The sequence below is a fragment of the Trichosurus vulpecula genome, chromosome 7 (genome assembly GCF_011100635.1).
Source record: "Trichosurus vulpecula isolate mTriVul1 chromosome 7, mTriVul1.pri, whole genome shotgun sequence".
NCBI lineage: Eukaryota > Metazoa > Chordata > Mammalia > Diprotodontia > Phalangeridae > Trichosurus > Trichosurus vulpecula.
In genome coordinates, this window is record NC_050579.1 from 159,171,606 (window position 1) to 159,315,784 (window position 144,179).

The window sequence follows — 144,179 nt, forward strand, 5'->3', positions numbered from 1 at the left end:
TGCAATTGATACCTTTAAATAGGGATCTAAAATAAATAGAATCCCTGAATAAACCTGACAAATGCACAACTTATACAGTGTGCTAGTATTCATATTGTCAGTTTCCCTCTATTTCTGCAAATAATTGAGAACTGTATCTTCTATATAATCAAGGAGGATCAAAGATTTAGAGCTGAAAAGGACCTTAGAGGTCATTGAATCTAACCAACTCATTTTTACAGATGAAGAAACTGAGCTTTCTCTATACCAACTGCTGTCATAAATAGAACGAATAGGAGGAGGTGTACCTTTCTCTGTTTGGAGTGCTACAAGTGTTGGTTCAATAAGGCTGTTACCAATGTCTGCCTATCTGTCTATCTATCTATCTATCTATCTATCTATCTATCTAGACACACACACACACACACACACACACACACAGAGACACACAGAGTTATTTTCAATTGTTCAACTAACCGTTCTTTATCTTGCTTATCAATAGCAAGACACGGGCTCAAATTTTGTATTCTTTGATTGCCATCTGCTGGTTGTCTTCTATACCTAGAAACAATATTGGGGTGGCTTAGTTATTTTTAAAGCAGTTCTCTCAAACATGGATATTTAAATTAAAAAAACTGTTGGTACAAAAACATTCAAGAATTTCAATAGAGTAGCTCAAGGTCACAAAAGATAAATAGTCAATTTCAGTAACATGGAATTAAAAAACTTTCATATGGACTTAATCAGAGTATCTAAGATAAGGAGTATGGTTCATTGCAAAAAAAATATTTGCATCAAATATCTCTGATACTGTTCTGGTCTCCAAGAAATATATGAGATTAATCAAATACATATATAAGACACAGAAACATCCTCCAATAGACAAGTGGTCGGTCAAAGGACAACACCAATTTTCAAGAGAAGTATAAATGATTAATAACTATATGGAAGATTGTATCAAATCACTGTGTAATCCGAAAAAAATTAAAGCAACCCTAAGGCTTCACTTCTCATACAGAAAATTGACCAAAATGATAAAAGATGGAAAATAGTTAATATTGGAGGAGCTACAGGAAGGCAGGCACAGTAATAGCTGATTTTTTTTCTTTGTTATAAGGGAAAGCTTGCTGGATGGGCAGGAGAAAAATATATTTAGAATGAATATTATGTAAAAACAAAAGGCATTAACAAAATCTTTAAAGGGGAAAGAGAATGTGCCTCTTAAAAATGCCATACCTTATCCACATCCAGAGAAAGAACTATGGAGTCCGAATGCAGATCAAAACATACTATTTGTTCTTTCTCTCTCTCTCTTTTGGTTTCTTCTTTCTCATGGTTCATCCCATTGGTTCTAATTCTTCTTTACAACATGACTAATGCGAAAATACATTTGATATGAATGCATATGTAGAGCCTGTATCAGATTGCATGCCATCTTAGGGAGGGGTGAGGCAGGAGGGGAGGGAGGTGGAGAAAAACTAAAACTCAAAAGCTTGTGGCACTTAATGTTGAAAACTAAAAATAAGTAAATTTTTAAAAATACCACACCTAATACAATTGTTTATAACTCTATGTAAGTCAAGTTAACAAGCACTTATTAAGCACTTATGTGCCAGGAGGTGATAGAGTGTTGGGCCTAGAGTCAGGAAGACTCATCTTCCTGAGTTCACATCTGGCCTGAGACACTTACTAGCTGTGTGACCCTGGGTAGATCACTTTAGCCCTGTTTGCCTCAATTTCCTTATCTGTAAAATGAGCTGGAGAAGGAAATGGCAAATCACTCTAGTATCTCTGCCAAGAAAACCCCAAATGTGGTCACAAAGACTTGACACAACTGACATGACTGAATAACAAAAACCATCTGTCTATATAGGTCCTTGATGTACTTCAATCAGATACAAGGCTGAGTACAGCTGCACCACATAAAGGTGCCACTGACTAATAATGGTTCATATCACTTTGTTATTTCATTATAGCCAACACCAACACAGGCCTACTGTAACATTGTTCAGTTAAGCTACTATTTATTTTTCTTCCAGTCAGAGTCAGGAAATGTCAAGGTGACTGAAAATGGCTCAACAACAACAAAAACTGGGCCAGGATTTGTGTTAAGCACTGGGGATACAAAGAAAGGGAAAACAAACAAACAAAAAAATAGTTCTGGATCTTAAGGAGCTCACAGTCAAATGGAATATTTGGCCTAACCCAAAGGCAGACTTTGACCAACTAGATGGGTAGTCTGGGAAAACCTGAATTCAGTCAAGGTTAAAGCAATCTTTAAATTTGCTTTGTCACTGAGCTGAGGTTGGGCCTTGTCTTTTAAGAAGGAGTTAGATAGAAGGAGCACTAGACAGGGAGGTAGGTGACTTGTATATGACAACTGACTGTGACCTTGGCTAATGATGTGACCTTGAGCAAATTATTCCATCTCCCTTGGCCTCAGAGTCCTTACTGGTAAAATGAAGGGGCTGGACTGTATGACTTCCAAGGTTCCTTCCAGCTCTGACTTTCTCTGATTGTTAACTGTTTACTTTAAAGAAGAGGATCATAAATTTAGAAGGGGAAGGACCTTGGAGACCATTTTATCCAACCCCCACATTTTACAGATTAGGAACTGAGGCTAAGAAAGTTCGATTTGCCCAGAATCACATAGATGGTAAGTGTCCAAGATAGGATTTGAACTCAGGTCTCCCTTACTCCAAGTACGGCACTCTATACACTATGAGTAAATGATCAGTCTATGGAAAAGTTGAAAGTAGTGGATGAGGAGCCAAGGTAGGTGCCTTGACCGATGTTGTTTCACAGTCACTTTGTTCATTTATTATAAGCTGTAGTATGTAGAGCATTCATTGCTGGTATTCCCCATGTTTGATCTCTTTCTTTAGTAGCTTCTATGACACCACATTCCCTTCGCCTTAGGGACCGTACTTGACCATTCAGAAAAAAAGAAAAGGATGAAAAGCTGTGGAAAGGACTATAGATATAATCTAGACCAACTTTCTCATTTTACAGATGAAGAAAGTGAGATTTAGAGTTGTGTTTTCCCAAGGTCACACAGCTAGTTAGTGGAAAAAAGTGGACCAGAACCCAGGTTTCCCAACTTATTGGAAGTTCAGTGTCTTTGACTGCTCTAGAATCTCCAGGGTAAGAGTTTCAGGGTAGAATGCTTTACAATGCACATCGTCCTTGAGTTAATTAAATTATACTATATAATGGTGTTCTACCCTAAGCACACATATCTTGTATATTTGTTACGGATCGACAAAATAGTGTGACCAGACAATACAGCATAATGGCTAGAGGACTAGTCTTAGGAAGATGGGTGTGAGGGCTGCCTGTGTCATACTAACCATATGATCTTGGGCTAGTCACAACCTCTCTGTTCCTCCAGGCAGCTTTTTAAGATTCTAAGTTATATTTGAGCTATTGATTTACATCCATGTGGGGAAGTTCTATACTATGAGTTCCCTCCAATGATGAGATGATAGGTTCATGCCAAAAAGAAAAAAAAAAGAAAAGGAATATACAAATGAAGCACAGGAGACCTTACAGTAGTAAAAGTAGAAAGAAGTAGAAGGAAGCTGAGCTTTTTTCTTTTCCTATCATCTGTCTAGGGCAGGTAGGTGGTGCAGTGGATAGAACCCTGGGTCTGGAGTCAGGAAGACCCGAGTTCAAATTCTGCCTCAGACACTTACCAACTTAGTAACTTTGGGCAAGCCACTTAATCCTGTTTACCTCAGTTTCCTCATTTGTCAAATGAGCTAGAGAAGGAAATGGCAAACCACTCCACTATCTTTGTCAAGAAAACCCCAAATGGAGTCACAAAAGTCAGATATGACTGAAATTACTGAACCACCACCACCACAAAAACATGTTATTTTTTAAAATGGTCCTTCTTTTTATGAATTTGACCAACATTAACTAGCATGACCATTTCTCTATACCAAAAAAAAAAACCAAACAAACCAGAAAAAGAGAATTCCATATAAAACTATGACTATCCACTGCATACAGTTAGGGTTTTTTTTTTTTTTGTATATTTCAAATTTAACATCGTAGCTCCAACATTGCCATGCTTGTCTGTGTACACTTCTGAATTTCCTTCTGTTCTCTACTGTTCTATTTATTTTGGAAATAATCCATTGACGATCTCTTCTTTCTTTTCTTCCTTTGAACTTTAGAGTGTGGCTACTCATTGCCTGCAGGATAAAATCAATAATATTCAGGGCCATTTACAACCTGCCTTTTTATTGATCATTATCTCTCTGCTCCCTTACTAGAACCCTCCAGTCTTGTCAGAATTTTCCCCTCTGTCCCCTGAGAAGGTCAGCAGCATTCCTGCTTTGGACCCTTGAATATTCCATGGTTCTGCCTATAACATTCTCTCCACTCCATTCAGACAATCCAAATTCTACTTTCCCATCAAGGTCCAAATCTCCTGTCTCCTCCATGACAACTTCCCTGACCACACCATCTGGACATGATCTCTCTTTGTCCTGTCCTCTGAACTGTGGTACAATAAGCTAGAGAATTTAAGTATATAACTTACTAATAATAATAACTAAAATTTATATGGTACTTTAAGTTTGGCAAAGTTTTTTACATATCTTAACTCATTTGATCATCACAACAACCCTCCCATTTTTATAGATAATGAAACTAGACAGAGTGAAATCAAATGACTTGCCTTGGCAAGATGTTCCATTCTAACTTAGATGTTCCTGACTCTAAGTCCTGTTCTCTATCTATATATTAAAAATGCTTTATTGCTTTCATTGGCATTCTACCTGATGTTGCTTTATTCCATCCCTTCCCTCCCCCCCAATAAAGAATTAGATTAGGTCATTAGGCTTGTGGGAGATCATTAAGATATCTATGACATCTACTATTTATGCAATACTTCAATCTGGTTAAAAGTAAAGTAGTCAATGTTTCCCTTCATTTATCAATGAATTGTGATAGCTTAATTTGCTTGACTGGTTAATTCGCTTATTTGATATATATGAATCCCTTTATTGTCAGAGTAAATGCCTGGCAAACATTTTTATTTTGTGTTCTTCAAAATAATATTTTCACCTCCCCACCTCTGCTTCAGTTTCCCACTTCTCTCCTCTCTGCTCTATTCCACTATTTAAAGATGAAAAAACTAGAACAGGTAGTAATAGAATCTTGATTTGATTCCAAGCCCTCCAATAGCAAAATGCACTGGAGAAGGAAATGACAAACCACTCCAGTATCTTTGCCAAGAAAACCCTAAATGGGGTCATGAAGAGTTGGACATGACAGAAAATGATTGAACCTCTGATAGTAAAGCCAGTGCTCTTTCCATTACTACCTGTGTGACCTGTGTATCACAACCTCTGGTCCTCATTTTCTTCATCTAGAAAATGATGGAGTGTAGCACCAATGCTACTTGCAGCTGCTGTGGAGCTATCAGGCCAATAACACCAGCACACATAAGGGCTGCTAGCACAGGTCCTTTGATCTGCTTTTCTAAGGAAAGTAACTTTAAGGGGTTTATAATCTCACTTTAATCAAACATTCAAACATACATATATCATTCACTTAGTTCAGAAGGAAAAGTCAGCATCCTGAACTTCAGAGCAAATACCAACAGAAATCACAAACAGAGAAAATATAAACAGAGCAAATAACACAAATCAACAGACAGGCTTCTAGCTGTCTGACCAAAGCTATACATACTTAGTTACCAGAGAGAGAAGCACCAACATCTGGGTTTTCAAAGCTAGGGGGCTCCTTAATGGCTACCCAGAGTCTCCACACCAACACCCTTCCAATGAGTGAGCCCCAAAACAAAACACCAACCTCAGATCTTATATACCTTTCTCATGGTCAGAGCGTGTTACCTCCATGTGACTCAAACCTATGTGAACTAGGGTTCTTGTTTCTTAATTTTCTCTTGATTCACTCAAAGAAACAAAAGACAACAAAAAGTCCACTTTGTTTGCCATTACATTTGAAAGGCAAGATTCATCAAAGGTACTCGATTACCTTAGCATTCTAAAAGAGAAAACAAAAGAAGTCCTACCCCAATTACCATAACAGGGTTAGAGTAGATAACCTCTGTGGCCCCTTCCAGGTCTAATTTATGTTTTGACTTTTAAGAAATCCAATGTTAGTTTTAAGAGTTAAAACTAAAAGTAGATAAGGAATAGTTTATTTTATTGGTTACATCTGCCTGTAAGAACTAATATAAACTAATATAAATATTTTCCCTTCAGAGTGTGTGAATTAATTTAAAAGTAAGTTATCAGACATTGGTTTCTTATGCTTGGTGGGAAAAAATATACAAATCACACATTTTCCCTTTAAAGCAGCCATTTTAGTGATTCCAGATTTTTTCCCTAGCTCATTGTTGCTGATTTGAAGTGCTCTAATAATAATTCCCATCAGCCTAACTACTTAAATTCTGCTGAATATGTATCATCATCAAGTCCACTACCTCTGGAAATCATTACTACATTGAAATTACTGACTTCAAGAGTATCTTCATAGTCTTATACCTTTCTAAATTCTGTTTTCTAACAAAATGGACATTTTTGTAGGTTATGTGATTTTAACGTTTCATTAAAAAAATTAAAACAAAAACAAATAGATAGACAAGCTAAGGCTTACTGTGTTCTGATATACTACATGTAATGTACTATATGTATTACCTATATCACATTTTTCAATAACACTCATATTGTTGATGTATGTGAGCACCACACCTGAGAAGATGGAGGTATTCATCTCCTGGCTCTATCAAAACAAATTGTCAAAAATAAAAAACCTTTCCTAGGGGTCAGTGACAACTATAATAAATTTGTCAAGAACTATGCCATTATTATTAAGATTTTTTAAAAAATCTTGGTGATAAATATATAACTGAGAAGAATTAAAAGCAGAAAGGGAAAAGGTAGCAACCTTTGCTACAATTTCTAAATCACTGGCACAAAAATATGAGGAAAGGTCTTTATTTACATATACCAACATAATGTTGACTTTTGCAGATCCAAGCAAGCCCTTTGTATTACATACTAAAGCAAGCCCAGGGGGCTTAGAAGCATTTCTATACTGGGAGAGTAATGAGCACCAGAAGCCAGAGCCATAACTAGGGCAAGGTGACTAGGACTTTGTGCCAGGGTACCAATATTCCAGGGTAGGGGTGGGGGTGGGGATTATATCTTATGCTTTGATCCTTGTACTATGCAGCACCATTCCATATGGATTCTACATTTCTTTTAGGCTCTGCATTTTTTTATTGCTTCATCCTCTCTGCTACCTGTACTTCACTTCCTGTCAGGGATTAGAGGCTGAGTGTTTAGAGTCATCTGTTATTTTGTAGAGTATGATCTGAACTCTCTTGGAAATGGGTCATCCTCTCCCCACAGGACTACATCTGACTAAGGCAGACTGTCCTCTCCCCTGACTTCCCACCTTGCTCAACTGAATCTTACCTGGGGACCAGAATTCCTAGTTATGGTTCTGCTAGAAACCTATAACATTTGCCTGTAGAGGATCCACTGATTGTAAAACCTGTAATCCTGTTTATGAATTGGAATTCTTGACTTTAAAGTGGGCTCTTAAACAATAAGTGGGCTTTAAAATGGGCTGTTACCAATAAAATCCAAAATCATAGGCATAGACCATGGTTCCAAGTAAAGATGGATACACTCACATATTCTGACCAGCTCTAAATTGGATGCTGCCAGTCAGAGATGGGTAGTGATGCTATGGCACATTAGCCAGGGTGATATTCAAAGAGGAAGTGAAATTGACTTATGACCGAAAGGGAGCTAGGAGGCTAGTCCAAGAAAGTGCAGCTGAGAGTCTGGGACTTTCTCCAGGGAGTATTTCATCTGTGGAAGTGAATCTTATAGCATTGGACCAATCCTCTTTGCCCCTGCTGTGCTCGTAAGATTTGCAGCAAGAGCAGCTACGTGATAAAGCTCTATAAGAAGTAGTTTTTTTTTTTTCATTTTAGTAAGTTGGAGACTGTTTGCGAACTTTGAAAAGTCAGGAGTTCTGATGTATGGGAGTCCAAGGGTTGAGTCTGCACACTTAGGTTTTGCAGCCAGCCCAACATGTCCTTAGATAACCAGAAAGCTGCATCAGGTAACCTGTGGCTAGTGAAGGGTGAGGGTAGAGCCTTGTCATATTATAAGTGAGAGAAAAGAAATTATGTCAGAGAAATGCTAGTCCAATCACATGACATCCCTCAGTGGCAAGGTTCTAAGACTTTCCATCATTTAAATGTTTATAGGACTTCACTGGACAGTCTTCCTGTCATGGGTAGTACAAAAGAAGGGAAAAGGGAAAAAATTAAAACAAACAAAACAAAACAAAAAACAAAAGCCAGAAATTCTAGACCTTTTCTCCTTCCTTCAGAAGGACCAAGTCTCAAGTCTTTTACTGGGCAGCTCCCTTTCTATGGGAAAAAAAAGGGGGCAAAAACAAACAAAACATAACAAATTATGGAGGAGAAGAAAAGCCAGAAATTCTAGGTCTTCCCTCCCCTTTTTGGAAGGAGCAAGTCTCAAGTCTTTTACGGCCTACATTATGGATAATGTCAAACCTTTGCAGTTGACAGTGGGTCTCTTAATATAAGTTAGGGATGATGAATGAGTGCAACATCAAGAATGCTGGAACCATAGCATAGATGCCATTACCTCCAGTACAAATGTAGATTCTTCTCCTGATCTAAGGTGGGGACAATGAACAGAAGCAGCTCCGTGAACACTAGGATCATAGCAGGGACACTTCTGGTAAGTCAACAATTTTTTCATCATGCATCAGGGTCATCTGTAGTAAAGTGACTTAGGCATTATGAGCTTCTTGCATACAACCTATATTTCTAATATAAGTTAACACAGAGGCTCTCCCCGTATCACCACATACTCAGTATTCCTGGTCTACCTCCCAAAACTTCTGCCTCCCTGAGAGCAACATCAACACTTTGACCCAGCAATACCACTTGTAGGGCTGTATCCCAAAGAGATCACACAAGTGGGAGAGGGACCTGTGTGTACAAAAATATTTACAGCAGCACTTTTTGTGGTAGCAAAGAATCAAGGGGATACTCTTCAATTGGGGAAAGGCTAAACAAGTTGTGGTATATGAATGTAATGGAATACCACTGTGCTATAAGAAATGGGGAAGATACAGACTTCATAATTACCTGGAAAGACCTACATGATATAATGCTGAGTGAGAGCAGAACCAGGAGAACATTGTGCACAACCACAGATATATTGATTCTGTGATGACTAACCTTGATAGACTTGGCTCTTCTCAGCAATACAAGGTTCAAAGACAGTCCCAAAGGACTCATGATGGAGAGAGCTATCTACATTCAGAGAAAGAACTATAGAGTCTGAATGCAGATTGAGGCAAACTATTTGCTCTCCATTCTCTCTCTCTCTCTCTCTCTCTCTCTCTCTCTCTCTCTCTCTCTCTCTCTCTTTTGGCTTTGTTTCTTCTTTCTCATGATTTGTTCCATTGGTCATAATTCTTCTCTACAATTTGACTATTATGTAAATAACTTTAATGTGAAGTTATATATAGAAGATATATCGGATTCCATGCTGTCTTGGGAGGGGGGAAGAAAATTTGGAACTCAAAATCATGCGGAACTGAGTGTTGTAAACTAAAAATAAAAAATCTTAATTAAAAAATTAAATTAAAAAACCAAATGAAACAAAAAAACAGAGAATGACACAAAATCTTTGCCTTCTTAGAGGCCTAGGTGGAGGGCCTGCCCCCTTGTCCTACGGTGACTAAATTAGGACTTTCCCTTATCCTCTTCTAGCTTTTCAGAATCACCACCAAGTCAACTAAGGGATCCCCTTTCTTCCAGGTATACAACCACCACAGTTATATAGCAGTAGTTTTACTTCCCCCATGGTATTAGAAAGTAAGATACTTTACTGGACCACCCATTGGTCCCCAGGCCCTTTCTAGGAAGAGTTCCTTGGACTATACCAGAGGAAGAGAAGTCTTCCAACTGCGGGAGATCCTAACTACTTCTCCAGAGTATATAGAACCCTCTGAGGGGGAAAGGATCTTGAAACTGAAACAAGTCTGTGTTGGGGAAGGCATAAAGAAGGAGTAGAGAAGATCAGCCAGAATTATGTCTAGAACCAGTCGGATCTTGTCAGGTAAGTCATTCTGGTTACCGGATCTAAAAAACCACTAGACAAGATAGCACTTCCCCTTCATAGGGTAGCATCAATTTGTCACAGACATAGCTTCCAGGACTTTGGACACTTGACATGGGTAGTCAGAAACAAAATGACACAGCTGTTGAACAGCAGGACCAAATCTCTTGCCCTATGATGTGAGAGTACAATTTTGCCAGTTGGAGACAGGTTGAGGGCCACTTGTCTTAGGAATACCTGCCTTGTTCTTAATGAGATAGATCAATATGTTCCTGTGCCCAGCAATGCCCAAAGTCCATATTGACACTGGATCCACTCCCTAACCTCCTGCTATTCGTATAACAGCTTCAACCTGATTGTTTAGATGAGGGCTTCTTAAACTTTTTCTACTCCTGACCTCTTTTCATTGGCATTGTATGGCCTGTGGACATGCCCATTGCAAAGGGAACATGCTGTGTGTTCAGAATCAAGGCTGCAGCGAAGCTGCATCATGCAACACAGGTATAAGTGCTGCCAGAAACACCTCAGATTCATTATGCATTTCATTGTAAATTAATTTTTGGTCGTTGAACTTTCCAAAACCTTTTGCTGTTGTCAAATTTTTTTGCAACCCCATGTGAGGTCTCGACCCACAGTTCAAGAAGCACTGGTTAGACTATCTCTTATGGGTGCTGACATGCCCCACCAACAACTGTATGCAATGGAAGACCATTAGCAAAATTCCTTCATTGAGCCTGACCCCAAAGAAGAGAGCCTTTGATTACCTAGCGCTCCAGGCCCCAGGCTACTTGGCCAGATCCATAGCTACTGCCCAGAAACTAGTATAGTCAAAGATCTTCTCTTCCTCAACCCTTAAGGTTCTCTCACATGCCCGCCATGTAGCCTGGAGCTCAGTCAACTGGAAGACTTGCCAGCACCCCTTCTCCCTAGGGTATCTCCTATTACCAAATGAATGACTGCTGAATTCCAGTTGTAGATACCTCTCTTGTAGCAGATGGGGCTATCAGTCAATCAGGCAAAATGACATTAGTACCAAAGCCAAGAGCTCTGTCTCTAGCTGCTGAATGCACCAGCACGATTTACTTTCAGTCTTATTATGCTGGCAGTCCAACTCCAGTCAACAATATCCAGGGAATGCTGGCCTTGGCTTTTCTTTACCTTCTAGGAAAGCCTCTTCCAGGTCCTTATGGGTGGGAGTCAACTGCAGGAGGGTATGGATTGGAGGCCTTAGTCTCTGGTGAGATCACCACCTGTTTGTGGAGGAACTAACACCAGAGAGACTCAGGCAAGCATGATTTCTAATACGCCCTTTCCACTTAGCAATAGAAGCCTTTTGTGTACTATTCATCTTGTTAGAGGGACCATCTTACATCGCTCAATCCATAAGAGGCACCTTTGGCCAAAGAGTCATTGTATGACCCTAGGTCATCTATTCAATAGCAACTAGGGCCCAGTAAGAGGTAAGCAAATGAATTTCAAAAGTGGTATAATAAATGGCCACTTTGGGGAATTTGGAACTCTAGATGCCTAACAGTGGCTTATTTTGATGACTCCTTGGTATCTGCCAAAGTTTCCACTCAGCCTCCAGAAACATGGGCCTCCAGGGTGAAAAGGGCCCTAGGGGAGAGGCTGCTGGATAGCTGGCCTTAAAACTTCCAGGTCTATAGCTTGTTTGGGAAGCCACTTGAAAGACACAGACGTGTGGGTGGCTTGGTAAGTTGGGGCCATCAGAACACCTAGGGGTAGAATGAAGGTTCTCTAAAACTTGAAGAGTCCAATAAGTCTCTGGCATTCCTTCTTAGGTTGTGAGGAAGCAGGTGTCAATAACTTATTGCAGACTGTGCCTAGAGTCCTCTGGGTTTTCCTCATCCATTATAAATCCCCTAAACTTGAGTGAGCAGGTTGGACTCTGGGTTTTCTTAGGGTTGATTTCCTACCTCTTGTCCCTCAAATGGGCCACCATCTGATATGGAGCTTCTGCCACTGTGGTTTCATCTGGACCAGTCAACATTATGTCATCAATGCCCTCAGAAAGGGAGGCCTCTTTTAGGTCTCTGCCTGCCACAATGTGGTCATATGGAAAGTTCAGGTACCCCTGGGGAAGGATGGTAAAGGTATATCAGACTCCTTCCCAAATGAAAGTAAACTGTTCCTCATAGTCTCACCCACAAGATAGAGAAAAAAACACTAGCAAGACTGATAACCCCGCACCACTTACCTTGGGCCTGGGTTATCTTACCTAGTCCATAATATTGACAAGAAGAGAAACAATTGTAGAGATAGGCATGATATCAGTTCAGTGTTCTGTAGTCCACTGTAAGCTGCCAGGTACCATTTTGGTAAGTAATACAAGGTGTATTGTTGTAAGGTGATCTGGTATAACAAAGTACTCCAGCTTTCTTTATCTTCATCACTAGAGAAGAAGTATCTTTCATTGTTTTGGGGACCAGATATTGTGTGGTGTCAACAATATGGAATGGTTCAGGTAACTCCAAGGTTTCCATTTGGTCCTACCCATAGTAATATGCCTGGAGGTTGCTGAAAGGGCCCACACACATACTGAGCCTATAACATTCCCTTTCTCTATAGGCTTCCTGCTGTAGTCTCCCTTGAATGATCCAAATTGGGCAGGGGCTTTAGAGGCTACCTCAGGTTTGGGTGGGGTTGAAGGGCTCTTAGGACCCAGTTACTTAACTTCTCAGTACACTGTTATTAGCACCTCCATGGCTGGCCATCAATTGTTTTCTTATAAACCCTATCTTTCAGGTTCTGCATCCACAGCCCCTTCCTGAGGATATATCACCTCCCTCTACTCCTCTTCAGGGTTTTGGTGGGCTCTGTCATTTTTCTCCTCATTGCTAGAGTGACTATTTGCACTGGCAGCTGTATTTGCCCAACCTACAACTGTCCTGAATTTTTCCTCTTATTCACAAATTGAATAGCCCACACTTGTATGGTTATGTGTAGAGACACTCATAGCTCAAGTCTGAAGCCATTCCAATGGGGATTCCCCCCCGCCCAAGTCAGGATTTAATTGCGCCTAAGACTAGCTGGGCACAGGATGTGGCAGGCTTTAGGGAGGACATAAATTCAATCTATCAAACCCATTTCCTTTAGGAATTTCAGCACTTCCCTTGCAGATCTGCATCAGTGAAATGGCTGGAAGCAGAATTCATCTTTACAAGTCTGTTGTAATGTTTCAGTCCTTTTTGGTTGTGTCTGACTCTTCTTCCCTGCCCCATTTGGGGTTTGCTTGGCAAATATACTGGGGTGGTTCACCATTTACTTCTCCAGTTCATTTTACAGATGAAGAAACTGAGGCAAACAGGGTCACACAGCTGGTAAGTATCTGAGGCCAGATTTGAACTCAGGAAGAAGAGTCTTCTTGACTTCAGGCCTGGCATTCTATCCACTGTGCCACCCAGCTGACCAGGTGAGAATAACTCCCCCTTTCAGCTACCTAAAAAGGGACAAAGCATTCTCCCTCTAGAGGTTCTAACAAATTTAGTTGACAGTAACAACAATGCTGCTTGCAGCTGCTGTGGAGGTATAAGGTCAATAACACCAGCATATAGGAGGGCTGCTAGCACAGGTTCTTTGATCTGCTTTTCTAAGGAAAGCAATTTTAAGCGGTTTACAGTCTCACTTTAATTAAACATATATGTATCATTCACTTAGTTCAGGGGAAAAAGTCAGTACCCTGAACTTCAGAGAAAACACAAACAGAAATTACAAGCAGAAATTATGTAAACAGAGCAAATAACACAAATCAGCAGATAGGGCTTCTAATTGTCTGTCCATAGCAACATATACATAGTTACCAGAGAGAGAAGCACCAACATCTGGCTGGCTAAATCACAGGGATGCTCTTCTGATGAGCAAGCCCCAAGCAAAATGCTAACCTCAGAGTATATATATATATATATGTATACATATATATATGTATACATATATATATGTGTATGTGTGTGTGTGTGTGTGTGTGTGTATATGTACTTCATCAGGGTCAGTGGGTATCAAAACTATGTGACTCAAATTCATGTGACTTAGACTTTCTTGTGACTTAAGTAGGTCATCAAAGACTCTTGATTCAATCAAAGACTCGATTCAAACAAAGGTAAGGCTCAATCAAAGGCACTTGATTGCCTTAGTGCTGAGAAATACTCTAAAAGAAAAAACAGTGAAAAGTTCCACTTTGCTTGTCACTACATTGACCTTGTTAAAAAAGAAAAAAGTAGGTCCTCAGAGAGTTTCCTCAGGCCATGGAAGCTCACTGCAGAGAGCCCCTTAGCGCTGGTTCCATGAGACCACACCATTGCTCTAGGGACTCCTCAGATTTCTATTTGGATTCTTTTGCAACTCCCTAGCTCCAGAGGGTCTGCCCACAGCTTGCCTCTAGAGGGCAAGGAGTTACCCTCTTCCTCCTGGGAACAGTGATAGGATAAGTCTGGAGCTTTCTTACTCTAAGTGAGACTTCCCTAGTGCCTTTCCTTAGTCTGTTCTCTCCTTCCAGGCTTGAGGCTCCTATGTCAGAAGGAATCACAACCTCTTCATCAGTTCCTGGCTGGGGACCCTGAGTCTCTATGCCTGTCAGAAGAGAATCCATTCCTGTAGTCACCAGCTCCATTAGCTTCCCCTGGGCTCCCACTGTACAATCCCTACAAGCTGAAACTCATTCTCTAGCTGCTTAATGTGCCAGTCCAATTTACGTTAAATCTTATTTTGTTGGCAGTCCAATTTATTGTTCACAACAACATATGGGTTATGTTGACCTTGGCCATTCTTTACTTTCCGGGGCAGCCTCCTCCAGCACCAACTAAGCTAATCTCTCAGACTGAGCTGGAGATTTCTCCCTGTCTTACAGAGAGAATTCCCTATACATAATTAGGAGGGTTCTGTCAACAGGGAGTCTAGGAGTGTCATGCCACCTGATTGTGCTGCCCTCCTCTTCTGTCTTTGCAGAGTCTTCCCCCAACTCAGCCCCTATGGAGGCCACTAGACCATCTAATCTTGTTGCAATCTGCTATTGTTGTTGTTCAGTCATTTTCAGTTGTGTCCAACTTTCTCCATCCCCATTTGGGGTTTTCTTGGCAAAGTTACTGGAGTGGTTTGCCATTTCCCTCTCCAGCTCATTTTACAGATGAGGAAACTGAGGTAAATAGGGTTAAGTGACTTGCCTAGGGTTACACAACTGGTAAGTATCTGAGGCTAGATTTGAACTCAGGAAAATGAGTCTTCCGGACTTCAGGCCTGGCACTTTCTCCACTGTGTTACCTGAAGCTATACCAAATGTAGGTGTGGCTGCAATGGCAGATGCTTCTTAGTTCAGGTTTGATGTTGGATTGAAATGGAGCACAAGTCACTGATCATTTAGCAAAGGTTTACTTTGCACTAATGCAGCAAAAATATGCAACAAGGACACAGTAGCACTTAGTTTTCCCTGATGAAACCCCTACCTCATCTCTGTAAGTCATCAAAGGATGGAGACTTGTGGTCTTAAGTACCCACCAAGTCTGAGAGTGGCAGACTGACTGCATGTGGTTGGGACTTTTTATGCTCCTCAATGACCAGAACTTCATGTCAGAAAAGCTGAGGCCAATGTGTGTGGAGGGGCTGGAACTTTGTCTTCTTTCAGGTAAAGTCTCCCCAAGTTCTGGGTAGGAGGAAAAAAATTGTGGTGGCAGAGAAAATGCTGGTCCTGTCACAATGGGGAAATGACACATATAAAAATACACGAAATAAATACAAGGATAATTGGTAGGAAAGTCACTAGCTGCTCATGAGTTCAGGAAAAGCCTCATGTAGGAGGTAGTGTTTGAAGTGAGCTTTAAAACAAAAACAAAGTGTAGGCATTTTAAGAGGCAGAGGTGGGGAGAAAATGAATGCTTGCCACAAGGTCCAGCGCATTCAAAGACACAGGGACAGGAGATGGAATGCTGTATTTGAGGAAGTGGTACACATCCAATAAAAACTGTTACAAGTAACATTTTAACATAATGTTACAAGTAACATTACAGGTAACAATGTTGATGACAAAACACTGTCTGGGTCAGAGAACAAGACAGAATTAATGATCAGTTTGGTTCAGGTTTAATTTGGAGACTATTTTGATGTTTCTTGTTTGTTCTGGTTCAATAATTTTAAGTATATATGTGTGTATATACATATGTATATGTAATTGTGTTTACATGTATGTATATGTGTGTATACATATGCACCTACAGATATATACACATACACATAGGTATAGATATAGTTGTTTCTAAGTTTCAAAGTAGCATCACTGTTACTTGAAATTTTTGTTTGGTTCATGATTCAGGAAATAAATATGTAAGCATGCCCAGATGGCCACTGATGGGATTCCCCACTTGAAAGAGGCTAGGGAGCCTGCTTCTGGGAAAGTCTTGATGACATGATAGAAATACCTTTGAGACAGTTGGGATCACGTGCAGACATTTTGTAACTGGTTATGGTCTTCAAACTAAGTGGTGGACAGCAGCCTCTGGCTGCAGTTGCAGAACCAGAACTGGGGATGCCTTCAAAAGGCTTCAGGCTTTGCCTTTCTCTTGGTTGGGCTTCTTGTCTGGGTTTGACTCCTTCACTGCCATTGTCTAGTGAGAGACAATTTTGTAAGAAGGTAAGGTGAGAGACCTTGTGCCCTCTCCCTCAGAGGCTGACACATAGCCCCATGAATATGGGTTTCAGTTCTTTGCCTCCACTTGGCATCTCTTTCATTTAAAGTGAAACAAATTGGAAGCTATGACCTTGTGAGTTTTTAAAGGTAAGAAGTTCCAGAGTCTGGAAATTTAGGAGGTCAATTCATGCTGGATTTTGCAGCCAGCCCAGCTTTGATGTATCAATAAGGATAGACCTCCTAGAATCAGGGGTGAAGAACCTGAGGCCTTGAGGCCACATATGGCCCTCTAGGTCCTCAAGTGTAGCCCTTTGACTGAATCCAAACTTCACAGAACAAATCCCCTTAATAAAAGGATTTGTTCTATAAAACTTGGACTCAGTCAAGAGGCTGCACCTGAGGACCTAGAAGGCTACATGTGGCCTAGATCAAGTCCAGTAGCAACTTAGACTTATGCTGTATTTGGATGTGTAAACTTGGTGGAATCAGAGCTACGTAGAACCTGCTTAATATTAGTCCATTCTCCCTAGAGACTGAAATTATATGGAGCAGAATGTGCCCCTGAGATTTTGAGGGGTGGGCAGTATTTAGTTTTTTGTTCTTGCTGTATCTTCAAAGTATATATCCCTTTATAAAAGTTAATTGATGTTAACTGTTTAAAGAGAACTGGAGTACTAGTCACTTGTGGCGCTCTCTCTCTCTCTCTCTCTCTCTCTCTCTCTCTCTCTGTGTTTGTGTGTGTGTGTATGAGAACACACTGGGAATTGGGGCTTTTAGTATATAGCATCAGTGAAAAATACTTCAACCTCCCAGGATACTCCTAGAACGCTGAGGGAGGAATATAGCTGACCTTAATCAAGGATAATAAGGCCAGAACATTCTCAGTTTCCGTGAGTGAGGACAGCTGCACCTCCCCTTTAGGTAGACATCATTTTACTGTAGTGTATGGATATGTGTATGAGTACATGTGGGTATACATATATGTGTGTATGCATATACTTATGTACATATGTATGTGTACATATGCACACATACACACGTTGTCATTCTATCTTTATATTATATATTCAATATATATGTATTTTATATATAACATTTTGTGTAACACACACACATATAAAACATATAGTATGACACAATTTAATAATCGGAGGGAAAGGAAACCTTAGAGGTCATATAGTCCAACCCAGGCATATCTGACTAAGAACTCCTTCTACAACATATAGGAAAAATGTACATTTTGCCCATGCTTAAAGATATCATCAGTGAGAGAGACCCCTCTCCTTCCTAAGGCAGACTGTTTCAACTTTGGATAAGTCTAATTATTTGAAAGTTTTTTCCTGACATCCTATTTAAATTAGATTCTCTGCAGCTTCTACCCACTGGTCCAAGTTTTCCCCACTGATACTAAGAAGAATAAATATTATCTGTCTTCTACATGATAGCCATTCATATACTTAAAGATGGCTATTGGGTCTTGGGAGGCAACATGGTATACCAGATATTGAATTCCATTTCAGACATTTGTTAGCTGGGTGATATGAATAAATCACTTAACTTTGCAGTCTCACTTTTTTCATCTGTGAAACAGGGATAAACATTTTTGTACCACCTACTTTACAGAGCTATTATGAGAGAAATGCTTGGCAAACCTTAAAGTGCTATATAAATATAGATTATAATGATGTTACTTGCCCCCCTCCAATGCTGCCAATCTTTTCTGTTTAAGGATGACAATTCCTAGTTCCTTTAACAGATACTTTTATCACATATTTTCTAGTCCTCTAGCCATTCTATTCACCCACTTCTAGTTACATTCGAGTTTATCCGTCTTTCTTAAAATGTGATGCCTAGAAATGAACACAGCTTTTTTTAGATAAGATCTGACCGGGGCAGAATAAAATACAAATTTTTCTTCTTTTACTCTGGAAACAATGCCTTAATGCATTCTAAGATAGAATTAGGTTGTTTTTTTTCTTGGCCACCGCATTATACTGTTGATCTTGCAGTCTGATAAAACTCCTCTGTGTGTGTGTGTGTGTATGTGTGTGTGTGTGTGTTTTTAAATAAGACCTCATATTGAACCATGTTTTCCCTCTCCTTACTTGTGAAGTTGAGTTTTTGAACCCAATATGCAAATTTACATTTGTCTTTATTAAAACCTGATCTTATTAATATAGGCTATTGTTTTAGCTGACATTCATCATATTATTTGTACCTGTAAGGTTCTTATCACTTGCAAGCAACACAAGTATTCCAGCTGTTCCATCATTGAAATCATTGATAAAGACGGTAAACAAGGCCAAGGAAAGATCCCTGGGTCATTCACTAGAGACCACCTTCCGAGTTGACATTGAGCCTTTAAAATCAGAATTGATTGAAATAATAATAATAATAATAATAATAACCTTGGCCTCTTTAGCTTTTTTTTATGTTTGTCTTCAGAATTTTTCAAAGCTTCCCGTCCCTCTTAAGCTAACTTCTTCTGCAGAATACTTTGGTTTGATTTGATTTGGAATTTAGCAAATGAAATCATTTGTACCAACTTTTGGTTCACTTTGATTTTCAGGCTCTGGTATGCATCATTCCAAAACTTCAATAAAGAGATCACTGTGGTATGAAAAAAGGCTTGAGGGGAAGTATTTAACATCAGCAATTTATATTGCTGCCAGATTGTGAAATTGAAGTATTATTTTTAAAGCAAGTCCAAGCTGATCACTTGAAATAACCAGTTTTAAACCATTAAAAGTTACTGATGGTAGATTATAACCCAACTGAGACTCCAAAAATGACCTGATAAACTGGAAACAGAAAGTGTTTCACAGCAACTGCCCATATCAGCTCAGCCAAGAAGATGATTAACTTAGGTTTGGAGCAAGGCAGGGTGTTCATTGTGATTGGCACTGAAAAATCACAAGCACTATATTTACTCACACAGACCCCTATTTCTCCTTGATTTATTTCGCTCTAAAATTGATGATGAGGGAATTATGTAAGCTGAGGCCTTCAAGGAGTAGGTTTGAAGCAGAAAAAAAAGGTCTATTGGAAAATTATGTAGAGGAAACATTTTTCTTAACTTTTCTCTCAGAGTAGGTGTATGGGAAATACAAAAGAAGAGAGGAAATGGAAAAAAGTAAATATGGTCAGCAAAAAAGAAAAATTTAGTTGATGATAGATGCAAAAAATGTAATGTACACTGGCAAAGCCATTTACCATACAGTGGAAGCCCATTTAGTTGATTGCCTTGGGTTATACCAACAGATATAATAATGTCATAAAAAACCAGCAATTCTTCCTTTTCAGTGTCATCTAAGAAAGGACTTGATAACACACTATAAATATGAACTGAAAAATATTTCATAAAATAACTCCTACAGAAATATTGAGATCAAGCTATATCTAGGAATGACTAAAGCAGAGGTGGAGAATCTGTGGCTTCGAGGCTACATGTGGCCCTCTAGGCCCTCAAGTGCAGCCCTTTGATTGAATTGAAACTTCGCAGAACAAATCCCCTTAATAAAAGGACTTGTTCTGTAAAATTTGGACTCAGTCAAAAGGCCACCCCCAAGGACCTAAAAGGCCACATGTGGCCTGGAGGCAGTAGGTCCCCCACCCCTATGTATAAACAAGTCATCAGTAAAACTTAAGTATAGTATGTGGAGTTCATCTTGTATCTATATTTCAAGAGAATGAAAACCTCATGTAGTAGTTTATTTGTACCTTTATTACTATTTTAATACTGCGTATTAAAGTTATATCTCCTCCTTGGCTGTAAACAACTTGAAGGTAAGAAACTATGTCATGGAAACTCTGTATTACCTCAAGAGTTAAGTATATTGATCTGTACCAGATGGATGTTTAATAAATAACTTATTTTCACTAGATGATTTATTTAATGAATAAATCTAAATCTGATGCTAAACAAACAAACAAGTGTCTAATGGTAATAAAGGACCTAGAACAAATATGAACATGTAAATAAAATAAATAACACGGTAGAGTGGATAGGGTGGTGGACCTGGCATTAGGAGACTCAGGTTTGCCCTCTATAGGCTATGTGATACACCTTATTATCCTCTTCTGTGAAATGGGCTTAGTAATTATTGTGCCACCCACTTCCCAGTGTGGCCCTGATTCATCAGCCATGAAGTGCTATAAAAACTGGAGTTGTTCTTGTGTTGCTTTCACAAGTTGGAATAGTTTCACCAAAACCAGTTGGACATCTTACAGATCTGGCCATCTATTATGCTTAGATCACAATAGAGAGGGTGAAACGGGAAACTTCCTTCAGTCTCTCAACAAAGGCGCATACATAAGCTACATGGTCAGTAAGCCTCTACATCTAAAATTTGTTTATACCCATTCTAGTTTCAAATGTTAAATCATGCCTTAGTTTTACTATGCTTTTTACTTTTTCAAAGCAGTTTTCATATTAATTTCCTTTGATTCTCCCAACCACCTCGTGATGTAGATTAAACAGGTATTATTTCCATTTCAATAATAACTCACATTTAGAGTGGCCTTTAAAAATCACAGAGTGAATTTCTCACAACTCCACGAGGTAGGTAGTAAATGTGTGTGAGGACGAGTAAAGAGTCACTTGCCCTTAATCATATAAATAGTAAGCGTCAAGGTCAGAACTTACCATCTCACTTAATCCTCACAACAACCCTGCCAGGTAATAATAGTAATTCGTTCAGTTGTATCCAACTTTTATTGGCAAAGATACTGGAGTACTTTGCTATTTCCTGCTCCAGATCGTTTTACAGATGAGGAAACTGGTAAATGCAGTTAAATGACTTGCCCAGGGTCACACAGCTAGTGTCTGAGACTGGATTTGAACCCAGGTCTTCCTGACTCCAAGCCTAGCACTCTATCCACGGTGCCACCTAGCTGCTAATAATAATTAATAATAATAAAAAAAAAACAACCACCATTTATATGGCTCTTATTAGGTGTCAGGCACTATGCCAAGAGCTTTACAATGATCAATCTCATTTGATCCTGGGGAGGTAGGCGCTATTATTATCCCCATTTTACAGACGAGGAAACTGAGGCAGAGGTGAAGCGACTTGCCCAGGGTCACCCAGCTAGGAAGCATCTAATGCTGGATTTGAATTTGGGTGTTCTCGACTCCAACCCGAAGTAAATTACCTCCTAGGATAGTTGTAAAGAATGCATTTTTATAGTCTTAAACGTGTTTTATTTGAACTCTTCCAAAGAAAAGTTTTGATAGTAGTTTTTCCACGATATCTCTCCCGCCTCCCTCCCAGAACCATCCCCCTCATTTTAGGGATGAAGAAGCTGAAATTGTGAGGAAAACCAGGAACGCTCTATGGAAAACGTGGGTACTTTTTTGCTAGCATCTACAATGGGGAAGGGGTAGGTTTGCAGTGACCCAGAGAGGACTGAGGCAGGGGAGGCAGGCTTGCAAAGGCAGGCTGGAGGGTGCGTTAGGTGGAAACCGCCAAGGATAAGTGGCTCACGTCATACGTCGCTTCCGCTATTCTCCTTCCTGACCTTCGCTACCAGAGCCGAGAAGGAGGAGGTGCGGCGGAGCAGGGGGCGGAGTTTGGGGCAAGGGGCGGTGCTTCGCGGGAAGCCGCGGTGGGCGGGGCGTCGCGTGTGTTGGGCGGTGTCCTCGTGAGGTCCCACCCCGGACCGGAGCGCACGGCTGCGCACGCCACGTCTCCTTAGCTAGAGTGTGCGGGCGAGAGGCGGAGGAAGTGGGGGGTGGGGGAGGGAAGAGAGGTGGGGGAGGGAGGGAGCAAAGTATCCTCTCGCGAGAACTGGCGACAGCGGCGGCGGCGTGTCCGTGAGTGTAGCGTGGGGGGCGGCGGCGGCGGCGGCGGTGGAGCAGCCCTAGCTGCGCCACACTAAGCTTGCGGGGCTGGGACCGGGACCGGCGCCGGGGCCGCGACCGCGCAGCGGGGTCGTGGCGGCGAGAAGGGGGAGGAGAAAGAGGAGGAGGAGGAGGGGGTCGCCATGGCCGGGCAGCAGTTCCAGTACGATGACAGCGGGAACACCTTCTTCTACTTCCTCACCTCCTTCGTCGGGCTCATCGTGATCCCGGCCACTTACTATCTCTGGCCGCGGGACCAGAACGCCGGTGAGTCCTGCCCCGGCCCGGCCCGGCCTGGCCTGACCCCGGGACGGCCCCAGCCGCTGTTGTACCTGGGCCCGGTCGTTACCGCACGTCGGTCCTGCTCGACCCTCTCGCCCTCTCCTGGGCCCTCTGACACCCACTCACCTACCCACCCACCCACCCACCCCGGCCGGCCAGGCCTGACCCAGCCCGGCCGGGCCCCAGGCCTCTGGCTCTGCTCAGCGGGCGTGTTTTCTTCTGGGTCTTCCCTCCTCCCCAACCCCCTTACCATTGTCTTTCTCGAGGAATTTCGCTTTTCTTTCCTTATTGTTCCGGGTACTCGTGGAGCCTTCTCTTTGTTCTCCCTCCCCATTCTCTTGTTTTTCCTCCCTTCTTTCGGGTGGTTTATTAGTGGGGTTTGGATTTGGAGGGGGAGTGGGATGTAAATTGGAAAGGTAAGAAAAGAGTTATCGAGGAAGGAAACCAAATGCATAATCACAGCTTCGAACTCCCTCCGACCCCTTCCATGCCATCCCTCGGACCCCCACCCCCCAATATATCTGGTGCAGCTGTTCCAGATGTTTTGTGGACCTTCTGGGCTGGATGACATGTTTACTACTCTTAACTGTGCTGGCTTCCCTCTCACTAACCTCCCCCCAACTCCCCTCCTTCAGAACTGATTTTTTTTCAATTTCATGCCTGTATTTTGTGTGCCTGAGCAGTTGGAATTGGAAATTATGCCACTATTCCCTTTCCAAGATCAAGGCTTTCCTGTTTATGTGGAAAAAGTGAAAGCATGAAGGAGTTAAGTCCTTTTAAAATACTGACCTTATTAGGGAGCTAGTCTGTTTTTAAGCCTAAGTCTTTCAAGGTAGATAACATGATTTAGGCTGTCTCAGCTAGGTGGTTTAGAAAAATTTGAGGATAACGGTTGAATTTCATTTTTGAATTATCCTGAGACACACAGGACAAGTGAAATAATCCTTGGATGCTAAACAACAAACAATATTCTGGGCCCAATAAGTTGTTTATGGCAGAGGTTTCAGGAAAAATTAGTGACTAGAGGATTTGGGGCATTAAAAATATCGAGGAAAAACTTTTCAACTAATAACTACGTTAACTTGTTTAAGCTCCAACTCTCTTAGGTCAGTGGGTGTTGGAAAAGTAAAGTGCTGTCTAGGTTGCACACATTACTTTGGGGAAAGTTGATGATAGTGGAGCTGTAATTCAGCTCAGAACTTGATGGGTTTGACAGTCTGGTTTGAACCATGTAGAATTTTCCATGACATGGAACCAAATGGTAATAAAGCTAAAAAAAAAAGTTCACTGATTGTGATAAGATTAGATATTTATACGTTAAATGCAAAAACCTCCCTGGAGTTACTAGTCTTAATGGTTTTCTGACGCTGTGGCTGACTTGGGAAAAATAGATTTGGGTTTATTGTGCTTTTTTACTGTGTGCATTCAAACCAGAGTTCTTTGGATAAGTTTTAATTGTATACTATCCATAAACTTACGCCCATTGCAATGAAAGCATTCTCTTTGTGGATGCTTAATTCTATCACATTTTAAAAGATGTTGCATTTATTTTTGAGTATATTGGTTTTTAAAAAATTTGTGACGATCCTTATCTGTTCTGGTTAGGATCATGCACTGCTTTCAGAGGTCAGTAATCGGTCGACATTTTGGTTTTTGTGGTTTCTATAACTTCCAGAAACTTGACATTTGTCTGAAAGATTTATATAGTGGTTTTTAGTTTTGGTCACAAAGTTTGACCTCCATTTATCCATATCAGGTGTACCCAAACTTGATCAACCCTGCAGTCTATGGGTAAAGTGGTATTGGAAAGAGCTGGAACTTTTGGCTGGTGACTATTGGGCCGTCTCTAACTTCACAGTGAATATTCCTTGCTCTTTTTACTTTGCCTTTTAAGTACTTCACTCATTCTTCGCTTGTGGGAGTGCATTAGTCAAAATATGACCATTATCTGAACACATACTGTGTGCTTTGACCTGTTTCATTATAGTGGAAATGAAGAAAGACAATTCCAGATTTTATTATAATTGATGTTAAAATACAGGAATAACACTTCTTTCTACTTTCTTTGATACCTTCTATGTAGCTTAGACTGCCTCCATAATAACAGGCTGGTATGAAAAAGATGCTTCTCTGAACTTAGAAAGTAGATTTTGAATTAATATTACTTTGAAGTAGGGCCATTGTGATATCTTGAAACATACGGTACTCAAATTTCACATGAAACTGCCATATGTAAGTTAAATGCAGCCTTTGACTAAACTTATTTTGATTTTTAGAACTGAATAAATTAAGTCTAAAAAAGAACAAAATAGCTTAAGAAATATTAACTGAAATGAATTTTAAAAGTGTTCAGCTGGAAATGTCTTACTAATTTTCCATGACCATCATCTGCACAAAAAGCCTGTTCTGTAGGCAGTTAGCCTTAAAAGTGAGTATTAATAATCTTCAAAAGGATTTAGTTTTCTGTTTTATATGTAGTTCTTCCTCTCCAGGCTGCCATTTTTAAAATGGTTGTATCACTTTGATATTTTGAAATCGTAAGACTCTGGAGTGTATAAAACTCCATAAGTACCATTCTCAGTTGGCAGATTGAGATAGCTGAAGTTTGGAGAAGCTAAATGGCGTATCGCTGGCAGGTCTGGCACGATCATTTAGGTTACCTAGACTCTAAAAAGTTAATAGTGGAATCGTTCTATCACACAGATTTTTAACCTGGAGTTCATCTGTTTTAAAAGAAATGTTTTGATAACTGTATTTTGGTAAAATTGGTGTTCTGAGAAGGGTCCCATAGGCTTCACCAGATTGCTAGAGGTGATCCATGATACCCAAAAGGTAAAAAAAAAAACCACTCTTCTTTTATAGTTTAAAAAAAAAATCTGGTGTGCTAAATGCAACTGTAATGAATACACATTTGTGGTGAAAGAAAGGTCTTATTTATCTTCCTTTCTCAGAGCTATCTGTTGTTCAATAAAATGATTAGAGATTTCATCACAGAGTGAAACCTAAAGAAGTAGTCTGATTTATGTGATCATATGGAAGAATGAAAAGTTCACCAGACTCTTTCAGAAGGAAGGGTAACCTTAACAATGTTTATTTGTTAACTTTTGAGATTAAAGATCTTTGGTAAAGTATAGGGATTCCAGTAAAATCTAGTGCGTTGGAATTTTCCTTGAGTAAGGCTGTAAGTGTGGGAGACTACTGTGACATTCTTAGAGATTTTCATAAATTCTTTTCAGAATTGAATTTAATCTGAGATTAATAACAGTTTATCATGATCACTTAATATTGACTTCCTGCTGAGTATGTAAAATTGTACTATGTAAGAGCTTGGTCTGTATGAGATTTCCTTTAAAACTCTTTAGTGTCACCTTAACTCTGCATCACCTCATGTTTCTAACATTCTCCAAACTTTTATGCTTTGGCTTTTTATGGATTTTGGGAATGTAATTTAACATTGTCTTCAGAAATATGTTATTTATATTTAATATTTATCTATTGCCTTTAAAACAAGATGTTTATTTTAATGCTATGCCATGTAAATTTGATCACCATACATATTTACATTCAACTCTTACAGTTAAGAGAAGGCATAGCTTTCGATATTGTTTAATTTTAGATTATTTGCCTAGAGGAAAGTGTAAAATAACTGGGTATGGTTTTTGTAACAGATTTCAAGGCCATATTTTTTTATTCTTCCCCTAGGTTAAGGGTTGCAGGTATTTGGAATACAAATAAAATACACCTTCCTTGTTTCAGGGTTGTTAGACTCCGTGGAATGTGTTATTTTTCCCTTACTACTTTCTTTTAGTTAGGTAGGCGTCTAGTCTAAGTAAAATTCAGTTATATTTTCTTTTCATCAATATGAGAATTGTTAACATCATTGACTTCATGATTTAATTTCTTTCTTACTTCCTGTTCTCAGCATTGTGAATAAGCAATAGCTTTGACCGTGGAATTTGAGCGAGAGTCTTCTTAACATAAAATCAGCTTTTGAGACCGTAGTAGTTTTGATAATCCATACTGTTTGTCTTTCTTTTGGAATGTGCTCACAGCTTGTGTGTCATTTATAGACAAACTGGTGGAACAGAAAGAATTGGAAGCTCTGATTATAAGTCCTAGTTCCTTCCTTAATTAGCTGTGTGACCTTGGGCAAGTCACTTAACTTCTGGTTTTCTCAGTTTTAGTACTTGCATTACCTACCTCACAGGGTTGTTGTGAGGAAAACACCTTTAAACTGTAAAATGCTATATAAATGTGGATTATTATTATATTACCAGGGTTTGTACCAGAGAGGGAAAAGAAGATGAGAATCACCACAACAGATTGTTGGAAGGGAGAACTGAAGCAAGCTATGGGCTGTAATGAAGTCTTAGTCTTATCTGTGGATTTTACTATTTCTGATCAAGAATGGACTGTATTAATCCCTTATTGAGGCAGGTATATGTTTAATTTTTTTATTAGTTAATTTGTTTATGGAGTTTTACATGTCATAAAAAGTAGCTGATGTAAGACTTTGCTTTAAAAAGCACATTTTGTGAATATAGTATGGAATTTTAGCACTGGAAAGGACCCTTTTAGTCATCTAGTGCAACCCTCTAGTTTTACAGATGAGGAAATGGAAGCCTATCTCCAGATGGGTCATTGGTTTAGAGCTGGAAGGAAACCTTAGAAGTTATTTAGTCCAATACCTTCATTTTGGAAATGAATAAACTGAGGCCTAGGAAGGTTTATTGTCTTGTCTAAGGTCACTAAGGCTAGTAAGCAGTAGAGCTAAGATTGGAACATTGTATCGTAACAGGCAAAAAGCTAATGCAGTCTTAGGTTTAGTGAATAGAAGCATAAGGGAGGCAATAGTGCACTATATTGACTCGTCAGACCACATTTGGGGGATTACTTCGTGCATTTTGAGGTGCTGAAAGTGACAGGAACTGTAGAGCTCCTTGAAGAGAATAGTCCGGGGTGTTGGTTCTTGAAACTGTGCCATTAAACCGCTTGTTTAATTTGGAGATTGGGCGGCTCAGTGAAGACGTGCTAGCTGCCCTCCCTTTCAGAGGCCTTTTATGTGGAAGAGCCTACATTTATTTTGCTCTGCCCAAAGGTCTGTTCTAGGAGCAATGGATCAATATTGCTGAGAGGCACATTTCAGCTTGTTAGAAAAAAAAATCCAAGACCCTTTTTCACAGCTAGAGTTGTTCAGAAGTTGAATAGGTTGCATTCCATATAGAGTTTGAGGAGGAAGCTTGATTACCAGTTGTAGAAGGGATTCCTACTTCCTCCTTACTTACCTATGGGTTGTCCTTAGGTGACTCTTGAAATCCCTTCTAGTTTTCATCCTGTGCTTCAGTGAGAGGTTAAGGGACTTGTGTAAGGTGTATTAAGTAGCAGAGCCAGTTTTCAGATACCTTGTCTGGTGATTTTTTTTTTTTTACCATTCATTTTAGGGTGCCTTTTTGCTATGTTCTTTCTTTTGGTGACCTCATCAGTTCCTGTGAATTTAATGATGATCTCTATGCCAGTGATTCTTAGATCTATATTTTCACCCCTAGTTTCTTTTGAACATCAGTCTCACACAAACCATCTGCCTACTGGACATTTCAAACTTGATGCCCTATGGAGCATTGAGTCTCCAATGAGTCTCCTATGAGTCTCCAACTCAACATATCCAGTGCAGTACTTACTATATTTCCCCCTAAACCCACTCCTCTTCTGAACTTGTGTTTTTATTTGAGCGGACCACCATCTCTGTTCAGCAAACCCTTTGTCATCCTTGAATCCTCACTATGACTCACCACACATCCAGTCTGTTACCAAATCTTGTTTCTTTATACATACCATCTTTTGGATATTCTCCCTTCTGTCTTCTCACAGACACTGTCCTAGTTCAGATCCTTATAGTTTCTCACCTGCGCTATTGTAGCAGCTTCCTAGTTATTAGTCGTTCTGCCTTAAGTTTCTCCCCTCCAACCGCAAAGCTGCCAAAGGAATTTTCCTAAAGTTCAAGTCTGACCAAGTTAGTTGCCTACTTAGTAAATTTCAGAAGTTCCCTTTTACCTCTAGAAACACATTCAAAACCCTTCACAACATGTCCCAACCTTTTCAACTATTGTACCTTAGTCCCCTCCACACATAGTATGATCCAGACAAACTGGCCTCCTTATTATTCCTTATACATGACTCTCAATCTTTGCCTTTTGCAATGGCTTTCTTCCATACCTGGAAAGTACTACCTCCTCAACTTTGGCTCTCAGAATCCCTGGTTTCCTTCGAGGCTCACTCAGAAGCTATCTTCTTCGTGAATTTTATCCTCATTGCACAGCTGCTAGTGCCTTTCCTCTCAAATCACCTTGTTATATCTATTTTGTACATAAGCCTATAGAATATAAGCTTGTCAAAGGCAAGGACTGTTTCACTTTTGCGTTCGTATGCCCAGTGTCTAGATGCTAAATAACTTGTTTATTTTAGAGTTGGAAGGAACCTTAAAGATCATTGTTTTGATTTTTAAATGGCTCTATATTTAAAAAAAAAATTGATGTTTTCCCGTTTGATTCTCTCAACAACTTTGCAAGGGAAGTAGTATAAGTATTCTCATTTTGCAAATGATGAAACTGAAGCATTAAAAACTGAATTATTTGCCTAGTGTTGTAAGTTGATAAGTGGCAAAAACTGATTGGAATTCAGGTCTTGTGATGCAAAATATATTAATTAGTGTTCTTTTCACTATATCCACTAAGTAAAAGATTTCAGAGATGTACTAAGTCTTACTAACAAAAATATTTCATGATGGGGAGGAGGATAGAAATGGGGAGAAAATCCGTAACTCAAAATCTTGTGGAAATCAATGTTGAAAACTAAAAATATTAAATAATAAGAATTAAAAAAAATATTTCATGTCGTGTGGATATTTTTAGTGAATGCAAAGCCTTCATCATTTCTTTCAGAATTAGATGCTATTCCAGCTTCACAGAAGTACATTGCATTGCACTGTTACATTAAGTAATATGTTGATTTGTGTAGTAGATTGAGTGATATCTTTTTTAAGTAAAAAGACATATCTTTTTTGAAAAAAACAATACATACTTGCTTGAGCTCAGGACATCCTAGAATGCAAAGATAAGTTTTACTTTACTGTAAGTAAATCATACTCCTTTTTATCTAGGGATAAAGAAGTGGTTTTTCTTTTTTTAAACTTCTTAACATTTTGCATTTGTGTTATATTGAGAATAAGACTATTTTCTGTATACCACACTTCAGGAATAATGTTGTACCATTTCACTAACTCTAGTCACCTTCTTTATTGAAAGGTATTGCTGGTAGCAAAATGACCCAGTTTACACTGTTAAAAATTCTTTCTTATATTGCTTTGGGTGCAGGAATAGAAATTGGGTTTTCTGACTTTCAGACTAGTTCTGCATTCTCCCAATACAGCATTACTTTCCTGGTAAGGATTTTGGAGTCCAAAGCCCCAGTTTCCCTTTTCCTGAAATGTTTTATCTTTCCCTTGTCCCATCTTTGACCGTCTGAAATAGTAACTTTGATATTTTCTTGCATTTTAGGTTCTGTGATAAATAGAAGTTCTTCATCTTATTGAGAGATAGATTTGCATACTTTTTTTTGTTATAGTGATAGAGATTACATCAACTAGAAAAATATATCCCAAACCTTTTCTGCTCAGATTTTTTTTTCACACTCCTTGTCAGTTTTAAAATTTATTTTACTTACTTTTTCAGCTGATATGCCTTAACTTTTTCTTATGATTTTGTCATGTTTGTTCTTTCCCTCTTCCTGCTGCTACCCCTTGTCTCCCCCATCAGTTTTGGCCTATTGAAGAAGGCCACTTCTCACTTGATCAAAATTGGTATTTCACAAAGGAGAGAAGACAAAAGATTAGGTAGGAAGTAATAATGCTTTGATGAGATATCCAGCTTCCTTATTCGGTATTCTCTTGGAACTCTCTCCTTATTCCCCTTTTTCCTTCTCAAAATAGTTCTGATGATTTCTTTTTGTTTTTCTAATATCACCCTGAATGTACAACAGATGGCTCATAAACATTTCTTGGTCCTGTAGTATGGATGTTTGCAGTTCTTCTGAGCCATATTCTATACCCTACATTATACAGTAGACTCAGTACAGTCAGTTTATCTGTGATATAGTTTGCTTGTAATCCTTAATTTCACTTGACCTTTTATTAGGGGAGCAGTTATTTTTATTTGTCTCATCCTCATCAAATTGCTTGACTTAAATATCATTATATTAGTTTTCTTATTAATAACAAAGAATGGTAGTTACCTCATAATATAGCCTAATTATGAGGTGACTCCCACAATATTTGCTCAGATCCTGTATTTGTGTATGCATGTGCATATTTAATCCTGTGGTTTTATGATCAGTGTAGATAGCCATACTGGAAAATCTGGTCCTTATAACTGTAGTTTATATCAAAGAAATACAATTTAGAGACAAAAGGGAGCTTAGAGGTTATCTAGTCCATCCATTAGGGTCACCTAGATGGTGCAGTGGAATAGAGTGCCAGGCCAGCAGTCAGGAAGACTTATGTTGCAATAAACCAGCTAGCAGCTGCTGTGGGGGTGAAAAACCAACACAAGCCCAACAACAAGAACGCTGCAAGCCTAGGTTCTTTTGATCTGCTTTACTAAGGAAAGCAACATTAAGGGGTTAACAATCTTACTTTAATCCAACTTATGAATATCATTCACGCAGCTCAGGGGGAAAAGCCAGAATCCTGAGCTTCAGAGCAAATACAAACAGAGCAAATAAACATGAATCAACAGACAGATTTCCGTCTGACAAAATCACAATATACAGTTACAGAGAAGCATCGACACCTGAGTTTTCTTCAAAGCCGGGGAGCTCATAACAACGGCTGGCCCAGAGTCACACGCCACTCCTGCTGTGGCTCAGAGCTCCAAGGGAGAAAGCCAACCTCTGGGTTTATAGATCTTGTTCAGGGTCAAAGGCGAGTCACACATGTGACTCACTCACGTGACCTAAAAGCGTCACAAAAATGTGACTTAAACCCATGTGGTCTAAAAGCCTCAGATGTCACAAACATGTCACTCAAACCCATGTAAACTGGGCTTTCCCTTGAGGCGAGAAGGTCATCAAGGACTCCTAATTTAATTAAGGAAACAAAGGCCAAACTCTTCAAGGGCACTTGATCGAATAAGTGCTAAAAGCCCATCTTGATTGCCAAAAAACTTATTAGTTGTGTAAGTCCAGGCAAGTCACTTAACTCTGTTTGCCTCAGTTTCTTCATCTGTAAAATGAGCTGGAGAAGGAAATGGCAAACCATTCCAGTATATTTGCCAAGAAAACCCCAGATGGGGTCGTGAAGAGTCAGACACGACTGAAACAACTGAACAACAGTCCAACCTTTTGCATTTTACACATAAGAAAACTAAGGCACAGAGAAGGTACGTGACTTGCTTATTAAGGTTGCATAGTAGAAAATGTCAGTCAGAATTTGAACTGTTTTTTCTACTGTCCTCTGCTCTCTTGATATATTATGAGATGGCAAGAAAGGTAAGATTATATTTTTTGTTGTTCTGTTAGCTTTTTAGGCCTTTGAAGGAAAAGCAGTGATGTATTGAGCCTAAATACTACAATGGATATAGGGAATATGCCACTGAGTTTTCTTTTGCTCTTGGACAAGGCATTTTACATCTGGGATTTTTCTTATTTAAAACTGAATAATACGTAATGTAAAAGTATTTAGTATCTTAATCACTTTGACACAGTATCCTTTGTAAATGGGTATCTTACCAGGACCCTTTGTTCTGAGAGGGGTAAAAACTAACTGAAAGGAACAAGAGTAAGAAGCGATTATAGTGGCTATTTTTAACTTAAGCTAATTTATGTAAATATAGAATATAATAATTCTGACTTCACTGAGAGCCAGCACGGTGTAGTAGACTGAGAGTTGATCTTGGATTTAGGAAGCTCTTGGTTCAAATCCTGCCTATGACACATTCTGGTTGTGTGATCATGGACAAATCACATAGTTTCTTAGTGCCCTAAGTGACTCTCAGTTCCCTATACTGATGAAACTGCATGTCTGGATCCAAAAGAGAAAAAAATACAGAATTGCCTTTGCTTTGTGAATGGCAGAACTTTTAATGGCAAACTTCATTTAAAATTTGTTTTTGGTTTGTATGCCATTGTGTTACGGAGTGTGTTATCTTGTATCGTGGAGCACTATGGAGTGCTGGATAAAGACTGACTGAATTAATATTTTTCATATACTTGATTTTTAGCTTCTGGTTTGAAACAGTAGGACACCTATGTGGGTGAACAGACAGTTCAAGCTTGAAAGTCAGGAGTTATTTGTACAGTGATTTGACTAATTGGATAGGGAAACTGTGACAGCATCATTATTCTGAACAGATCAAGAAATCTGCTATCATTGTCGTCATAATATTACAGAATAATATTGAATATCATTCGTTGGTATAATAGTAATGCATACTTAAATAGTGAAGTAATTTGCATAGTACTCCCAGTAGAATAATATAAACTACTCTTGCGCGGGGAACTGTCTTGCTTTTGTTTTTGTATTTCTAATGTTTATCACAGGGCCTTGCACATGGTAGGTCTTTAATATATACTTGTTGAATCAAATTGCTTTGTGGTTAGAAAGAGATATTATTCTCAGAAGAACCTTGTGATCTATGTACCTCATATATTATGTCCATTTTGCAAATGAAGAAACTGAGACTTAAAGTATACTTGCCCAAGATCTTACAACTTAGGCCTCGATCCCAAATCTTCTAACTCCATGTTCAATCTGCGTCCTTTTTAATACACCAAAATGGACATAATATTTCAGAAACTTGCTTCCAAAGATACCTGATAAAGTAAAAAAAAAAAAGACATTTTTAAAATGCTGATTAAAAGTGTCTTATAATGGGAAGAGTAAGGAGACCTGAGTTGTATCCCTAGATATTCTTTTTACAAGCTGTGTTACAGTGGGTAAATCACAGTCTGTAGTCTTCAGTTTATTCATCTGTAAATTTAAGGCATTTGGTTGATCTAGCTGATCTCCAGAACCCCTTTAAATATAAAGAAAATGACCTGACAGTTAAGGGGTCTACCTGTAGTTTGTTGGATTATGTCTATTTGGGAAAATTTTCAGGCATATAGAAATACTGAGGTGTTACAAATTAGTCATATGTCACACCTAGAATGGACCTGAGTGATCTATCTCGAGTGGTCCAGGGATTTTTAATTTTTTTTTGTGGTAAAGCTATTGGGACCCCTTCTCAGAATGTTTCTAAATAAATAAAATAAGATGCACAAGCTTACAAAGGAAACCAGTTATATTGAATTACACTTACTTGTACACATACTCAGAGACCCCAGGTTAAGAACTCCTGATCTAGTCCAAGTAATTCTCCTCCCCCACTAAAAAGCAAATTATTGGTGAAGGTACTCTGGCTTAGGGAAAATGTGACCTGTTCAAGGTCATGCTAATTAGCATTTATTGCATGTGATACAGCCAGAACTTGACACCCAGGTATCATAGTCCAGTATTCTTTTTATTACTATGCTTATGATCTTGTATGTGCGTAAAAGTTCAATTTATGAAAGTCATTTAAAATTTTTTGAGAAATCTTGTTAAGGAAAAGGGAACAGTTTTACCTATTAATATTTTAATTGTTAGTATTATTATCATCCCAGGCCTAGTCCTTCATTTAAAGGAGCTTAAACAGGATGAAACTAGAAAGCTGACCTAGGCAGAAATAAAATAGACAGAGGTATCTAGAACTGACAGACCACTAGGGAAGACTTATCCCTTAAGCTAGACCCTGTATTTTTTTTTAAATGCACCTGTAATTGCCTGTCTATACTGTATATAGGTTGTATCCTTAAATCCTCACTGCTGTTAACAAAGTACTTAAACTGACTGACTTGAGGATTTGTTGCTGACTTAAGATTTTACTGTGTAAGTAAGCTAAGGAGATAATGGGAAAGGGCCCATACTTAAAGACATAACCACTCGGAAATCATTTTAACCTTATTTCAGATTACTTCCCTTCACGTGCTCTTATGTTCCAGTCAAACTATAGTACTTGTTCCCTGATTTTGCTCTATATCTCCTACTTTCATAGATTTGATGAAGGCTGTCTTCCATGCCTGGCATGTTCTGTCTGGTACTATGTAAAGAAAGTGTTCTCTTTCTATAAGACTTATCTAAGATTTCTGTCACGAAACCCTGATCCTCCTAGCTGAATGTATTTTCTGCTTTTCTCAAATTACTCTGGGTCATTAGTTATCTGTACCATATTTTATCTACTTTGTATTATATCTAAGTATGTATTTTATCCATCCTGCTATTTATCCAAGAAGTAACGAATTGGGTCATTTTTCATTTATGCATACTTAGGAGCTAGTGCGCATCTTTTTCAGTTTGTTTGAGGGCCTCTAACGTCCTAGGACAGAACTAGTCTATCATGATTAGCCAGCAGATTAGATGAATAGTGTCGTAGGGATAGAAAGGAATGGAAAAATTGAAGTGGACAGGGGAAATAGAGAAAGAGAGAGAGAGAATGAATTTTAATTTGAGGTCTTAAGTATGCTGCCTAGACAGATTGTAAGTGTTCTTAAGAAGTATTTATTGCTATAAATTTGAACTCATTTGGACAGTAGAATACTTTCGTAGTTCCACTCTAAAATCATGAAAATAGCTTACTTATACCTGTTCGCTGTATGTCTTATTTTGGTAGGCCACCACAATCAAAAGACAGTTATCATAGTATTAAAAGAAAATTAGGGGGAAAAATAAATAATAGTTCAGAGAATTAAGTGTAAGTGGTGTCTTGGGAGTATTGTGATGACTAGAGGCTCCCACCTACATTTTACCTGAAAGTGATATGATAAGTTTGTTAAGAGGTTGTGGATAATATTTGGTATGAAATCCTTTTCTTATTGAACTAGAAAAAGTCAGCAAAAATGCCCGAGTGAAAGAGGAGCTAATTAATTTCCAGTTTTTGAAGTTACATAAATTTTGGTGTGCTCTTGGAGAAGCATGTCATATTCTTATTTAAATGTGCTCATAAGGTTTTAATTCTGTTTATAATAACTTATATGAATCAAGATTTCCAGTCCTGAAACAGTCATCCAAAGTAATAAACAAACTGGAGGCTGAACTTATGTATGGGCATTTCTTTGCGAAGTTATAGTAAGAATAAAACTTTTGTTTGATGAGGAACAGAGTCAAGGGCTTCATCAATTTATTTGACTATGTTTTGATAAGGCTTTCTTTATTACAAATTAAAGTTTCATTTTTTATCATATTGCTTTCAGGTAAAATGTAGTTGGGAGCCTTTATAAATAAATACCTAATTGTCTTCATCATAAACTTCATAATAATATTAATTGCTGCTTCCAAGCCATTTGTTTACTTTTCTTCAAAGTCTGTGTAGTTGGTTTATCCCAGTTACTCCATCATCAAATTACTTCAGTATCACTCTTGGAACTACTGGGTACATCCATGGAGAAAGTTTCAAAATACAGCTTATTTCACCCACTGGAAATTTATGGATTTGTAAGCTATTCTGGATCCTTCTTGTTCACAGTTCTTTTGTTTTAATCATATTGACCTTTTATTTCGTTGCCTAGAGCAGCTGTTGAATACCTTTCCTTTTTCATTAATTTCCCCAACCCTCCTACCTAACTGGTGGTGACTCTGTCTTCTCAGTGAGACTGGAGGCTAATCCAGTAAGAGCTTCCTCTACTCCTGCCTTCAAAACTTCTGTGTTATATGGATTTTCTCTTTGACTCTTCATCTATCCATAAATATGAGCATATCTCACAAACTCCAAGAAAGCCTTCAATCAACCACATTCATGGCCAATGGCCTCTTTACTTTTTTATTCAGTCATAATCCTTGATTTGAATCAGATTTCCTTCACTGTTTGACATACTTGACCATCCCTGTCTTCTAAATATTCCTTCCACTTTTGACTTTCAGGACTTACCACATTCTTTTTAATTCTTTGAACTTCCTTTCTTATCTCTTTTGCTGATGTTCCTCAAGAATCTGCCTTCTGCCTTAATTTGTTCTCTTTCTTTTGCAATCTCCTATAATCCCAGAACCTGAAGTAGCTTCTCTAATCAGAAGACTTCCAAATCTGCATGTCCAGTGGTGATATATTTCCTGATCTTCAGACCTATATTTTCACCTAGCATGTTAAATTCCATATGTTCAAAACTGTACCTATGATATCTGACATTTAACTGATTTGGGAGGTGGAGTGTCGGGTATGAGGAACAAAGAGCAGACTGTATCATAGAGTACCTGAAAGGGAGTCAGGTGTAAAAAGACTAGGAAGGTAGGAAGTGTCCAGGTTGTGAGGGCTTTAAATGCCAAATTGCATTTTATATTTAATCCTGCAGGAAATAGGGAGCTCATGGTGGGGGAGAATTAGTGGTAACATGGTCAGAGACTTGTTTAGGAAAATTACTTTGGTGGCTAAGTGGAGGATTAATTGGAGTGGGGAGAGACTTGAGGCAGAGGAACCATTCTAATAGTCTAGGTTCAAGGTAATAAGGTTGTGTATTAGGTCTGCATGTGGCCTCTGTGAATAGAGAAAAAATTTACGTGTTGTGAAGGTAGAAATGACAAGACTTTACAACAGATTGGGGAGTCAAAGATGACAGAGAGGTTTTGAATCTGGAAGGTGTTCCCTTGATAGCAGTTGGAAAGCTGAGAATTAGGTAGAGTTTTGGGGAAAAGATAATAAGTTCTGTTTCAGACATTTTGAGTTTGAGAGGCCTCTGGGGACACTCATTTTGTGGTGTTTATAAGGCAGTTGTTGAGTGATACAGAACTTGCTCAGGAGAGAAATTAGGGCCATATATACATCTGGTAATTATCAGTATAGACATAGTTGAATCTATGGGAGCTGATGAAGTGGCTGATAGAGATAGTACAGGGAGAGAATAAGAGGGTCCAGAATTAGTGGGCATAAACTGGATGAAGATCCAGGGAAGGAGACTGAGAAGGAGGGATCAGAAAAGACCAGGCAAGAGCAATGTTATGAAAACCTAGAGAGTAGAGAGTATGTAGGAGGAACAGGTGGTTAACAGTGTCATAGGTAACTGAAAGATCAAGGAAGATGAGTGTGTGGGTCAGAAGACCACCGAGAAGTAAAAAAAAAAAGAGATTTCTCAGGTTAGGAAAAACAGAAGCTTTATTTGATCAAGTGTTTTGAGAGTTGGGCATCTCTCTCCCCCCCCCCCCCCTCCCTCTCTCCCAGGGCAGACAAGCAGTGATGAGAGGTAGCTGGGGGAGAGAAGGCAAGCAGGGAAATATATACCCTTGTGCAAACAATTCTAAGAAATCCCACCCCAGACGCTGGACCCCCATCCCTAGTCATGGGAGACAAGTGGCCTCACAGTCTAACCAGGAATAAAGAAATAAATTTTTACCCAATACAAGCACAGAAACTACAGTATTACCTTGTAGGGGAAAATAGGTGAGGGGAGGGGGAGAGGGGAATACCATCTGGTTTCCCCAAAATCATATGATTTACAGGAAAACAAAACTCAGGCCTGGTGAGGTCCTTGCCTGAGTTATTCATAGGGAAGCTTTCACAATCTTGTATTCCACTCACAGCTGAGATGACATCTATAAATCTAAAGAAGGAGGGGGAGAAAGACATTCCTAAAGGCTAAATAATTAGATTCCCACAGACTCAAATTCATCCCATTTTCCTTTTCTCTAAATATTGATTCTCAATATTTATATATATATGTATATATATATATATATATATATATATATATATATTTCCTGTGAAGCCTTTACACTTTATTCTCTCACTACCTCACACAATCTTTCCTCTTCTTGACACTGTTTTGAAGAGTTCACACACCACTGCTGATATGAATTATCCACCCACCTATCTTCTTCATTCATCACACTTTTATACCACATTTCTTTCCCATCATGCTGGTGTCCCATTACCCCTTTTCTTTTTTTTTTTTTTGGAAGAAGTTATTTTTTATTGATGAAACCCACTTTTTCATTGGAGGCTATACAAGACAGTTGTTGGAGTTAAGGTGAGCCTGTAAGATCTGGGCATTTTCATCAGACTATAAAAGATGAATTAATGAAAAAACATTTATTAAGAACTTACTATGTGCCAAGTATTGTGCTAAGGGTTACTGGGTCAAAAAAAAGAAGTAAACAAGACAAACCCTGCCCTCAAGAAGCTTACATTCTTTTTTTTTTTTAATTTAAATTTATTTATTTATTTAACATTTTTAGTTTTCAGCATTGATTTTCACAAGAGTTTGAATTACAAATTTTCTCCCCATTTCTACCCTCTCCCCTACTCCAAGATGGCATATATTCTGGTTGCCCTGTTCCCCAGTCAGCCCTCCCCTCTATCACCCCACTCCCCTCCCATCCCCTTTTCCCTTCCTTTCTTGTAGGGCAAGATAAATTTCTACGCCCCATTGCCTGTGTATCTTATTTTCTAGTTGCATGCAAAAACTTTTTTTTTTTGTTTTTGAACATCTGTTTTTAAAACTTTGAGTTCCAAATTCTCTCCCCTCTTCCCTTCTCACCCACCCTCCCTGAGAAGTCAAGCAATTCAACATAGGCCACATGTGTATCATTATGTATAACCCTTCCACAATACTCATGTTGTGAAAGACTAACTATATTTTGTTCCTTCCCAACCCATCCTGCTTTATTGAATTTTCTCCCTTGACCCTGTCCCCTTTTGAAAGTGTTTGTTTTTAATTACCTCCACCCCCATCTGCCCTCTCTTCCATCATCCCCCCCCCCTTTTTTTATCTTCTTCCCTCTTCTTTCCTGTGGGGTAAGATACCCAATTGGGTATGTATGGTATTCCCTCCTCAGGCCAAATCTGATGAGAGCAAGGTTCACTCATTCCCCCCTCACCTGCCCTCTCCCCTCCTCCCACAGAACTGCTTTCTCTTGCCACCTTTATGCGAGATAATCCACCCCATTCTATCTCTCCCTATCTCCCTCTCTCAGTATGTTCCTCTCTCATCTCTTAATTTGATTTTATTTCTTTTAGATATCTTCCCTTCATCTTCAACTCACCCTGTGTCTGCTCTCTCTCTCTCTTTTATATATATATGTATATACACATAGATATATACATACATACACATTCACGTATATATATATATATATATATATATATATATATATGTATATGCATATTCCCTTCAGCTACCCTAATACTGAGGTCTCATGAATAATACATGTCATCTTTCCATGTAGGATTGTAAACAAAACAGTTCAACTTTAGTAAGTCCCTTGCAATTTCTGTTTCTTGATTACCTTTTCATGCTTCTCTTGATTCTTGTGTTTGAAAGTCAAATTTTCTATTCAGTTCTGGTCTTTTTACTGACAAAGCTTGAAAGTCCTCTATTTTATTGAAAGTCAATATTTTGCCTTGGAGCATGATACTCAGTTTTGCTGGGTAGGTGGTTCTAGGTTTTAATCCTAGCTCCATTGACCTCTGGAATATCATATTCCAAGCCCTTTGATCTCTTAATGTAGAAGCTGCCAGATCTTGGGTTATTCTGATTGGGTTTCCACAATACTCAAATTATTTCTTTCTGGCTGCTTGCAGTATTTTCTCCTTGATCTGGGAGCTCTGGAATTTGGCGACAATATTCCTAGGAGATGTCTTTTTGGGATCTATTTGAGGAAGCGATCGATGGATTCATTACCCCTTTTCTAATACATATGGGAAGGATTGATCGACGTATTGACAAATCAAAGGCTGTAGTCCCTTTTATAGGTACAAATACAGAGACCCAAAAGAAAACAATAATACAGTCGTCTCTTTAAAATTCAAAAGTCTCTTCCCATACAGCTGTCTGGCAGGGAGCATCAGTGAAGTCTCCTTGTCCTTGGTATTTGTTTCAGCCATCCCCACAGCTTCTTCTTGTAGGAACCAGCTTTCTGTCCATTCTTCTACAAAGGTTACTTTAGCACAATTTAAGTTACTATTTCTAATCCTTATACCCTGATCATTTTTACACATTCAGAATTGGAACCTTGGCCAATTGCCATGTTTAAGAAATTCACATCAGAACCCAAATTTTCACGCTTTACGTTGACTCATTATTAATTTCCCCACCAGGAGGATGAGACTCCAGTACATACATAAATACATTAAATAACCAATTTTTAACACAGTACATATAAAATCTTAACCTTTTAGTCATGTCATGTTTCTTTGATGGCATTACAAAATAAGCTACAAGCCATTGTTCTTTTAATGTTATTAATTGTAACAAAACCTTAGACAAGTTTGATATTAACCAAATAACAAAATAATATTCTCACAAGCCTTTGGCCTAATAAGTGTCTCCATACCACTACCAAGAATATAAGCTACCCTAACTTATGCAGGGCCACACACAGGAATACTAGTCCCAGTCCTATGGTATTACAGAAAAAAAAAAAAACTACTGCTCTTAGAATCCTTTTAAACAACGGGAACATCTTAAGGTGAGTCTTAAGCAGTTTACATAAATTTCTGCACATGTTCCAGTTCTGGATAAAAATATAATATTAGATTGCCCAGTAAGATAACGCAAAAGAGCTCATATCTTTTACTGACTACTTGCTCTGATCATAGAAATTTGCTATAGAAGGAAAAAAGCAGGGACATGTGACATGCCAACTATGACAGGATAAAACATCCTTGGCTTTGTTTAAATTGAGATATAGTTACAGTTTTTCAATTATGCAGTACCTGTTCTACCTCATGGCTGAACTCAGGAATAGTCAGGTGGGAACATTCCTTTCCAAAGGAACACAAGTGGGAAACTGAGCCAGGAGGATCCCATCTTAGATTGAGGCTAAGATTGTCCTCTCAGCTTTTTCCCCAAATGCACACCTCCACCTGTTAACAGCACAGGATCACATTCCCTCTGAGTAGCTTTGTGGCATTTCTCTCAGATACTGATTTAGTGCAGACAACTATACCCAAATTCAAACTCAAAACAAAATTAGCTATGGTCCCAAGTGCCTTTTGCCTTAAACAGCAAATTTCACCAATTACAGCTTAGAGTCAAATGTAGTTGCTTTCATGGAGCTACAATAAGCAATAAAGATTTAGCAGGATTCATATACATAAGGGATTTAATTAAACATTTTTCATTCTCAACTTTAAACTTGTCTTGGTGTAAAAGCCAAATATTAGAATCCTTTCTATCATCTATAGTACATAAACTTGCAATTTCTCAGCAAGCCAAGTTCTTTGTTTAGAATTTACGTAACTCAAACAAGTTCTTTTCACGGGGCTGATGACCTTGCCTGTGCACATAGTTTCTGGGGCCTTGGCAGTTTTCAAAATAAGGAGAATTAACATGATTCTCAGGAAGAGGTTAATAGAAAAACCTTGGGCCTGTTTGCTATCTTTTGCTGTTTCTCTGAACACACTTATTCAAGGTCGAGGCTTTCTAAAAATCATGCAAAGGATTTTACAAAACTTTTCTTCATAAAAGTATCTCCCTTTCTCAGAAGCAGGTTACAATTTATCCTGATATTATTATTAATTCCTAAGTATTAAACAATTTTTAACTTTGATCACCAAACCTTTTCCACCTAATTGAAGAGGAAAAAAAAGAAAACTAAACATATTTTTGTAAGTACTAGATTTAAGCAATAACATCAGTAGCTTAGTTAACAATCTCACAAATTTCCTAAATGATAGCAAAACAATTTTAACTAAAAGTACTTTTAAACAAAGACCAAATTTGGTAATTTATGATTTCTTAAATTACAATTCTTAACCTAATAACATTTAAATTATAAAAGAAATTGCCTTTTATCCTTGTTTCCTCATCTGCAAGGCTGTTACCCCTATCTTTTTTTTTTCCTCTAAAGATATGTATATTTTTAATTTTTTTTTTAATTTTTAGTTTACAGCACTCGGTTCTACATAATTTTGAGTTCCAGATTTTCTTCCCTTCCTCCTCCCCTCCCTCCCCAAGACGGCATGGAATCCCATATAACTTCCACGTATAACTTCACATTAAATTAATTTACACACTAGTCAAGTTATGGAGAAGAATTATGACCAATGAAATGAATCATGAGAAAGAAGAAACAGGACCAAAAAAACCTCCCAAAAACAAAAGAGAGAAAAAGAAAAAAAAGGGGGGGGGAAGGCTAGCATGAAGTGTGCCTCAATCTGCATTCATACTTCATAGTTCTTTCTCTAGATGTAGGTAGCGTTCTCCATCATGAGTCCTTTGGAGTTGTCTTTGTACCTTGTGTTGCTGAGACGAGCAAAGTTTGTCAGGGTTGGTCCTCACAGAATCCATATATCTGTGGTTGTGTATAATGTTCTCCTGGCTCTGCTCTGCTCACTCAGCATTATGTTGTGTAGGTTTTTCCAGGTTGTTATGAAGTCCATATCATCCCCATTTCTTATAGCACAATAGTATTCCATTACTTTCATATACCACAGCTTGTTCAGCCATTCCCCAGTTGATGGGCATCCCTTTGATTTCCAATTCTTAGCTACCACAGAAAGAGCTCCTATAAATATTTGTGTACATATGGGTCCTTTTCCCAGTTGTGTGATCTCTTTGGGATACAACCCTAGAAGTGGTATTGCTGGGTCAAAGGGTATGAACATTTTTATAGCCCTTTGGGCATAGTTCCAAATTGCTCTCCAAAATGGCTGGATCAGTTCACAACTCCACCAGCAATGTAACAATGTTCCAATTTTCCCACATCCTCTCCAGCATTTATCATTTTCCTGTTTTGTTATTTTAGCCGGTCTGACAGGAGAGATGTCTGTTACCCCTATCTTATACAATTTTATGCAAACATACAAATTTACAATCTTATTACCAAAACACACTTATTGACTTGAATTTCCATGATTGATAAATTTTGGAGCCAATCATACACATCTGTATATAATTCTTAGGGGAATCAATCTGATCCTATGGCTTTTCTCAACATTTGCTGTCGCTTTTTTTTTCCCTCAGGAAAACATCTGTCTCATTACATCTTTGTCTTATTACTTTGTCTAATCATTTCCTCCTTTTGGAGGATGTTATCTCTATATTATTTTAATTTTAATTTGGCCATGAACATAGGTTAAAATTGTTTAAAATTATAAGCTTTTCATTCCTGCGCCCTATTATAATAACTCAGATATATTCCAGTATTCATCTACTACCTAATAGCTTTAGCATTGTGCTTACAAAACTTCTTGATAATATAAATTTGCTATGAAAGAAAAGAGGGACAACGTCATATATCCTAACAGAAGGAAAGAACTTCCTTAGCTCTATTTGATTCCAGGCATGAGTCATATCTGATAGCCAATCATATAGTTAATGCCTGCCATTCTACTACTGGCTTCATGAGACCTATCCCTGTAATCAGAGCTTAAAGCAACATTAAATTGTAGTCCCATAAAATCTTAAATAGCAAATAAATATCCTTCAGATAGGACTATCCCAAATTTCATTGAGCTAATAATTATCAAATCAAGCTACATAACTTTTCTGTCTTTTAAAATACTTTCTCACACTCTCTCTCAACTTACTTTAACCCATCTGCAAGTGGATCCAGAGCAACTTTCCAGAGAGACAGAAGGGCTAACCTTCCATTTGTCCCTGAACCTTCCTATCTGCCTTTCATTTTCCAGTCAAACCTTTATCTTTCCAAATCTTCCAAACCCATTATTCAACCTTCCTTTGTGTTTCAACCATAAGAGAGTAGCTCATAAGTTAAGTAATTTTACTGACATAACTGTCTGTACTGAAATCCCATTCCAGCTTAAACAAAGCAAAGAGGTCAATGACTAAGCTCACAGGTTGATGGATTTGTGTCCCTGTTTACTCATTCTGGAGGAAAGGGACACTTTGGGAATTAAATCTTATACACATTGATGAGCTCTAACTCTTGCTTAAAATCACAAAAATATTTTCTTTTCAAAACATTTCTAGAATTATTTCCCTTCTTTAAAAACAGTTTAAAATATATCCTGATGTCAAAAAGGAATACTCACTAAACTTTTCTGAAGAAAATTATTCAGAAGGTTTTAAAATGATAGACATCTCTTTCTTTCTTCTTAGAGCAAATTAACCCTTAAACACTGGAATTCATTAACTAAGTTGGTGGAAAATGTCCTCATTCTCAAGTATTATACAGAATTCCTAGATTTTTTTTTTAAAGTTCCTTAGTCAAAAAGGTGTTGTCATGGGGAGGACACTTAGTTTCTATAAATTACATACCCAATTAAATTAGCCTTATCACAATAACAAAGTTTACCAGGACTTTAAAAACTTACTTCATAGGAATTTCTCTACACAGAAATCTGCACAAGACTGATAAGAATTCATGTGTAGATGGTGCCAAGAGTCCTTGTTTCAGTTAACAACCTCAATTTTCTTAATTAAGTAAAGAGGAATTTTTTTCCTTCAATATTGCTGATATATCTGTTTGCTAAATTAAACAATTTAGAAATGTAACAATGCCCAAAATATTATTATGTATTCAAACTTGAAACAACCCATTTTCAATTTAGTTAAATGAATTTCTAGATCTCCTTACAGAGAGAATCTTTTCACCTCATCATTTGAAACTATAACCTTAAACCACCACGTATATTCTCATGATAGACAAGATTTCACATGGAAAATCTGTTCTTATAGTAAATATCACTATTATTAATTATTACTGTTATTACCAAATATAAAAGTTCCAAATTATCAAATTTTATCACATCCCTTAAAAACCCAATTCACATATGTTAAAATCAGATTAGAATTGCTTCTCAGATTTCACAGTCTATAAGAATTTTAGAAATACAGAAACATTTCAGATGACATAAATTGCATTTCTAGATTACCCCATACAGAAATTATTCAACTTAATACTTTTGGTATTTAAAAACCATTTCAAAAGTTAACAGTTACATTTAAATTAGAGAGATAGTAATTCTGTTACGTCTAACATATACCAGACATTATGTTAAATGTTTTATGGTCATTATATCATTTTGACCCCGTAACAACCACCCTTATTATTTTTCCCTTTACAAATCAGGAAACAGGTCAAACAAAGATAAAACACAGTTCTTCAGTTGGAATAGAGAAGTGTGAAGTTACCTAGAGCAGAAATTTGTATCCCAGTGGTGATAATTCTGGGAGGCAGGGATTTTAATGGTTCTAACTTTTTACTCAAGTAAACTTCACTTTTGCGTTCACTCCTTAAAAACTTTTTGAAAGTGAGAACTTTGAATTTGCCAGTCACAGGTGAGTGAGATTCTGGAAAAGATCCAGTGGTGCCTTGTCCCTTGTCTTTGTACTGAGGAGCTCAAAGTGTCTTTTTCAGATCTATGCATTTTCCCAATTTGCCTTAGTGCCAAATAGTATAATAAATTCTGATTTAGGAGGAACACATTTCACTTAAATTTAAGGGGAAAGTTTCCCACTTTCTTTCTTATCTCTCTTTACATTCCAAATTGGCCAGATTTGGAATGGAGGGAGAAAGAAAGAGCATTTTTTTTCCAACAACTTCCCAAAAGTTTCCAAACCTTTTTACTCTCAAAACCTCTATTCACATAACTTAAACAACAAAAAACATTTTTCTCTCTCTTTCTCTCTACCCCTCCCTCCCGCTTCTCCGAAGAGACTGGAGTCAGGGAGGGAGAGAACAACAGAGATAGTGGACATTACAGGTTGTCAGATTACACACTCACACAGAAACACAGATACAGACAGACACAAACATAGAGATACAGAAATCCAAAAGCTTTTTCCCTTTCCCTGGGAGAGCTTTCCTCAAAGCACCAGGAAAAATCCATTCTCCCCACCTAGATCAAATATTTTAAGAGCTCTTGTCTATGGCCATTTTCTTTTCTATTTTGCTTTGAAGCAATGGGTTCTAATTGCCCTTTCCCTTTTATACTTTTGTTGTTCATTCCAATTTTGCAATTGATTGCCTAAGGGACTATCTATAGGTACCTCACACTTGGGCTCTGACTGCGCAGACTTTGGTTTTCCTTTCCCCATAATTTACGAGGGCCGTCACCGCACCCTCCAAATTCAGAAGAACTTGGCCAAATGGGGAGGGTCACCTACTCCCCCAGAGTCCCCTGCGAAGCCTTTTCGTGAGTGTCCTTTCCCTTGGGGTTTCTGTCCTGCCCTAATTTGGTTGGGAGCTGTCCCCGCACTCCCTGAGTCTTAGACTCAACAGATAACCCCCAGACCTCCGAGTGCTTACCTCCAGAGATACGTGTACTTATTTATGACTCTTCCACACTGGCCGGCCCAGCTTTTTTTTTGTTTTTCACCTTAGAATGTCGGAGCCCTCGCCCAGCTTCTGTTCCTCCGAGTCCCTCTCTTCAGGATTTTCCCTCAACCAGGCAGAGCCCCACACCAGGACCAGGAGTCCCCCAATAAATTTTGGGTGCATGCTGGATCCTGCTTCCCGGCAAGGAGACCCTCTCTCAATTAAGGGGAATCCTGGAACAAGCCCCCCAAAACTGTGTGGGTCAGAAGACTACCGAGAAGTAAAAAAAAAAAAAAAAAAAGAGGTTTCCCAGGTTAGGAAAAACTGAAGCTTTATTTGATCAAGTCTCGCGAGAGTTGAGCATCACTCACTCTCTATCAGGGTGGACTAGCAGTGATGAGAGGTAGTGGGGGGAGAGAAGGCAAGCAGGGAAATATATACCCTTGTGCAAACAATTCTAAGAAATCCCACCCCAGAGGATGGACCCTCATCCCCAGTCACGGGAGACAAGTGGCCTCACAGTCTAACCAGGAATAAAGAAATAAGTTTTTACCCAATACAAGCACAGAAACTACAGAATTACCTTATGGGGGAAATAGGTGAGGGGAGGGGGAGAGGGGAATACCATCTGGTTTCCCCAAAATCATATGATTTATAGAAGAACAAAACTTAGGCCTGGTGAGGCCCTTGCCTGAGTTATTCATAGGGAAGCATTCACAGTCTTTGTATTCCACTCATAGCTGTGGTGACGTCTATAAATCTAAAGAAGGAGGGAGAGAAAGACATTCCTAAAGGCTAAATAATTAGATTCCCACAGACTCAAATTCATCCCATTTTCCTTTTCTCTAAGTTGATTCTCAAACATTTTAGATATAAATACATATACGTGTATATATGTATATTCCCTGTGAAGCCTTCACACTTTATTCTCTCACCTCACATGAGTATTGTGAAAAAACAAACGGACATAGATTTGCCAATTGTGATATCATTGATAACTTTTGAGAGGGTAATTTCAGTTGTATGATGAGGCAGGAAGCCAGATTATAGAGGTTTTAGAAGAGAATGAGAGGAGAAAGAGTGGAGTCAAGTGGAAAAGCATTTATTAAGCTCTTACATGTGCCAGGCATTGTACTAAGTGCTGGGCAAACAAAGAAGGGAAAAAGAAGACAGTCCTTCCTTTTTGGGAACTGTAATATTAATTAAGATGGGACTTTTTTTTTTTTTTTTTTTACTGTTTTCTGTTTTAGCACTTATTTAATCAAGTGCCCTTGAAGAGTCTGGCCTTTGTTTTTTTGATTAAATTAGGAGTCTTTGATGACCTCCTTGCCTCAAGGGAAAGCCTGGTTTGCATGGGTTTGAGTCCCATGTTTGTGATGCTTTTAGGTCACATGTGTTTGAGTCGCACACTGAGATGCCCTTTGACCCTGAACAAGATATATGAACCCAGAGGTTGGTGTTCTCCCTTGGGGCTCTCAGCCACTGGAAGAGTGGTGTGGGCCTCTGGGCAGCTGTTTTAAGAGCCTCCCAGCTTGTGAACCCAGATGTTGTTGCTTTCCTGGTAACTATGAATTGTGGTTTGGTCTGTTTATATTGTGTGTTTGTAATTTGTTTGTATTTGCTCTGAAGTTCAAGTTGCTGGTTTTGCTCCTGAACTAAGTGAGTTTATATATGCGTGTGTGTGTGTGTGTGTGTGTATGTATACACATATTTGATTAAAGTAAGATTGTTAACTTAATGTTGCTTTCCTTAGTAAAGCAGATCAAAAGAACCTGTGTTAGCGACCTGTGTGTGCTGGTTGTTGGTGCTACCAAATTGTTGCAACAGGAACTCACAGTCTGATGGAGGAGACGATCTGAAAACAATGTACATATAAGATATATGTAGAATAAGTAGGAAATAATCAACAGATGGAAAGCGTTAACAATGGAGAATTGGGAGAGGTTTCTTGTAGAAGGTGAGATTTTAGTTAGGATTTTAAGGAAGCCTGGAGGTAGAGATGATGAGTCACCTGATATATATGGCTTTTCAAGCAGTTCATCCTAAGGAGATAGATCAATTGAGGATTTTCTTTTTTTTAAGGCTAAGAAAGACATGAGTGTGTTGTAGGTCATAGGGAAGCTAGTAGACAGGGTACAATTAAAAGATTAGAGAGATAATGGGGATGATAGTGGGGGCAGTTGCTGGAGTAGTTGGGTGGAAATGGGATCAGGAATATATGCAGAGGAGTTAGCTTTGGCAAGAATGGTCACCTCTTCATTGGAGATAGGGAGAGATGAAAGGGGGGGAAGAGGGAGATCTTACTGAATGGCTTCAACTCCTTTGAAGTGGGAGGGAAGTGGGAGGTGTGCCTTGGAAGGCTTAAAGAGGAATCAAAAGGTGTGGTGAGTGGGTTAGTGACATTTACTAGAGAGGTGTAAGAGGTTTGTTTTGCTGCAGTCATGGGACCAGTTGAAATAATGTAGCTAAAATTTGTAGTAGACTTAAGCATAGTTTGATGATTTTTCTCCAGCTCTGTTTCTGTAGTGAGTAAATAGGAGAGAAAGGTGTGAATGGTGCAAGTAATCCAAGGTTGGCATTTAGCAAAGCATGATTGGCAATAGTATGAGGGGCTAGGAGTTGGAGTACGGAGGTTATTGTAGCATTTAATTAACACACCCAGGTGTTAAGCTAATAAAGGGATGGGAATGTTGTGAGTACAGGGTTGATGGCCTGGGAAAGGACTAAAGTTGGAAAGAGTGGAGGTCACATTTAGATCAAGAACAAAATTAGGAGTTGTAAGGCAGAGGGGAACATGGAATAATAAAAAATTTTGGTCAGATTAAAGAATTTTGATATTCAAGAATATGGAACTATAACCTTTATGAGTGATGGCAAGATCTAGGGTCTGATCCTCTCTTTGTAGCTGAGGTGGAGTTGAGTGGTAGGTTATAGGAATTGAGTAGATTGCCTAACTTTGTAATTAGCATATTTCAAGGGAACATCACTATGTATATTGAAGTTCCCTAAATAAGAGGTTAGGAGTTGAGGTGGTGAGACTTACTGAGGTTTTGAACTAATTGAGGAAGGAAGGAGAACATTCTGGGGAGCAATTTATAATAGTAACCAAGATCAGGATTAGGTCATAAATTTGGATTGTATGTTTGTCCTTTGTTTTCAAAGAGGACCTTGACATCAGGGAAATGATGCCATGACTTGCAGTTGACTTTGATTCAAGTGAGGGAGGGCTGTGCAAAGTCCCCAGCCTCTCTGTCTCCTCCAGAGCCATCTGGGTCCAGTGACCAGATATTCATCAGGATGACTGGAGATGGCCCAGGATGGAAGGGGAGACCCTTGCCCTTTTAGGCTAAGGCCCTTTCAGGTTCTTCTTTTGAGTGAGATGGCTCCCATTCAGTGAATAGGCCTCTTTAAAAAGTGAGTCAAGGGATGGCCCCTTTAACTTTTTAGTTAGTTTAATTTTTTTAAACCAAACAACTCAAACTGGGAGGGGAAGATGCTCAGGGTGGCTGGTCCAAAGAGAAACAGTTACCATGACATTCACTCTGAGCCTGGAGGGCCCGAAATATTGGCATTAAGTGGAGCTTGGGTAGGGACCTATTGTGGTCCAATCTGTGAGCTCCACAGTGAAATGGGTTTAAGCTTTGGTCTTTGAGGAGAGAGACAGACAGGGACAGAGAGGAATGTAGCCAATAAACCCCAAGTTACCTGGGCAGCTTCCAGCCATCAGGGGAGAGGGAGAGGATGAGGACGGGCTAAGTTACCAACTGTCCTGAGTCCCTGTTCAGGCAGCTCGTACTACTCGCAGGTTGTGTTTGTCCTTAGTTTCAAAGAGGATGATGGCATCAGGGAAATAATGAGATGACTTACAGTTGACTTTGATTTGACTGAGAGAGGCCTGTGCAAGGTCACCAGCCTCACTTTCTCCCAGTGGCCAGATATTCATCAGGACGACTGGAGATGGCCCAGCATGCAATAGGAGACCCTGGCGTTTTTAGGCTAAGGCCTTTTCAGGTTCTCACTTTGAGTGAGGTGATGCCCGTTCAGTGAATAGGTCTCTTTAAGAAGTGGTCAATAGATGGTTCCTTTAATTAAAAAAAAAAAGATCTCAAACTTGGAGTATTGGAGAGGTTTAAGATAAAAGGAAGTGCTTACTTAAGACAGTGCTCCATAAATAGTAGGTGCTTAATAATTTTTTTTCTGGTAATGATAGTTTTTTATAAATGAGTCACTGGTTAATTGAAAGTGATTTGGTAAGAAAACAAAGGATGGCCAGTGTGTATTGATACATATACCAATTAGTATTGGTGGCCCAGTGAGTAAGGCAGAACTCCCGCTTCTTTGGTATACCGAACCCTTTAGATTTGGGCATTTATAGTCACAACCTCATTTTTGTCATAGGTGTTTTAGTTTTTAGAATTGTTGATGTAAAGGTTGCTTAACAGTCATAAATCTCCTCATTTGTTCTGTTGAATCTTGTCAGTTTTTTTTTCCCTATAGCAATGTTTTAGTTTTCTTTGGGGTAGGGCCTGAATTTTGTTAAGTATTTCTCATTTTATGCTTCAGGTATGAACTAGTAGCAGTGTATACATTCGACGGTATGATAGAAGGAATCTTTGCTATTTTCTGTATGTTGCTTGTGTAGACTGTATTATTTTAAAAATGTGTCATGCAATTCAGGTTTGAAAATTGGTTGGAGTTTTATTTAGATTCTATTAGCAATATAAAAGTGTTCAATAGAATAATAATGTGGGCAGGATGCTACTTGGCATTGTAGAGTTTCCCAGGAATAGGAAGCATACTGTATTTAAACATGTGGAGGAAAAAGAGTGGGGGAATCAAAAGGAGAGTTGCCTACTGTTCATGTAAAGCAACAATAATAGTGGCATTTAAAAGTTTATTAATGAACAAGCATTTATTAAGAATAATTTTGTACCACAGAATGCTAACTGATGGGGATGCAAAGACAAAAATGAAACAATTTCTGGTTTCAAGGATCTTATGTTCCGTGATAGACATTTATAAAATACATACAGAATACATGCATAAAGAATACAAACCAGGTAGTTTTGGTAGGGAGAGCACTAGAAGCTGGGGTCAGGAAAGGCTTTATGTAGAGAGGTATTCACACTCAAGCTCAGTTTTTAAGGAAATGGAATTCCAAAATCTGAAGGTGATGAGAGAGAACATTCCAGGCACTGGGGACAGCCAATACAAAGGCACTGAAATGGTGTTACATGTGAGGAACAGCAAGTAGGTCAGCGTAGATGGAGCGCCAGAAATAAGAACTTTTATTTATATGATTCTAGAGGTAACGGGGAGGCACTGAGTTTATTGAGGGTGTGTCTGGAGTGGGGGGCGGGGCAGGGGAAGTAAGGAGAAGGGTATATGTGCATGTGATGTCATTAGGCCTGTGCTTTAGAAAAATAATTTTGTATGGAGAATAAATTGGAGTGGGGAGGGACTTGAGGCAGGGAAAATAAAAAGGAGGCTGTTGCAGTAGGTAGTCCACATGAAAGGTGATAAAGGCCTGAAACAAAGTGGCAGCAGAGTGAGTGGAGAGTTTATAAATACTTCATAAGGATTTGGTAAGGTAGGTGGTACAAGTGTTCTTACTCCCATTTTACTATTAAGGAAACTGAGATCTTGCAGATAGTAAAAACTGGAATTCAAACTCAAGTCTACCAGTGAGTTTGGTATTCTTTTCACTAAACCAATCTGCTATCTATATCTATATCCATGTCTATATCTATATCCATATCTATATCTATATAAGGCTTTTCTTCCCCACCCCCCCATCTTTTACCATTCTTCTCTTTAGAAGCAAAATATTAAGTTACCAAATTTGTAGGTAAATTAAAATTAAGAATTAAGACAACTAGAAATTTACAAGGCCTATAAAATTGTAAACTACTAGTTCGTTATCCTAACAAAATAGCCTACATGCAAATTCTGGCATACACTATAGCCTTCCAGTAATAAAGTCTATATTCCTCAGCCTTAAATTTAGAGCTATGTTAAGTCCAATTGCTCTCTGTTATCTCTAGGATGAAATACAAACTTCTCTATTTGGCATTTAAAATTCTTCACAACCTACCTTTCAGTCTTGTTTTATAGCTAAACTAGACTTTGTAGTTTTGTAATTTCCACTTGCACAGCATTTCATCTTCAGTCTTTGTGCAGTTCTACTGACCAGACCCTATGTCTTGATTGCGTTTGTTCCTCACTTCTGTCTCTTAAAATCCCTAGATCCATCAAAGCTCAACTGAAGACCACCTTCTACTTGAAGCCTAGCCAGATCTCTCCAGTTGCAACTGTGTGCCCCCTGCCCCCATTTACCCTGTGTATATTTTGTGTGTGGATGTGTACACACATTTATTTCCCATGATAGAATGTAAGTTCCTTGTGAACAGGAACTGTTTCAATTTCTTCTCTTTATCTCTAGTCATGCCTAGCGTAGTACCTGACACATAGTAGACATGTAATATATGTTTGTTGCTTGCTTGATCTATGTGGTCTGGCCCCCCCATCCACTTTATCTTACTTTCCACTCCACTGCTACCTGGTACATTTGTTTTAGCCAAACTTTTCTACCTGTTGTTCCTTTAATAGGTAAGTCTTATCCTTCAAGGCCCAGGTGAAATTTTAACTACCAGATGAAATCTTTAATATCCCAGTTCTTACTGAATATTACTCCTTTACACTTATTGTGTATACCACTCATTTGGTATTTAGTACAAGGTAGTAATGTCTGTTTTATATTTGTATTCTGAATATGTGCATTGTCCAATTCACCTTAGGTCCTTAATGTTTGTTGACAATATTAAAGTATTTGAAATAGGTATAGATGATATCTCTGAGGCACAGAAAGATTAAATTATATAGTTAATAGTACAACCAAAATGAGGAGGTTGAACTATATCACCTCTGAAGTTCCTTCTCTAGTTCTAAATCTATGCTTCTTTGTGAACTACCAGTGGAACCAAGGTTGTCTTAATTTTTAGCACAGTTTTTTTTTCCATTTTTTTTTATCCAAACCTGAAGTATTTTGAAATATAACAGGGTTAGATCTCACTTCAAGGGATGTAAACCTTTAAACTTGACAGTTTTAATAGTGACTGATTGCTGTTTACTAGTTTAAGGCAGATTGCCCAGTTCATAAAGATCAATTTTTGAATAAAAGAGGGATGTTTGTGTTTCCTTAATGGAATGACTTTTGGATGATTTGAACATTTGGCTATAGTGCTTTGGGTGCTCTGTTTTCTTTGGAGTCATTGAAAATTTCTCAGAACCCTGGATTCAAAATGAGAAGACCTGAGGTTTTGAATTATAGCTCTCCCACTTACTACCTGTGTGACTGTGGGCAAGTTATAGGCCTTGTAGACTCTAGTTTCCTCAGATTAGGCTATCTTGGGTTCTTAACCTGGGGTTTGTGAACTTGTTTTAAAAAAAATATTTTGATAACCATATTTCAGTATAATTGGTTTCCTTTGTAATAGTATGTATTTTATTTTATGCATTTGAGAACGTTATTCTGAAGGTTTCACCAGAATGCCAGAGGGGGTCTATGAGATTAAAAAAAGCTAATCCCTGGACTAAATAATCTCTTAAAATTCCTTTGGCTTTAAAATCCCATAATCTAAGGAGTTTTTTATTTAGGATCATAATGGCTCTGTAAGTGGCAGGATTTGAACTCTGAAGTCTCATGAATTCAAGTTCACATACTATTGTTGATTTTTAAAAAAAGTATACTTTGTAATAAGCTCACAGTTTGTTTAATATTGCACTTACTATTTGCAAAGTGTTTTTCTTGCAGAAACTTTTGTGAGGTATTAAAACTATGAAGGGGGTGGGGTAGATACAGCTAGAGAGTGTTTGAGGCAGTAATTGAATCTAGGTTTCCTAACTTCAAATGCAGTCTTCTTCCCACTAAACTATGCTGCCTCTTGTTATTTAATAGTGAATTTAATGAAATAGTACATGACATTTCTATGTTAGTCAGATTCTAAGTGTGAACTAGGATTGTGTCTTTTTCAAATTTTCCAGTATCGTTGTTAAAGTTCTCATTTTAAACAAAAGACTTGTTAGTTGTTTGGTTGGTGGTAGATGTCTCTAGGTTATATGTGTGTATATATGTACATATACAAACACATATGAAATATGTAGATATTTCTATACATATCTAAAGAACATGGATTTGTGAATCTAAATTAGATTTAACCTTGGTTTTACAAATAGCATCTGTTAAAGTTTCAAAATAGCACTAAATACATGTATAAATTGGAAGAAATTGATCAAGGTGTTTTGATAGTGTTTTCGTATAGGGGAAGTTCTGATAAACTCTTATATTCTTTTTCATTTTTTCACTTTTGAAGACTTGTCAGTTCATCAGATTTCTTGGTGGTAATATTAATAATAGTTAGCATTTATTCAGTACTTAAAGGTTTGTAGAATACAACTATCATCTTATTTTATCCTCACAATGATCCTGGGAGGTAGGGGTGTATTAGGAGGGCAGAGTTTATAATCTCAAAGAGGATCATAAACATGTCTGAAAGGTTCGGAACCGCTGGATATAAGAAACTCTCAAAGTAGAAGGCAGAAGAATCAAAACATATATTTAGGCTCCACAGTAACCAACCCATGAACCAGCAACCCCATTTTGATATATTGATCAAAAGCTTCCAGGCCCAATAAGTACGCCTTGAAAGAGTAACCAGGAGGCTACAGAGAAGCATGATTGCTTAAAGCAAAATCATGCTTCCCCCTCTATGGTAAAAAGATTATCCACTGGCCTGAAGTCCTTGTTCAGCTTCCTCCCGTAGGTCAGCTCTGCCACTGGCAGCTCCTGCTTCGGCTGTGGCTGTGGCTATAGCAGCCTCTGGTTCCAACGGGAGCTGCTTTTAACCATCCGGTGTAAGGGGGTGTAAGGTACGCCGGGGAAAGCACAGGTTCTTTCAATCTGCTTAAGCAAGGTGAAGGGGTTGACCAGGAAAGCACAGGTTCTTTCAATCTGCTTAAGCAAGGTGAAGGGGCCGACAAGCTTACTCCAGTCCAACATACAAACAGTATTCAGTTCAGGGGAAAAAGCCAAACTAGTCAAGGGCACTTGTTGACTAAGTGCTAAGGAGCCCATTTTTGGTTGCCAACACAAGGGGCTATTATAATATCCCCATTTTATAGATGAGGAAACTGAGGCAGACAGAAGTTAAGTGGCTTGCCCAGGCTTACACATCTAGTAAGTGTCTTAAGACTGAATTTGAACTCTGGTCTTCCTGATTCCAGATCCAAAGGCACTGCTGCCACCTAGCTGCCTCAAGCAAATTTCGGTTCTGCTTTGATATGTTTTGTATCTTTTATTCTTATTTCATAATTGAAGAAGAAATAAATTCTTCTTTTGGAAACAATTGGCTTTACAACTAAAAACCTTTTGGGATGGAGGCCAATGTTAGGTAAATTTATTTCCAATTAGAATAATTATTTCTGTTTCAGGGTTCACAGGAAGAATAATTTTTAAAGTTTGGATGATTTTTTTATACTATTCAAATTTTTATCTACTGGACATCCTTTATTCTGATTGGCAATAGCTGAAATCTTAAATATGCTCTGGTCTTTTTTTTTTTCATATTGAATAAATACATTTAATAATATTTTATTTCCTCCCCCAATTGCATGTAAAAACAATTTTGAACATCTGTTGGGTTGGGGTTTTTTTTTTTTAAATACAGTTTATTTATTTAACATATTTGGTTTTCAGCATTGATTTTCACAACATTTTGAATTACAAATTTTCTCCCCATTTCTACCCTCCCCCCCCACTCCAAGATGGCTTATATTCTGGTTGCCCTGTTCCCCAGTCAGCCCTCCCCTCTATCACCCCCCTCCCCTCTCATCCCCTTTTCCCTTCCTTTCTTGTAGGGCAAGATAAATTTCTACGCCCCATTGCCTGTGTATCTTGTTTTTTAGTTGCGTACAAAAACTTTTTTTGTTTTTGAACATCTGATTTTAAAACTTTGAGTTCCAAATTCTCTTCCCTCTTCCCTTCCCACCCTCCCTAAGAAGTTGAGCAATTCAACCTAGGCCACACATGTATTATTATGTATAACCCTTCCACAATACTCATGTTGTGAAAGGCTAACTACATTTTGCTCCTTCCCAACCCATCCCGCTTTATTGAATTTTCTCCCTTGACCCTGTCCCCTTTCCAAAGTGTTTGTTTTGATTACCTCCACCCCCATCTGCCCTCCCCTGCATCATCCCCCCTGCCTTTTTTTTTTTTTAATCTTCCTCCCTCTTCTTTCCTGTGGGGTAAGATACCCAACTGAGTATGTATGGTATTCCCCCTCAGGCCAAATCTGATGAGAGCAAGGTTCACTCATTCCCCCCTCACCTGCCCTCTCCCCTCCTCCCATAGAACTGCTTCCTCTTGCCACCTTTATGCGAGATAATCCACCCCATTCTATCTCTCCCTATCTCCCTCTCTCAGTATGTTACTCTCTCATCCCTTAATTTCATTTCTTTTAGATATCTTCCCTTCATCTTCAACTCACCCTGTGTCTGCTCTCTCTCTTTTACATATATATATACACACATACATAAACACATATATACATATATATACATATACATACACATACATACATATACACATAGATGTATACATAACAACACATTCACTTATATATATACATAAACATATATATATATGTATATATATATATATATATATATATATATATGCATATTCCCTTCAACTACCCTAATACTGAGGTCTCATGAATCATACTCATCATCTTTCCATGTAGGAATGTAAACAAAGCACTTCAACTTTAGTAAGTCCCTTGCAATTTCCGTTTCTTGATTACCTTTTCATGCTTCTCTTGATTCCTGTGTTTGAAAGTCACATTTTCTATTCAGTTCTGGTCTTTTCACTGAGAAAGCTTGAAAGTCCTCTATTTTATTGAAACTCCATATTTTGCCTTGGAACATGATACTCAGTTTTGCTGGGTAGGTGATTCTAGGTTTTAATCCTAGCTCCATTGACCTCCGGAATATCGCATTCCAAGCCCTTCGATCTCTTAATGTAGAAGCTGCCAGATCTTGGGTTATTCTGATTGGGTTTCCACAATATTCAAATTGTTTCTTTCTGGCTGCTTGCAGTATTTTCTCCTTGATCTGGGAGCTCTGGAATTTGGCAACAATATTCCTAGGAGATTTCTTTTTGGGATCTATTTGAGGAGGCGATGGATGGATTCTTTCAATTTCCATTTTGCCCTGTGGCTCTAGAATATCAGGGCAGTTCTCCTTGATAATTTCCTGAAAGATGGTATCTAGGCTCTTTTTTTGATCATGGCTTTCAGGTAGTCCAATAATTTTTAAATTATCTCTCCTGGATCTATTTTCCAGGTCAGTGGTTTTTCCAAGGAGATATTTCACATTGTCTTCCATTTTTTCATTCCTCTGGTTCTGTTTTATAATATCCTGATTTCTCATAAAGTCACTAGCTTCCACTTGCTCCAATCTAATTTTTAAGGACGTATTTTCTTCAGTGGTCTTTTGGACCTCTTTTTCCATTTGGCTAATTCTGCCTTTCAAGGCATTCTTCTCCTCATTGGCTTTTTGGAGCTCTTTTGCCATTTGAGTTAGTCTATTTTTTAAGGTGTTGTTTTCTTCAGTGTATTTTTCAGTATTTTTTTGGGTCTCCTTTAGCAAGTCATTGACTTGTTTTTCATGGTTTTCTCGCATCCTTCTCATTTCTCTTCCCAATTTTTCCTCTACTTCTCTAACTTGCTTTTCCAAATCCTTTTTGAGTTCTTCTATGGCCTGGGGCCAGTTCATGTTTTTCTTGGAGGCTTTGGTTGTAGGCTCTATGACTTTGTTGTCTTCTTTAGGCTGTATGTTTTGGTCTTCTTTGTCACCAAAGAAAGAATCCAAAGTCTGAGACTGAATCTGGGCTGCGTTTTCGCTGCCTGGCCATATTCCCAACCAACTAACTTGACCCTTGAGTTTTTCAGTGGGGTATGACTGCTTGTAGACTAACGAGTTCTATGTTACGTTGGGGGGAGGTGCCAGCTCTGTCAGAGCCACACTCCTCCTTCCCCAAGGACCCCCAGTCCAGACTGGGCTTAGATCTTCAGCAGGCTGTTGCACTCCTGCTCTGATCCGCCACTTAATTCCTCCCACCAGGTGGGCCTGGAGCCGGAAGTAACAACAGCTGTAGCTGCCCCACCTCCGCTGCCCCCAGGGGCTGGAAGCCGAACCTGCGAACTCCTTCCACTCCTGCAGCTTTTCCCACTAACCTTCTCCGCAGTCTTTGGTGTTTGTGGGTCGAGGGGTCTGGTAACTGCCGCAGCTCACATATTCAGGGCGCTAGGGCCCCCTGCGCCCGGCTTCTGGTCTGGATCGTCCACGCCGCTCAGGCTGGGCTCTGCTCCACTCCGTTCCCAGCTCCCAGCTCCCAGCTCTGAGCTCCATGTGGGATAGACCTCACCCAGAGACCATCCAGGCTGTCCTGGGCTGGAGCCCTGCTTCCCTCTGCTGTTCTGTGGGTTCTGCCGTTCTAGAATTGGCTCAGAGCCATTTTTATAGGTTTTTGGAGGGACTCGGTACGGAGCTCACTCTAGTCCGTGCTTACCAGCTGCCATCTTGGCTCCGCCCCCCTGCTCTGGTCTTTTTAAAAAATTTAAATAGCAGTATTTGTTTATCCCAACATGGTATAAAGGTTAACACAGTAACTACTTTTGCCTTTCCTGTGAAGTGAAAGGTTAACTGTCTCTTCTCTTTTTTTTTTTCCTTTTGACAGAGCAAATTCGATTAAAAAATATCAGAAAAGTATATGGAAGATGTTTATGGTATCGTTTGCGATTATTAAAACCCCAGCCAAATGTAATTCCCACAATAAAGTAAGTATCGATTCTTCATTCAGAAAGTGTTTAATTGCCTACTAAGTGCAAGGCTCTGTGAAATAAAAATTGAGTTCCTGCTGTTGGAAGATTAAATGTATTCATAAGTAAATATTATAAAAGGCAGAATATAATAAGTGCTCTAAGAGGGCTTCAAACAAAGCTGTGAAAGTGTAGAGAAAGATTAGCTTGTTTCTGCATTGGGGGGATCAGGGAAGTCTTTGCGGGATTGAGTAATACCTTGAAGGAAGGGTGTAGGATTTCAACCAAGTAGAAATTGGAAGGAGGATATTCTAGGCAGAGGAAATAGTATGAGCAAAGGAAAGGAGGCTGTAAGTATAAAATATGTTGGGGGAAAGTCAAATAGTCCAGTTTGTCTAGAGATTGGGGGATAGGGTTGGAGAAATAGATTAGCACCAGGCCTTAAAGAGCTTTGGATACTAGGCTAAGAATTTGGGCTTTTTTCAGTAAGTAGTAGATAAATCAATCGGTAAGCATTCAACAAGTGCCTGCTATTTGCCAGGCACTGTGCTAGGTGCTGGGGATGCAGAGATGAGGTAGTCTTTGCTGTCAAGAAACTTCCCTCTTATTGGGAAAGACAGCATATCAGGAGATAATTTTGCTAACAGTTAAGGGAATCAGGGAATGTCTCATATTGAAAGTGGAATTTGAGTTGAACTTTGAAAGAAACTAGGGATTTTAAGATGGTAAGGGTGAGGAGGGAGTGAATTCCAGTCCTTGAGGAGAGCCTAGGCAAAGGCTAGGTAATTTGACTGGACTCTGAAGGGGAGTGATACATAATAAGGCTAGTAAAGTAAGTTGGGAACAGAAGGGCTTTGAATGCCCAACAGAGTTTTCATTGATCTTCCAGGCAAAAGGGAGGATCCACTGGAGTTTATAGAGTAGGAGAGTGAAATGATAAGAACTATACTTTAGGAATATTACTTTGGAAACTTTGTGGAGGGTAGTTTAGAGAGGAGAGGTGGAAGATTTTGTCTTTTAGGAAAACTGTTGGGGCAGTGATACATGGGGTAGAATGGGACTCAGACTTCAGGCAGGGAAATCGATTAAAAGCATCTTATCATAGCTCTAGAAAGAAGTAAAGAGTGCTTAAACTACTATGATGGTGGTGAGAATCAATTGAAAGACTCAGTGGCTAGAATGGACAGTTAAAGGAGAGAGGAGTCAAAGGTAATTGAAGTTTTGATCCTGGGTGCCAGTGAGACTGGTAGTACTATTAATTGGAAGTAGGAGCATTAGGAGCAGAAGCCCTCTTGTGTTTATGCCTTTTGCTCATGATGCTTCCTATGCCTAGAATGCCCTTTTCTCTTCTTTGATGATTTACTACCCATCCTTTAAAACCCATTTCATCTCCTTTATTAAGTATTCCTGATCCTTCTTGTCAGTAACAAACCTTCCTTGGACCTCACACAACTTTTTATTTTACAACTATAATGTGTTTGTCATGTAATGGCACATATTAGAGATGTCTCTGTTTTGTTCCACCCTCTCCCCTATTAAAATAAAAGCTCTGTAAGCGCAAGGACTGTTTCATATGTAAGTTTTGTATCCCCATTGCCTAGCACAGCATTCTTTAGTAGGTGCTTAATATTTTAAGTAGGTGCTTAATAATACCTGACATAGTGCTTTAAATTTTGCAAAATACATAAATCATCTCATTGGAGCATCAGAACAACCCCATGAGGTAGTTACTACAGATGTGATTATATCCATTGTACAAAAGACAAAACAAATTCAGACAACCTTGGGTAGTAGTTGTTGGAGGGAAAGGGTTTTAAAATAATGAGTTTATTTTTGGATAAATTGAGTTGATGTGACAAGGTATTGAGGTAGAGATGTCTAGGAAGCAATTAGAAATAAAAGATTGAAGATTAGATTAGAAATATATGTATAGAAGTTTAAAAGTATATGTAACAAGTTAGAAAGAAAAGAGCATTGAGAATAGAACCTTGGAAAATCCCCACATTTATGAGTGAAAGAGGTGAAGGAGACAGCCAAATTTTTCCTCATCTTTGTTTGTGTTATTATTGATGCATTTAAGTAAGCCTTTTAAAATAAATTTCTAGCACTATTACTCTAGCAGTAGTAGTTTTCAAAGAAGTAATGTGATGGTGATGATCAGATCTTGGGGCAGCATTACAGCTTGATATCTTAGACTTTTTTTTTTTTAAAAAAAAAAAAGCTAAATAGATGCTTAAATGAAATATTCTGATTTTAGTACCTTGAGGTATTTTAATTTGGATAGATTTGGCTAAATTTTTATTTTCTTTTAAATGTGTGAAAAGATAGGGAAATGTCTTTCGCAGTTGTAAAGTGCCTTCCTTTGTTTGCCAAACAGTCCTGTGTTAACAGTAAGAAAACTACAACAAAACTCAAACCCCACAAAAAACTTAAAAGTGGTTTTTCTCACTATTTGTAGGATTAACTTTGTTTATTTTAGTCCTCAGATATTTATCAAAATATATTTATATAAAATAAAAGGTAGATTTAATCTTTTTAATGAATAGTTTAAAATTGTTGTTATGGCTGCATTTTAACTCTAGGCTTTCAAATATGTGGTTTAATGAAGAGTGTGATGAGATATTTAGGTAAATCATTTTTGTTCTCCTGTTCTGCTCCTGTTGGTATTTAAATTGATACTTGATATTTTAAACCTCTTGAGTATAATTTTGTCTCTTACTTACTTTACTGAGAACGCTAAACAATTTCTGATTGACTTTAAATGAAAGTAAAACTTAAAAGCTGTTTAGATTCAGAGAAAAGGTAGATGCTGATGCTAGCTTAGATAGCTGAAAAGCCATCATGAACCTTTATGTTTCTTTAATCCTAGAATAGTTTTTGAAATAAAAAAAAATAATCATTATAGTCCCTAGTTTGCCTTTTTCTCCATTCTTAATTCAGGGACCAAATGTGGGAAATCCCAGAGAACTAATTTGTGAACTAAATTTTAGGAAAGACCCTGAAGGCTGCTTAAGTTGGCTTCCAGTAGTTCCTTGTCTCAATACTCAATGTGGAACTATTATGTTAAGTTTTCCAAGTTTACAGTACAAACCTCCAAACCTAAGTGTGTCCCTTGTTTTTATTTCCATTAAAAGGTCCAGTAATTAGTAAATTGATTAACCTATTAAATAATAATTGTAGCCATTGAGTTTAAGTGTTATAGCATAATTTTGTTGAACTGAATCAGATTTTATGTTTGTTGTTTTGATCATCCTGTTTTTTTTCTTGCAGTTTTCAGACAAATCAAAATATAAATTTGTTTATATCATACTCATTTTTTTCCCCCCAAACAGGAAAATAATTCTGCTTGCAGGGTGGGCATTGTTTTTATTCCTTGCATACAAAGTTTCCAAAACAGACAGAGAGTATCAAGAATACAACCCTTATGAAGTCTTAAATTTGGATCCTGTAAGTAGTGATTTTTGTGTAATGCACATTACTTTAATAAACCCATGAAAATTAGTGTAGGTCCAAGTCCTAATAGAAATCAGATAGTGGGCAAATAAAAGTTTAGAAATGCAACTTTTTTCAGGATATTTTCATCAGGATTAATTTTTACTATTTGTTTAGTCATTCTGTTGCTGAGAATTTGGTGAGCTGGTAAAATACTTAAGTAGGCAGAAGTTTTTCCTAAACAAATATCTGTGAAGCTGGTTAAATGAACAGAATCAAAGAGTCCGAGTTGCATACGTGTCTAAGTTCCTAAAATCATAGATATAGAGCTGGAAGAGACCTAAACCTAAAGTGAACAATACAGATTAGTCAGCAAACATTTATTAAGCACCTATTATGATCTAAGTGTTGGGGATACAAAAAACCATTCCTACTGTCAGGAATCATTCCTGTTAGAGGAGAGAACATGTATATATGTAAGTATATTCAAAATACATAGAAATAAATGCAAGTTAACTTTTTTGGAGGAGGGAAGAAGGTACCAAGAGAGGAATCAGGAAATGCTTCGTGTAGAAAGAGGTGCTGTAGCTGAGTTTGTTGGAAACTAGGAATTCTAAGAAGTGGGGGTGAGTCAGTAGGGCATTCCATCTACGGTTCGATCACGGTCTTATGATTAGGACCGTGACTCAGTGATGTTATTTGCAACAAGTAGTTGGACAAATCCAAAGTTGATTGAAGGCTAAGATTGCTTAGAATTGATAGTGGAAAATGTAGGGGAAAACTTAAAAGTCACCTATGATATTCTTCCCCACTTCCTCTCCTATGTGAGATGCTGTTTTCAGATTGATGAACAATGGGAAATTTCTTTTAGAGTGTGCTTAGCATTTTAGAATGGAAAGAGACCTGAAAGGTGGTCTAGTTTGGCTACCTTATCTTATGGAGGCCTTATGGCCTCCTTCAAATTGAGACTTGTCCAAGGTCTCTTGGTGGCACAGACAGGACTTAATTTCTTTCCTCTTTCCTCCCAGTTCCTCCCACTTACCCCATACTTCAGCACAGAAAAACTGCTATGTGGGATGGGCTGAGCCTGCAAAACATGTTTTTATAATAGTATTTGGATTGCATACTATGAAATGTACCTTGTATTGTTACGCAGAAGAAATTTTCAGGTTCTATTAATTGATCTTTAAGTACTTTAGAAATAAGTGAAAAAAATTTTAAGTGAGCATGGTAACTTCTTGGAAATTTATTACTCTAAAGTAAAAGCATAAAGAAAAGTTTTAATGATAATTATTAGTTGAGACATTGTTGATCAAAGAAATTTTGCAAATAAATGGAACTGAATAAGTCTTCTAATCTTTATGTTGAAAATTAAACTATTTCACTTGACTCTTTTAGCTAAAAACTTTAATTTACTCTAAAACACTTCCATGATGTTGATATTTGAGTGTAATATTTTATTTTATGGAATGTCAATTATGGATTCTACAAGTGATAAATTTTTTTTCTTAGTTCATTGCTGTATGCATTTTAAGTTATGTAATATGGTGGGTTGTCTAGTGCAATCTCACTTAGTACTAAGGTTTTTTTTTTCTCTTAGGGGGCAACAGTAGCAGAAATTAAGAAACAATATCGTTTACTGTCACTGAAATATCATCCAGATAAAGGAGGAGATGAAGTTATGTTCATGAGGATAGCAAAGGCCTATGCTGCGTAAGTATCTTGTTCACATTCTCTAATATGTATTAAACATTTTAATGTAGTGGTAAAAGTTTACTTTTTACTTAAAATAGGAAAATTAAAGCTCTTCTTTGGTTACTACTTTTCTTATTAATTAAATGTTGAGTTCTCATGTTGAGGCTAAAGGGCTAATTACATCTTGATTTCAAGTAACTTCAGTTTACATATTGACAAGTATTTTTGTCATATGAATGAATTATTGAGTGATTATGTGAGTAAAATGACATGTGAAGCAAGCTTTTTTTGAAGTGTTAGGCCCCTCCCTCTCTCCATTTCTTTTCTTCTCTTCCTTCCCTTCTGCCCTGTAGGTTCAGTGTCTTCTTTCTAACATGTCATTCTGGCTTATTTTTTTATCTATGTACATGTAGAGTGTGTGTGTGTTGTGTGTGTGTGTGTATGTATATGTACATTTTCTTTGTTTTTCTTCCTTTAGAAGTTCTGTCTGATTTTCTGTTTAGTCTTTTATATTTAGTCTCACACTTTGTTGTCCTTACTATGATAACTTACTCCTTTTTTACCTGCTGTTGTATGTGGGTATTTTGGGTATTCATCTCATCAGTATTTTCTTAATCTTTCAAAACTTCTAATTTGATTTTCCTGCATTGCCTAAACTAGAATGGTTCAGTACAGGTGTTGAATATATGTTAATCTTTTCCACTATGGTATTAAGTTGTATTTGTTGGCAACTGGTTCCTGCATACATTTGCTAATACAGCAGGATAATTTCATATGTGGTACCTTTTCATTTGCAGAGATTCTTAACTTTTTTCCCCCATGAACCTCTGTGGCAACCTGCAAAAACCTCTGCATTCCTTCTCAGAATACTGTTTTTAAATGCATAAAATAAAATACCTAAAATTACAAGAGGAAATCAATTATACTGAGAGTTACCAGGATGTTTTCTTAAAAGTTCAGACACCCATATTAAGAAACCTTGCCCTACTGTGATCTCTTTCTTTCATCTCTTCCCCTTTGAAAAAGACCCCTTCAGTAATCTGATAGTTAAGTAACAGTGGTGAGGATTAGTAGATTGTTTGTATACTGTGATCTCCATTTTTCCTTCTCTTCCCAAATTTTTTCTGAAAACAAAGGATCTATTTCTCTTTGTTATTAAAGTGAGTTCAGTGATTGATAGGGACTGTCGAGACTGGATAGACATGATAGAATTGCCAGAAGCTCATATTCTGTCTTATTCTTATGCGTATTCACTTATCTATTAAATAGTTATGGCCTAGAGAAAAGAATTTTGAAGAGAGTTTGATTCATGCATACTAGATGCTGGCAGCTTCTACTCCAGGAAGTTGCTGTGATGGAAATAATTTAATATCCATGAGTCTTTGCAGATTACTTGCTGTACTGTGAATGGCACAGCTCAGAAAATGGGATAATTTGCCCTGTGTTCTTAGGGCTACCAGTGGTACCATTCAAAGTCACTGTTACTTGAACCCTTAAGTGACTTTTTGAAAACATACCTGCAAAGTGGTGTTTTCCGTTCTCTGCAGTTCTCTCTCCACAGTTCTACTCCTAAAAACAAAACAAGATTTTCCCATGTCCTTACTTCTCTTCTCACCCTTCCCCCCTTCCACTATATACTTGAAGCTCTAAATAACTATAACTGGGAAAAGGTCCATGGAGAAGTACTTTACTTGCAGATTGAAGTTAGATGCTGAATGACAGGTCACAGTTGACAAACTTAAGTCTAATTAGGTCTTTTGTGCAAAAACAAGATGATAGTATTTTAATCCTTTGCTTATTATTGCCATAATAGCTCAGTCAGTTATAATGTTCAGCGATAGTATAGAAAATAGGACAGCTGTGTTCCCATTCTCTTACAGCTTTTCTTATAGTGAGTTCCAGAGTAGAGAAGTATAGGACTTTCAGAGTCCTTTTGATGATTTCTTAGGGTGTTGAACATATGATTGTTTGTATAACTAGAAAACTGCTGTATACATTGAATCTGCTGTTAAGCCAGTTTTTCCCCTTCTATAGCTTAGGGGTATATAGTAAAGATGTAAACAAGAGGTTAGGGTATAGGGTAGAGTAATGAAACTTTTTTACATAAATGATTAGTTTGATTTGTATTCTTATATTTCAAAAACTTTGTAAATTATGATTTAAATAGTTTTGTAATTTTAGTATTTTTCATTGTCATCAACAAGATACTTTTGCAGATTGATTTCCAAGAAAATTTTATTATCAAAACCTTGCTACTTTTGTGTTTTTATTCAGTGACTATTAAGGAATGCTTTTGTTTCACTCAAATCCTTCAAACTGATATGTACACTTCTCTTAGTCTGCTCTAAAAATAGCTAGCTTAAATAATTCTTTGAGATTTATACCACCTTTTCTTTTTTAAAATAATTTTTATTGATATCTTTGGGGAGACTGAGACTGGTGAATTATTTGAATTTGGGAGCTTTCAGCTGCAATAAACTAAAGCTGCGTGCGTGTCTTTACTAAGTCTGGCACCGATATGGTAAGCCCCCAGGAAGAAGGGGCTGCTTAAGGCTGAATAAACTGGCTCAGGTTGGAAATGGAACAGGTCAGAACTCCGATGCTCACCAGTAGTGGGGTCAGAGTGGTAGCTTTACTCTAGTCTTGGCAAGATGAGGAGGAGATCCAGTCTTCTGTCATTGTGCCCTCATAGGTGTATCCTGCCCATAGCTATGAAAGGTATGTGATCTGTTTAGCCTGGCATGTAACATACATTTAATAAATGTTTATTGATGTAATTTAATTAATTTAAAATGTAATAAGTAAACCTACTTTCTTCTATACTGATTTCCAGTTTCCCCAGCATTTTTTATTTTTTATATTTTTTAATAATATTTTTCCCCAATTACACTGAAGGACAATTTTTAGCTTTCATTAAAAAAATAACCCAATGCAACCTAGAAGGAAAACAGAAAGCTGGGAAACAATTTTTACATCAGGTATTTCCAATAAAGGCCTCGTTTCTCAAATATATAGAGAATTGATTCAAATTTATGAAAATATAAGTCATTCCCTAATTGATAAATGCTCAAAGGATATGAAAAGGCAGTTTTCACATGAAGAAATTAAAGCTATCTATAGTCATGGGAAAAAATTCTCTGAATCACTATTGATTAAAAAGAAATGCAAATTAAAACAACTCTGAGGTACCACTTTGCACCTGTTAGATTGGCTAATATGACAGAAAAGGAAAATGATAAATGTTGGAGAGGATGTGGGAAAACTGGGACACTAGTACACTATTGGTGAAGTTGTGAACTAATCCAGACATTCTGGAGAGCAATTTGGAACTATGCCCAAAGGGCTATAAAACTGTGCATATCTTTTGATCCAGTAATACTAGTGCTAGGTATGTATCCCGAAGAGATTTTTTTTAAAAAAGGGAAAAATATAGAAGTATTTAAAACAGCTCTTTTAACAGTGCTAAGAATTGGAAATTGAGGTGTTGCCCATCAATTGGGGAACGGTCGAACAAGCTGTGGTATATGATAGATATTATTGTGCCATAAGAAATGACAAGCAAGATGCTCTCAGAAAAACCTGGAAAGACTTACATGAACTGATGCAAAGTGAAATGAGTAGAATCAGGAGAACATTGTAAACTTGTAACAGCAATAAGATGAACAACTGTGAATGACTTGGCTATTCTCAGCAATACAATGATCCAAGACACTCTGAAGGACTTATGATGAAAAATGCCATCCACCCACAGAGAAAGAACTGATGGAGTCTTGATACAGATAGGAGCATACTTAAAAAATGTTGTCCAGGCTTTTTTTTTTTTTTTTCCTTGATCATGACTTTCAGGAAATCCCAGTAATTCTTAAATTATCTCTTCCGAGTCTATTTTCCAGGCCAGTTGTTTTTCCAATGAGATATGTCATGTTTTCTTGTATTTTTTTTCATTCTTTTGATTTTCTTTGATTGATTCTTGATGTCTCATGGAATCATTAGTTTGCATTTGCCCAATTCTGATTTTTTCTTTTTTTAAAAATTTTAATTAGATTTTTTTATTTTTAGTTTACAACACTTAGTTTTACATGTTCTTGAGTTTCAAATTTTCTTCCTTTCCCTCCCCTCCTCCCTGCCCCCCAAGACAGCATGCAGTCCAATATAGATTCTACATTGACCTTTTCGTTAAACTTATTTACACAATAGTCAAGTTGCAAAGAAGAATTATGACCAGTGGAATGAATCATGAGAAAGAAGGAACAAAACCAAAAAAAAAAAAGAGGAAAACAAAAAGAGAGCAAATAGTTTGCCTCAGTCTGCATTCAGACGCCACAGTTTTTTCTCTGGATGTAGCTCACTTTTTCCATCATGAGTCTTTTGGAGCTGTCCTTGAGCCTTGTATTGCTGAAGAGAGCCAAGTCTATCAGTTAGTCATCACAGAATCAATATGTCTGTGGTTGTGTATAATGTTCTCCTGGTTCCAATTCTGATTTTTAAGGAGTACATCTTGGAAATGCAAGGTGACATTATCTGTGAGTATTTGTTAACGTTAGCATATCTTTCTGATTTCTGAATTTTTTTTTAATGCTAGTTTAACTGATGAAGAATCTCGGAAAAATTGGGAAGAATATGGAAATCCAGATGGGCCACAAGGTAATGGATTTTAAAATTTCCAGTGTTATTGGGATGGGTATTGCAAAATTTATCACTAGATTAGAACGCATATCTTTGCTTTTTTAAAAGGTAAGAGAGTTAAACATGAATATTTCAAAAGCTTGAGTGTAACACATATCCTATGTAAAGTATGTGTCCATTAAATACATTTTTCCCTTTATCCAAGAAACTAGCTTGAAGAGTCAGGCCCAGAAAATTTCCAGTAAAAAATACAATCAAGAAATAAATATAATAGTCAATGTAATTGTTAAATCACTTCAAGCTAACTTATAAAAAGTGGTTGAAGATTCAATTTTTTTTCTATTTAAATTATTATAAAAATTCAAGTCTAAAAATAGAAAAAAATCTTTTTGGAGTTCTTTAGCAAGAAGTTATTTCAGTCCTGCATTCTCCATTAAAATCTGTAGATTATTGCCTTGTAAAATTGAGAATCATAAATTTGGTACACTCTCTAGTACTTTTACTTTTTTTGTCTCCTAAATAAAGCCTTGTATGATAAATTGAAATTCCTTTTAGAAACGTGGATGTTTTTATCCTTTTAGCCACAAGTTTTGGAATTGCTTTGCCAGCTTGGATTGTGGATCAGAAAAACTCAATTTTGGTAAGTTTTCTCAGTTAAAGGCTTCAGAAATATGATGGTTGTGTATGATATGAGACTGCTAGACATAAGTTTAGTGTATTGCCCTGTTCTTGTTGGGGCAGCTAGATGTTGTAGTAGATGGAGTGCTGGGCCTGGAGACAGAAAGATTCATTTACCTGAGTTCAAATCTCAGACATTTACTAGCTGTGTGACTCTGGGCAAATCACTTAACCCTGTTTGCCTCAGTTTCCTCATATGTACAATGGCCTGGAGAAGGAAACGGTAAATGACTCCAGAGAACACCGCCAGGAAAATCACAAATGGCATCCCAAAGAGTTGGACACAACTGAAAAAAGACTGAACAACAAGCACCTATTCTTTGTTATATATTGTATAACTCAAGATAATGAATGAGGGAACTGTTCCATTTTTATTGCTGCTGGGGAGGGAGAGTGCACTATGGTAGCAGAAATGCTCAAAGTACTCATAAAATCTAAAGTGGGTGGTAGTTCCTTTTGAAAAATTTGAGAATAACTTCTAACCCACTGATTGCCAGCCTTTCTTACATGTTTTACCCCTACCTTGTTGGATTTAAATTACCCGAATTTAAAATATGTTCCAATGACACTTAAGGAAGAAATAAGGTGTCAGAATAAGTAGTAATGTTATTGGAACTCCAAAAAAACCTTGGGAATTGCTTTATTTCTTGATCAGATATAGGAGATGAAAGGCAGCATGGTTAAAAATGACTAGCAGTGGATTTGGAATACGAGGCCATGGTTTTAAATTCCATCCATACTAATTAACTACCTCTGTGAAAACCCTCTGTAAATCGTTTAACTTTTTCATCTTCAGTTTCCTTATCTGTAAAATAAGGGGCTTGGACTAGATGATTCATGAGGTCCTAAATCTTCATCCTATGTCTGATAAACATTTTTACTTACTAGCCTGCTTTGATTCATATAAGATGGTTTAAAAATATTTTCAGTTGAACATGTCTGTACTTATTTATTAAATATTATCTTGTTTTATGGCCAAACAACAGATCTGCAAGAAGCATTGTAACTGGCCACTGCAGTCTTATTAATTTACCATAGGCATATTTGTCATGCTTTGGCATGGAACATGGCAGTGCTTGCCAGGCAGGATCTATAGATGGTTAGTAGAAATAAGGGGAAGCACTAGGTTAGGAATCTAGAATAACACAAGACAAGATTTAAGGATCACACAGTTTTAAAATTCAGAGCTATGATAGGTTAGAAATGTAGCCAGACAAGACAAGGCATTTAAGAGGCCAAGGCCAGGAATCCAGGACCTACTGGGTGAGAGTCAAATGCCAACAATTAAACATATACGATATTGAAATGAACATTTCAGTAGTTTATATAGAGGTTTCTTCTGTACTGCTAAAAAAATTAGCAGTTGATGGTAGATCTTGACAATGTCTCTTACTGTATATTTCTTTTTTCCTAACCTTGTTCATAGAATGTGTCATTTATGATAATTCATATATTCTTCATGATGTAGGTAACTCTTTTTCCCCTTTTTCTCTCCCCAGGTTTTGCTTGTGTATGGGTTGGCATTTATGGTTATCCTTCCAGTTGTTGTGGTAAGAATTTTAAATGGGAATTTTTTATGTTTTTAGTACTAAATTTAGGGTGGAATATTTGTGAATTTCCATAATAAAGGATGTTTTTAAATATTTGAGCCTAAAAGTTAGAAACCTTATTTTCTTTCACATTTTGTCTAAAGTTACTTTTCAGTTGGTTAATATTAAAGTTAACCTCTTGAACATATTGTTGTTCTGCTTAAACTTTTGGTCCAGAATTTTATTTAGGACACTCTTATCTTATGCTCTTGTCCTAAATTCTAGCTGAAACTTAAACATTGATGTATTAATTAATTGATAAACACAGAAGAGATTTAGGTTTAACTCAGTCTAATGTCAGCATCAGCTAATTGTTGATCTGGCATAAACTGGTATTTATGCCAAATTTTACTTATTATTGGTTGGCTTAGAGACATTAGGGGAAGGGGATGGGAATGTTGACTCTTAGAAAATCATAAAATTAACTTTTTTTAAAATACAGTTTTCATTTTGGAGTTTTTATCCAAGAAAAGAATTGTTGCTGTCAGTTTGGTTTTTCATATTATTTTATTTATGTCTTAGGGCTCTTGGTGGTATAGATCAATACGCTATAGTGGAGACCAGATCTTAATCCGCACAACTCAAATCTACACATATTTTGTGTATAAAACTCGAAACATGGATATGAAACGTGAGTGAAGCAGATGTGATGTTCTGTCATTAGTTTTGTAGTTTAGGTTACATCCTTTTCTGTACTTAAAGATCTACAAATCCTGTAGCATTTTATATTTAGTTAATGCAATTTTATGTTTGTTAACTGTGTTAGAAAAATGCTTGTACTAGAGAAATTCTAATTTCCAATATCAAGACTATTCTAAATAGTTTCTCTTAAATTACTGAAGTTACGAGAGGATGCTAATATACTTCACATTTCTCAACTTAAGTATTTGCATTATTTATTCATTTGGTTTTTTGCATCTGAAATTTGATGCTAAAAACTAGATTATGGTTTCGTCTTAATAAATGTAAAAGGATCCTTGATATTCAGCGTATTGGAAGAAAACTGCTAGACTGTATTTGGGCTTAAGAAGGTGACTGTCCTTTTTTCTCCTGCTCTTAGATACTTTATTAAACATACATTTCTGTGCTGCAAAGCTATTTTTCTTTATAAATTTTATTCATAACATGCAGCATTCTAGAACTGTTGAGTATTAGAGTTTGAAGGGGGCCTTAGATTTTTTAGTCTAACTCCCTAACCAGTTAGGAGTCTGCTTGAAGACCTTCAGTGATAATCCTGAGGCGCTATCTCCTATTACACTTCTGGACAGCTCCAATAAGTTCTTATCTGTTTTCCTGTATCTTCTGCTCACTTTTGTGTATATGTCGTTTTGCAGAATGAGAAATTCATTCTTTAGCAGAACCACAAAAATATTTCAAATTCACAACATTTTGCATGTATGTTATATTTCATTAATATGTATCTTTTAAAAATCAAAAATGCCAGACAGGTTTTCAGACTTATCTTGGACTTACCTATAATTATGTTCTTGGTTCTTGAATCATTTTCCTTAGAAATTGGAAAGGCTATAATTTCCCAGATGGATATTAGGCACATGTGACTAAGATGTAAGCGAATCTCAAGTTTTTTACATTTCTTTTTGAAGGTATTGCATGCTTATAATAAGATAGATGTAAGAGGTTGTTGACAGTAGTGTAATAGCATTTCTGGTTTGTTCCAGGAGCCTGACATTTCCAGGGCATTATTTTATTATTGTATTTAACATTTCAGTAGCAGTATTTCAGTAACTTCAAAATCAATGGTACTTAAGAGCTGCTAAAAGGGATTTCTTCTTCAACCAGACAATACACAATGAACCCATGGTGCCATATTACCTAGGTTGATATAGGTTAAAATTTTGGATACTTTTGGCTTTTGCCTTCAGGAACCTTTTATTTTGCAATGGGTAAAGAGATGTTTGCATCCCATTTTTAGTTTAGAGACACTTGGGCAGAACTTTTTTTGAATAGAATTTTTTAAATTTTAACTGAACCTTTTGGAATCTGAAGTTAGTGATGTATGTTTCTGTTGAGTTGTAGTAATATGTTAATTTTAAGAGTGAGGCATGTATCTTCCTCAAAATAATACCCTAGGAATACATAGTAAAGAGTGAAAATTTTTTTCTGCCATTGTTGGAAGTTTCAGTAAACATATCATGATGTATGGTATAAAGTAGTATTTGTTGCTCTAGTGTTAATGAAGTTGTCTAGGGGAATTTAGTAGATATGCAAATTGATTTATTTTTCTAATTTTTGTTATTTTGGTAGGTCTCATAATGGTATTAGCTGGAGCCTCTGAATTTGATCCTCAGTATAATAAAGATGCCACGAGCAGACCAGCTGATAATATTCAAATACCCCAGGTTCGGTCATTTCCAAAAGTATTTTGCTTGATGTTTGGATACTAAATCCATTGCTACTGTGTGTGTGTGTGTGTGTGTGAGAGAGAGAGAGAGAGAGAGAGAGAGAGAGAGAGAGAGAGAGAGAGAGAGAGAGAATGCATGTATATGTGTGTGTGTATATGTATGTTAAGTATTTATCTCATTTACCTAGCTAATCAGAGAAATTGGCAGTATTAATTTAAAGAAGAATGAGCCTCCACTTACCTGCCCGTACAGCTTGAAGGCCAGAGTTCTTTTACTATCTCATCTTGCTAGGATGAAAATTCCTGAAACACTTGAAGAAGGTAATTACGATTCTAACATCTAAAAGGCTCTAATGGGACCAAAGCATCAGGTTTAATTAGATCTCATGGTATAGTGTTTACATAGCTATTCATTTTTGCTCAATCAAATAATTGCTCAAGGACCCTTTAAAAAAGGAATCTATATGCTGTGTAATTACTTTACAAATAGCTTAATATGTCAGATATTTTGATGTGTTAGAATTTGGTGTTTTGTTTCAAGGTGACAATTCTAATTTTGGGAAGATTACTTTCAAGTTATATGTAGCCTTTTTTAAAAGAACAGAAAAAAAAAAACTCTCCTCCTTCAGAGCCTTGAGATAATGGCCCTCTTTTCTACAAAAACAGTCATAGATTGAGGATGAGTGGGTAGTGGTTGGGGTAGGGTAGGGTATCATATGGATGCTTCCGTGGATGTTATTATTATCTAATCATAAAAGTTAGAAAAGTTTCCCTGAGATCTTTGATGATTTTATAGATCATTTTTTATAGTTTTAGACCCATGGCCAATACTGAAGCTTCTTTGCTTAGTGTCCATTAAAACCTTCATAGATCAAAAACACTTTAAAATAAAGCCATGGACTGGAGAGTCTTTTGAAGCATCAGTGATTTGGGGAAAACTATTTATTTTTAGGATCTTTTTAAATTTTACAAAAATAGAAATCTTAATAAGTGTTTTTGAAAAATGGACAGTTAAATACTGATTAATTGATGAATTCTCATGACAGTTCTTATTACTGACTCAAGTCAGAAATAAGCTGTATTTTGCATGGGCTGCTGAAATCTTTATAAACATTTCTGTCTTCTCATCAGTTTTCACTGTTGACTTGTGTCCATCTTTCTTTTAAAACCATTTTTGTGTAGGTTAAAAATATGATGGATGCAGGAATCATATTTTCTGTATTTGGTACAGTAAGGATGGAGGGCAGAGTTAAATATTACTCTGAGTAGTACTTTTTCACTTTTTAAAAATGTTCTTCTTTGTATGAATGAGTTCATTTAATATTTATTCTTGGTTTTTTTCCTGTTCAGTAATTGTAGTTAACATGGAAATTTCACCAAATGGTGGTAATTACTCAGGCTTCTGAAGTAAAGCAGTATTAAATATGTTGGAGAAAAAAATAGAGAAGTAAATTCCTAAGCTGAAGATTTGTGTTAAAAATTATTTCTAATTTTGGGTTTGAGGGATCATAGGGTTGCCTGACTTCATTATGATGAGGTTTAGGAAGACTTTGTAAGGTAACCTTATAAAATTGTAATCAAAGCAAACATCTAAGTTTTTCTTGCATGTGGAAGTGAGTTTGCATAGTTCTTGTTGCTACAATTGATAAAGATGATCTGGTCATAAAAACTAGCAAGATTTCCCTGAGATATTTGATTATTTTGTAGATCAGCAATTTATCCTGAAAAAGTGCCCTGCCTTACTGCAAGAAATGGTTAATGTAATCTGCCAACTAATAATAATGGCTCGGAGCCGTGAAGGTGAGGAGGAAACATAATTATCTTGTCCTCTTTCTTGCAAGCATATGTAGATTACAATTCACAGTATTCACAGATTTACTGATACTTAAGTAAACATTGTGGCCATCAGTGTTTGGAGTTTTATTTATCTTTTTCCTCTTTACTTTTTTGTTTTTGTTTTTTGTTTTATATAAAGACATACTTATAACAAAAGGATAAGAATTAATCATTTTAAACTATTAAAAAAACCTCACATTATATTTAATGTTAAAAAAGTGAAAAATAGGACATAAAAGCATAAAGGTGTGTTGTGTCATTTCTAAACGGAATCCTCTTAGCTGTAGTTTTTTTTCCAGATCTTTTTACTGTTTTGTCCTCTTTTTTTCTCAGCTGATAAGTATGATAAGCTGATAAATATTTGAAAATTTTTTTTGATGACTAAAGTATAGAAACGAACAGCATTTTCCCTTAATACTTCCTTCTCTTGTAACAAAGCAAAACCACTAGAAAAAGGGAGCATGTTTGACAGTATGCATTCCATTTCATATCCATAGTTTCTCACCTTTCTGATGAGAGGAGGGAGATAACTCCATAATAACTTTTCTGGGATCCAAATTGGTCATTAAAATTGATAAGCATTTTGCTGTCTTTCAGTGTAATTTTTGTTAATCTCTCTATATTTTCCTGCTTCTACTTCACTCTGCATCAGTTCATGCAAGTCTTCTCACATTTCTTTGAATTCATTACATTTGTTTCTTATAGCACACAAATAAATTCATTATAGTTCTATACTATAGTTTGTTTAGCCATTGCAGAATTAGTAGACATTCACTTTGTTTCTAGGCAGTCAGCCAACAAGTATTTATTAAGACCTTATTATATGCCAGGCACTGTGTGTAGTGCTAGTGGTACAAAGAAAGGCAAAAACACCATTCTTGCCCTCAAGGAACTCATTCTAATGGGAGAGACAACATGTAAATATGTACATACAAAATGTAATAACTATGTAGTATGTATACTGTGAAAGACCTGAAGAAGGTAGAATTTGAGCCGAGTCTTGAAGGAAGCCAGGTAGAGGGGTGAGGAAGGACAGCATTTCAGGAATGGGGACAGCCAGTGGGAAGGCAGGCAATGTCATGTAAGGAACATCAAATAGTCCAGTGTAGCTGAGTCATAGGGTACCTGGAGAGAAATAAAGTATAAGAAGACTAGAAAAGTAGGAAAGGACCATGTTTTGAAGGACTTTAAATGCCAAATAGATGACTTTATATTTGCCCTGGATGTAATGAGGAGCTAGTAGAGTTATTGAGTAGGAGGTCAACATGGTTATAACTGTGCTTTGGGAAAATTGCTTTGCAGCCAAGTGGAGGAAGGATAGAGTGAGTAGAAACTTAAGGGAAGGACTTTTGGGCCTGCACTTGGTGGCTGTGTGAGTGGAAAGAAATGAATGTATATAAGAAATGAGGTACAAGTGACAAGATTTGACAGCATATTAAATATATGGGGAGCATGAGAAAGAGGAGTCTAAAATGACAAGTTGAGAGCGTGAGGGTGATACCCTTAAAAGTAATAGGAAAGTTGGAGTTGGCGCAATGGGGGGAGGATTGGAGAAGGGATAATCGGTTATGTTTTAGACCCATTGAGTTTGAGATGCTTATAGGATAGGTTCTAGATGTCTAAAAGAGTTGGGAATGCAGGTTTGACTAGAGCTGTAGAGAGAGATTAGGGCTAGATATATAGGTCTGGATATCATATACATAAAATGGTAGATGAACAAAAGAAAGCATTTCATTTCCTAGGGTTTTATTTCAGTGTTACTGCTAGGTTTGATTTGCAAAGGTTTTAATTCTTTTCCCCTCTCTTTCTTTTCTTTCCCTTTGAATCCTTTGATATTAGGTAATTTCCCATTTGTAAAAGTGAGGTTAAAGTCATTCTTTCTTGCTTTTTTAACTCTGGGACTTAATGGTTATGGAGTGATGAACTGGTACCAATAAAGTCTCACATTCTCTGAAAAGGATATGAGGATTCAGTAGTGGGGAGAAAGTATTCCAGAAATCAAAATTGTGAGACCACGATTAGTTTTTAAAAACACATTCATTTTCTTAATGAAACTGGTAGTATTTAGGGTTATCTACTTAATGAAATAGTTTTCTTTAAATGGCACTGATTGATTTTATTATTCATCTTATTCAGCTTTATAAGATTTGGACATATTGATATGGGAGAAATTCTAAGGAGAGAAGAAAGGCACACCTAAGTTTAAGATAACATTTACCTTTAGCTGCTCATTAGATGAATTTATATTCTTCTATCAGCATTATAGAGTTGTTTACAAAACACAGGAAAGAATAACAAAGATACCTAAATTCTTACAAGCTGTCAGCTTGTTCTTACTCTTGACAAAGGGTATATGAGCTTATGACTCTCAATAGAAGTGACTGTCAAACTAGTGGTTATGGCAGGGTGTTCTTTGAATCTTTGAAAAGAGAATTTATTTTTTACAGTACCCATCCTTGTTTATTTTTTGGAAGGTATACTTTTTCTTGTTTGAGGTTTGCTGAATTTAAAATAATGTTATTTCTATCAGTGTATAAATGTCAAAATGAGTTCTCCTGCTTTACTTTGTGTTGGTTATGTTAGCATATTGTAAAGCATGTAAAAAGTGCAGCCTTGTTTTTTTAATTCTCTCTAAGAAAGGGAGTTTCGTGCTCCAACTTTGGGATCCCTGGAGAATTGCATGAAGCTTTCCCAGATGTCTGTTCAAGGCCTTCAGCAATTTAAATCTCCTCTTCTTCAGCTCCCCCATATTGAAGAGGACAATCTTAGACGGGTTTCTAATCATAAAAAGGTATATAGTTGAATAGGTTTTCGTTCTTTAAAATAAATGCCTGCATGTTTGTGTTAGTCTTGGTTTCATTGAATACTCTTAAGAGAATAGGTCTTGTTTCTAATACGAAGTAGATAAAAACCACTGTGTGGTTTTTGTAGTGGTGACACACACCACTGCTATAATTATATGGTGACCCTTTAAAAAAAAAAAAGAAATGGTCTTGAGCAAATGCTTTTGGTTGCCTGATTACTGTATGGCAATAAGTAATAATCAAGCTGGTTGTTGCATTTTAAAATTCAGTTAATTTTTTCTCCTCACATTGTCAATATATGCTTTCAAACAGTTTAGCTCTGTTTGAGGAAAAAGGTCAAATAAAGTGTTGAATTTGGTGTTTTAAAATTCTAAATAATATTTTGAAAAGCATAAAACATAAAACAGCTTCATGTTTTTTCAAGTCACTGAAGATCTAATTAAAAAACCCATTTTTCCCCCATTAATAATAGGCTTATCTAGCTTATTTTTCTTTTCTTTTTTTTAAAGTTCAAAATCAAAACTATCCAGGATTTGGTGAGTTTAAAAGAATCTGATCGCCGCAACTTACTGCACTTCTTAGAAGATGAGAAATATGAAGAGGTTATGGCTGTCCTTGGTAGTTTTCCATTTGTGACTATGGACATAAAATCACAGGGTAAGTGACTGTGCTTGTTATTGAACACTGCTGCCCCTTTTGAACTATTACTGCTTATGTGGTTGCTTAAGAAATCAAGAAATACAGCTTTCCCCTCTCTAATACTACTTGTAACCCACATGTCAGGAAAATTTATTTTAAAAAATAAGTAATGTACATTTTTTGAACTATTATCTTTCACCTCTCTCCCCCTACAACAATCTAGTGACAGTAACCTTGCTTTTCCTCAAATAAAACATTCTGTCTCCTGACTGGCCATTTTTACTAGCTATCCTCTCATGCCAGGAATACTCTGTCTTCTTAGATCTACCTCCTGGCTTTCTCCAAGCTCAAGCTAAAATCCTACATTATACGAGAAGTCTTTCCTGATCCCACTTAATTCTAGTGATTGGTTATTTCCAATTTATCCTGCATGTAGCTTGTTGGTACATAGTTGTTTGTATATTTTCTCCCCATTAGACCATGAGCTCCTTGATAGCAGGAACTCTCTCTACTTTTGTACTCCTGGTGCTTAGCACAGGGCCTGGTACATAAGCACTTAGTAAGTTTTTATTGACTGACTCTATAGTGCTATCTTAGTATGATAATATATATAAGGCTTAGGTTTGGGAGAACAGTCTGTTTTGTGGAGCAATTTGCAAAAACCCAAAATCAAAACTTTTTTCTCCCCAAAAAGCAGAGATGATCTCTTATTCAAGTAATACACTCATGCACAAAGAAAATAATCAATCCAGAATGTCGGGAGGGTCCAACCCATAACTAAGTGAATTGATTTGAAGCAGATAAATCTTCAATGTCATGTGTCAGGAAAAATTCAAATGATTGTAGAAGTTTGGTAAAGTCTTCTCTAGGGTAACATCTCTCTGAAGACTTCAGCCATGTGCCACCCAGAGATTTAACATTTTATACCTCTGCTCCTGTGGCCTCTGTTGTCAGCCCAGTCGGGTTACTTGGACCTTTACCTTATTTTTCTCTTGTATTTCAGCCTGCACATTCACATCTCCCTCCATGTGGCTGTCACGGCAGGTGGAAACGGACAGCATGGCACTAAGATCCATTTCTTAACTTTCCAAAGAATGATATAGATTTGTGTAGTGATAGAGGATTTTTCTCAAAGTTTGGAATTACTGCTATTGTGAGATAAAAGAAATTGTTGCTCCAAATTACATATCTTTTAAAGGAAGATAGTTTTCATTTGGCAAACTAAGACATAAACCTATTCTACATTGTTCTACTACGTTTCTGTGTTTGCTTTCATTACGTTTGTTCCTTAGGCTCAATTTTTGAGGGAGAAGTAAAATTATTTTCCTCAGTATCCTTTATAGACTACCATTGTCAATATTAACAAGCATGTAGAAGGTAACATTTTAGAGCTGGAGAAGGCAGCCTTTATTTTTTTATCCTTAGCATTTCAACTCACCTTACTATCATGTACTCTAAACTCCAGCCAAACTAGACCACTTAATTTTCTACAACTATATTTTGTGTTTTCTTACCTCATGCCATTCCCTAGCTCTAGTTCTTTTTGTCTTCCTCTTCACCTCCATTTGAATTCCTTCTAAATCTTCAGTGCAAGGTCAAGTGTTCCCATCTTCATGAAGATTTCCTTGATCTTTTAATTTGTACACATATGCATCTAGCCTAGGGAGACAAAGACTAAGTAATTTGACTTGGGGTACGTGATCTGGTTAAGATTGCTTAATAGATATTAAATGCCATAGGGGTGTTGGTGGATTTATAGTTAGTTGAATGATAGAACCCTAAGAATATTAATTAAAGGAATGAATTTAACTTAAAAGGTTCACATAGTTGAATGTGTAAGAGAATAATGGAGAGGGACATAGGGGTCAGAATTGGAAAACCTTAAATTCAGTGTTTTATCTTGTAAGCAGTGGAGAGCCACTGAAAGTTTTTTGAAAAAGAGGGCTGAAGTATGTAAAGTAGTGTTTCAGTGAAGTTTAATCTAGCAATACGTAGGATATATTCATAGGGTAAAAGGCTAGAAAAGCAGAGGTGGTGGATAAATCACCGCATGATTTTAATAACTCATTGGAGATAGTGGGAAAGGAAGAGGTGAAATCAAGAATGATTTCCAACTTTCAAGTGAAGGTTTTTGACAACAAAAATAGAGAAGTTAAGAGGTAGTTGAATTTGAGATGAAAGCAGAATATCTAGATAAATCAAGGGTCCCCCAAAACTGGTTTTTGTATGTTCTGTGAGCTAAGAATGGTTTTTACATTTTTAAATACAATAAAGCTTTATTTAAAAATGTAAAAAATCATTAGTAGCTCTGTAGTTTGCTGGTCCCTGGGACAGATAATCATTAATAACTGAAGTTCAGGAGAGAAATCAAGGTTAGCATTGTAGTATTATAGGTGATAATTTAAGCAGTGAGGATATATGAGATCTTGGAAAGAGGGAGAGTAAGAGAGTGCCCACATTTTTGCAGGAGGAGAAATAGGAGAGGTTAGAACCAGGGCACTACAATGTCACAGAACACAAAGTAGGCTTGTCATCATGATTCTGCTCTACCAATTTAATTCCTAAAAGAACACAGTAATGCCAGGCAAATAAAAATTTTTTATATAATTTTCATACTTTTACAAAGTTGTAATTTCATATTAACTAATGTTTAAAAAGCCAGTTTATTTGGTGAGCATCAAACTATTAAATCCATAGGGCTTTTGCTCTAAGTTGGTTTTGATGAAATTTTACTGCTTAGGTTGACTTGAAACCAAGAACCTAGTGATTTTCACTTTTTAGCACTTTATTCCTTTTGTCTTACAGTATTGGATGATGAAGATAGCAATAATATCACTGTAGGATCTCTTGTCACAGTATTGGTCAAATTGACAAGGCAGACAATGGCCGTGAGTAATTCTTTGTTGCTTTGCTTAACTAATCTAAAAATATGGAATATATTCTTTTTAGATTTATTTTAGTGGTGCTTTTACCTCAAAATCTCTGTGATTTCATTGGTGTGAATACTTTTTTCACTGATGCAAATTGCAGCACTTCATTCTTTCTTCTCCCCCCACCTCCCACTATCTTAGTAGAGAATTTCATGAGTTGCTACGGCCATATATCACCTGGTGACCAACCTAATGGCAGATTTTGGGCTGTACCAGGCCGCTTACTGAAAATCTTTCCAGCTTGGTAGGATATGCCACTATTTTTGCACCACTAGTGTGCAGCATTTAAGAACTACAAGTTTTACCTTCATCAGACAATGAGACATTAGACTTAGTCTTTAGTGGCAGTAATTGACTTTAACTAGATCGACTTACAAGTGAGGATTTTTCAAGTGTCAAAAACTGTTATGCTTTCTTTTGGAATGATATATTTAATTTTATCCATTTTGCTGACTGCTCTGCAGATTTTATTCAGTTTTTAAAGATGTTTGCACCAAAATACTCTTTTGGAATAACTTAGTTTTTTTGGTATATGGTGATTTGCTAAATAACTCCCTTGAGAGAAGTGAACCAGCCAAGGTTGAAAAATGGATCAGGTCAAAGCTCTCTTGTCAGTTGGTAGTAGGATCAGGCCTGTGAACAAATAGTTCAGTGAAGTTTAGATTCAGTCAAAGGGCCACACCTGAGGACCAAGAGGGCCACATGTGGCCTTGAGGCTGCAGGTTCCCCACCCCTGGTCTAGCTTAATCTGTGGGTTAAGATACAGATTTTTCCCTTCCCCTATTCCCGGGACTTTTGCTATTAAGTATTTGTATACTTTTTGTTCCTTGAACCAGTTCAGATGAGAGAGAAATTTAAGCGTTCCCCCTGTCCCCACTTTCCTTGATTGTATAATTTCTTCCTTGTACACTCCATTTATATGGAATAATTCTCCCCATTCTTTCTCTTTTCTCTCCCTCTCCCCCCTCCCCCCACCCTGCCCCAAGTGCCTGCCTCTTTCTCACTCTTCTGAGATTATTATATCCATGCCCTCTTGTCTAAGTAGGCTCTCTCCAACAGCCATAGTAATGAGGGCTTACATGTATCATCCTCTCATATAGGAATGTAAATAGCTTAATCTTGTTTAGTCCCTTACAATTTCTGTCTCGTGTTTTCCTTGTTATGCTTCCCTTGAGTCTTGTGTTTGAATGTCAGATTTTCTATTCATTTATTGTCTTTTCATCATGGATTGCTTGAAAATCCTCTATTTCATTAAATATTCATTTTTTTTCACCTGTAGCATTATACTCAGTTTTGCTGGGTAGGTTATTCATGGCTGTAACCTTAATTCCTTTTGCCTTTTGGAATATCTTATTCCAAGCTTTCTGATCTTTATTGTATAAGGTGCTAAATCCCGTGTGATCCTGACTATATTTGAATTAGTTCTTTCTGGCTGCTTGCAGTATTTTTTCCTTTGACCTGGGAGTCCTGGAATTTGGCTATTAATATTTTTAGGAGTTTTCATTTTGAGATTTCTTTCAGAAGGTGACTGGTAGATTTTTTCAATTTGTACTTTGCCATCTGGTTCTAAGATATCTGGGCAGCTTTCCTTTATGATTTCTTGAAATACGATGTGTAAGCTCTCTTTTTGATCTTGGGTTTCAGGTAGTCCAATAATTCTCAAAAGATCTTTCCTTGATTTATTTTCCATCTGTTATTCTGATGAGATATTTCTCATTTTCTTCAAAGTTTTCAGCCTTTTGACTTTGTTTTATTGTTTCTTGATGTCTCATGGAGTCATGAGCTTCCACTTGCCCAGTTCTAATTTTCAGGGAGTTATTTTCTTCAGGGAAGTTTTGTCATTTTCCCATGTGGCCAATTCTGACTTTTAATGAGTTACTTTCATCAGGATTTTTTTGTTTCTCTTTTTCAAGCTGTTAATTGATTTGAAAAAAATATTATTTTTCCCCAATTATATATAAAAACAACCTTTAACATTTGTCATTTTTTTTAACTTTTGAGTTCCAAATTCTGTCTTTCCTTCCCTCTGCTACACTCTCCCTGATATGGTAAGCAATATGATATAGGTTGTGTGTGTGTGTGTGTGTGTGTGTGTGTGTGTGTGTGTGTGTGTGTAACCATTTCTATATTAGTCATTTTGTGAAAGAAGACTTGAACAAAAAAAAAAGCAAAAAATAGTATGTATACTTCAGTCTGTATTCAGACAATATCTGGAGGTGGATAGCATTTTTCCTCATGAGTCCTTTGGGATTGTCTTAAATCATTGTATTGCTGAGAATAGCTAAGTCATTTACAGTTCTTCATTGTACACTATTGCTGTTACTATGTATAATGTTCTGGTTCTGTTCACTTCACTTTGTGTCAGTTCATGTAAGTCTTTTTAAGTTTTCTTGAAATCATCCTGCTTGTCATTTTTTTTTCGCACAATAATATTCCACTACAACCATATACTACAGCTTGTTTAGCCTTTCCCCTATTGATGGACCTTCCTTCAATTTCCTGATTGATTTTGAAAATAAAATTTTTTGCTTTTTAATCTGTTTCATCTAGAAATTCTTATGGGGCTTGTGTCCAATCTGTATTTTCCTTTGAGGCATAGCTTGTAGATGTTTTCAAGTCATTGTCTTCTGTGTATGTATCTTGAGCTTCCTTGTCACTATAGTAGATTTTTATGATTTTTTTTTGTTATCGTTTACTCATTTTTCAGCCTGCTTTGGACTTAATATTGTGTTGGGCTTTGCTTACCTCTGAGGGCTTGTGTGGGATGTCTAACCTGAGGTTTTTTTTTTTTTTTAACGTCCTTCTATTCCTTTCAGTAGAAAGGGGTCTGTAAGCTTTTGCGTGCTTCCCAAGTGGTGTGATATGGTAAGAGGTCTATTCACTGCTCTCCTGGTTTGTACTCTGCAAATTCCTGACCTGGTTTAGGTCTGTTGGCTTGTAAATTGTTGAGTTTCTGTAGAGTGCTGCTGTACTCAGTCGCAGTTGGCTGGCTGGAAGGTTCTGCCGATTCAGAATGACTGACTCTCTTTTGGCTTGGTCTCTTGACCTAATTTATTCCACAGCAGTCTTATGTGCGGGAATAAAGGTTAGAACTGTGTCCCCCTCTGCTCTTGGGCTCAGAGCCGCACTGCTATAGTTCTGGACTTGTTCCTTGTTCCATATACAGGTAGGTCCATTGCTCCCAATCGACCATGAATACTTCTCTCTGCTCTGAAACTGTGACCTGGAACTGGGTGATGGGCTACGTAGGTGTCAGTTGGCATTTGTTCCTGTGCCCAGTGGTATTCCTACTGCTCCAGCTGCTGTCCCCATAGCCTGCTGCTGCTGCTTCCACCTCTTGTGGCATTACTTCAACATGCTCAGGGCCAGTCGCACCCCAGTGTCTCTAGGCCTTTCTTAAGCTGCCATGGGCTGGAAAAATTACTCACTGTGACTTTTTCTTGGCTTTCCTGATCAAAATTTAGTTTGGCATGTTTTCTAGGTTGTTGAGGGTGGGGGTGGGGGAAGTGAAGGAGGTTGTATCAGGAGAGCTGGGCAAACTATTATAGAGAAATATTGGGTTGGAGGGGAAGAGGGAAGAGTATTACAATAGCCAGTAGTGGAGATAGTTATAGAGGTCACTTAATGCTTCTTGAATCTTTTTTCTCAAACCTTAGTTCTGGGCATGGAAATGGCCCATCTGTCCCCTAGTACTTGACACTTCTTGTCTAAGCAAAGGTGTGATGCTGTATGTACTCTCTTCTTCTACTAGGTACAGCTGTGGAAAATTGATGTCTATATTATTAGACTATTTACTTAACCTATCATAATAAATCAGATAAAGGAAGGTAGCTTTATATCCATTTTTTGGTGAGAAAAATGTTCCCAATTCCTTTTGTTCCCATTTGCAAAGAGATTTTTGGTATTTTGGTCATGTTGGGCATTTAATATGTGCTTTGATATTGATGATTGATTGATTTGATCAACAATAAGTAGTGCTTATTTTACTACTAGATATTAGATGAACTAGTAAAATGTGGTTATGCCACTTAGTGAGCCCTTAGCATGTATTATAAATCCCTGTATGTTCAGATTGCTGGCCCTCAAGTCTTACACTAAAACGTTAGGGATACTCATTGAAGCTTAAGAGACAATTACTAGACTCTACTACCTCCCATCTAAAGATAAAAAGAGTATTTATATATGGAAAGCACTTTGGATTCCCTGAAAGAAGGAAGAAGGCAAATAAAGGATAGTGGTAATCACAGAGATAAAATTGCTAATTTTAGATAAAATTGAAAAGCTTTTATGTGAACAAAATCAATGCAGCTAGAATAAGGGAGGCTTTTAATTTCAAAAAAAATCTTATGCATCAGATATTTCTGATAAAGATTTAAAGTCCAAGACATATAATTAATACAAACATGAGACTACAAAACATTCTCTGAATAAGTGGTCAAAGAATATAAGCACTTCTCGTAAGAGGAATTACAAACTGTTAACACCGCTGTGAAAGACTGTTCCCAGTCACTAATCAGAGAAATGAAAATCAGAGCAACTCTTTGGTGTCACTTTACATCTAGCAAATTGACAAAGATAAAAGGTGGGAAATAATTAACCTTGTGGAGAGAAAGTCAGGCATTCTGAGATGCTATTTCTGGGACATTAATTGGCCCAAACATTTGCCAAGCAGTAAAAATAAAAGGACCTGGGAAATACACTGCTAGGCATCATCCCTCACTCCCATCTCTACCCATGGAGTACTGGGAAGGTTAGTGGGAAAGAAAATAAATGTTTGGTAATTGAAAAAAACTACTTAAAAAGAAATGAAGCTGATTAATAAAAATTTTGAAAATGTAAAGAAAAAATCAATATAGACAGTTCTTGCTTTATGTAAATTTGCATTATGCAAATTTGACCATTTGCATAAGGAGTTCTGAAAGCAATCTACATTCCAAAAAAAGACCCATGCTAACTGTGTGCTTGTGCTCATGCTCTCTCTATGTCTCTCTCTGTTACTCTCTCCCTTTTTCTCCTTGTCTCCTCTACTGCCCCTTGGCTTGGCATTCAGAGGCCTCCCACCTCGGGCGCCCCCCCCCCCCAAAAAAAAAACAGCCTTTAAAAAAATCCTTGAAGTGAAAGCCAAAGAATGGATTCACAGAGAGAGACTGCCATCATGAGACCTTTAGTGTGGAGAGAGGAGACCTTTTGTCTTTTGTGGCCCTCACATGTCTGTCTTCTGTCCATCCACAATTGAGTACCGCTTGTTTGTCCCTAGCCCCCATATATTGCTCATCTTCTCCTGTCTTTGTCCATTATGACCTTTTATGTATCTACCCCCTGTGTATTCTTCCTCTTGGTTCTGACCAGGTCCCCACATGGCTGGCCCTGGCCCTCATGTGGCAACCCCCGCCACCGCCTACCAACGTTCTTCCTCTTGCTTCTCTTTCCCTGGCCCCCACGTGCCCTTGAACCATGTCCTGACCTCCCTCCGTGGGCATTCAGGCTCCTTCCTGTCTTCTTCCTTCCCTTCAGCCACATCTGTGGGCAAATTTGTATGTAAATTTTGTTTTATGTAGAAATCTGCAGAACTGGTCTGCTTATGTAAAGCAAGAACTGCATGTATATGATCAATTTGTAATCAGTCTTCCTAAATTAGCTTGTTTTCTAATGTAAATCTGAATAGGATGAAGTTGAGATTAAAAAAGTAAATTCAAAAAGACTTTTCAGATTTATTGTTGTGTTGAAATTTTGCTATAATTAATACTGGAGCCTGATACTCTTGAGTATCTTAGCTGAATTATATCAGAGAGGACGTTAAAGCTGTGAAAGCCATACTTATTCCATCTCTTTGCAGACAAGTGTCTCTCTTCTTCTTAGCATTAAAATCCTATTATGGACCCTGAATCACCTTGGTCTTTTTTATTGATCTGGTTAGAAAACTAACATTATAAAGATGCAGTCCGTTTTATGTAATCCATTTTTATAGTGCTTTTTTAAATTATTATTTAGCTTAATAAACTATTTTAAGCTCATTGTAGTTTTAAATTTCAGAAAATAATGCTACTAATAGTTTGGTTTTATTGTCTTTTCTTTGGTCTGGATCTGTGATTTCATTGTTATAGAATACTCGGTGAGGAAGCTTCCTTTAAAAATGATCATCAGCAGTTCTGAACTTTAGAGCCTTGTTATAAGACTCCTTTGGCAGTTCTTGAAACTTGGATCACTTCTCAGAATGTTTTTAATGCATAAAGTAAAATAAAATATAAGGATTACAAAGGAAATAATTCTGTTGTAACAAAATGATTAAGTATTAAAAAATATTCAAGTTCATGAACCCTAGGTCAAGAACCTCTGCCTAAGAGAGAGTTGCCTAGGGCATTGAGAGATTAAGTAATTTGTTCAAATTCATAGCTAGTATCTCTTCCTGACTCCAAAGCCTGGCTTTTCACAGTCTCCCAAGTTTTAACAAGAATAGAAAAATTCATGTTTTAACTCTTGGGAATTATGCTGAAATAAAATTTAAAATGGAATGTTTTTTATGTTTAATTAAAGACATTAGGAGGTACAGTGAAATGTGAATTAACTGTTCTTTGTTACATTGTACTTTTCACTCAAGAAACTCATATTGGTGCTATACATCTAAAAACTTCCAAGGTAGATATGGTAGATTATAAGCAATGTAGGATTATTTTTGCAATTAGATAAAGTGTTATTGAGGGGGTCCTGGTTTACTCACCAAAACAAAATAACAAAAACCAAAAGCACCTTTTCTTGATAATGTTTTGTTGTAAGAATGTTTTGTTATTGACCTAACAACATTAGTTGACCTAATATTTTTCTTTTTCCCTTTTTTTCCCCTCAGGAAGTATTTGAAAAGGAACAGTCTATCTGTGCTGCAGAAGAGCAGCTGGCAGAAGATGGGGCAAGTTGATTAAGAACTTGGGCTCTCATGATAGCACCTGCACTAATTGGTTGAAGAAATAATTTTTTATTTGGGGAACTTACTGACTTGTAGATGTTAGGAAGTTTAAAAAATTATTATAGCCTTCTTAATCTAAAAATTTACTTAACTTCTAAAACATATCCATTACCACAATTCTCAGTTTATGTATGTGTAGTTAAGATAATTGCATACAAAATTAATTGTAGGTATATATTTTTTTAATGTGCTGTACTTTGCACTTACCCTTTTCTGGTGTATTATAGCAAGGTGATGCCAATAAAAATAAGACTAAAGGATGGCAGCAGAAGAATAAAGGACCTAAGAAAACTGCTAAATCAAAAAAAAAGAAACCTTTGAAAAAAAAGGCAGCCTCTGTGCCATTGCCCCAGTCAAAGCAGCAGAAGCAAAAGCAGGCAAATGGGGTTGTTGGGAGTGTAAGTATTCTCTATGCAGTCAAATTGCTTTTTTTATTGTTCTATTAAGCAAATCAGGAAAAGACTCCAAAGTAGTAGCTAATGAGCCAGTTAGTAATTTGTACCTCTCCCCCCATCCTCCTACCTTTCTACTAAAATTGATTGCATCTGGGAGAGGAATGGTTTAGCATTTTGTCACAGGTTACTTAAAAAAAAAAAAAGTGTGTGTGTGTGTAAAATGATTTGTTTTTTATTATTATAGAGTACTTAAAAATTTTTTTTGGAGGGGCGAGTAGAGCCGAGATGGAAGAAGAAAAGAAGCATTCTAGCTGAACTCTCCCAATATTCCCCTTTAAACAACTTTAAAATAATGTCAGATCAAATTCTAAAGTGGCATAACTAAGAAAGGGTTGGGATGGGACATTTTTCCAGACCAGGACGGCTTGGGAGGTCAGAAGGAGAAGTCTCTGACACTGAGGTGGGGGCTGTACAGGAGCTTAGTACAGTCTAGCTGTGGGACTTGGAAGAGGTAATGACAACAGCAGTAGCATTAGAACCAGGAACTCTTAATACTCAGCAATGGTAAGGGTATTGAACACCTGGTCAAAGATTCCAGAGGAACCCTTTGCTAGTACTGACATAGGACCAGGCAACTCCATTGCCCATTACGTATTTCTGGGTTGCAGTTCTAGGGCAGAGAGGAGTGCTTTTAGTTGCAAGAGAACAGGGACATTATGTAGGTGAAGACTAGAGTTCAGACCAGGTAAGCATGACACTGAAAACTTACAGGCCCCTACAGAACTAGCTGTAAAAACAGCAGCACGGAAAAGCCAGGAGCTTGGGACAGTGACCCTCTCCACCTCCTGCCCCCACCCCTTATGAGCAGAACCTAACTCTTAACATAAAGTTCTTAGAGAAGAAATAGGATGGAAAAAATGAGCCCCCCTTCTTCACCTCCCCCCCAAAAAAACCTGACCATAAAAATCTGTTATGGTGACATGAAAGCTGAAGACACAAACTCAGAAGACAATGACATGAAAATGTCTGCAAGTAAAGCCTCAAAAAAAAAACTGCACATTGTACACAATCCAGTAAGAATTACTACAAGAACTAAATGAGATTAAAAATGAGTAAAAAATGATTTTAAAAATCAAATAAGAGCAGTTAAGGATAAATTGGGAAAAGAAATAAGACTTATGGAAGAAAATTAGGAAAAGAGAATTAACACCTTGGTAAAAAAGGAACAATAAATACTAAAGAAAATGAAAGACCTGGAGAAAACTGAATGAGAATAGAAAGGAATATACCTCTTTCTCAGCTGTCCGTGGCACCTTTTCAAAATTGACCACCTATTGGGGGAATAAAAACCTCACAAACAAATGCAGAAATATTAAATGCACCTTTTTGAGGCCATAATATGATTAAAAATTACATTAAATAAAAGACCTTGGCGGCATGCATTAAAAATCAGAAATTAGGTAATCAGATCTTAAAGAATGACATGTATAATGCGTATCATATTGTTTGCCTTCTTGGTGGATGGGAGAGACACAGGAGGGAGGGAGAGAATTTGGAACTAAAAAAAAATTTTAAAACATAATTTTAAAAGTTTTTGTTGATGCATTTTATTTCTTTCCACACCTGTGATTCCCAACTAATACTCTTTTCCTCCTCCCACCCCACTTAAAACAACCGTAGTATACTTTAAGTATAAAAATAATTTTTTTTTAAGGACGAAAAATGTATTGCCCAATAGAATCATACTCTTTGGAGCATGGAGGCACCCTTGCATTTTAAGTCTATTATAGCAGAATGCAAACTCTTGCAGTTCTTACCAGATGGGAAGGTGCTTTGAATTTGGGTTTAGTGGTGAGTCATTATATATGTCATCAGGTGCTAGCCTCACTAAGTACAGAGAGACTGGGTGCAGGATGATAGGTTGTCATCTCTGTGGGAGAAGTAAATAATATCCACACTGACAAAATGGTGGATCCTCAAAGTAATGAGTATGAAATGCGGATAACACAATTAACATACAGAAATATTTAATGTTTAGTATTTTGAAGCATAGATCTTAAAACCTTTAAAAATATTAAGTTAGCATTTCGTTTTAAAGCAGACTTTAGGAAACCTTTTCCTTCAACAGCTCAACACTATCTCACCTAAATAATTTGCTACATGAAGTAATATTTTCATAATTCAGTTCAATAAAATTTTATTAAGTATCTGTTCATTATTCTTGGTTAAAAACAAACTAAACCATGTCTTCAAGGAGTTTTCTGCCTGGGGCAGTAAAGCTGGGATTACTTAGCCGGGCATAACATTTTTTCCCTGAGCCTTTCTGAAAAGTCCTAGGTAATTAAATATTTTTCTGTGGCTTCATTTTCTTCCTAGGAAGCTGCTATAAAAGAAGATGATGATGACGTATCTGACAAAGGCAGTGACTCTGAGGAAGAAGAAACAAATAGGGACTCCCAAAGTGAAAAAGATGATGGAAGTGACAGAGAATCTGACAGAGAACAAGATGAAAAACAAAACAAAGATGATGAAGCAGTAAGCCTTTGTAGTATGAGCTTATTAGATTTCTGAACTGTACATCTGTTTACTCACCCTCAGCATTAAAAAAAAAAACAACCCTATATCCTTTTAATAGTGTCAGTATATTATCTGGTTTTTTATTTCCTAATGAGGAATTTTTAGTCAGGGTCAGAAAGCAGGTTGGGCCACAGTCTGCTAATAGACCTTATTCTTCACTCCTTAACCCTTTTTTTTTAACTGGACCAGTAGGTCTAAGGTGGTAGCCACTGTGCCTTCTCTGCTAGCAGCAGTGCATGGAATGCAGGGATAAACTGTACAAGTTTCCCAGGTGACCAGAAGTGTATTGTGAACTAGCAAGTCCTGTAGCTTGGCATTTTCTTTAGTCTTTCTCCTAGTCCTGATTGGATTAGTTCTGAGAAGAGCAGAGGGCATTAAATGGATGGAGAGCCCATCACTAATAATCCAAGATGAATGTTCTGTACTGAGCACACCACTGTTGATTCAATATTAACAGTTAAGTTCAAACAAAAATTAAGTGTGATAATTATAGCTCCTTGTGAGGAGCAAATGAGATAATACAGTTTAAGCTCATAAAGCTTTAACCTACAGTAAGGTTTTTGGGACACCCTGTATATGTAAATCATTTTGCAGACCATAGAGTGATATGTAAATGTTAGCTATTATGAAGGACTCTGCTGGGGTAGTGGTAATGAATATAGGGAGAGAGCCAAGGAGGGCTCAGATTCAGGATGTACTTGATAACTGTTTGTAGGAGTAGAGATAAGAGGCAAGTCAAAGATAACATCAACGTTTCCTGACTGAGGAGATTGTATAAATGATGGTACTATTGACAAATAATGGTGAGGAAGATAAATGGGTTTTGGGTAGGTTGAATTGTCAGAACATCTGGATTACCCAGGTACAGTTTGTCCAGTTTGTAAAGTGATATGGATCCTGGAGTCTAGAAGAGAGTTCTGAGGAAGGACCAGAAATAAAGATTTGGGAGTCATCCCTTTAGAAGTCATAGGTGGAATTGTATGAGAGAGTAAGGTTACCGAGGAGGAGAGTATAGAGAGAAATGGGATGAGGAGAGAATTTTGGGGAGGACTTCCTTGAGGCAATGGGAAGAAAAGTCATCAATGAAAGAAGCAGTGAAAGATCTGTTAGAAGACTGAGAGGGCCACAATAATACTTTTTCTTTTTTTTTTTTTTTTTAAACCAAGAGAGGACAGAGTGTTTAGGAGGAGGATGTGGTGTATAGTGTCAGATTGAGGAGGGTGATGACTGGGAAAAGGTCATTAAATTTGGTTATTGTGAAGTCATTGGTCTTTGAGATTAGTTTGGGTAGAATGCTGTGGACAGAAGCAAGACTGATCGCAAGAGGTTGAGAAGGTAGGTGGTGTCAGAGTGGAAGTATTGGGTGTAGGCTGCCTTTTCAAGATGTTTCACTGTGGCTGGTGGTGGATGGTGGTGTGGGGAAGGGTGGAAATGGTAGGGAAATAGAAAAATTGAAGGGTAACTATATGACATAAAATGTTCAAGGGAAGACTTTTTAGGATTGGATAGACCCAAGCTTATTTGTGGCATATGGGAAAGAGACAGTGCAGAGAGAAAGATTGTAGATGTGTGAGTGAAAGGGGGTGAGAAGTGAGTTAAGGTCCTGGAAGCAAGTGGGGATGGGATTCAGGGACCTAAGTAGAGGCATTTGAGGACAAAAGATGATACTTTGGGTTGCTGGAATGCCTTCAATCTTCTCAGTAGAGGCAAGGTCCTCTGTTGTGGGGGTGAGAGGTGATCAGGGGCTTGAGGGAAATTATTTAGTACTGGCACTATAGGGAATATCATAGAAATTTTTCCATTCTAATGCATTTAAATACCTAGGTAGTAATAAGAGCGCAGATGCAAGGTTATACCTATAAATTTATAATGCTTGAAATCAGCTTGCTTTTTGTGATTTGATCCATTACTAACAGCAATGCAGTATCAGAGAAACTGGCTGATAGAGGGTCCCAGGGTTGGGAATTAGCAGATTGGGAATGTTGCAAGGTTGGGGGTAGGGTTGAGTGAGGCCTTCTTGGGTGGTGTCTACAACAGTGCAGCAGTGGCAGAGTGAGGAGTTAGAGCTGTATGTACATGGAGACAAATGAAGCCATAACGGGAGTGACTAGAAAATTAGGAAAAGGTCAAGTGACAGATAAGATCCATTGAGAGTGAAAAAGGGTAAGTTTAATGTGATGGAGGAATACTACAGGTGGAAAAATAAGGGTTATGGGTTGACAAGTGGAATTTGAACATACAGAAACTTGGAGCTAGTACAATTCCATGGGATATTGAAGTCTGTGCCTCGTGTGAGACTGCCTGGGGTGAAGAAAGGTGATTGTTGAGGTTGAAGAATATTGTGGGTAGGAATTAAAGAGCTTGTCTGTATGAATGTTACAATTAGTAAGCTAGAAGTAGAAAGTGGAAGAAAGAGAAAGACCATGAACATGTGATAAGGTCATTTAAATTGGGTGAATGACCTGGAAATCAATAGAGGATAGTAATATAAATGGGGAGAAGATTGTGGAAGAAGAAGAGAAAAGCTTGTTGAGAGAGATAAGGAGAAGTTGGGAGCAGGGAGTATAATTATATATAATATCTGTTATATACTAATATTGAGGTCTAGGGGTGCTGGGGTCCTGAAATAGTGACACACAGGTCCTTCCTGAATGAACTGGACCCAAGCCTTCTTTCAGCCAAAGACAAGGTTTATTACAGCCTCCATCAGGGTGGGTGTGATTCTAAAAATCCGCCACATAGGCTAGAAATATGAGCACCTTAATGGAGGCAAGATGAATCTTATATACAGAAGACTGTGGAAACAGAGAAGGGGGTCTATGTGGAATTGAGGAGTGGCGATCTAGGGTGGGGCCAGGTACAGACAGGGAAAGGGCAGTTAATTAACTGGGAAGGGCTGACTGCCCCAGGTGAGTGCCAGGGACTTGGGAGAGGCCAGGGCTTTTCCTTTTCCTTTTAGGGGTTCAGATCCCATTCTCATCACTAATATGAAACTACAGTTAACAGCACGACTGAAATGTGGACATGTAAAAATAGAAACAGTATTTTTTTTCTAGGATTTGCAGATGTGGGGTAGGGTTGTTGCTTTAATTCATAGGAAGAGGTAAAGTATAATATATTACGTAGACCTCAGAGTAGAATGACTTATTTAAGAGTATGTGTTGTGTTAGTCTCGTTGCCTGATTTAAAAGTAAAATGATTTGTCATTTATTTGAATAGGAGTGGCAAGAATTACAACAAAGTATACAGAGGAAAGAGAGAGCTCTGCTGGAAACCAAATCAAAGATAACACACCCTGTTTACAGTCTTTACTTTCCTGAGGTGAGTTGTGTACACATAGTAGTTTTTTTTCCAAGATTGTGATTTTTTTTTCCCTTCAGTATTTCACAGTTGTATGTTTTCTGTGCCTTATGCTAATGAATGTAGTCCTGATGAGTTCTGATGTAGGGACCACTGTGACTGGTTTAAAAAGGGGTCACTTGAGATGTCACAAGTGACATCTTTTATCATTCATGTAACAGTTCCTCTTTGGGGCTGGGTGCTATAAAAAGGGATTATAAAAGGGTGGAGGTTCATCCCTTTGAGACTATTATCTGAATGCCTTTTCTTGATTTTTATTTTCATAGTGTACTCCTAAATTCAATAAGAAAAATTTTGTAAAGTATGTTAAGGAACTTTTTTTGTTGTTAAATTTATGAGCTAGTACCTTAGATCTAACAAATGAAGCTTGGCAGGGAGATGTTCCTCTGTAGGATATCTCAAATAGCTTCTATACTTCTCTTGACTCACAAAATTCAGATCCTGTCTTCACATGCCTTTAGTGCCTTGGCCAAAATATGAGGGTAGCCGTTTCTCAGGTGAAATTCCCTTGAGAGGTGTGGAAAATTTAAGGGCTAAATATTCTTCTGCTATGTGAATCTTATTTTGAAGCTGGCATATAGCCAAAATTCATAGGACCAGGCTATCTAATATTTTAAAATTTAAATATTTACTTAGTTATGGAATGTCTCCGGGTATTCATGAAAGTGTTGACCTCCATTAATGGATCCTCCTTGAACACAATTCCTTTAGATGAAGTTGTTCCGGGAAGAAAATCTTGCTGAGGTTGTCACAGGGAGCAAATTTCTCAAATCTTTAAAGGGGAGATGGAATCTATGTCATGAAACATGTGTCTTAGTTCTGTCTCTAGAAGTGATGTTTCTGACAAAAATATGACAATGGAATATACTCTTCACCCTACAAAATTAACATGTTAGTTAATTTTGTGTTCTTGCTCCTTTAAGTGAAGAACAATACATAAAAAATCTGTGCTAATTTATGGTTACCCAGAGGGTTCTGTACATGAGAACTCAGGTATTTTTTTCTTGGTGATCTTCAGTTTTATATAGTCATAACTATAGTGTACGTTAATATTAGGAAAATAATTACCTTAGTTTATGTTGTTATATGTCCTAGTCATGTGAAATTTTAATATAAAATATAAAAGTGGAGGCATCTTAAGATGGTCTTTTAAAATTAGGCGATTATTTTGAAAGACTCCAATTTTAACCAGTTGTTGGCTCTTGCATAATAAAACCGTGAGCTAATGATAATTTTTGTGGTAATTTAAATATCATGAATGATCTTAATTTTTTCCAAAAAATTAGTTTCATTTTTCAGCAAGCATTTGTTGAGTACTACTACATGCAGAGCACAGTACATTGTACTAGGGGAGATAAACCAGATGCACATGTGACTGAACTGCTAGGCACCTAGGCAGAATGTGGTGGATGTCCTAACAGAAATGTGTGTGTGTGGAATTGAGAGAAGAAAATGTGCTTCCAGTTGGGGGGATAAATCAAGAATACTTAACGAAAGGTAGCATTTTCGCAGAGCTTTGAAGGATGGGGAGGATTTAAACAGATAGAGGTGGTGGGAGTGGGAGAACATTCCAGGTACTTGGGTCCTTCTGGATAGCTGAGATTTGTACCATTAAACAGAAGACTTAAAAAAAAAAAACACCACCACCAAAACACCTTTAATCATTTTATAGGGAAAATATGTTAGCTTGTTCCTTATTTTTTTAAACAGAAGATGCTGAATTTTAAATTTTTCTTGACAATTGGAAGTGCATTGTGAACACCAGTTACTTATTTTTTTTGTTTTGTTTTTCTCTTTATTTTTTTTATTTATTTAACATTTTTAGTTTTCAGCATTAATTTTCACAAGAGTTTGAATTACAAATTTTCTCCTAATTTCTACCCTCCCCCCCACCCAAGATGGCATATATTCTGATTGCCCCGTTCCCCAGTCAGCCTTTCTTCTGTAACCCCACTCCCCCCGTCCCCTTTTCCCTTACTTTCTCATGGGGCAAGATAGATGTTTATGCCCCATTGCCTGTATATCTTATTTCCTAGCTGCATGCAAGAACTTTTTCTTTTTTGAATGTCTTCTTTTAAAACTTTGAGTTCCAAATTCTCTCCCCTCTTCCCTCCCCATCCACCCTCCCTAAGAAGGTAAGCAATTCAACATAGGCCCCATGTGTATCATGCAAAACCCTTCTACAGTACGCATGTTGTGAAAGACTAACTATATTTTGCTCCTTCCTATCCTATCCCCCTTTATCCAATTTTCTCCCTTGACCCTGTCCCTTTTTGAAAGTGTTTGCTTTTGCTTACCTCCTTCCCCTATCTGCCCTCCCTTCTATCGGCCCACCTTTTTTATCCCCTTCCTCCTCCTTTCCTGTGGGGTAAGATGCCTAATTGAGCGTGTATGTTATTCCCTCCTCAGGTCAAATCCAAATCCAATGAGAGCAAGATTCACTCATTCTCACTCACTTGCCACCTCTTCCCTCCCAACAGAACTGATTTTTCTTGTCAGTTTTATGCGAGATAATTTACCTCATTCTATCTCTCCCTTTCTCCCTCTCTCAATATATTCCTCTGTCATCCCTTAGTTTGATTTTTTTTTTTTAGGTATCATCCCTTCATCTTCAACTCACCCTGTGCCCTCTGCCCATATACATATACAGATATATACGCATACACATATATATACACATATATACACATATATACACAATATATACACATACACACACACACATACATATATATATATGTATGTATGTATGTATTCCCTTCAGCTACCCTAATACTGAGGTCTCATGAATTATACACATCATCTTTCCATGTAGGAATGTAAACAAAACAGTTTAACTTTAGTAAGTTCCTTATGATTTCTCTTTCTTGTTTACCTTTTCATGCTTCTCTTGATTCTTGTGTTTGAAAGTCAAATTTTCTATTCAGCTCTGGTCTTTTCACTAATAAAACTTGAAAGTCCTCTTATTTTATTGAAAGTCCATATTTTGCCTTGGAGCATGATACTCAGTTTTGCTGGGTAGGTGATTCTTGGTTTTAATCCTAGCTCCATTGACCTCTGGAATATCATATTCCAAGCCCTTCGATCCCTTAATGTAGAAGCTGCTAGATCTTGTGTTATTCTAATCGTGTTTCCACAATACTCAAATTGTTTCTTTCTGGCTGCTTGCAGTATTTTCTCCTTGATCTGGGAGCTCTGGAATTTGGCGACAATATTCTTAGGAGTTTTCTTTTTGGGATCTTTTTCAGGTGGTGATCGGTGGATTCTTTCAATTTCTATTTTACCCTCTGGCTCTAGGATATCAGGGCAGTTCTCCTTGATAATTTCTTGAAAGATTATATCTAGCCTCTCTTTTTGATCATGGCTTTCAGGTAGTCCAATAATTTTTAAATTATCTCTCCGGGATGTATTTTTCAGGTCAGTGGTTTTTCCAAAGAGATATTTCACATTGTCTTCCATTTTTTCATTCCTTTGGTTCTGTTTTATAATATCTTGATTTCTCAAGCTTCCACTTGCTCCAATCTAATTTTTAAGGTAGTATTTTCTTCAGTGGTCTTTTGGACCTCCTTTTGCATTTAGCTAGTGCTGCCTTTCAAGGCATTCTTCTCCTTATTGGCTTTTTGGAGCTCTTTTGCCATTTGAGTTAGTCTTTTTTAAGGTGTTATTTTCTTCAGGATTTTTTGGGTCTCTTTTAGCCAGTCATTGACTTGTTTTTCATGGTTTTCTTGCATCCTTCTCATTTCTCTTCCCAATTTTTCCTCTACTTCTCTAACTTGCTTTTCCAAATCCTTTTTGAGCTCTTCCATGGCCTGAGACTAGTTCATGTTTTTCTTGGAGACTTTTGATGTAGACTCTTTGACTTTGTTGACTTCTTCTGGCTATATGTTTTGGTCTTCTTTGTCACCAAAGAAAGATTGCAAAGTCTGAGTCTGAATCTAAGTGCGTTTTCGCTTCCTGGCCATGTTCCTAGCCAACTTACCTGACCCTTGAGATTTTCGTCAGGGAATGACTGCTTGTAGAGTATAGAGTACTTTGTCCCAAGCTTGAGGGGCTGTGCTGTTGTTTTCAGAGCTATTTCTACACAGCAAGCTCTGCCACACCAGCGCTACTCCTCCTCCAAGTGCCAACCCAGACCTGACTCAGATCTTAAGCAGGCTCTGCACTCCAGTTCAGATCCAACACTTTATTCCTCCCACCAGGTGGGCCTGGGGCTGGAAGCAACTGCAGCTGTAGTTCTGTAGCTAACCCCGCCCCCCCCAATCCCTGGGGCAGTGGCCAAACCGCAAACTCCTTTCACTCTGTCCCAGCAGCTTTTCCCACTAACCTTCTCTGTTGTCTTTGGTGTTTGTGGGTTGAGAAGTCTGGTAACTGCCACCACTAGGGCCTCTTCCACCTGGCTCACAGTCTGGTTGGTCCAGGCGCAGTCCACGCTGGGCTCTGCTCTGCTCCACTCCCAGCTCTGTGCGCCATAGACCTTACCCAGCGACCATCCAGGCTGTCCTGGGCTGGACCCCTGCTTCCCTCTGCTATTTCATGGGTTCTGCAGCTCTAGAATTTGTTCAGAGCCATTTTTATCGGTGTTTGGAGGGTCCTGGGGGAGAGCCCTAGGTAAGTCCCTGCTTTCCAGGCCATCTTGGCTCCTCCCCCAACCGTGAACACCAGTTATTGAACTGTTTTTATAACACATCCATTCCCTCAGAACCTATTGAGCTTTCATTCAGCTGTTTACTACTGTTCTTTAGGACACTTGATGACAGCATTTTCTTGTGTCTACTTCTCCTACCCTGCTGTAAGCTGGGGCTTCTTACTGCTTTCTAGGTACCTTCCTTTTCCTCTGCTTTGGGTTAAAAACCCAGGCAGTTAAAAACTTGTTAGATTGGTGTGTAGAGGTAAGAGCAAGTATGGTGGTGGTGAGCGTATGTTCACTTTTCTATCTTGAAGCTCATGTGGGTGTTCTTTGTCCTGCTTTCTCCAGTCTTCTGTGTGCTTTTGCTTATGGTGACTCTTCTTGCTGTAATAGATTTCTGTCACCTCCCCACTCCACTTTTTGAAATACTCTAGTTCCACTTCCTCCTTGGAAGGAGGACCTTCTCATCTCAAAGTGATTTCTCCCTCAATTTGGATTTTAAATCAGTTATGGGTTGGACTAGATGACTGAGGTCCCTTCCAACTCTAGAGTTCTGCAACTGTGATTCTTACAACACCTTTTCTTGATCAGTCCTCTGAACTTCTCCCTTGTATTAAAGTTATCTGTGTACCATTTACCTACCTCTCACTGTGCATTACCAATCTTCTCTCCCCCAACCTTTCCTTCCCACCAGCTAGTAGTGCCTTCCCCTCTGAGATTACCTCCCATCTGCTTTGTATGTACTCATCTCTTGTATACCCAGTAATTTATGTGTTGTCTTTCCTACTATAATGTGAACTCCTTGAGAGCAGGCATTATATTTGCCTTTTTTTGTGTCCTAGTGCTCACTTAACATACTACCTGGCACATAGTAAGTGCTTAATAAATAATTTTTAGTTGATTACATATTTTGACTGCTCAGCGTTCTTTTGGCTTACTTTTTGGTTCTTGGTATGTATTTGTCAATCATGTGATTATAAGTATTTCTGATATTAGACAGACATCCTTCTAAATTCATCCAGTTAAGTTGGTTTTAAAATTTTTATTGCTGCTTTTTGTTTTTTACGCCGTAGTTCCTTTCTGATATACCTTCCCACTTTCCCCTTCTTCCATATGACCCTCCCTTTTAATGTAAAATTGTTGGTTTTTTTCCTAATGACATACAGGACTTTTCTTCTTCCCCTCCACAGGAAAAGCAAGAGTGGTGGTGGCTTTATATTGCAGATAGGAAGGAACAAACATTGATATCTATGCCATACCATGTGTGCACGTTAAAAGATATGGAAGAGGTAATTAATTGTATAATACCATTTCAGTATTTGTGACATATGCATATATGTCACATACATAAGTATATAATTGCACTGTTCTTTTTCTTTCTGACTTTAAAATTTTATGTTCATTTCCCTTGCACAGTCCACCAAATAATTTTTTTCTCTAGCATATCTTTTGGTTTTTTCATAGAAGCAGAATCTTTTGCCTTCAGTTAAGATTTGCATATGATAGATTATCAGAGTTTAATAGTCAGAGTGTCTTCTTGACATTTGCTTTTCAAGATTTTTGCACTTTGGATATTTTAATGCTAAAGAAAATACGATTTTATGTATTTCTCCTTTTCAGGAGTTGTGTTGTCTACAAATTTTACAGGGTTTTCCCTTACTAATCTGTTAATCAATATTTAAGCATTCTGTTTAAAAAATAAATGTTTTTCTCCCCTTTGAATTAAGAATGGAATCTGAGAAAATAAACAAGAAATACTTCTGTACTGACAGTGTTATGTTTCACATGATACATTTATCTTTACTAATGGACATTTGTGACAAAAAATATTTTGTCTTTGGTTATTTAGGGATATAATTGCTTTCAACTGCCCCCACAACCTTCCTTCTTATATTTTGTACTCCCTAGGAAAGGTGTTCTTAGTTCGCGTTTGTATAGAGGGATAGGAAAGAGGAGTAAAGTCTTGGGATGGTTTCGTTACTTCTCTAGTGTTAATTATTCTTTGAAAAACAACTTTCTCTCATTTTTTAACTGAGTGGCAAGATATTTAAAATGTTTCATTGCTGTTTTGTTTAATGCTCAAAATAGCATGTTAGCTCATTGGCTATACCTTAATTAGCTGTTCCTTAATTTATTCTTGTTTGTAAGACTAATTTTTAAAAGTTCTAGGGTTTTTTTTTTCTGTGACTGCTGAAGCTGTTTATAGATTGTGCCATTTCATTAAGGTATAGCTTAATAGCTATATAATATATATACCTTGCTAATACAAATATCAATTTTAACTTTAATTTTGAGAAAGGTTTTTGTTTGTGTGTGTGTGTGTGTGTGTGTGTGTGTCTAGAATAAGGATCATGTACTGGTTTAAAGAGTTAAATTAGTAATTTCTTATGGGCAGCAAAAGATTTCCCACTTTTTAATCTGTTCTGATCTTAGTAATGGTAATAGCTATCATGTATATAGCCCTCTCTATGTACCAGGCACTGTAGGTGCTTTATAATTATGATCTCGTTTGATTCTCACAGCAACCCTGGGAGGCAGATGCTATTGTTATCCCCATTTTACAGATGGGGAAACTGAGTCAAACAGGTTTATTAACTTAACCAGGTTCACACAGCTAAGTAAGTGTCTAAGGCTGGCTTTGAACTCATGTCTTCCTGACTCCGGTTCCCAGCACTCTGTCCACTATATCATCCAGTAGCCTATATTCCCTGTGAAGTAGACCTGGGTTAGACATAAAGAGTTTGATGAATGGGACTGTTATTGCCTGGGGTCATAGGGCAGGGCTAGAAGGGACTTTACAGATCATTTAGTGTAAGTTCTTTGCTTTAAGCATCTCCCCTCCCCCCCTTTTTTTTAAGAGACAAGAAAAATAAATTTTCTACCTGCCAGATTTTTACATTGTACACCAAAGGCTTTTATCTTTATACTTTAGTAGATCTGCTTCATATATCTCTTCTAATTACCTTCTTTCCTACTTCCCAAACAAAACTTTCCCAATTACTTTTAACTAGTTTCTGTTTGAGAGTTGTAATAAGTGTGGCTTGGTTATCCAGAACCTGCTTTACATTAATGATGGGAGAGGTTCTTTTATCTTTATTTTGGTATGGTGCCCCGATTAATATACCCTTTCATGTATCATATTTTGAAGGCATTTCTGAAGGTTCTTCCTAGTGCTTTAATTTGAATGAAAAGTACATAGTGTTGCTGTGATGTTTGATACCTAAAGCAAATGTGTAAATTGCTCTTACCATCTTTCTCCAGGAAACTTGAAATGATTAGAAATAGTAAATAGCAAATCTTATTGCACCTTACCAATGCAAACATTGGTATACCATTATTTTATTATTGAGAACCTTACTGATTAAATAAATAGCATGACTGTAAGAAATAGTACTTCTGTATGCATTTGTCATTAGTCTCCATTCTGCATATCCTCATGGAATTTGTTCCAGCTGTGTTGTATCATTGCTTCTCATATCAGTATATTCTCATATCAGTATCATCAGAGGGTTGTCTTTTTTAAATTGGTCTATTATTAATTCCAGTATTCCCCTCTATAAGAACTTTCAAAATGTCATTGCCTTCTATAAACAGTAAGGGCATACCAAGGCTGTCTTTTTTGCTCTGCTGAGACTGCCTGCTTGTTCCACAGAAACTCTTGGACCCCTTTGATGAAGAATAGTATAAAGGCCCAAATCAAAGGTGCATAGGCATGTCATCACAAGGAATGAGGCTTTGAAACAACCAAAGCATCTTTTATGTTGTCATGGATGACTAGCAGGTAGGGTTATACTGGATTCAACTGCTTGCTGTTAACAGGCAGCTTAGGTCATTCTAGCAATAAGAGGTTTTCACGGCCCTGGCTTTATATTGATTAATTTCTAGTTTAACTTAGTTTCATTAATTTCTTACTTCTCCTTACTTTATTATGATAGCTTATCATTTTACATTACCTTTTCCCCTTGCCTTCTGAAATATTAATATTTTCCTTTCCTTCTTGAGTTCGCCAGCCCTGCCTTGCTTTGTTATACTACATCTGTTCTAAACAGCACACTTTAAAACATCACATCCTCGAATTCCATATTGAAATGGCACAATTTATAAACAGTTTCAGCAGTCAAAAAAAATCCCACTAACTTTTAAAAATTAGTCTTATAAACAAGAATAAATTAAGGAAAGCAGGAATTTAGTCTTTTGAATTTCCTGTATTCTTCATGATTTCTGCATCTTTAAGAAAGTAATTGAAAAGTCTGATTCCATTGGTGACTTAACTAAGTTCATCAAATCATAGATTGTATGCTGTTTCCTAGTATAACGTTCTACAGTCACAGGTACTCTGCATTCTTTTTAAATTTATTTCTAGCCAGCAATGGCACAGTTCTATGACATTTTAAAGTCTAAACATAGTAGTTAATCTTATAAATGGCAATTCTTTCATATTCCCAATAAACACATCGCATACATTCAGTTGTATTATTCACATGGGATAAATGTTCATGCCCATTTATGAGTTTTAAATTTCATAGTAATTGCACTGTAAACTATCACAAAAAAATAATGTTACATTAAGGAAAAGGGGGGAGTAGTTCCATCTTTAGTAATAATGATCAAATATACTTCTACTGTTGATGTTGCCCAACAATTGAATTCCAGAACCATGAATTTTTTTTAGTTAGGATTAACAAAACTTAATTTGGGATAGCCTTTTTAAAAAGCCCCAAATGCCTAAGTTAATTTCTTATATGTATAATTTTAAACTTTATCTTTCTCCAGTTAGTTACTCTGGCCAGAAGCAGAAGTGATATGCAAATTTGCATTGTTGCAATCAAATCAGTTTAATAATAAATGATGAATGTCCAGTTTAAAATATCCTTCCCCCTCCCCCACATGAGCTTTATGTTTTGCTTACTCATATCTTAAATTGCTCTCTGCTATTGTTTTCATGCACATCAAAGCCTTAACTTTTGTTTTAAATTTTGAAATGAGTAAAGCTATTTAATTCCACATTTACCAGTTCACTGTTAAATAAATTTCATAAACCAAATTCACCTGGACATCAATATATCACACAGTGAAATACTAGACATATATTGCTAAAATAGATTAAAAGCCTGACCCTAATTAAAAAAAAAACCTGATAAAAGCAACCTTTTTTTGTGGGACCAAATGACAAAAGGTAAATACATGCCCAGACAACAATAGGACCCTTTTCCTGGCCTTGGCAAAGATTTCTCTTTAATGCCATCCTATAACTTGAACAGAAGGAGCATCTAAGGAAATTTTTACCATTTTACTTTATTTTTAAATCCTGGTGCAACCCTAAGGTTTTTGGAATCTTTTTAGCAATATATTAATATTTAGTAATTTTAGGAAGCCCAGAGAAGCTAGTTGTGATTACTCAGATATCATGACAGAACTGTTTCTGTATGGCCACCATGATATATGGTGGAATAATTTATATAACAGATCACTTGGCTTTCAAACTTTAGAGAGGAGCTAAAAAGCAGAGATTTACCTAAACCAAGATTGTATGTAAGGGAGTCATTGCTCCTTTTCTTTGACCCCTATCCATTAACTCTTCTGTCTTTCTGGCTTGTGACTTTCTTCCTCTTCATGTTTCTAAATAGTTTGTATAGTAAAAATTTACATTATCTTTGTGTATATCCATTATCCAGGTAAAATAGCTATTTTCTTAGCCACCAGAAAAGCTGCTACCTAACCTTGTCAGTGAGCTGTTTAGAAGTAAGAAGAGGAAAAAAATGGCTCCCTTCTCTTTACCAACTCAGATTTTATTGTGATTAACTTCCATGTATTATTGTGATTTCTATAAATCCTACATACATTATGCAAATAATACATTTTTCACAGACCTTTCAAAGTCTTGGATTCTTCTTCAAAATTCCTCTTAAATGAAAGCTGTTATTTTGAAAATGCCAGTATATAACTTGACCCCTTGTAGCAATTTCTCTCTATTACATTAAAAATCATGGGGATGCAGATGAAAGGTCTCTGCTTCCACAGGTTGGTTTCTTTTTGGTTTATGTATTATTTTATATTGGCAGGCAATGAAGGGAGCATTGGACTTAATCAAGAAACATATCTTCACATGCTGTCTCTGTTACTTACTTGGCTTTGTATCAGTGAGCAGGTCATTTAACCTCTTTGCCTATTTCCTCAACTGTAAAATTGAGTTTAATAATACCTGTAGTACCTACTTTAAAGAGTTGTGGTGAAGCTCAGGTAATCATGGATTTAAGTATTTTATTTTGTAAACCATAAGCACCAGAGAAACAGAAACTATTAGGCTTGATTTAAGACTTGTAAGAGCCAAGAATCATTGCTCTGAAGTTAACAAATTTATCTTTTATCTTTCAGGTAGAACTGAAGTTCCCCGCTCCAGGAAAACCTGGAAATTATCAGTATACAGTATATCTAAGATCAGATTCCTATATGGGTTTGGACCAGATTAAACCATTGAAGGTAGGAATTAAAGACCATTCAGTAAATATATTTCCTACTTCTTGATTTGAACAATTATTTGATTAAGCTATCTTTAGTTTGTAGAAGTAAATAATGAGACAGGAAAGAGTTCATCAAATGTTTTTATATGTAGTATGTGTTATGGGTTGGCCTGTTTTTTTTTTAAGAGTAAAATACTTCCTTGAAGTTTAATATTAAGATTTGTAACAGTTTAGGAGCTTGAATTGACAAGCCAACTGAAAACCCTCTGAGACAGCAATATGAAAGGACTTTCAGAAAAGCTAATGAAAACCTTAGGTTGTATTAACAGAAGTGTAGTGACTAGAATAAGAGGAATGTCATACTTTGCACTGATCTGACCACACCTGGTGTGTTATGTTCATTTCTGAGTGTCACACTTGCAAAGCAGTAGTGACAAATTGGAAGATGTCCAGAAGAAAGTAATCAGAACAAAGTGAAAGTTCTCAAAGCCATGTTGTATGAGGAAGATCTTAAAGAATTGGAAATGCTTAGTCTAGAGAAGAGAATACTTGGGAGGGGGGTGGCATGGAATTAGGTTTGGTGATGACAGTTGTCTAGATGCCTTCAAGTATTTGGAGGGCTATCATGTGAAAGAATATTTAGCCTTATTCTGCTCCAAAGAGGGAAACTAGGACCAGTGAGTTAAAATTACAAGGAGGCAAATTTTGTTTCAATTCGAAATTTTTTTCTAAGTTGCCCAAAAGTAGAATGGGATATAAAATAATTCCCTCTTGCCAGAGTTGTTCAGTTAGGGGTTGGATGGTTACCTGAAGGGAATATTGTAGAAGTAATACTTGCTGGAGAGGGAGGTGGGACCTGAGGACAGATTAATCATACCTTTACAAAAGTTCATTCTTCACTTCTGACTGTTTCCTTATCCCATTATAGTATTTCAGTTTTTTACACTAGGAGTCACAAAGACTTTTGTTTATCAATCTCCAACATGCACTACTTTTGATGACCTCATCTTAGGACTTTGACATTCTGAAGTTTCCTTTCTCTAATGAGGTAGCAACCCACTCATCTGAAGCACATGCCCACTAGGATTTAGTCTATTGCTAGAGGTGCCCATTTGCTGCAGAAGTCATTCTAATTTATAGCACAAGCGATGACTTCTATACTGTTAGAGGGCATAGGACTGGTTGGGTATTAAGGGGCAAAGCGGTGTGGGTAGTAAAGATCATCTTACTTTGCCTCCCATTTGTGTGCCACAGGTATATGAGACAGTATTTATAAAAATGTATTCAAAAGGTACTGAAAAACAAATACAGTCATTGTGTATGTTGTAGGGGAAAGGGCATACAAAATCTTCTTCAGCCTTCTGATACACATCCAAATTTAGACCATAGTTGAGATACAAAGGAAAACCAAAGATTCACAGCTGAGTACTCTTTGGAGAAATGATGATTTATGGTCATATTTCTGGTATATGTTAGAGCTAAGATTGTAACCCAGTCTCTTGACTTTCTATTTGCTCTGTGTAAGGAACAAATGAAATAATATATATCAAGTGCTTCATAAGTTGTAAAATACTGTCTGTAAGCATCAGCTATCATTATTATTCATAAAAATGAAAATTTCAACACTCAAACTTTCTTTTTGCAGTTGGAAGTTCATGAAGCTAAGCCAGTGCCAGAAAATCACCCACAGTGGGATACAACAATAGAGGGAGATGAAGACCAGGAAGATAGTGAGGGCTTTGAAGATAGTTTTGAAGAAGAAGAAGAGGAAGAAGATGATGATGACTAAACAATACTCTGAACTGACTACACTATTTGCACACATTTGCAAACTTTTTGCTGTTATGATGGAACTGTACAGTAAACCAGAAACACAGTGCAGAAGTGTTGTTGAGGAGAATTGTTTAGTTTCTTTGCCCAGTACGAGTGCATTATGTAACTTGCCAGTGGAGGTCTAGCAATATTTTGCCATGGGTACAACCTGCAAGATGCTTGTGGCTTATTTAAGCCTCTTAACTGTGGGATGGTGCATTTATTTCAACAATGATAATAAATCTTTTTTATTATAATTGTCCAAAAGTGTGGGCTATGTATCGTCTGAGCAGTCTATGGTCCCAATAAAAGAAAAAGTACCATGAAAAAAAAAATCTCAATGAGTAACTTTCTGCAGTCAGCTTTATTTTTTAGAAAAATAAACATCTTTTAGGTACCATCTGCACAAGTTTTAATCTTGATAAACTGTTACTCATTTTCTCAATATTTTTCACTGATATGAGAATGTTATAACAACTCCGATAGCTTTAAATCTCCTGTTTTTACTTGTTCTGGTCATCAGTTCGCGTCCTGTCCTTAGGAAGCACATTCCACATAGCATAGAGGGCTACGTTTTGGGATTTGCCTTTTCTTAATTGCCCAAGATACTCATACACATTATAAAAAATTATTGACTATGTCATAAAATGCTCTTAATGGCTTAAAACATTTTTAAGCCTCTATTTCAGCAGATCAATGCAAGATCTAATTCTGTTGATAAGATGTTTGTCTAAAAATGACTGTGGGACCATATGTTATCTGATGTTGGTGGCTTACATGTTATTATACCTTTTGTCAAAGGTACAGTATAAAAGATGAAAGACATTCTTAGCTTTTAATCTACCTGACTCTGTCAGAAACCTTCTAAGGTGAAAACAAAAACATGCGAAGGAGGCATCTTTTGTATTCATTTTGAACTCCTATCAATAAACCAGATGTTTGACTCAGTTTGCATTTGTAATGGTGTTTATCTTTTTTACCCCTAGAAACAGTTTATACATAGGTGGGAGTACATGTTTTTATTTTTCCACTTTGTTTACAACATTGTACAAAAATGCTGAAGTTACTGGTGTTTCTGTACGGTATACACTAACATGGGTTAGTATTATCCTTCCTCTATCTCTGGTCTCCAGGCACAATACAACCTGTAAAGATAATAGCTTTTAGTGATTGTAGAAGGTAGTGATTAATACAAATCAACCACAGTGGTAAGATAAATATTTTTAGTACTAGATGTTGAGGAACCATAAATCTGCAATACTAAGTAAGATTTGATTTTGACATTTTGTCATATGGGGAAATTATAATCCTGTCTTATCAACAACATCTATAGGACAGAATACACTATTTCTGACCTTGTTTACTACAGAAGGTTGCCACTTTATGGGCAGAATTACTTTTTTGTTTATTGTAATAGTTGGAAATAAAATTTGAAAGTGACCTAAATATGAATTGGGGTGTTTTTTGGTTTTAAATTCAGACTAACATTTCTTACCAAATTAGTCAAAGAAAGAAAACTTTTTGTTTCTTTTTACTTTTTAACACTTTGCAAACAATTTCTTGGCAATTGACAAGTTGTGTTGCCCTGAGTTTGCTTTGCATGGTACTTACTTCTCTAAAGTAGAAGATGTATATAATTTTTGGACTAATTTTTCTCTACCTTCAGAGTATACAATAGGCAACTGCTATTCAAGCTCATTTTTGGAGAAAGCCCTGAATTAAGAAATTTTTAGTTAGTGGCACACAGAATAATGTGTAGGGTTTTATTTTGAAGCAGACAAAATTAAATAGCTTGTTTGGGAAACCTGAGACTAGAGACTTTTTAGAAGGAATTTCTCAAGCTATTTCTCCAAAAAATAATGAACTAGTATAGAACACTTCTAGAGAGAATGCTTAAGAAAGATGCATTGTATTTCAAACATGTATCTCCTTCTTTTCCTCTCTCTGTCCATATTAAAGCATTTTTTAATATTCACCCTAAACAATTGAATGCTACTCAGTACAAGAATTTACTTTTTTTGGCTAGAAACTTAGTCTGTTTTATAGTTTCGTAAATAATTCTTGACTTATCTAATACTTGAATAACTTTCAGGGATGACAATATTAAATTTAGACACTTAGGACTCTAAGTGAGTTTATGAGGTCATTTAGTTCATTCCCACAGCTAGGCCACGTCTAAATCATCAACAAGAATTTCTTATGTTTTAAAGTATCTCTGCATAAAATAACTAAGAACTCGGTCTTTACCCTTTTGAATGTATTCATGGTCTTATCGATGTGAATACTCCCTCTCCCCATGTAGATCATTGGCCATCCATACCTTATCCTTTCTGAGTTTTGTTCTTTCTTAAAATCTCCTTAGAATATACGTCCAACATGTTGGAGGCCTTCCTCTAGGTCTGATATTTCATGGATGCCAGTGCAAAACTCAAGATGGTCCATCTCTTAACCCCATGCTCCCTTTTCTAGTCGTAGATGTCCTCACCATACTTTATGCCACTTATTTTATAGTGACGATGTGTGGTAGTTTATGTATATCCATCATGCAGCTTTCTACTGCTTTTTGGGTTACTTTTAGTTTCTGTTTCGAAATTGTAGTGTTCTATGATTCATTGGGAGAATATTGGTCTTTCTTAAAGGGACTTTTATGTTTGATTACTGAAAATACTGGACAGTTTACCAAATGCTATCCAGTACTCTCTTGTCCCTTTTCAACTTGGCTTCCCTCATTATTCATCTGTAATGTCTGAATTGGCAGTTATAATTGTAAAGCCTGGCATTACAACTCTATCTACGTTGATACAAAAATTCTTTTTGGTACTCTTTCAAATGTAAGTCACAATCAGGGCAAGATGCCTTCATCCACTTGGTTTTTCCTGTGTAAATTTTTTGATAGATTTTTTTGAATACATAATGTCAGGAAAATTTTCCTTGTGGTAATCTGGATTTACTTAACTCTGTGGTGTAACTATTACGTTAAAAAGAATGCTTTCTTCCAATAAAAATATATAATCGCAAACAATGACAATTCATATAGCTTCTTCCCATATTGTAGTTTGGTGTTAGGAAGAATAAGGAAATCTGCAGTCTTGAGATTTCAGTTATATTGCAGCAAGGCACTGAACCAACATACATCCCCTCTCATCAGCCTATCCACAAATGGGGTTCATACTTTCCCCTACATTTGTCTTTAGTCTATATAGATACATACAAGGTGTGACTATAATGTCATGCAACTACTTTTGTGTGAGGTTACATTGATTGTCCAAGAGTTCCCTTAACTCAATTTTCCATCTTATGCGGTTGAAATTCCAAAGTGCCTACCGTATAAATGATCTAAAATGAAGTTATAGAAAGTTGCCAATCTGGAGTTGTAGCAAGTCTAACATTGTCATTCCTCTTCCTAGAAGGTTCAATGGCTATGTCCTTTAGCATAAAAATATTAAGTTTTCTGGTTCCAACCTGTCTTTCTAGACTGATTTACATTACTTGCATTCATATAATCAACATTCCAGCGAAACTAGCCTACTCTGCTTCTTGGAAATGACATTCCTTCCTCTTTGAGCCTGTGCCTTTTCAAGGAAGATCATGCTTACAAATGCTCTTCCTTTTCACCTCCACCTTCAAGCCTCAGCTCAAGTGCCACCCCTTACAAATGGTCTTTTCTAATTCCCCCTCTTATTAGTGCTTCCACCACAGATTACTTTGTATATATTTTTGTATCATTGGTATTTGCTTATCTGTGTACATGTTGTTTACCCCAGTAGAATGTTAGCTCCTTGAGGGCAGAGATTATTTCCTTTTTGTCTTTGTAGTTCAGCCTCTACAAAGTGCCTAGCACATAGTAGTTGCTTAATAAATGCTTATTGAATTAAAGTTGAAATGCTAGCATTGTATATTATTCTCTTAGCACAATGAATCTATAAGATGTTTTCTGTATGCATATCAATTTCAAAATGATCTCTTTTAATTTTCTTCCTGACCACTTCAAGATTATGTTATACAGAAAAATTAATTAACATGTTTTCAAGGATAGTACTCCTCAATATCCCATGGCCTATATATTCCTCTAACTTACATAGAGAAATCTCATGATGCCCTTGTGGGAGGGATGAGATGCAGGCCACATGATGACATATACGTAGATGTGGGACTGCATTTGTAGTAGAATGGAATTTGGAGCCAGCAGACCAGAGTTTGAATCCTGGGTCTCCTGTCTGTGGGATGTTGGGTAAACACTAATTTTTCTAGGCCTCAGTTTCCTCAACTTTAAAGTTAGACTAGATAATCTCTAAGGTCCTAAGTCATATGTCCTTTTGTCCTTTAAAAGGTAATTTTTATCTTTATGAGACTATAGAATTCTTTAGTGCTATGCCTTAGAGAAAGGGAGCCTGATTTGATGTTTTTCCCATTCTGTTGAACATTTTTATTACTGACTTGGAAGAAGGCATAGTTAATGAGCTTATCAGATTTGCAGGTAACACAATAGGATTGGGTTGAGGACATACGTAGCCACAATTCTTCCCCTCTGGAAGTTAACAGTGAATAATTTATTTTTTTAAAAATTAGATTTTCTTTTTACATTGATGGCATCTCCCAATGACTACTCCCCTTTGTAATCAAGATTTGTTAAGCAAAACACACCAACAGATTGGACATATCTGACACCACATACCTCAGTTCTGTGTCTCCAGTCTACCACCCCTCTGCCAAGGGGAAAAAAGTGTGTTTGATGAGTGGCGAGTTGTCTGGAGTCGATTGGTTTTTGCATCAACCAGAGTTCTAATGTCTTTCAATGCTATTTTCTTTTATGTTATTGTGATGATTGTGTAAATAGTTTGCTATTTGCTCTATGTGAGTTAATACAAATCTTCCCATTATTCAGAATTCTCCATGTCTGTTGTTTCTTTAAAAAGAAAGTCAATTGATTTTTAAATCATCTACATTTCCCAGTGTATCTCTCCTCCCTTTCATTTCCAGAGAGTAATCCCTTATAACAACCAAACAAAAAGAGGTGGGAAAATAGTTCAGCAAAAAGTAACCAGCATTAAGAAAATCTGACATTATATTGCAACGTTCCATGTCTCCACAACGGAGGAGGTTGAAAGACACCTTATGTCTCCTCTTTGGAACCAACGTTAGTCATAACTTCATAGCGTTCTGTTTTACGTACTTTTTGTTTACGTTGTAGTCAGTGTATATTGTTTTCCTAGTTGTTTATTTCACTTTGCATCAGTCCGTATTAAATCTTCTATGCTTCTCTGTATTCAGTATATAACAGTAATATTCCATTCATATGCTTGTTTAGCTGTTTCTCTATCAATGGGCTTTTACTTTGTTTCCAGTTATTTGCCATGACAAAAAAATGCAGCTATAAATAATTTGGTGTATATGGGGCCTTTTTTTTTTGTCGTTGACCTCCTTAGGGTATGGTTTTTTTCAATGGAATCTCTGAGTCAAAAGGTATCAGGGATGGGGAACCTGTGGCCCTCTAGGTCCTCATGTGCAGCCCTTTGAATCCAAACTTCCCAGAATAAATACCTTTAATAAAAGGATTTGTTCTGTAAAACTTGAACTCAGTCAAAAGGCCACACCCAAGGACCTACAAGGTGGCCTCTAGGCCGCAGATTCCCCACCCCTGGGTGGACATTTTAGTTACTTGCTTAACATAATTCTAAGTTGCTTTCCTGAATTGTTGGGACAGTCACTGCCCCGCCAACTGTACATTAAGGTGTCTGTCTTTCTAGAGCCTCTCTAATTAAACTATATCCACCTTAGGTCATTTTTGCCAATTTGCTGGATATGAGGTGAAACCCTAGAGTTGTATTGATTTACATTTTCCTTATGAGTGATTTGGAGCATTTTTTTTTACGTGCTTGTGGAGAGCTTACAATTTTTTTGAGGATTGTTCGTATCCTTTGACCACCTACCTACTGAGGAATGGTTTTCTGGTAGTTACTTGGAGAGCAGACCCTTAGAGATATATGATACCCCATTGACCACTTTCCTTCTTAATCTAATTGCCTTAATCTTGTTCATGCAAAAGCCATTCAATTTCACCTGTTAAGGGCATCCTTATCCTTCCAGTCACCCAGGTTCACAAACTGGGAGTGATTTTGTGTCTTTCTCTCAACCGCAACATTTGATCACTTTTCAGATTTTAGTGACTCTCTCTCTGCAATATTTCATAGGGCAGCTAGGTGGCAGCTAGGTAGATAGAATGCTGGACCTGAAGTCAGGAAGACTTGAGTTCAAGTTCAGCCTCAGCCACTAGATGTTTGGGCAAGTCACTTAACCCTGTTTGCCTCAGTTTCCTCATATGTAAAATGAGCTGGAGAAGAAAATGTATCTTTGCCAAGAAAATCCCAAAATGGATCATAAAGAGTTGCACACGATTGAGCAACAACAAAAATCTCATATCTATTCCCCTCCCCCTCATGTGGTCCCTTTCCTAATTCAGTCACTCATTACAACTCACCTGATCTATGATGATAATATTTTATTTGGAAATTCCTAATTGTTTTCCTCTTTTAGTCTATCTCATCTCCAATCCTCCACACAATGACCAAAATTCATAATCCTAAGGACCAATCCTAATCGTCTCAACCCCTCCCCCACTCAAAAGCATCTCCAAACTACCTTTAAAATGCTTGTAAACTTTAAAGGCTACATCTACGCCAGATTCCTGTTGTTTTTAATCCACCCTCTAGTTAATGTGGCAGAAACGGTAGTTGTGTGTTGGTCTTCACACCACATCCCAGGAAACCCTTTGGTAATAGATTTAGTATGTGGGCAACTCAAAAGAAACCATTCAGCAGAAATACAACAGGCTCTATTTGGAAATGGAATTGTTTAGCCCTTGAAGTTCACAACATACGGCTTAGACTTTACAGTCAGGATGACGGTAGGAGATATCCAAATGTCTTTTGTGTTAGCACAATCTCTGAAGGAACAGAAAAAGTTTCCTTCTTCATTCCAGCAGAGGGAGACAGGGTTACAGTTTTCTTCAAGTAAAGAAAGAGGTTGAGGGTACATACAATACCTGCATTTGGCACCTGGGGTGTGTATAATTGAGATGGCGTTTTGTAAGCGAGACAACACAATCCTCAGACTTGTAATTTATTTTCATTATTACCCTTGGCATTACCTGTTGCTCCTTTTGTTCTTTTCCCTCCCTCCTCTCTCTTTTTCCTTGTCTCTCTCTCCTCCACTCCTTCTATCCCTCTCTCCCTCTCACTCTCCTTTCTAATTGTACGACTTGAGCCAAGTCACAACCTCTCTGGGACTTATTTTCTTCAGTAATATGAAGGAATTGTATTAGATGATCAATCAATCAACAACCGATTTAGGAAGGTGCCTGTGGTGTGCCAGATACTGGCAAGACAAAGATAAAAAGGAAAGCCTTCACCCGGATGATCTTTAAAGGTCCCTTCTAGGTGGACATTCTAGGATCATTTTTTGCCTGCTTGTCTTTGCTTTAGGATAAGCTTGTTCCCAGCTTTTCAGATTGAAAGCAGGTCAAGTTCTGTTAACAACACAGGGTAGGAATAGGGTCTGGATTTAAGATTTCCTTGCTATGGCAACCTCCTGGTGAGGATATTGCTTCTACCTATGCCGGGTGACACCTTTTCTGCAACTTACAGTCTTAGGGAGCTAGCTGCCTAGAAGACTGAAAAGTTAAGTCTTTTGTCCATGTCACAGAACCAGGATGTCAGAGGATAGACTTCAACTCAGGTATTCCTGGATTCCAGGCTGCGCTCTACACATTTTTTTTGTGTCATGCTAGAATTGTGTTACATCGCATAGTGATGTCAACAAGTAGTCTATTAGGCAGCATTTGGAAATTCCTTTACTCTACAAATTTTCCTTTTTTCATGGTGTTTATCATGTCATCTGACCTTATGAATTTTTTTTCTAAAGAGATGCTTCCCAGAATGGAGTCTCATTTTTTTGGAGTGGGATCTAGTTAGTCCATTTTCTCTGCTGAATTTTTTAAATAGCACAATAGCTCACATTGGTACCAGGTTTTAAGTTGTACAAAGCATTTTTACATACTCATTGGAGAGGATATCAAAGGTAGATGCATAGAGTTCAACCATCTGAAATCAGAGTTTCAAATGCCAAATTCATTTTTTTAAAAAATTGATTCAATGATAACTTGAAAGATGATGAATAAGTTTTGTCTTTCATGAAGATTCTGGGAGGTAGGTGTAACCTTTGATTGGACCATCCCTACTATCTATATCTCGCCTCTGTTTCTTGGCTAAACTCTTTGTGTACTGTACTAGGTGCCTCCACTTTCTTTCCTCTTTCTTCTAAACTATTTACAGACTGCCTATTTACTTCATTTTTCAGCTGAAAAGGTTTTCTCCAAAGTTACCATTGATGTATTTATTAATTGACAAATCTAGAGATCTTTTCTCAATCTTCATCCTGACACCATTTGACACCACTCCTCACCTTTTCCTACCCTCCTTTTGAGATTTTTGTAACATTGCACTCTCCTGTTTCTCCTCCAATTTGCCTCCTGTTCTCTCTGTGTCTTCTTTACTGCATCTTCTTCCAGGTCACACTCATAATACTCAACAGTGTCCCTCAACCCTCTGTCCTGGGCCTCTTCTCTTCTTTATGGTATCTTGCTTGATGATCCCATCAGTACCCATGGGTTCAATTATCATCTCCATGCAGATGATTATCCAGATTTATATATCCAGTATCACCAACTGCCTTTTGGATATCTCAGATTAGATGTCCCTTAAGCATCTGAAACTCAACATATTCAAAACAGTTCTAATTATCTTTCCCCCAATCACCCTTCCCCCTAAACCCCTCTGATATGGCCCTTTGAATCCAAACTTCACAGAACAAATCCCCTTAATAAAAGGATTTGTTCTATAAAACTTGGACGCAGTCAAAAGGCAGCACTCAAGGACCTAGAAGGCCACATATGGCCCGGAGGCCACAGGTTCCCCACTTCTGCCCTAAACTCTCACATCTTCCCAACTTTTATTGTTTTGGAAATCCTAGTCACCTGTGTTCAAAGCCTCATTGTCATCCTGGACTCCTCACTCTCACTTATCTCCTACAGCCAATCTGTTATCAAAGCTTGCCAGATGAATAACACTGTTCTTAGTCTAGAATTATATCTAATGTGGGAAAATTGGGATACTAATACATTGTTGGTGGAGTTATGAACTGATCCAACCTTTCTAGTGAACAATTTGGAGCTATGCTCTCTCATAACCATCAAACTGTGCATATCCTTTGATCCAGCAATACTACTACTAAGTTTGTATCCCAAAGAGACCATTAAAAAGGGAAAAGGACCTAAATGTACAAAAATATTTATAGCAGCTCTTTTTGTGGTGGCAAAGATTGGAAATGGAGGGGATGCCCATCAATTGGGGAATGGCTAAATAAATTGTGGTATATGAATGTAATGGAATATTATTGTGCTGTAAGAAATGATGAGCAGGTGGATTTCAGAAAAATATGGAAAGATCAACATGAACTGATACAAAGTGCAGTGAGCAGAATCAAGAGAACATTGTACACAGTAACAGCAACATTGTAGTGATCAGCTGTGAATGACAGCTATTCTCAGCAATAAGATGATCCAAGACTATCAATCACAAAGAACTCATGATGCAAAATGCTATCTACCTCCAAAGGAAGAACTGATGGAGTCTAAAATGCAGATCAAAGCAGACTATTTTTCACTTAAAAATTTTTTTTCCTTTGGTCTGTCTCTTCTTTCACAACATGATTAATATAGAAATATATTTTAATGATTGTACATATATAACCTATATCAAATTACTTACTGTCTTAAGGAGGGGGGAGGTAAGGAAGGAAGGAAGGGAGGAAGGCAGAAAATTTAGAACTCAAATTTTTTTTTAAAAATGAATGTTAAAAATTGTCTTTACATGTAATTAGAAAAAACACTATTTAAAGAAAAAAAGAGCTATCTCTAAGTTGTGAAAAATACTCAGGGAACATATGACACTCTCTGAATAAATACTCTGTATTATTAATGCAGATATTATTTGATGATACCTTCCTGAGGATACCGAAATCTTTGAGGATACCTTACTGTAAAGGGAGACTTTTTCTAAACCAAGGCTATGTCATCCCGATATCAAAGAAGAATATTTGGGGGGGAGGGATGTACCTGGGTTCAAGTTCTGCCTCTGACACATGCTAGATGTGTGAACATAGACTAGTGGCTAATCTTCTCAGTGCCCCAAATAATTTTCTAAGATGGTAAGTCACAGAAGAGCTACCAATCAGCACTGATGAAGGGAGTTTGTACATTCACAAAGCCTGGATCAAAAGAAAAAAGAATGGAAAGGAAGGGAAAGGAAAAATAAAAGAAGATAAAAAAGAAGAAAGATGAGGAAAAGATAGTATTATCATTGTCCCTTTTTTTACAGATGAGGAAACAGACCAAAAGACACAAAATTACTTGCTCAGGGTCACAGAGCTAATAAATATCTGATGGAGAATTCGAACCCTGGTCTTTCTAACTACAGGTCTCATGGTTTATTCAGTCACCCATTCTGCCTCGCTAAATGTGCCTGGTGGCAGCAAATCTTTTTTCTTTGAGGATATTTGATTTAAAACATGCCAGAGTTATTTGGAGCCATGTACTGGTGGCCCTTCTCTGTGACTTACAAAGAAGGAATTCTCAGTTACATCCTTGGAATAAGTATAGAAGTGTCCGAATCGTCTGCTTCAATCACCATAGTAGCTGACTTAATATAAGATCTAATTGTTGAAAGGTACTTTACCTTCTTTGCCTCTCATTTGAGTCTTAGAACAACTCTGTAAGGTAGGTGCTATTGTCACTCCCGTTTTACAGACAAGAAAACTGAGCTGTGACTCTCTCTCTGTATCAGAGATCTGGAACAATTAGGTATCTCAGAAGTCATCTATTGCAGTCATTTTTCAGAGAGGGAAACTGAGGCCCAAGAGGTTGAATTATTTGCCTGTAGTTACAAGTCCCAGGCTTGTTTTTTTTTTTTTAATTTCAAATCTAGTACTCCTTCCACTGCATCAAAATAAGTTGTGGTATGTATTTTTAAAAATTCCAAACCCCAGCACCCTTGTGATAGTTCCACCGCTTTCGGTAATCTACACTACAGCAATGATTTTCAAGCTTTTCCATTCTTTAATTTCTGCTTACCAACCTTACCCTTCCTCTAAAGTCTACAACTGACTGTGTCCCACCCTCCCCACAACACACACACACACACACACACACACACACACACATAGAGGCACACACACAAGCTTACAGTTCATCAGCTTCTCTGGGTAACAACAGATGTTAAAAGGATGAGGAGGGGGCAGGAAGAGGTTACAGGATTTGGACAAGGACAACCATTCACGTAGCCTGGAGTTTGCTATGATCACCATCACCAGTTTGGAGCCCAGCAGTGGCTCTCTTTCCCACGACCCCCTCAGGCCTCCCTTACAACTCCCCCTGAGGATCCTGACCCCCTGCTTGAGAAACACTGATCTGGACCCATTGTCATGGAAATTATGAGGATTAATGTGATTATCTGTAAAGTGCTTTTGAGATTTGTGGGATGAAAGGTAGTGTTATGATCCCCTGCATTAGGGCTTTGTGTAGGGGAAAAACCAAGAATTTCTGATCTGCTGACTTAATGATAGGGGATTACACTAAATGTCAGGAGGGATGCTCAGGAGTGTCTTGTTTCAGAAGAGTAAGAGTCAGTTCAGATTTCCTTTGGAGATGCCAAAGCTGGTTTTCTATTCGATTTGTTTGTTAGTGGTTTTCAAACTTTGGGCATCAGTGGAGACTTTTACTTAAAAAAAATTGGGCAAAACTCTTGCCATAAGACTTTTTAAAAAAGTTTTTTTTTGAAAATGTCTATATGATTAGTACCAAATAATATGATAACCTAAAAATTAAAAAATGACAATCTTGCTTTAGCTTAGTCTCTATTCTGACAGTATTACAAACAAATCATCCAAACTACCAACAAACTCTAATCCAACAGTATTACAAACACATTTAGGACATGATTGTTATCAAAATTTTAAATTAAACGGATTCAATTATTTCCAAATGCTCTGGAAACAAATATAGCAATTTAATTTTAAAGCAGGACACTTGGGAATTTACTTTGCTGGATTCTTCATAATAATTTTCATTTTCTCCTTTCTTTACATTTATTTAGAGGATTATTTCAGTCTTATCTTTCTACTCAAAAATTCTGCGGGGATTTGAAATTCATAGTTTTGTTTGTCGTTCAAATTTTTTTTAAAAAAAAATTTGGTCACATAACACACTACATCTGTTTGAACTTTCTGCTTTTTACCCAATTACCCATAATCCATGTGGGTATAAAAATATTTCTTGTTTTTTAAAAATGACAAAAACTATAAAAAGACACCAGTTATTCTATTGTGCACATTGTGCCAAGACAGATCAACCAACCAACCAACAATAGACTGTGAGCTGTATATTATTGGCTCCATTCAGTGAGTGATCTAGAGCAGTAAGAAGTCAACTTTTCAAACTCAAGATCAATTTTAATCTAAAAGTTCGCTTCTTCTTGAAGTGCTGAAGAAGTCGATTTTTAGATGCCCTCATTAATTTCATCTTCAATGGTGTTCTATATTGATTGAACACATACACATTGTATGCAACTAACAGAATCAAGCAAAATGAAAGTGTTTGCTTTGTGTACTAGTCCTTCATTACAACTTTTGTCTTCCCAGAATCTCTTGGAGGGTTTCGAAGAACCACAGAGTACCAAAGATTATGATCTAAGAAATACTATTACAGATATTTCCTTTAGCTGAAAAGATACTCTGTTTTTTAAAATTTATTTTTTATTTTTAGTTTACAGCATTCAGTTCTACAAGTTTTTGAGTTCCAAATTTTCTCCCCCTCTTTTTCCTTCCCCTCCCCTGCTCTGCCGATAGGTTCTACATATACCTTCACATTAAACTTATTTTTGCAATAGTCAAGTTGTAAAGAAGAATTATAACCAATGGAATGAACCATGAGAAAGAAGAAACAAAACCAAAAAAGAGGGGAAAAAAGAGACAAACACAGACTCAGGGAACCCAGGCAATCTTAAACGGACAAGTTATCAAGGCTGAAAATATCCATCTCTCAGGATTCCTTTTGGTAATCTGTGTTTAGGAATAGGATAGGCATATGGGGACTTGAGGTCCAGCCTTAAGTTCCCAGAGGCAAGTACATGCTCTTGCCATTGTCGGCTCTTATTGCTGGTCCTTCTTGAAAGTGAAGGATGAACAATGATGACCCTGGGAGGGGAGAAAATTTTCCCTTTCCCTAGCTGGAAGTCCAAGGGAGAACTGGTGTTGGCTGTGTCCCAATAAAGTGTATTGCTTGAAAGAGAATATGAGCCATCTTTTCTCATTTCTTGTAGTCCAGAGAATATAGGCAATTCCTCTTAGTTCACTTGTGAAGACTCTTTATTTTTATTTTATTTCAAAAATTTTTAGAAAAATAAAACAAATTTTAAACAGATTTTACCATTAGACACCATGAACCAAAAAGGGATTATTTCCTCATCTGAAAATGGAGGGTGCTCAGTACCGAGCTGGCTACATCATCCCTGTTGCACTTATGTAGGACACTTTGGAGCTCCAGGCATTTGTGGTGTATAGAGGACTCAAAAGTCACACTTAAAGATGAATGTTTTTTTTTCAGCTGAGAACAGAACTAGATATAGGCTTGTTGCTACAGTTACACGACCATTTGTAGAAATGTTGTACTAATATAGCTCTAGAAATAGTTATGGAGCTCCCAACATACACACACACACACACACACACACACACACACACACATACACACACACATCTCACAAGCTTCAGTTACCACCTTCCCTCTCCTCCCCAGAATGGGGGAGGGAGGGGCGTGTTGTATTGTTTTCTAGCTGTATTGTCTTCGGGATTGAACAAGGTGGTACCATTAGTCACCCGAACTTCTACTGTTTTGACTTCCTTTTTTGTAGTATAATAATAATAATAACTGAGATTTATATAGTGCTTTCAGGTTTGCAAAGAGCTTTATATGTATTATCTCATTTAAGCAAATTGCAGCCATTGGCTTGTGGTTCCCTCCCCACAGACTGTTTATCGGTTAAGCTAAGATGGGAAAGAAAAAAATGGATCTCTTATTCTTTTTTTTTTCTGGCTGCTTTAACTCTGCTCTCCGTCCCTGAAGCCCAGCACCCTAAAATGGCTGACCATCTCTAGATGAACTCAGAGGTGCACATTCATTCCCCCTTTCCCCCCTTCCTCACACCAATGGTTCAAAATGGCACATAGGTGGGGGAAATGGGGGGGGGGGGTCAAGACCTAGGAGTTCCATTCTTCTTATTTCCCCACCACAGATCCATTAGGACTAAGCAAAGGAGTAAGGACCATATCCCTGGACATGGACTATGTTCTCCTTAGGACTACATCCCCCAGAATTCTGGGTGGTAGTTTACCTGGTGATGCTCCTACCCAGGACATCTCATGGGACATGGGATAATTCAAGATAGAAGACAGGGTAGGGGAGAGGAATGGGAGGGGGCTTTCTTTGGACTTTGTTTTTTCCTGTCAGTGTTGGAAAGCACTGACATATTCTACCCTTCTTCTTCTCCCTCCTCCCCACCCCCCACTCATGCCAGGAATCAGTAGCTACAGAAGGATTCACCAGTCTAGTCTTAGAGGCAATGGTATTCCAGGCATTTAGATGTGGTAATGTGGTACTTTATGGATTCATCTGATGGATAGGTTCTATACTTTCTATGCTGTTTCCCTAGGTCAGAAGTTCAATCTCTGTCTCTCTGTCTCTCTCTCCATCTCTGTCTCTCTGTCTCTGTCTCTCTCTGTCTCTCTCTTTCTGTCTCTGTCTGACTCTCTCTGTCTCTGTCTGACTCTCTGTCTCTGTCCCTGTCTCTCTCTCTCTCTCTTTCACTGTCTCTCTTAAATAATATCTTGGCTGTTCTCTTCATTCCTCAATGCCACTATTAAAAATGGGGTTCTATTGAACCTCCTGCTGAGAGGAAGCGCAAGGTTTCAAGGAGTCATATGAACCATTATAAAGACTGGATCACCAAGATTCCCTCCACCTTGAAGGTTCTGTGTGATTCTATCATTCTGAGTAATTGTAGCCTATAGGGATGTTCACTCAAACTCCAGGCCTTGCTTTGGCTCCTATTGTGGTGCTTATTAAAAAGTCTTGTAGGTACCCAGGCATTGGAATTAAGCAGCCAGGGTAACTGACAAGCTGACTGGGTCTATGTTCTTTCATTCTCTAGTCCAGTCACTTCTCCTTCCACTAAGTGGGGCTAATGCACTTTATTTGAAATTGGAGCCTTTCAAAGGAGCTGCATGAAATCGTTATTCTGGTTTTTTTTTTTTAATCTTTTATTTCCACATCTGGTTTGGCTAAAGGTGGAGGAGGATAAGGGCAAGGTAAGGGGAACTCCTGGCTCCAACCCCAGTTTTCCCTTGGGGGCCCTTCTCTTGCCGGCCCAGTTTGGATCAACTAATTCAGCCTTAATAATGGTTTACATGAGGCTCTGAAACCTTTTGAATCTTATAATTAAAATCTCATTCTGCAGGTTTCCTCAACGTATGACCTAACTGGCTCAGTTTAGTGACTGGGAGTCATGGAATTTTCTTATCTCTGGTTGCTGGACAAATCTTTAGCTGAAAGTAAGGTAGCAGAGCTCGAATCTTGTTTGTGCAGCACTCAGGACAGATGGGTGTATACAGGGGGAGCTTGTAGGCATTAGCAACTGCCTGTATCCAACCTGATTATTAGTCAGGGCAAATCTGAAAGTTAGCAAAGGATGGATCTTTTTTCCCCCATACTTTTCCAATTCCAAGAGACAATTCAAAAGGCAGTATAACATGGTGAATAGAGAGCTAGCACTGGAATCAGGAACAGCTGGGTTTAAGTCTTGGCTGATGCATACTGGCTGTGTGATCCTGGGCAAGTCACTTTACCTCTTAGTGCCCTAGACATCTCTCTAAGACTATGAAATACTGAAAAGGTACCAATCTAAATTGTTAGGAGAAAGTGTTGCCTAGAGCTCCCTGCACTGAGGAAATTTCAGTTCCAGAAGAAAAAAAAAACCCCAACAACCCCAAAACTCCAATAACCAACCCTACCCCCTATCCCAAACAAACAAATATCATACTGCCTTAGTCAGCTAGCCTGTGCTGGGCAAGCTTTAATAGCATTTCACTTTTTGCCTTTGTCTCTTTAACACCCAGAGCAGCGCCTGACACACCGTAGGCATAGTGAATAAGTATTTGTTGCTTTGAGTGCAATTAAACTGGAACACCCCTTCACAGCTTACCATAAAACCATTTGCCTTGTCTGGTCCCTGCCTAAAGAATCAGGGAATCCTGACTGGAAGGTCTTCTGACTCTGAGGTCTTCTCTAGTAGGTCATACCTCTGGATACAGTCTTTATGATTTGCCATGGCCAAAAAAAAAAGCCACACCTCTGCTGATTATTCTTTCTGCTCTTCAGGTGACAGACACACAATCTGTTATTGACGAGAATTCATTGAACCCTTTCCAGCTTGGTAGAAACTGCCCATAGTCACTTCTATAACAATGAGTGGGACTTTAGCAGAGAAAGCTGGCAGGTCCTTAACCTAGGGTCTGTGAACTTAATTAAAAAAATTTTTTTTTGTAATTACAGTTATTTGCTAAACCTACCCCACTGAGGCCAGGATCTCAACCCTGTGTTGCAGTATAATTGGCTTCCTTTGTAATCCTATGTAGTTTATTTTAGATGTTTAACAACATTATGTTGAGAAAGGGTCCATGGGTTTTACCAGACTGTCAAAGGGATCCTTGACACAAAAAAAGGAAATAATTACAGAATGAGAGAGTTTCTAGGCATATAAAAGTAAGGTCTTGTAGTCCTGCACTCATTACCATAGTGGATGCTAGACCATGCAGTGGATAGAGCACTGGCCCTGGAGTAAGGAGGACCTGAGGCATTTCCCAGCTGTGTGATCCTGGGCAAGTCTCTTAAACCTCTTTGCCTCAGTTTCCTCATCTCTAAAATGAGCTGGAGAAGGAAATGGCAAACTGCTGCAGGATCTTTGCCAAAAAAACCCCAAATGGGATAATGGAGAGTTGAACACAACTGAAAAAATGATTCTGACTGAATAAGTGTTTCTAGATTTCCCCAAGTTTGCATGCAAATGCTATTCTTAGAGGAATCCAGATACAAATTCAGAATTTCTGGTACTAAAGTCTCTGCTGGGAAGAATTGCAATAAAAAATGTCTAACTTGAGGTGGCAATTGCTAACCATTCTCTGCCTCTTCCCTTGAGTAACTAACTAGCTTTTCTGAGTCCATATCTGTCAAGTGTCTCTGCTCTTTCAACAGTGTCCCAAACTCTCTTGAGCTGATGAACTCCTGAATTGCTTAGATGAGGTGTGCATTAGATACCATGGTCAAATGGGGTAGAGGGAGAGAAATTTCTTCCTCTCCTTCCTGTGGAAATCCTTTCCACAGAGTGCTCCTGAGCCTGTACTTCCTCAGAAACAAACTATGTGTCCCTAGGGTTTTGCTATTTAAAGCCTTGCAAAGGTATATCTGGTTTTTTTTTTTCATCAAATAAGCTTGCATCCTTTCATTCCATCAGAAAAAAGCTATCTTACTATTAAGGGATGAGGGCATCAGCACATATTATTTAGAGTTAGTTTAATATCTTGTCAGATCAACTCCCCTACAGATGGTCCTCAATCAGCTTGGAAGAAGATCTCTAGTGGAATGCCCCAGGGATCATTTCTTGGCCCTAGCTATTTATCATTTTTTATCAGATATTTGGATAAAGGCATAGATGGCATACTTATCAAATTTTTAGATGACCCAAAGCAAGAAGCAATGAAAGGAAAAAAACAGTTTGTAAAAGGCTTGGCAAAAGACCCAACCAAACAAAGCCAGTTTGAGAGCATTTAAAGATGAAAATGGAAGGAAGACAAGTAGATGTTTGGCTAACTCTCCATTGCTCTTTTCTTCCTGTTTACCAAAGAATGTCACCATTTCCAGGGCCCCAACCACTCTCTGGGGCTATTTTGTATATCACCAAGATGCTCGGTCTTTTCACTACTTGGCATGGGATTGGAAGAGAGACAATGGCTGACATGACCAGGGCACTGGGTGTGCTCTGCCTATCTAGCCAGCTTTGGGATAGGTAGAAATCCTCTCGTATTTGAGAGACACAGAGCAGATTGCTGGGGCCTTCTTCCTGTACTGTCTATTAGGGCAATCAGTATATTCTGATGGCTCAGTGCCAGATGCCCAAACCACTGCCACTAGATCCAAGCTAGGCTCTTGGGTAGACTATCTCCCACAGGAGAGAGGTATTCCAGTGCCAAGTAACTCCATCTTCCTGAGCCTAAAGACCTGCTGTTCTTATGGTGATTTGCGAGTTGTTATTTATTCCATGTTTCTAGCCTCTCTTTATTAACCTTGAGGCCAGGTCTGGGCCATGGGACTAGGGTGAACTAGACTCCAAACCTTCTGTCCCTGGAAATGGCTTGCTTGGGCCACAAGGTTGAGGAGAGTTGCTGCTCATACTTCTGTGAAGTTTATTTGATGTAAATTGTCTCTGTGCTTTATTACCAATACAAAGTTGAAGTGACCTGCCAACATAACTATACGGAAAGGAAATAGGTAATTTCCACTGGGAAAGGGCAAAGGAGTCAGTGAGAATATCTAGAACCTGGGAATAATGGGGAAGCAAGCCCTCAAATAGAGTTCACATACATGCTATCCCTGTTACGTCATGCCCTACTAGATTTTTCAAGTCCTTTCCAGTCCAAGATGTTATGGGTCAAGGAGTCTTTCCCTCAGTAACTACTTCTTCCTCTTTATGTGGCAGATCTGCCTGGTTTTGACTCCATGGAACAAGATGCCCCATCACTTCTATACTCGCCCACCATATTGCTAACTCAAGCTCTGATTGACACCACCTCTCTCGGCCTCCTCTCGCCTCTGATTGGATGGACAAAAACAACAGGAAGACACCAATAACAACAACAACAACAAGAGGGAAGGCTGGAGGACAGTATAACAAACTCCTCCCAATGCCTTCCTTTATGGAGTTGAACTCTCTGCTTTGCACTTTGCATTTTGCATCTGCTGCTTTGTCTAGTTTCAACTCCATGGAACAACATGCTCTAGTGCCAGACCCTGTCCCCAACCTGCCCCCACCCCCATCCCTCTCCTTCCTTCTTTTGTATGTTGTTGTTATAATTAGGGATGCTGAGACTACCAAGTCTCCCCTTTGGTTCCATGGGAAACCTTTTGCTGTGTTTGTTTTGGAATATTTCTCAGCTATTTCTCAGCTATTACTCACTGAGGCAATCAGGAGTCATTGACTTGTATATGATGTGATACTGGGGATGGGCAACTTTCACACACCCAGGCTGGGAGAGGTCAGAGCCCTCAGGGCTCTGAACAGGATATAACTGAGGTGCGCTTGGTGTTTGACTTTTGGGGCTCACTCATGGAAGGAGTGTTGAGACTCTGGGCAAGGCTTCCGTAACTGCCCCCTGGCTTTGATAACCCAGATAGATATTGGTATTTCTCTGGTAACTATGAATCGTGATTTGAATCAGACAAGGTCTGTCTGTTGACGTTTGTAATTTCTGTTTGTATTTGCCTTGAAGTTCAGGGGGCTGATCTTTTCCCACCGAACTAAGTGAATGATATATGTATGTTTGATTAAACTGAGATTGTTAACCCCTTAAAATTGCTTTCCTTAGAAAAGCAGATCAAAGAACCTGTATTGACAGCCCTCTGTGTACTGGTTTACACAGCCACAGTAGCTGCTAACAAGGTTGTTGCTACAGTTGTCTCCCCCCATTAGATTGTAAGCTCCTTGAAGACAGGGACTGTCTTTCTTTTTATTAATTGTATCCAAAGTTTAGTGACAGTGCCTGTCACATAGTAGACATTAAATAAATGTTTATTGGATTGTATTGGGTACAAATTATGTGCAGAATATGGTTGAATATTATTCCTTCTTGCTCCACCCAGATGAAGCCCAGAGAAGTAAGGAAGAGATAAAGGAGAAACATTTCCTTTCATTCTACTGTTGATTGGGATCTAGTTAATCAATATTATCTGATGGAACTGTGACTTAGATTTATAGTTCCTAAAAAGTTTGAACTGGAAGGAACCTTAGATAATATGAGAAACGACTCATATTCTCATAGGATTTTCAGTTTTACAAAGCTCTTTCCTCGATGCCATCTTGTGAGCGAGCTTGTAAAGTAGCATCATTCATTCATTCAGTTACTTATTCAGTCAACTTTCATTTAATGAGCATTTAGTAAGTGTCTATTATGTTCCAGGAGCTGTACTACACAAAAATAAAATGCTCTTGACCTCAAAGAGTTTATATTCTCCACTGGGGCAGGGCGATGGATGGAGAAGGAGAAGAATGTATAGAGATAGGCATACATACAAAATAAATATAAAGTGAATACGATAGCAATTCTTTCCAGACAATGAGTAAAATATCTACTTGAGGAGTTTAACTTATTTATTTTTGTCTTTGCTTTTCATTAAAGCCAGTCATGGCTTCATTACTCAGCACCCCTGGGCTAACCTGCTTCGTGCATTTATTATCCTGGAGGCAGCAGGTGTAGGAGGGAAATAGCTTGTGTTCCAGACAGGTATGTAATGGTGCATTTTATATTTTAGTTGAACTAAATTTAGTGTATTAGTTTTTATTTTAAGCTTGAAATTCTTTTCTTAAATAGGTTTTTATTGATTTTTTTTTTACATTACCAGAAAGTCAGGCATTTTAGGATTTGCAGCTATATAGCAGGAATAGAAGATTATTGAGATAAAGAGATGTGTTTCTGTTTTAGAGAGAATGCTGGGGAAGAAGGGGCTTTATTCATATGTCTTTTTCTTCATTTGCCACTTTTTAGTTCCATCTAACCACTTAATGTCAATTCACTTTTACAAAGGAATATTTACTTTGAAAATGTTGCATGAACAAAGTACAAACATTTTCCCCCAAACCCTCAGGGGCATACTCTGTCCTACATCACCTGGGGGTGGGGTGGGGAGTAGTTTCAAATTTAACTTGGTGCTTACATGGACCCCACCCAGGTCATGGCCAGAGGTGGCATCACTGATTGGTAAGTTCTTGGGCTGGGTCCCAAAGGTCACTCCTTGCTCCTCTGAACTGCTACAAAACCCAGACTCTGGATGTAGGAGGCTTTAATCCCTTTACCTAGAACAGAAAAATGTAATCCCAGAGGCCAAGGATTGAGGCTTGTTTCTTAGGGCCACATGGTCTTAATGGGGAAAAGATCCCAAAGTTTCTCCCATTATAGTATTGTTTCTTACCGAATTCTATGAGCAAAGCAGTCTAAAAGATTGTCCAAGAAAGCAACAGAAGAGAAAACGAATAAAGGCAGGGGTGGGAAACCTGCGGCTTTGAGGCCATATGTGGCTTTGTAGGTCTTTGGATGTGGCTTTTTGACTGAGTCCAAGTTTTACAGAACAAATCCTTTTAATAAAGGGGATTTGTTCTGTAAAGTTTAGATTCAGTCAAAGGGCAGCACTTGAGAACCTAGAGGGTCAAACGTGGCCTCGAGGCCATAGGTTCCCCACCCCTGGTAGACTGAGGCTGACTCAGCTTTTTTAAAGATGCCCTCAGTTCTGGCTACTGACGATGGAGAAAATGCTTCTCCTAGCTACATGATTGGCAGACAAGAACCAATTACAAAATGTTTACGTGTACTCTATAGTTTCTCCAAGGTATTTTTATTGAATGTCATCATGACTAACCTGGAAGCAGGATATCTAACCTCTCCACTTAGGGAATTTCCATTAGTCAAGCAAGCTGATATACTCATTCCAATCCAATAAATCCAATAAACATTTATTAAGTGCCTATGAAGTGCCAGGCACTATGCTAAGCACTAGGAATGCAATAAAAAAAAAAGTTTGTCTACCCTCAACAAGCTTATAATCTAAAGGGGAAGACAACGCATCAAAGGTGGCATGAAAGTGGGGAAGGGGGACTGGAAACTAGGAGGTACCAGCACAGAGGTACCCCATTCTGTGGCATTGAAACCAGGCAGGGTAGCAGATGCAAAATGGAGTAATTTGAGAGTGCAGTTTCTTCCTTCTATAAAGGAAGACATCAGGAGGTGGAATCAATCAAGGCTTGATTTAGCACCATAGAGGATTTTAAAAAGGGATGAGGTTATCCTGAGAAGGGCTACTCGTTCCAGGGAGATGAAACCAGGCAAGGCAACAAATGCAAGGTGAAATGAGTCCACTCAATGCCTGTAACATAGGAATAAACAATGCCTCTAATACATATTTCCTAGAGTTACTTATTGTAAAGATCAAGGGAGCTCATGCCTATAAAATACTTTGTAAACCTTAAAGTGTTATATAAATGTCATTAATTACCATCTTCTTTATTCTAGTTTGGTGCCAATTTTGATTTTTTTCTCTTACAAATTTGTTGTCTGACTGCCCCAAAACAGCTGATTTCTAAATGCCCCCTGCAGGGTAACAATTCTTGTCTGTTAAAATATAATCAGCTTAATTTCTTAATCCTGAGTTATGTTTCCCACTATATTTTTGGCTGTTTTCTCCAATGCCCAATTTGCTTTGAAATTAATGAAAATTAAGTTATATGTTAATTTAATTAGGAAGATTTTAAGAATGTCTGTGTAGAACTTCAGTATCTCTCCAGCCTTTCCAGTGTTTTGAGAACAAGCTCCAATGATTTTCATGGTGGTCTTTGTATTTAGCTAGGATGATCCTTGGATAACAGACATAATTTGTTGCTACCTAAATGTGATTGAGCCTTCTAAGCTCTAATGAGATAGCCTTTAAGAACCTTGGGTACCTCCCTGTCATAATGAGGCTTCAAAGCGGAATATTTGTGTAGGAAAAAGTTACTTAGGTTACAAAAATATGCTCATGCAGTTAAAATGTTAGTTCCAGTGCCACTTAATAGTGGCTTAATAAATACTTGTTGATTGATCATAGTAGAGAATTCCCAAATTGATGAGAACATAGATCTCTTTTTGTACTAAGAACTTCACCTGCCTTCCTTCGCCATTGACAAACTTAGATGAATCCCTAAATTGATGAAACAAGTCACGGGAAGAATAAGACATATATTTGAAGTAAGACATAAGAAAAGATATGCAATGGATCGCAAAACTATTTGCATAATTGTAGACTCAAGTATTGGAAAAATGCAAATATTTCACTATGAAGTATTTATTTGGCAAATACTATTTTTTTTTAAAAACCTCCAAAAGCCTTTATCTCTAAAACATTAGGTATGCCAACATTTTTCCACATAGAAATTGAAGATAATATTTTTCTTTAAAACGTTTCCCAAATTTGCCAACCTTTTTAATAAGTGGTTACCAATAGTATGTTATATAGCAAAGGTGACATTGAGAAATACTATCAATTGTTTGTTTTTTATATCACTTTCATTTCCCTATATATTCCTTTTTCCTTCGCTCTACAGAGTCATCACTTATAATAAAGGAAAAAAAAGAAAGTAGGGGAAAAATCAGCTTAACAAAACTATCCAATGAATTAATATAATTTAACAGAGTATGCAGTGTTCCATATTCATAGTTACCCACATCTGAAAAAAAAATAGAGGTAGGGGCATTCTCATATATTTTCTCTAGGACCAAGCTGATGATAGGGTATAAGAGTTACCTAAACATCCTGATAATATAGCATAATAAAGAGCAGGTCATTGTTAGCTGTCAATTAATTTGAAGAAAATTCCTGAATCAGACTGATGGAAATAGAAAGGGTTGGCCATTGGATAAAGGCAGCTAAGAAGACAAAGAAAACTCACAATTGGCTGGCTGAAGGGTCAGCCACATTCTTGATGGCCCTTAATAAGCAAGAATCTAACTCTTAGGAGCTAGTTAGAAAAATTTTCAGGTTTTTTTTTGTGCCCTGCCCCCATTGGCAATGGCATCTTGGAGCAGAAGCAAGGAACACAAGCCTTATTATCCCATTTTGCAGATGTGGTTCATAAAGCCCCAATTCAGCTCTCACAGAAGTGAAGTGGTTTAACCAAGATCATTGTTGTTCAGTCATTTCAGTCATATCTAACTCTTTGTGACCCCATTTTGGGCTTTCTTGGCAAAGATACTGGAGTAGTTTGCCATTTCCTTCTCCAGCTCATTTTACAGATGAAGAAACTGAGACAAACAGTGTTAAGTGATTTGGCCAGGATTGCACAGTTAGTACGTGTCTGAGGCTGTATTTGAACTCAGGAAAATGAGACTTACTGACTTCAGGTCTGACATTCTATCCATTACACCACCCAGCTTAGCTAAGGTCATATGGCTAATTAAGTGTGATTTGAATCCTGGTCTCTTCATTCCACATGCAACTCTCTTTTTACTATGCCACGCTGTATCTTCTCTAAATGTACTTCTAGATGTGCTAGTTTGACTCAGCTATTCCCTACGAAGTCCTAAACTCCACCCTGCTTCAAAGAAGGAATTTATAACGGGGGAGAACCAGGCTTCTTGCTAAAAGCTGTTTGCATCAGCATCAGGCTTGGCTGAATGTCACTGCCCCAACCGAAGAAGGACCATTGCTGAACTTTTTAGTTCTGTCTAAAAAAAGTCCAAGGTATCCTGGGCCATCGCCAGTTGTCCTGAACTATGACTTGCCATTGAACTCTGATGACTCTGGGGGAGAGAGTGGGGCTGATGACTTTGCACAACCTTGCCTCACTTAAATCCAATTCACTTGCAAGACCTCACCTTCCCGATGTCATTGAGCCTTTTCCAGAATGAATGACAAACAACAATACTTCTGTCTATGAAAAACAATCCATGATTTTTCTTCTTTTGTTTTCTCATTTCTGTTTATTTTTGTTAAGCTCAAGACCAGCTTTGTGTATGAAAATTTCTGTTTCAGTCCAATCCAATCTAACTGAACAAGTATTTATTAAGCTTCTACTGGTGGTACAGTGGATAGAGCATTGGGCCTGGAGACTCATCTTCCTGATTTCAAATCTGGCCTCAGATACTTGCTTGCTGTGTAACCCTAGGAAAGTTGCTTAACCCTGCCTGCCTCGGTTTCCTCATCTGTAAAATGAGCAGGGGAAGGAAATAGCAAACCACTCCAGCATTTTTGCCAAGAAAACCCCAAATGGGGTCATGACCAGTCAGACATGACAGCAACAATATGACAGTTGTGTTAGCAGTACCTTGGGACAAAATACAAAAATGAAAAATAGTCCCTGACCTCAAGTGGCTTTCATTTGACTGGGAAGATGCAATATTAAAACAGACAAGCAGTTAGATGATCATTTGAATAAGATAGGAGAAAGTAGTAACAACCAAGGCTTCAAGAAAAGGTCATGGCAATTCTCCATCGCAGATGGGCTGGCTTAGCAGCAGCTGGAGGCCTGAGCCAGCACGGTCAGTCTTATGAAGAGTCTAACTTTGGGCATGTGCAACAAGAAGATCAGGAGCAGGAAATCAACTAAATTTCAACAAGCATTTATTAAGCGCTTACTATGTACAAGGCACTATTCATCCTACGCATGTTGACTAGAGGAATTCTCTCAGGGACAGGCCTGTTATATTTTATCCCCACGAGGTTCTGAGGTGCCCTGAGGGTGTTGAGAAATCTCTTTCCTTTACCGTCAACTCAAGCCCCCACTGGCTTTATTCTCTCTATTTTTGGAGTCCATTGAATAACACTCCAGTTCCATTTAATCACTTAAAATCAGGTAAGCCTTTACAAAGTTATATTTATTTCAAAGATGTAGCAAGGTCAAATTTATAAACATTTCCTCCAATGCCTTGGGGTTATAATCCCCACCACCCTCTCCCAACTCAATGGAGACTGGCGTTAGAGATTAAGCTCACAATTTAATTCTCTTTCTATGCCCTAGTCCCACCAAGTTCAAACCCAAAGTTTCCCTGGCTGTATTCCTAGGACCCTCATTGCTCAGGGTCTCACTGTTGTGCTGGCTGAAACACTTGGCCCAGATTCGCGGATTTATGGATTCCTGTGGCTCTAGTTCTCAAAAAAGAGACTCCATTCCCTGTACCTGGAACAGAAAAGAACAAATGTAAAGGCCAAAGACGCAGGCCCATTTCTGAGGAGGGGTATATAAGCTACCAGGGGGCAGGTGGAAGGAGGCACAAAGACCCTCCCTCCCTTACTGTAGCATAGCATGAGTGAAGGAGGCATCTCCTCCCTCATTTACAAACGATGCAGAAGTGCCAAAGGTGTGCCTGTTACATAATAGACTTGATAAAAGCTTGTTGACTGACTTTAAGAGCCTTCATATAGATACTTCTTTATACTTATTTCACTACTCTGCTTCCTGGAAGCCAGCTCTGCTGGTTTAGGTCCCAGGTAGGTCTGAGCCAGGGCCCCTCACACCTCCTGGCTTCTGCTGGCTGCCCTTGCCATTGGCTCTCATCCTCTTCACCTGCCCTCATGGTGAGTGTCTTCCCCATCTGCCAGGAATACGTCGCCCTCCCAGGTCTGGGTACTTGATGAGTTTCTGGCCCCTAACTTTTTTCCAAGACTCCCAATCATTTCCAAAATGTCCACTGTCACCCTCTTCCCCAAATTTACCTTTGGATCACACTTTCTCAAAATTAAGACTTTTCCCATAGGAACCTAGGAGTCCCAATTTCAGCCTCCCCTTCAGAACCCAGGTGTCCTGTCTCTCTGCCCCCACTCCTGTTTAGTGAGTTAATTTTCCTGCCTTCAGACCTGGCCCTCTATAACGCTCCACAAGCTCTGTCTTTCTGCCCCCATGACTCCACCTTGGATGCAGGAACCAAAGCCCTTATCTGGATCTGTGGTTCTTGGGCTGCTTCCCTATCAGATCCCAGACATTTGGCTCCCTGTCTTCAGTTTGTCTTCAGGGATTCTAAGCCTAAACTCTACCAGAAGGTCCAAGGAGTCCTCCCCATCTTCTAGTTAGACCACAGGAGACAGTCATCCTGTTTTCCCAGATTCAGTGGCCCATCTAAAACACTGCTGACACTTGAGTGTCCTTGTTCCCTTTACCCAAGTTTCCTGCTTCCCTACACCCTCTTCTTTCAGAGCCCTCAGGTCTTCTGCCAGGGGGCTGAATTCCAGACTGGATTTTATCTCCCAGCTTCAGGCTTCCCCTGGTCATTCTCAGGTGATTCCATTTAAGTACCCTCCCTACTCCCAACCTGCCCTCTCTCCTAGATCAAATAGTCAGTCTGTTGTCTAGATATTGTGTATGTGTTAGTTGGGGAGAGGGGATTCAAGGAGGGCAGAGTACCAATTGGAGGGAGATCTCTGACTCAGGAGCCATTGAGGCTCTGACTGGTCTCATCCCATCTGGGATTCCAAATCCCCTTCTGCCTCTTGGGTCTCTGTGTGAAGATGGGAGAGAGAAAGGGGGCCAGAAGAGTAGGAGTCAGAGAGGATGAGACCATCTTTGTTTTTATACCATCCCCCGCCCCCCCACCCCGACTATGTATATTCCTTCTAACTGCCCCAATGGCCAGAAACCCTGACAGTCTTCCCCTCCCAGATTTTTGTTTGTTTGTTTTTGTTTTTCAACTAAGTAAAAGAGGCCATTCTTTGCCTCATTTCTTATCTAGCTTTAATCACTGAATGAGTGTTGCTTCAGTCAAACTGAGACCTGGAAAAGACCTTAGCTTAAAAAGGCCAAGGTCTCTCACTGCATCTGAGTCGTCTCCAGTTGTCCTGATCTGTATCTTGACTCTGGAACCAGATGGCTCTGGAGGAGAAAGTGAGGATGGTGACTTTGCATAGCTCTCCTTCACTTAAATCCAATTCACTTGCAAGTCATGGCATCATCACTTCCTTATGTCATGGTCCTCTTTGAGAAAGAAGGAAAATCTACAGCAACAACAACTTATTCCACACAGGAATATTGTAGGAGTTAATGTAGCATCATAGGATTCAATAGTTTGCAGTAAAAGGATCTGGATTTGAAACTCACCTGTTCTGCGTGATACCAATAAGACATTGGTAAGCAATCAACAAGCATTTATTTAGCGCTACTAGATGCCAGACACTGGGCTAAGTGTTTGGGATACAAATACAAAAAATGAATCAATCCCTACTCTTAAGGATTTTCTATTCTAATTGTAAGTCACTTGATATTTCTGGGTCTCAGGTTCCTCAATGGTAAAATGGCGGGAGGAAAGAACTAGATAAACTCAGGTCCCTTTGTACTCTTAATCTATCATCTTATTTAGGCAGCCTCCTCTCCACATTCAGGTTCTAGCTTCCATTTCCAGAATTATTGTACATTGTTCTACATTTCAACCAGATTGAACCACTTTCTATTTCCTGTACATTTCTCTTCTGTGCCTTTGTACAAGCTGTTCTGGTGCCTGGAATGCTCTTTCCCCTCAATCCCAGCTTTCTTATTAGATCAGTTCAAGAGACACTTCCTAAAGGATGACTATCCTGATGCCCTCCCCCACAATGGTTTGTTCCCTCCCCCTGAAATTAAGTCTTTTTTCAGTCCTGACTGTTCGTGACCCCAATTGGGGTTTTCTTGGCAAAGATATTGGAATGCTTTGCCATTTCCTTCTCCACCTCATTTTACAGATGAGGAAGCTGAGGCAAACAGGGTCAAGTGACTTGTCCAGAGTCACATAGCTAGTAAGTGTCTGAGGCTGGATTTGAACTCAGGAAGATGAGTCTTCCTGACTCCAGGCCCAGCTCTATCCACTACAACCCTAAAATTACTTTGCACCTACTTGCCTTTCTGCCTACTTATTGTTTCTCCCAATAAAATGCACACTCCTTAAGGGCAGGGACTGTTTGGCTTAATCTTCACATCCCCAGTGCTTTGGAAATGTCTGACAAGTTATTGTTCAGTCATGTCTGACAATTTGTGACCTCATTTGGTGTTTTCTTGGCAAAGGTACTGGAGTGGTTTGCCATTTCCTTCTCCAGCTTGTTTTACAAATGAGGAAACTGAGGCAAACAGAGTTAAGGATCACACAGCTAGTAAGTGTCTGAGGCCAGATTTGAACTCAGGAAGATACCTTCCAGACTCCAGACCTGACATTCTATCCACTGTGCCACCTACCTGCTCCCATCTGACACATAGCAAATATTCAACAAATGCTGGCTAAATTGAATTGAATCAAACAGGGGGAAGCACATTTCCACATATTCCCTGACTCTTCTATCCCAGCAGCCTGGAACACAAATGGGCACTGGAGGAAAAAAAATGTCATGAAAAATCTACAATGTCTAGAATCTACCAGTGTATAAATATTATTGTTATTTATATAATTCATATAAAGGAGGTCTACTAGTTCTCCATCGATCTCATTCATGTACCCTGTCTACTAGGAAGGAGGCAAATGAAGGTAAGGCATATGGTAATGAGATATGCATTACAGAAAGAAACAAATATTTATGAAGTACCTACTATGTGCCAAGCAAGATAATGAGAACTTTAAAATTCTTATCTCATTTGATTCTTAACAACCCTGGGAGATAGGTGCTTAGTATTCTCAATTTACATTTGAGGAAACTGAGACAGACAGAAATCAAATGACTTGCCCAGGGTCACAGAACTATTAAGTTCCAAGGCTGAACTTAAACTCAGATCTTCCTAACTCCAGACAAAATGCCATAGCCACTGAGCCACCTGGCTCTCATCCAAATGGGTAATTTTTGAGGTTCCTCTTGGAATTTTGAGCTATCACCACAGTGATCAGATATCTGCTGGATGTTTTGGAACAATGTAGATGTTGGCAAAAGAGGCAGGTCGTTGTCCTGTACCTTTTTTGGGGGGGTCTTTGGGAGGTATTCTCTTTGGGCTCTCTTGGCCATTTTAGTTGGACAAAGACCCCTGTCTATTTCTTCCCATTGTGTGAGTAGAACACTTGTCAAAGAACTTGTCAATGAAACTGCAGAGGTGAAGATGCCAATTCCAAGTTCCAGAGTAATGGGCACACGTAGCTCCATTATTTGGAAAACTCAAATTCATATTTATTGTAAATATTTATAATAATGTTCATTTTGTAAAATCCAGATATCTTCTGCTTCTTCCTTTTACACTAACAATGAAACTTGAATTTTCCTGTATGTTGTGTCATACACAATTGAAATCGGAGGGTTCAAATTAGTATCCTTACATATTCCTATCTATGGGAGCAATGGTCACTGAAGAGTTCATAATTCAGTCTTTTGTCACCTTATCTCCCTAATACGGTTTTAAAATATTCTAATTAGGGATAGGAAGTCATGCAAAGAAGGAAGAAAATCCTTCCCCTTCCTCTGTCAGGACATGGAGAGAAAATAATTCAGTCAATCATTCTGTAATTTCCAGAGCAATATTATCTTTCCAGTGGTTACTGAGTCCAATCTGAAAACAAGTTAATAGAATATGCAATATCATACAGTTGCTGGTCCTCCTGGGCCTATCTCCAGCAATGCTAATTTGGATTCAGAGTGGTTGTGCTTTGTTGCATGGGTAAAGATTTTCAAACCATGAAGCCCGATGTCAAGACAACCCTGTATCTTCACTTTGCTAATGCATAATGTGTCTTCCCATTATTATTAGTTTTGGGGCATGCATTCTCTTCTAAAACGTAGTGTGGTCTGGGAGATGCAAAATTTGTCACATGAATGAATGTGATGGGGAGAAGTTGTGAGGAAACTTAGTGTAAATGATTGGGATGATGTATGTGTGTGTGTGTGTATGTGTGTATGTGTGTGTACGTGTGTGTGTTTCTCAATGTTACTTAGAGTTTTGAAAGAAGCCATTTGGGAAACGAAGTGGGTTGGAAAATAAATTCATTTGGAAAATTCAGGGAACAAAAATGGTGTAAGTTAGAGGGTCTGGTGGATAGTCATGTCAATGCACTGTTGCTGGAAATTTGTCCAACTGCTAGAGAGAAAGAATTTGGATTATACTATACTTAACTGTACATACTCTTTGACCCATCAATGCAATTACTAGTTATAAACACTAAATGGAGTCTATTGGTAAATGTTTAAGAACCAGCTTTCCAGGAAAAGGAAACCTGCCCATGATACACTTCTACGTTTAATCAACATTATTAACATTTTCTCCATCACTTTCTTAAGTACAGAAACCAACAAAACAATCAATCAAGCCATGATTTGTAGCATTTGCTGAGTACTAATATGAGCCAACTCCACGACATCACTTCCTAAGGAGGTCAAACACAGACAAACAATGGAATATTATTGCTATAAGAACAACAAATATGAAGGATGAAAAGAAACCGGAGAAGACTCATATGAATGGATGCAGTACAGAGCAACAAAGTAAGCAGAACCAGGAGAACAATTTATACAATGGCCGTAATAATGCAAACAACAGCGTTGAGAACTTCAGAATTCTGATCAGTTGAGTGACTAAATGTGACATCAGAATTTTGCCGATGCCTCCTAACTCTCAGGAGAGAGATGTAGGCTAGAAGTGCTAAACAAGTCACATGTTTTTCAAATTTTCATACAGCCAGTATGTTGACTTGTTTTGCTTGACTATTTGTTACAAGGGAATGTTCTACTGGGGGAAAGGAGGGAGTCAATGAGAAATAACAATGATATTTTAAAAAGTGTATCAATAAACCTTTTCAAAAGCCAAGAAGCCCTTACCCCTCTAACAACTGGGAGATATTGCATTCGCTGTAGTTTTTTGCTGCTCCCTTTTAAATAGGTCTCAGGTTCATGGTTGTTAAAGAGTGCCTTGCAAATAATTTTTATCTCTGGCTTCTTGGTGCTTTGTGAATCTACTGTTAATTATTTTTTCAATCTGGTTAAGATAAAATGATTGTAGAAAAAAATGGTAATTTTTCTCATCATTTAGAAAACACATTGTTTGAAACAAATTATGGGATGTCAGGACAGATCTTACATCAAGGCTCTTGACCTGAAAGAGTATATAGTATAGTTCCTCAGGCCCTAGAACCATGCTTATCCATGTATCTGTGACAAGTAGAACCACTGAAACATTCCATAGCAACGCTTAGTCTCAGTGTAGAAACTAGATTGTGAATTACTTGCCCATGTTTTGCTCCACTTTTATTAGGTAACAGGAAGGCTATCATAGGATACTGAATTCCAGGTTTGTTCTCTTTCCTCTTCCTGTGCTATGATTGAAAGACTTAAGGGAAAAGAGCAATGAACACCAACCTGAAGGGATTTTTTTCTTAACCGAGGAGGTGAGACCTGAGATTGAACAAAATGCCAATGCTATATTCAACTGATGCTTCTAATTTTACTATGCATATATATAATTCAATTATACCTCTCATTAAGATAATGATTCTATACTAGAGGCTTATGACTTATACAGCATGAAATGAAGGGTAGAAAGGGTGGGATGTGGTCTGAGTAGAATGGTGCCAGAGGTTAAATGCATCATAAGATAAGAGCCTGGGGAATTGACAGGAGGTATTGAAAAGCTTGGGTGATAGTCATATACCCATGGCCTGGCCTAGTACTAGTCACGGTACTCCCTACCTATTACATGTAGATTGTATAAAACTGGAGTGTGCCAATCATCTAGCTTTTTTTTTTTTGAGGGTAGCTATTGTCTTGTTTGAGTTTTTTATTTTTTAATTTTTTTTTGCAGTTTCCTCACCTTTATTTTTTTCTTTTTTTAAAAAATTTATTTAATATATTTAGTTTTCAGCATTGATTTTCACAAAAGTTTGAATTACAAATTTTTTCCCAATTTCTACCCTCCCCCCACTCCAAGATGGCGTATATTCTGGTTGCCCCGTTCCCCAGTCAGCCCTCCCATCTGTCACCCCACTCCTTCCCATCGCCCTTTCCCTTCTTCTCTTGTAGGGCAAGATGAATTTCTATGCCCCATTGCCTGTGTATCTTATTTCCTAGTTGCATGAAAAAACTTTTTTTTGTTGCTGTTTTTTTTGAACGTCTGTTTTTAAAACTTTGAGTTCCAAATTCTCTCCCCTCTTCCCTCCCCACCCACCCTCCCTAAGAAGGCAAGCAATTCAATATAGGCCACGTATGTATCATTGTGTAAAACCCTTCCACAATACTCATGTTGTGAAAGATTAACTATGTTTTGCTCCTTCCTAACCTATCCCCCTTTATTGAATTTTCTCCCTTGACCCTGTCCCTTTATGAAAATGTTTGGTTTTGATTACCTCCTCCCCCCGTCTGCCCTCCCTTCTATCATCCCCCCTTTTTTTATCTTCTTCCTCCTTCTTTCCTGTGAGGTAAGATACCCAACTGAGTATGTACAGTATTCCCTCCTCAGGTCAAATCCGATGAGAGCAAGATTTACTCATTCCCCCTCACCTGCCCCGCTTCCCTTCCTACAGAACCACTTTTTCTTGCCACTTTTATGTGAGATAATTTACCCCATTCTATCTCTCCCTTTCTCCCTCTCTCAATATATTCCTCTCTTATCCCTTAAATTGATTTTATTCTTTTAGATATCATCCCTTCATATTCAATTCACCCTGTGCCCTTTGTGTGTGTATATATATATATATATATACACATATATACCTACATATATACATATATAGACACACACATATGTATGTATATGTATAAACACACACACATATATATATATATATATATATGCATATTCCTTTCAGCTACTATGATATTGAGGTCTCATGAATCATACACATCATCTTTCTATGTAGGAATGTAAACAAAACAGTTCAACTTTAGTAAGTCCCTTATGATTTCTCTTTCTTGTTTATCTTTTCATGCTTCTCTTGATTGTTGGGTTTGAAAGTCAAATTTTCTATTCAGCTCTGGTCTTTTCACTCAGAAAGCTTGAAAGTCCTCTATTTTATTGAAAATCCATATTTTGCCTTGGAGCATAATACTCAGTTTTGCTGGGTAGGTGATTCTTGGTTTTAATCCTAGCTCCATTGACCTCCAGAATATCGTATTCCAAGCCCTTCGGTCCCTTAATGTGGAAGCTGCCAGATCCTGTGTTACCCTGATTGTTTTTCCACAATATTGAAATTGTTTCTTTCTGGCTGCTTGCAGTATTTTCTCCTTGACCTGGGAGCTCTGGAATTTGGCAACAATGTTCCTAGGAGTTTTCTTTTTGGTATTTATTTGAGGAGGCGATGTGTGGATTCTTTCAATTTCTATTTTACCCTCTGGCTCTAGAATATCAGGGCAATTCCCCTTGATAATTTCTTGAAAGATATCTAGGCTCTTTTTTTGATTATGGCTTTCAGGTAGTCCAATAATTTTTAAATTATCTCTACTGGATCTATTTTCTAGGTCAGTGGTTTTTCAAAAGAGATATTTGACATTGTCTTCCATTTTTTTCATTCCTTTGGTTCTATTTTAGAATATCTTGATTTCTTATAAAGTCACTAGCTTCCGCTTGTTCCAATCTAATTTTTAAGGTAGTATTTTCTTCAGTGGTCTTTTGGACCTCCTTTTCCATTTGTCTAATTCTGCCTTTCAAGGCATTCTTCTCTTCATTGGCTTTTTGGAGCTCTTTTGACATTTGAGTTAGTCTATTTTTTAAAGTGTTGTTTTCTTCAATATTTTTTTCAGTATTTTTTTGGGTCTCCTTTAGCAAGTCACTGACTTGTTTTTCATGATTTTTCTTGCATCATTCTCATTTCTCGTCCCAATTTTTCCTCTACTTCTCTAACTTGCTTTTCCAACTCCTCTTTGAGCTCTTCTGTGGCCTGAGACCAGTTCATGTTTTTCTTGGAGGCTTTTGATGCAGGCTCTTGGACTTTGTTGACTTCTTCAGGCCATATATTTTGGTCTTCTTTGTCACCAAAGAAGGATTCCAAAGTCTGAGACTGAATCTCGGTGTGTTTTCGCTGCCTGGCTATGTTCTCAGCCAACTTACTTGACCCTTGAGTTTTTCGTTGGGGTATGACTGCTTGTAGAGTAAAGAGTACTTTGTTTCAAGCTTGAGGGGATGCGCCGTTGATTTCAGAGCTATTTCTATACAGCCAGCTCTGCCACACCAGCACTCCTCCTTCCTCAAGAACCACCAACCCGGACCTGATGCAAATCTTCAGCAGTCTCTGCACTCCTGCTCTGATCCGCCACTTAATTCCTCCCACCACTTAATTCCTCCCACCATGTGGGCCTGGGGCCACCGGCAGCTGTGGTTCTGTAGCTGCACCTCTCCCGCTGCCCCTGGGGCGGTGGCTAAACCTCAAACTCTGTCCCCCACAGCTTTTCCCACTAACCTTCTCTGTTGTCTTTGGTGTTTGTGGGTTGAGAAATCTGGTAACTGCCACAGCTCACTGCTTCAGGGT

General features: G+C 37.9%; 1 protein-coding gene across 1 annotated transcript; it reads left to right on the top strand.

The window, feature by feature from the left end:
• The first annotated feature begins 22,502 nt into the window (after positions 1-22,502).
• Positions 22,503-109,787, top strand: SEC63 (SEC63 homolog, protein translocation regulator). Its single transcript, XM_036766405.1, has 21 exons — positions 22,503-22,882; positions 59,974-60,073; positions 63,388-63,502; positions 65,088-65,200; positions 69,765-69,826; positions 70,390-70,448; positions 71,986-72,036; positions 72,598-72,706; positions 74,341-74,435; positions 74,626-74,758; positions 76,145-76,237; positions 78,910-79,064; positions 79,587-79,734; positions 82,522-82,604; positions 89,491-89,550; positions 89,835-90,005; positions 92,379-92,537; positions 95,799-95,900; positions 101,757-101,855; positions 106,942-107,046; positions 108,673-109,787. Exons 1-21 carry the CDS (start codon positions 22,759-22,761, stop codon positions 108,814-108,816), a joined length of 2,280 nt encoding a protein of 759 aa, XP_036622300.1. The 5' UTR covers positions 22,503-22,758; the 3' UTR covers positions 108,817-109,787.
• The last annotated feature ends 34,392 nt before the right edge of the window (positions 109,788-144,179 follow it).

Bases quoted from the DNA above. Each gene is read 5' to 3' on its own strand.
- SEC63 (XM_036766405.1), top strand. From the start codon at position 22,759: ATGGCCGGGCAGCAGTTCCAGTACGATGACAGCGGGAACACCTTCTTC. The intron at 92,538-95,798 runs GTAAGCCTTTGT...TTATTTGAATAG, and splicing joins AAAACAAAGATGATGAAGCA to GAGTGGCAAGAATTACAACA. The intron at 101,856-106,941 runs GTAATTAATTGT...TTTATCTTTCAG, and splicing joins CGTTAAAAGATATGGAAGAG to GTAGAACTGAAGTTCCCCGC.